This window comes from Trematomus bernacchii, unplaced genomic scaffold (genome assembly GCF_902827165.1).
Source record: "Trematomus bernacchii unplaced genomic scaffold, fTreBer1.1, whole genome shotgun sequence".
NCBI classification, from domain to species: Eukaryota; Metazoa; Chordata; class Actinopteri; order Perciformes; family Nototheniidae; genus Trematomus; species Trematomus bernacchii.
This window is the reverse complement of record NW_022988043.1, coordinates 2,079,137-2,200,627: the sequence shown is the minus strand read 5'-3', so window position 1 is coordinate 2,200,627 and position 121,491 is coordinate 2,079,137. Positions and strand designations below refer to the sequence as shown.

Here is a 121,491-nt window from a genome sequence, read left to right as displayed (position 1 = left end):
GCCATATAACGGGGAGGTGTAGCTTTCCTAAAACTGATTAATGGTAAAATAAGCAAATGCAGTGTCATTCTGTAAATGTCCGTTTAATCACTTACAGGATGCACAATTGGGGCTCTAAATCAAATGTGTATACCTAAACGAAAGAAATGCAGAACCTGCTATTTCATTGGGATTTGGTTACCTAAATAAAGTTATAATTTGTGTAATCATCTATTCTATTCATATGTGCTTTGATAGATATTTGATAACTGAGGTCCAATGTTGATGATGTCATGAATGTTTACAGACGCAGCTAATGTCTTTGTCCTGACTCCTGCCGATGTGGTAGTTTATGGTTTATTGTGCTCCCCTTTGAAAAAATCAATCCTGCTTACAAAAGAGTCGGTTAGAAAAGCACATTTTTAGGTCAAATTGTGTGAGTCGGCCTGTGCTGGATAAGAAGCGTTTTTGGTAAATTTACTAAACTCTTGTAATTTGGTTGTATTTGATATCAGGTTTGTATTTCTGTAAATAGGGTTGAGGTAAAAAAAAAAAAACGAGCGGTCTGAGATGATTTGAGATGATTGTCTTCAATGCTATAACTATTGTGTTGTCTTGATTTACAGCTACAGCGAATGCATTTCATTCTCCGTTCTCAAAAAGCCAGCCATCAAGTCATTTTGATTACATTTGTAGATTCTGTAAAATGTTTATGAAGTACTATCTCTGTTGTACTGTGAAGTATTTTTTTTAAAACCACTTCTGCACATTTGCAGGAGTTTTGCGCCATAATTAAAGCCACAATCCTTAATTCTTCAACAGCACTTCATGAATATATGTGCACTAAAGGTAGAGAAAATTAATTTTCAGCTTTACAGGTCCATAGCAATTCAAGATACCCATCTATTAAAATGTAATGTTTACAAAAAGATTTACACGCTGTTTACACGACGCCGACACTCACATTGAGCTGTCCATAATTAGGTTTAAAATCAACAGTGCTGTTTATCCTAAGAGTATGAAAAAGGTCATTCCCAAAGCATTTGCTTTACATATATAGTGTATGATGGGGCAGCCATTTTGTTTACATTAGAATTAAGGATTTGTCCTCCAACACGTTCTTCTGTGGATTTTGAACAGTATTTCTGTACATTTAATAAATGGTTGAGTCTCTTATTTAACCAGCTGTTGTCACATGTGTCACTTTTACACAGACTTCTTTTGATCAGAGAAGTCACATGCCATGGCTTGTTCTCGAGACACACATTTGATGACTTTAGACCTGACTTGACTAAACCGAAAAAGACTTGAAACTCGACCAGTGCCATCAATGACTGGTAACTTCACTTGGAAGTGAGCCTTTTGACTTAAAGTACTTAAAACTTTCACCTCACTCAAACCCAAAAACTCAATTGTTTGTACGGTATGTATGCCACGAGTCGATTAACTTACTTTCATTTACTAAATCTCCCTTCTCCTTCCCAGCAAGTCGACACTTCATTCCTTAGATCCACATTGACATCATCCAATCAAGGTGCAGTAGAGAAAAACTAACGCTACGTTACTGAGCTCCAATTGGAAAAAGTGTATACCAAAATTATTTCTTTTGAGTACAAAAACTACATGCTGGTAACCAAAAAAAACATTACGAATTAATTTAAACTTCCTCAAGTGTAGGACTCAGGACTGGACTTGGCTCCTATTGGTGTTGACATAAGAGTTAAAAGTCTTGATTATAGACTTGACCTAAGAAGTAATTGCAAAAACTTGAGCCTTTCTTGGGACTTGCAGAACAATGACTCGGTCCCACCTCTGCATGTTCTGCTGAATCGACCATTTCATTAATTAAAATAACTGCTGCAACACTAAATAGGAAATACTGATTACAACACACCAGGACCAATGTTGGAGATTATTGCCTTCTGCAGAATTGGCACTCTGGTAGTGATAAGACACATAATGAAAAACAAGGGGACAAATAGATTGTTTTGTCTTATTTCACTCAGATGCAGTTTTAAATAGGTGGCACAGGGAAGCGTGCAATGATGTTGTCGCTGCTCTGATTCCACAGCAATTATTTCTTGTCACACTCCCTCTGGAGAATTTGAAGCCAGAAGCATTCAAATGCTGAGGCAATATTACATGATGTGAAGGAGAGACACCACAACATGGGAAAACATTTTAACGAATGGCTATCACCATAAAAAACTCTCCAGTGGACTACAACTTTTTCTGAAAAAATATTTTTAAATATACATATGACACATTATGTTATTGAGTAACTAAATACATTCACATGTAAGAGTCGAAGGTTTTTTTTACAGAGGGGAGTTGAGCTATGCTTTTACGAATAAATGTTATATAAACAAGGTTACCTATTGGGCAAATCACTCAGATAGTATGAAAATAACTTATTGTGAACATGCATACATTTTGCAAGACAGAACAGGGTAATGAAAAAATAACAAAAAGATGTATGGTTCAGTTTTTTGCAAGTTGACATATGCAAATTAGGCAATATCTAATGCTAACTGTCCTGTACAGACACAAATAGTCACAGTGCAACAAAACAAACTAATTCGATATTTTCTTTTCACTAGTCTGAAAGAACACAACTTAAGGCAGCAAAATAACCCAACCTCTCCAAATGATTTGTTTTTTCTAGTGTCTCTCTTTACATAAATATAGTGCCTTCATCACTCATACATTTTGGTTTCATGGGTTCATAAAGAATACATAGGGTTATTAGGCCTTACACCTGCTTGTACTGAAAAGGATGCTGAACACAAGTCTGCATCACTCACTGGGAAAATCTTTGCCTCTGCCTCTGATCTCATTTTAGTTTAAAGATGTTCAAGTGTTGCACCATCTGTAGGCCTGTAACGTCGGTGGATAGAGGCACATGCTGATGTGAGGTTGATGCCAATAATAGAAAGCCCTTACTGCTCGTATTTATAAAGTGCATGTTTTATGGGAACATAATTGTTTTTGTTTCAGTGTCACAGCTCTTTAATTATTAAAGAAGGTAATAGTAGTTATTGTTACAATACTGCTCAGGATATTAAACACAGCAGCAGTGTAAGTGAAGCTCGTTTGAGAGAGAGCAGGACTGTAGCATTGTGCGAGGGGATAACAATATGAAGTGCATACAAGTATAGTATGCTCAAGGGTTATCCTTTGAGCAGTATGCTCTGACATCACTACATTTTCTCATAAACTTCTGTGTAATCTGACTTCGTTTTGCAACCGGAGGCGTCGCCCCCTCCTGGCCATAAGAAAGCATAAAGATTTAAGGCACTAGGCCAGGTTGCTACTTGACTTTTTCACAATCTTGAGGCCCTGTCATACAGGGATGCCCTGTTTCAACAATAGTATGCCCAAATAATGCATAACTTTGAACGCGTTTGTGTTAAAGCAAAGGATCACAGACTAACTTACCTGCATGAGTCATTTCAGTGTATAACTAATGATATGGGGGGATGGGGAACCATGCCTCATTTTTGCACTGAGGCCCCAGAGCAGGTTAATCTGGCTCTCGATAGACACAATACGGTTTAAATTCAATGTTGTCCACTGGGAGAGCAAAGCCAACAAAACACACTTTATGTTTAAAAGCTTCACTCACATTTTGCTGCCATATCCTTAGCAATATAGGATCATTAATGGCTTTACATATGAATTCATTATAAGTGGGATTGTATATTGTATATTTTCTAAGGATGTTGTGTCCACACCCAGAATGATATGTATCTTACATTTTGCATAATTCGAATCACCCCTATAGCAACAATACGTATGCTTTGGAATGTATATCTGGTTGGTCTGCCTTTGTCATGGGAAAGTTAGCTCACCTCTGATAGGTGTATATCTCACTATACATCCACACCCACGTCATTGCCAGGATACCAGGGACCAGCATTCACATCAATGAAAGGGTGACGCGCTGCAGCGACGTGTGTGCCCCTCTGTGTGCGCGCGCTGCCGCACAGCAATCAGGTGGTGAGATGTATCCTAACTTCACGCGGGCAGGCTCTGGCTGCTGTGCTATTATGGGTCGCCAATGGAGAGGAATCGGTGCATGATATCGACGATCAACCCACAGCGACAGACTAGAGCAGATCTGCAGCAATGAGCGCCTCCTTTCCAAAATCGGAATCCACCACCTCCTTACTGAAGTCCTCCTCTGCGGCGAGGAAACCGACACACTTCCCTGAACGCGCGGCAGAGAGCCGGAGAGGTCAGCATCAGCACCAGCATCACCACCGTCCCGCCGCGCCCCACAGCAGCAGCAGCAAAGCCGAGGAGTCTTTCCTGTCGGCCGAGTGCGAAATCAGTGCCCGGAGACCCCTGTGCCACCCCTCCCTCATCGGCAGCCCGGACAGTGGTAACGATGCAGCCACTCGGGGAAAGTGTAAGTCCCACAGCCACCACAGCCAAGTTCCCGACTCTCCGGAGCAAAACGGTGTGAAGGAGCACTGCAGGTCATCCAAGCCCACACACCGGCACCACCACCGCAGGAAGCAGCACCGGGACGACCTTCCACCGGCTGCAGCCGCACCGCCTGAAGCTGAGCATCCCCGGCGCTCTCACACGCACATACGCACGGTCCCCAGGGTGCCCTCTCTGTCGGACAGCAACGATGACCGGGCTCCCCTCTGTGAGCCGAGGGACCATAAAGGGGTCAGCGTGGCTGGGGCTCAGGTCAGCAGTCGGTCCCCGTCTTCCTGCTCCCTGGTTCCGCTCTCCAGCAGGTCCTCCCGCCACTCCCGGAGGTCAAGTGCTGCTTCTTCTGCATCCGATATACATTTACGCACTATCCTCAATTCACTGTTTGGACAGGTAAGACCATCAAATGTATGCACATGACTGGATCAGTAAATAGCTTTTTTGTATGAATTCTATTAACTCTATTATTGTTCAAATGTCTTTTGTACGTTTAGTTTGTGAAGTGCAAGGATGCACCTGGACATTGAGGCCCAAAAAGACTCTATAGTCACATCCTAAACCAAAAACCCAATGTATGGTTAACTTCATAGTTAATTCACCACCATTTGAATGAATTAACATATATGTGTCAGGCATATCTAAAAATAAAACGCATTAAATTCCCTTAGTCTTGCCGTGCAGAAAATAGTGCTTTGTTACAAGCATTTCTAGAAAAGTGCACACAGAAATAAAGTGGTTAAGTGTGGCCTCAGGCTACAATGACGTCCTGTTTACAATCAATATACGTTTATGTGCTCTGTGATGCAGTCTGCAAACACTGTCATTACCGGACAGACTGGGCAGGGAAAAGCTTCTTCTACACATCCATTTCTTATGTAACTTGTAAATACAGCACCACCTCCTACAGACCCTCTCAATCAGGCAGGCCTTTCTTATTGAAGTGGATGTTCTGGAACAGAGGAAATCTACTAGAGAGGTGGAAATCTCTAAATATGCTAATGTTTGGTCAAAGGCAAAGATATATTCAAGTTCCTGCATCATTCAATCATAAAACACTGCAGAGATCGGCGCGGTGTTTGAAGATAAACACTGTAATGTCTGACGGTGATGGAGGCTCTATATTGAGCCTTAAATGTATTCTCCCAAAAGAAAAGAGCTCCGTTTAATATGCTTTGATTCTTAGTGTGATTTGCATCATTGTCGGCTTACCAAGCTAAAATCTGTCAAAGCAATCAGTTTTAGTTTTACATTGCAAATCCTCACAAAGCTCTGCATTGCTGATTAAACTCCTGATAATTTGTTGTTTATTTGGACTTCTTTCCAGTCACTTCCTTAGAAGTGACTTAGAAGTGACTGGGAAAGAAGTCAGAGCTTAGTTCTTGCCATGTAGGGTGTTTGTATTTTAATCTGATCTCAAATCAGGAAGTGATTTAAATTAGGAAGCACTCAACCATGAAATTGACTCAGCATGGCAACACAGAGATCATCCTTTGTGGCTTAGAGAGAAAAATATTCTAGTATAGTATAAAAACCGATTCTACAAATAACCTGTGAGTCAGTCCGCGGGCAGCTCTGTGAAAACATTAGCGTGACCTCAAAAAGGTTCTTTGATGAGACGATGAGCTAGATGGAGTTCAATAACAGGCATGGTGGTTGGAGAGATGCACGCACTATCTTTGGCATGTTGTATGAAACGATGCAATCAAAGTAAAGTGTTTTCTTTTTTTTTCGACAAGCCTTAATGGAAATGAACAGATTGTCAGCAGGGATGAGAATTGTCTGAAGCCATTCATGAAGAGAAACATCCTCACTAGTGTTCTGTGTAGAGAAAAGGATAACCTCATTCTCTGTGTTCTGATTTTCTGTAGATATATACATGTAGCTGTAAATTATAGATGGACTGTATTCTTCACACGTTCGCAGTCTTAATGTGTTTTTCTTTGGTTCCACGTTGCTGCTTTAGGTCAAGGTGACCTTGGCTATGCCTGCAGAGGGCAGAGGATGATGTGTGTGTGGGGGTGTAAGAGAAGAAAAACAAAAGCGCATTCAGAAATAGTGCAACATATGAATTGAAATGCAACCTCAAGGCTGCAAACTGGCGTATTATAGTCAATTACTTGAAAGTGCAGGTGAAGAGCCTGGAAACACGTCCTTACAGGGTCTTCTTGTAAACCTGCATGGTACTGATTTTTACAGAAAAAACCAACATCTCTCAATTTGTTTGTGTGACCATGAAACAAATGTCACTTGCTTGTAATCTCCTGCAGGAAAGCGGACACCCTTTACCCCATTTCTCTTGTTTATTCTCATGTCCAGTGCCTGTGAATCCGTGCTGAATTGTCTGTGTTTGGTCGGTGTGACAGTTGGGTGAAATATCTTAAAGACAGTGGATCACCTTCTTTTCCTTTAATAGGCATAATTCTGTTTCCCTTCTTGGCCCATGCACTTCCCTCTCATTTAGTTTCTCACCCACACTCTTACTTCTCTCTCGCTCTCTCACTGTATCATTGGCTGCTCTTATTGCTACAGTCACTCTCTCCACATAGTACAGTGCAGTTCACAGTTTTTTCAACGAGCTGTAGGTTAGCACCCAAGTCTTCATGGGTCTTGCGCTTGTTTGCACTTCTTCCAAAATCCAAACGGCAAACTTAACGGAGAAAAGGTCCTCATGGTCCTTTTTAGTGCCTCTTTTCTCCTCTGGAATGGGAAACTGCTTAGACTGGCCTCTGAGAACGGTAAGATGCCCTTTAGTAATTTGACTTTCTCAATTTGTTTGGTTGGTTTAGAAATTGAAACTTGTGAAGTAAACTGGACAGTAGTGCAGTGTTTTTACGTATTTTTTTCACAGCTGTTGCATTTGCTCTTTCTGCTCAAAAGTCAGATATCATTTTGCAAAAACCCTGGAAGATATTTGTATGTTTGTGTTTGTAAATGAAATCCTTACGGAGTGTTTTTCTGTGATATCTTGACAAAAACAAGCATGTGTCCTGATTATAGCAGACTTAATTTAAGAGTTAGACGTGTATAATATCCTCACTGTTTAATGTTGGTGTTTGAAATCAAATGTAATTATGAACCGAAAGTTAATCTGCACTGGTGGTATAGTAGTTGGCTCTAGTTGTAGTTGTTTGTGATAAAACAAGATAGATTAGTGGCTTTAGACTTTGGCAGAACTTTGATGTGCAACAAGAACTATTTTCCAAAAAACAAGTACTGTATATCCCACGGGACAAAATGTGTCCTGATGTCTTCAAAGCATAATAGGTTATGTGATTACAACATCTGCAGCCTGTTCCCTGGGGCTTTAGCTTGTCTTTCCTCTGCTTCTGAGTATGTTTACTGTTATTGTGACAGTGTATAACTGTGAAGTGCCAGTCCCTACAACATGGCGAGTAAACAGTTATGAATGATGAGTGGAAAGTTGGCAGCATGCTGTTTTATGGATGCGTTCAGCCTTTCTGCCATGTTTTTATATTACGACATAGTTTCTTTCATACACATGCACGTCCCACTTAGAAGTACTTCTGTTTTAGCAATTAATCCATTGCCGCTATTCAAGAATAGAGAGAGTCTAGATTGACTTTCACATGTCCTATATCTATCTTTATTGCATTGTGGTGTGAAGCTGCTCAGATCTCTAACACTGTCTCTGCACCCCTCTGGAAAAGATGCTCCAGGATGCTGAGAGGAGGTTCAGAGGGGTGCTGTCCTGTGAGGATATGGGCCAGGCAGTGTTTCTGGGGCCTTATCAGGAGTCCATTGTTTCCATGACACAAAACTGCGTTCTGGTGAGCAACATACGGTTGCAAACCTTTGTCTTCCTGAGTAAAGGAGTGGCCACGTGCAGGCAGCCTGTACGTAAGTCTCGACAAACCTTTTTTAATATGTCTGTTTGTACATCAGCATTATATCTAACTTGGATCCTATCACTCATGCCACAACAACTATTCATTCCAGGGTGTAAACCCTTTCAATTCCTTTCTATCGTAATTTCCTACTTTTTCCACTACTGCTGCTGCTGATTGGTATCTTGTCATATTTCAGTAGGGAAAACAAGGGTTTGGAAAATGACTGAGCCTGAAAGCTGACGACTGTCTAAAGGAGTGTTAAGGGGCTTGTGCATAAATGTAAGGCCTTGTTTACTTTCTTGCCAAGAGTTAGATAAGAAGATTGATTTCACTCTCATGTCTGACAGTTGAATTAAATTGAAGCCAGCTGCAGGTTAGCTTAGCGCCAAAGCTTGAACAACAAGGCATATCATGTGTTGTTTTACAGGGGAGTTACATCATCATTTCTGACGTGCAAATCCAAAATGAAATGGCGTGTTTACTATTTGATTTTTTAAAAGGCTGATCTGCACATTTTGTTACCGTCCGACAAAGTTATGCTGTTTTCCTTGTTTCTACAGTATTTGTATGCTAAGCTAAGTTAACCAGCTGCTGGCCAGAGCTTCTTGTTCACCTTGGAGATATGAACGTGGTATCAATACCCTTTCAACTCTCAGCATAAGCAAATAGTTACAACCCAATCTGCATTGCTTATTTATCTTTTTGTCCACACTTTAATAAGATTTCTGATCACTCAGTCTAGTGATAGGTAAACTGCACGAAAAGACCAAGCAGGCTTAATGTTTCATATTTCATGTTTCATGAAAACTGTAATACAATGGAAGCCCCATTAGTTAAGTGATGAGGCCTGGAGCATGTCGATGTAAGAGATGAGGGTTGATGAACTGACAGTGATGGAGTGACAGATTAAAGCGTTGATGGAGCACACATGTTGGATCGGCTGCCCAAGTATCCATTTGCTCACGTACCTTCGATGTTTTCTGTATCAGTGTTTGCGGTCAGACAATTATTTGAAACCTGACGTCAACATTCAGTGTTGTGTTTAGACTTATTTTGCTCCTACTGTTAACCCCTGAGGGCTCTGGGATATGTCTGCTTCTCTCTCTGCCCTTTAAAGGTTGCGTTCATCGTAAGCAAGCGCTTGAAGAAAAAAAAGAAACAGTCACATTCTTCTGTGAACTCAGAGGGTTATGGTTCCCAGTCTTGCTTTATAGGGATCAAACTATTCATGTTTATCATCAAGATGTGAGCTCAGACTACTGTTAACACCTTTTACCGTAAGGCGTCCGAAGAAGAGGGTTGTTATGGAGAAGCTCGCTGATTTAGTTTCGGGTGTTACTCAAGTAACAGCATTGCCGGCGGTATATTTAGATGCAGCTCATAGACAAGTTTGGTTTGTTATGATGTGTGATCATGATGAATGCTTTTGGTTTTGTACTGACCAATTATTAAATGTCATTTCTCAATAGGACAGAGAGCTGAGACCGGAGGAAATGGATGGCAAGTTTACCTTTTTTAATTTGTATTTCTTTAACAAAATGTATTTCAAGAGGATTAAATACCACATGTTTTTCAAAGTTCTTTTCAAAACCAACTCTGAAGTGAAATAAATAAAGGAGTACACAACGTATTTAAAATGACTGCACTACAACTCAAACGCTAATAATATTTCTGTTGTTGTTCTACAGAGTTGCGGGATGCTTTCAAGGAGTTTGACAAGGATAAGGATGGTTTTATCAGCTGTAAAGACCTTGGAAACTGTATGAGAACCATGGGATACATGCCGACTGAAATGGAGCTCATTGAGCTGAGTCAACAGATAAACATGAACTGTAAGTCTGAATTGTGTATTATTATGTAAAGCATATCATTGTATCCTGATTGTGTATTGTGGTTCTGAAACTATGCCAAATACTTTTCTCTTTTTAAGTGGGAGGTCATGTTGATTTTGAGGATTTTGTAGAGTTGATGGGCCCAAAACTCCTCGCCGAAACTGCAGACATGATTGGAATAAAAGAGTTAAAAGAAGCTTTTAGAGAGGTAAGAGTCTTAATTGATGTCATGTTGGGATGTTTTTTTACTATTTGCTTTTCCATTTCTAATGTTGTTTCTTTTTGTTCTCAGTTTGACACCAATGGAGATGGGGCCATAAGCACATCTGAGCTCCGAGATGCAATGAGGAAGTTGTTAGGCCAACAAGTAAGGTTTAGATGCGAGAGAACCTCTACAGTATATCATTACTGCATGAATACCCATTGTTTGAGGTGCTGTGCTAAATGTTGCCAACATTTTTTCCCAGGTGGGACTAAAAGAGGTGGAAGATATCCTGAGGGATGTTGACCTTAATGGTGATGGGCTGGTTGACTTTGAAGGTAAATCCGCTTTAACAAACAATTAATTTATATTTACATTTAACCCCAAAATACAAATACACATTTTCCCTCCTACCTGCAGTGCTTTTAATTACTCTGTATTTTTTTTGGTGAGCTGTTGAGTGTTGAAGATATTGATTTGTTTGTGGTGCTCAACGCGCCAAAATATACTTTAAAAAAAACTCAAAAGCAATGTATTTTTATAGAAATCATGATGCTGTTATTCAGGATAATCTGCAGACCTTTTGGGACCATGTAGGAACTTAATAGACAATCCAGGAAGTCTTGCTAAATATTAAGTGGTGCAGACAACCTCCAAACTGTCTTCGGGGCAAGTGATCAGTGTTTCACTGAGTCTATACATGTTGGTAGTTAGATAATAGAATAATACATTTATTTTACCTTAGAATAGTGTGCCTTTTTTCCCACTGTTGTATACACCACTTAAAATTAGGCAACCTTTCCTGGATCATGTTTTTGGACCTGCACTTGCCTTTATAAAGAGCACATGGAAGAAAGCAGAGTGTGCATCTACTCATGCAGAGGCACATGCTTATTGGCTCATATAGTTAGGTTACTCTGCAACTTACAAAACAAAACAATCTATATTCAAAAGTGACACAACAGTTAATAAGGAAATTTAAGGAAGAATCGTCCCTTCAGGGTATGCTGCAGAGTTCACTGCAACTGTTCATTTTTATAATTGTACTCTTCTCTCCTCACAGAGTTTGTACGAATGATGTCTCGCTAAGATCAGAATATGATCGTTGCTGAATGTGAAGCTCCGTCCTTGTCTATAATTGACCAAGTACACCAGAGGACATGCTATGATCTCTGAGCCATCCTAATCTGAATGACACTGGAATTAAAACTCCTTGAATGTTAAGGAGTGAGGAGTCGCCTCACACTTTCAATCAATAAGTGTTCTTCCTGAAAAGTCTCAAGTTCAACTGATGCCGAATTTGCTGTAGCCTAGATGATGAATGTCCGACTTGTGTTTTTGCACTTTAATTCTCACTAAATAACTTCCTGTGGATATATTGCTGGTGTCTTGTCTCATCTTCTATGTGGTCAAAAAAAGTATTGCAAAATGTTGCCTTCAATGTACAATAGTCTGAATGTAAGAGGGGATTCCTGTAGAGAGGATGTCAAAAATATGTGCATTGTTCAACAGTACGTTTTCACACAGTATTTGTTTTATTATAAATTGTAAGTGGAATGTCCTTTGTGACATTGGTGCTCCAACAGGAACCCATGTGGCAATATAACACCTGTGTTGTAACTGTGTGATCATCTGTGATTTTTCACTGTGCCTGTATAGTCCTATAAAGTCATCACTGTCTGAAAACTACAGAAGCAGATCTCTAATACAAAACCATAAATTACATTTCATATTTTATTTGCTTCAACCTTAGATCAATGGCAGTTAAAACGATGTTCTAAGTTGCAGAGCTCTGGTTTGCAGCATCCTTTGTCTTTCAATGCTCAGAGGTTTAACATTACTTTGAACCTGGCTTTGGGGGGCAAGTAAAAATCCATATTACCCCGGTCTGCGAGCATACAGTTGGAATGACATATGTGAACAGTGGATGTGATTATGTTGTTCCTGCTGTAATGTACGTCGATGTATTTGTGGGAACGTTCCACACCTTTGTGTTGTTAAAGCCATTTTTATGCATGCCAAAGAGATACATTTATTAAATTCAGTATGCACATTTGCATTTTTGTCTAACAAAGTAAGCAAAATATTTTGCCAAGTTAACTGTAAAAATAAATAAAAAGTGTTTACATTTAAGAGGCTTTTTTCTGTGGTGATGTAATCTTTACTATTTTATTAAAGCTATGTCAAATGTCAGTATATTAGTAATGCACTGCGCACTGTCACTGCATTTCTTGGGGACAAACCTCCTTACAACATCTATTATTCATATAGGTCTCTAAGACTGCTGGTTGGAAAAGCTTTACCTGCAGAACCACTGTGCAAGCCATTAGATCAGAATAACTGTGCTGTGTCTCTGTGTGACCTTTGACTCGTTTATTTTATACCATAAACATATAAGTAACATAAGTAACTCATATTGCTAAAAGCATATTCATTAGGTTATATTTGTATGCATTCATTTGGCAGTATTGATGAAAAAACCTTAATACAACACCCACATGTACAGAGGAATAATTAGTAGGCCTAGTAGCCTATGTAGGAAAAAAGAGGAGATTGTTGCAGGCACAGCAACACCCACGATACAACTGCACTAGGCTTCCCCTGGGCCACTTGTTTTAAGCAGAACAAGTGTTGCAAGCAGCAGCAAAACGCTGCCAGGAACTAATATTTGCACATTATGCTAAAGTAGGCCAATGTTACTTTGTAGAAAATGTCCTGACTTTGAAGTTTCTGTAATGCAAATGTATTGCAACATTTTAATCAAATGTATATATCCCACTAAAGGAACTAATTTAACTGTAGCCTACCAGATTGTACATATTTGTACAAATGTTTACCAAGATAAAACCAAAAGCTCACGGAAACACCTGTCATGCATCGAGGTGTTGCTGTTGCCATAGCAACTTTCTTCATTCATTACTGTCTGGTCATATCTGGAGTGGACCGTGTGCGCGCTGCGTTGGACTCTTGTGATTGGACAAGGGCCGGACCATACCATACCGGAAAAAGGGGGGCGTGAATATTTCTTAAAGAACCCGTGTTCTTATTATACATCCATGGTATTATTGTGGTACTATATTTACAACAAATACCTATTTATGCTTTTCAGTCCCTCAAATAATATTGTAGGAAATAGATCCTTGAATATATTTGACCTTTGGTTGCCAGTGAGAGAAGAACTGGTAACCGACTAGGAATAGTCAAATGTAGGTTTGGAGTGATTGATTATTTAATTTCGGTGCAAAGGAAAGGGCTTTGCTACAACGTAAGACGACTATGAATAATTGAATTACAAATGTAAAAGACACTGTAAAATACCTTGATGACGATGCTGCCTGAGAGGCTAAACTCAGGGCTTTAAACTCATCAAATCATGGCTTGACGTGGAAAAAAGACACAGGGGGTTTCAGTCTTTACGCTTCTGTCGATCAATGTTACTATATATAAATATATTTGTATACCACCGTGCAAGTTACATCAAATGCATTTCTCTATTAAAGCCTTTAAGTCGTCATTTGTACAATTCACTAAGACGTAATTGGGCTGTGATATGATATGTTTTAATGGTTCAGGAAATCTTAGCAGGAGGATGTGATTGGACAGAGTCCGTGTCACTCATCGGTCATGGGGAAGCTCAGGTTAGGTAGCACTGCTCAGCCTCCTGCACACTTGCAGCATAAAGAGAAGTGGATACAGCGTTGGAGGCGGGACTCCGTTCAATCCTAAGAGAGTTTCTCAGTGGCGCCTGAAGCCCATATGGCCTGCATCTCGAGAGCAAAAGTACCCGTATGTCGGCCCATAGAGCATGCGCAGTTTAGCTTTCCCTTAAGCCCCGCCTCCGATCTCCAGCTCTGCTCAGTCAAATGAATGGGCAGGAGAAATAACAATGTGTTTGGCTTTAAGCGCATTTAAAAAATGTAAGACTCTAATGATTCAAATTAGGTCAATACAATTGTTCCTACTGGGTCATTTATTAAGCTAAGGAAAAAATCATACACTGATTTAAAGACGTCTATTTCCCAATGTAAGTCAATGGGATAAAGTTATTTGGACGTCACTGACTGACACGGAAGTTGTAGTTCCACCATTTGGCCACTACGAAAACCTGCTTTAACGTCCGGCGCACTTCCTGGGGGCTTGACTTGCAGTTGATGCTAACAGAGCAAATGCTGGTCGGATGCACACATTGAATGAAAGTCAGTGTAGCAGGCTGTTGCCACCAGCAACTGAGAATATCTGCCCACCGTAAAGTTACCTTACAGTGTCCAGGCTCCTGGTGAGACTGTAACAGAAGAGATTATTTCACACATTGGCACAGGAGAGGATCAAGGCATTTGTGGAAGGGGAAGGTGAGAGATATTTGATGAGCTGGGGTTTCACATAAGTATTTCTGGTTAGACAGGTAGGGTAGCTAGCTAGCCTAACCGACTCACGGTTATCGCTGCGAATTAATAATTTTCTTGTAGTTTATCCAATTAAAATCAGAGCTGGTAAATCATGATTTTGTTAACAATAAGATCAGATACTTGTTTGTATATTCAGCGTTGTTTTATATGTTTCTTTGTGCGTGTGTGCTACAGCCGGTATTGGTACTGTTAACGTTAGCATGCTGGCTAACACAGATATCATGTTGCATGTCATCAAGACAAGCTTGCTAGCTCTTTACGCTAGCTAACCTTATGTGGTTAATGTTAAATGTGGAAGGATTACTTCCTTGATGAGTCTATGCTGCAGGCAAGCGGATACCGACACTGTCTTTCTCCGTGTCCAGGACCGGGCTGTGAGGGGCAATGCAGCGGGTCACGGCGCAGCTCGTCGCCGGGCTGGTTGCATCGGTGCTGTCGCTACTGGCGGAGCCGTGCGGGGCGGACGGCGGGGGCCTTAGCCTGGCCGACCGGGTGATCTGGGCTGTGAATTCCGGAGGTGAATCGCATGTAGACGTGCACGGTATTCACTTCAAGAAGGACCCATTGGAAGGGAAACTTGGCAAAGGTGAGTTGGTGTTAACTGCTAATATAGGTATGCTTGTCTTGCTGTGCTTCACCTGTAAAGGTGTTGCTTAGAATGACATTGTGAAGGTAAAATATGTTCCTCCGAAACAGAAATGTCTAATAGAAACCTCTGCATGGTCTGGCTTCCGCAAGTAACCACAAACTAACGAGGAGTCAGCATAAAGGAGTACGCTCCGCCCCTCTCAGCATGGAGAGGAAGCAGGTGATGATATGATATTGACTGCAGAGAGTCATTCCTAGCTCCAGTTATTAAGCTGAAATCCTATAAATGCAAGTTTAAGGGAACACAGTGTGGTAACTTGCCATTTGAGACAGAAGGGCACTGTGTTTCATTGAGTGCATGAAAAGGTCAGGGCTTGCACAATGTGGTGCTATGCTTGACTTAAAACATGATCCGTTTTCCAGTTATACAGATATTAATGTGGCTTCGTGATCAAAGTGCACTATAACACTGATGCAATTCTTCTTTTTGTAGCGTCTGATTATGGGTTGCGCCTGCCAATACTGCGCTCCAGTCCAGAGGACCAGATTCTGTATCAGACAGAGCGCTACAATGAGGACACTTTTGGATATGAGATCCCCATTCGTGACGAAGGAGACTATATACTAGTAATGAAGTATGCTGAAGTTTACTTTGCCCAGTCACAGCAAAAGGTATTGGAATAAATTAATCAGTGTGTTTTGTGTTTAATACATTTGTCATTTTCATCTGCACAGTTTGAATGGAAAAGGTATGCATTGAACAAGGCCTGTTATTATTTTCAGTTTTATACATTTCAATATAAGATGCAACGATAAATTAACAGATTAGCAAGTGCCAAAGATTTAGACGATCAATTAGTCCTTGAAGTATTTTTTCTGTAGATGGATAATAATGCAGTTTATGTAAGTATTTATAAACATTTAAGACTCAATTGTGAAATATCAGGCGAATTTCAAGGCTGAGAGTTTTGTCACACCCCTGTACTCAAAGGATTAGGTGTAATTTGTCCAACCTTCACAGGAGTGAGGGAGATGTCAATCATGTATTGAAAAGAAGCCACATTAGGCATAAGTGAAATTACATTGGTGGTCGGATCAAATGGGTCCACAGGGCCATTGAATTGATAATAAAAACAATAAAACTTGAGATAGGAAAAGTGCAGGTGTTCCTATCCACATTAATAATGGCTCTATTGTTTAGTAGTCTCTGTAAGGCATGGCAGCGAGCCTGCATGCAATACTAGGACCCTGAAACTGAAGTAGCTGAATGAGATGAATCCGTTATTTATTTATTATTCACACCTGTCAAAATGTTTGCCGAGATAAATCCCTATTTGTTTTAACATTACTTTGAAGGTGAAAAACCTGGAATACTAGTCGAGCTACAGTTTCAGTTGACTAACTTTACTCTATTGATGGCCAAATGATTAAGCTGTGTGTTTCCTTCCTGACTTGGGAAAATGTTTTTCCTAGGTGTTTGACGTCCGTCTAAACGGCCATGTGGTGGTGAAGGACCTGGACATCTTCGAGCGCGTGGGCCACAGTACAGCTCACGATGAGATAGTACCCTTCTCTATTAGACGTGGTAAACTGAGCGTACAAGGAGAGGTCTCCACTTTCAACGGCAAGCTCACTGCAGAGTTCGTAAAGGTGAGCTGTTTTTATTTGGATTGGATGAGACATTTCTTAACTCCAGTGAAAGTCAAAAGGGAGTGTCAGTTTGTTTATTTTACAACGACTCTTGTGAATAGCAGTATGATAACCCCAGTTGTGAGTCGCTTTACTAGTTCAAACAGGCCTGGCAGGTTGAACAGAAACTGGTTATTTAGAAGTGTATTAAATTTCCACTAATCTATAATAAACCTAAATGGTTGATTTCCTGGTTTTGTCAGCCTTTCACAAAGTAAGATAGTAATTTAAAATGCAGTATGTCAAGTCAAAATGAAGACATTTGTTTGGTGTGGCATAAATATAATGTCATCTAGTCAATTTCTTTCAGTTGATGAACAGAACTAAATATATAAGTCACATTATATTTAAAAAAAGATGGCATTCTCAAGAGTTTTGATAACGAATATAATATTATAAATAAGACTTTATTCAAGCCAACACCCAACATGTTTAAAGGGGGGTGGGGGTCAATTTGTTCAATTATTAATTTATATTCTCAACATGATCGGCAGCTTTGCTTGATGAAAGGTCAGAAAGAACAAATAATGTGATTTTATATTGAAATGACTTCAATCAAAGACTATCTAGTAATAAAAAGAACTCCAGTTATAATAAGAACATATCTAGGGACAAGATTTAAAGCAATAGTTGGACAATTTAGGGAATACAATTATTTCTAAAAGATAGATGACATGATTTGAAACGTCTTTCCTGTCTGTTAAATATGAAGCTACCTCCAGCAGCAGGTTAGCTCATTGTGACATTAGTGCAAACAGTTAACTGAGCTCTTTCCATAGATAACAATATCCGCTACCAGCAACTCTCAAACACACAAATTACAAACATCGTATCTTGTTTGTTCAATCTGTATAAAAACCAGCGTGTGTGCAACAACAGCTTGTAGTTTTTCAGTATGTTGGACAAACGAGATAGTGAAGTTAATAAGTTACAATTTGGAGAATTTCCCCCAACTGCTCCTTTTTAATGTGATGGCATTCATTTCAGATGTGTTAGATAAAACCATCCTCGTAACCTGTATGGCTAAGGGACTGCAGCCCGACATGTAAAATCAACGGAACATTTACATAATAAGCTCCATGTCTGAAAGGGCTGCTGACAGCCGGCTTGAGTGCGTGTGGGCCATGCAAATGACTTAAAACAGCCTCACATCTGGCTGCCCTCAGATCATATCTGTTAACCTGTCAGGTAGTGCAACTATAACTATTCTCTCTAGCACTCATCAATCTTTGTGCCACTATTTATACCAGTTTTATTATTCAGCTATTTACCCATTCAGTGGTTGCTTGCCTTTGTTTCCATTCTTCATAGACAAGATTGCCGTTTACTGTGATTTAGGAAAGGCTTTAGTACATCGAACAATAAACAAACACCTGACGTTTTCAGAAACATTTCATATTTAAGCAGGTTAAAGCAGAAGAGAAACATATGCACACATAGATATTAAGAAGCATGAGCTGTTGGTAAGTGGTGCCATTTTTGAGAAATAAAAAAGAAGTCTTAATTATCCAATGATAACAATTAAATGAATAAGGAACTAGTCCTCATGGCAGCGTTTAAGTATATTTAGTTTTTATTAACAAATCCAGATAGAGCTGAATTGAGGATTTTGGTCTGATCTATAAATAAGTGAAATGCCCTCTTATCTATTGCTATCTTTGTAAAGAGGTTAGTATATGTTTTCTTGTCACATTTTACTCAGTGGTAATATATCCAGCAGCTCCTGCCCTGGGACTTCAGGAGTGATTGATTTTATGATTTGGTTCCTCCCATCACGTGATTCATATTACACTTCCCTTTTTGTCCTCCTAGCCATCCATTCATCTCCATGTCATACTGTACGCCTGTGCTGTTTGCATAACTTTGTATTGACCAGAAATCTATGTCAAGGGGAGGGAAGTATTTTTGAATGGATGATTTTTCTGTCTGCATAAGTTTGATTTGTCCTACTGTAAAAATGGACAAAAACACCCAAGATTAGATTCAATATACTTTATCAATTGCCCACAGAAGAAAACATGTTATATATATTTATTGCCACAGAAAGACTTTAATTTGGAATGATCTTGTCAGCCTTTATTTGACACGTAGTTGCACCTGTAATTCGAATATAGGAGTACATTACCTTTGTTCTTTTATTTTTTTTTATTCTGTTTCTTGGCAACCTGCTGCAGGCCGCAGAAATGCGTATATTATTAGATTTCCCTTCAAGCTTTGGGTTCTGTCTCTGGGTTTGTAGAACATCTGCCTGTAGGCTAAATGTGCATGGTGGCATACTTCAAAAAATGCTTTTTCTGCAGTGACCTCATTTTCCCTATTTTATTTTATTTTTTGCCATTGCTCTCTGTGCATTTTGTCCAAGACACGCTTTCCGCTCTTCCTGCAAAATGACATTATTCCAACAATAAATAGACAACATCGCTCAAGCACAGGCGTTTTTGTTTTGCATTGTTCACTGCATTGTCTGCACCAAATGTTGATTCTTATTTCACAGTGTGAGATAAATTCAGAAGAAAAGGCAAGAAAGGAAGCCTTTTTATAGATTGTGTCAAAGTGAAGACATTACTTAGATAAGGGTGCTCAGGCCTTTACTTTGTTGTTTCTTGAAAGCGAAAAACCTTATGGATCATTGTTAGAAACAAGCTGTGTGGTATTCAATTACTTTTCATTTAATCTGTTATTCTGTGTTTCAGGGTTATTATGACAACCCCAAGGTCTGCGCTCTCTATGTAATGAAGGGGACATCAGACGGTGAGTAATGAGACAAACATATTCTTCTGAAATTTGCATTTAAGTACATTACAATGTCTTGTCCAACCAGATGTATTCATTTTAGTACAGACGTTGAGGACTTAATGCTGCATTTCCACTGCATGGTAAGATGCAGCTCTACTCATAGGTTGTCCATCAGCAAGAGATGTGGATCAGACTGGTACTTTTTTGGTACTGTTTGATGAAGGTTAAAAGCAAGCTGAGGATGAGTTAAAACACTGCAGACCACTGATTGGTCAGAGAGAATTACTACCAGTTCGGGATATCCTACACATTTCCCACTATTCTAAAATGGCCTCAACCCATCGCAAATTAATCTCGCAAAACAATGTACAATTGACAAGCGCTTCTGTCCATCTGTTTGGTTGCCGGGACCCGAAGTAATCTGCGGCCGCGAGCATGGTGTTATCTTTTTATATATTATAATGGGCGCGAGCTGTGTGCTCGAGTCTTCCTGCCTGTCGGCTGAACTCTGCTGCTCCGCGATGAGGGTCTCACTTCAGCAGCTTGAGTAAAAGTAGAAGTACCAGAGTGTTGGAATATGCTGTTACAGTAAAAGTACTGCATTCAAAATGTTCCTCAAGTAAAAGTAGAAAAGTATTATCATCAAAATATAGTTAAAGTAGCGACAGTAAAAGTAGTCATTGTGCAGATTGGTCCATTTCAGAATAATATATATGATATGTTTTATAATGATTGATCATTAAAGTGTTCTCAAAGCTGGTAAAGGTGCAGCTAGTTTGAATGACTTTGTATACTGCAGGGTAGCTTGTGAATTTACTCCAAGTGTAACTACAGTCTGATTTAACACTTGGTTATATTTCATATCATTCATCCACATCTGTAAAGTAACTAAAGGTATTAAATACATGTAGTGGAGTACAAGTACACCACGTACCTCTGAATTGTAGGAGGAGTAGAAGAACAAAGTAGCAAAACCTTTACATACTTAAGTAAAGTACAAGTATCTCAAAATTGTAAGTATAGTACTTGTTGAGTTTATGAACTTAGTTAACTGACTGCTACACAATTAAAATAAATGCTTTTATATATTTCTATTAGATATGACTCTTTGGCGTTTCTGTTATTATTAACACTGCTGCTTTAGTTGTTCCGACTGCTAAAATCATCTGTTATTCCTAATTTTAAAGCCGATATTCGGGGGGCTCGGATCCTTGTCACCTTTTTCATACCTGATGAGTTTGCATCCCTGAAGGATGTAAGACAAAAAAGAAATGGACCTGATACCAAAAGTGGTGCTGAAAAATATCTGTTATTTTGGACTTCCCTCACCCTTTTTATTTTCTGGACAGATGTGCCCAAACTTCAGCCGCACCCTGGCTTGGAGAAGCCTGAGGAGGAGGAGGAAGAAGAGGAGGAAAGTGAGCCAGGCGAGGAAGGTGGGAAGAAAAAGATTCCTGGAGGTTCCAAGCCCAGGGTCCAGTCCGGCCCCCGAACACCAAACCCATACGCCGCAGACAACAGCAGCCTCATGTTCCCCATCCTGGTGGCGTTCGGGGTCTTCATCCCCACACTGTTCTGCCTCTGTCGGCTGTGAGCTACAACTGTCGGTGGAGGGGGCGTCAAACAGACAAGACGGCAAGAGACTATGGAGGGGGAGAAGGAGGGTGGGGGTTTGGGGGGGGTCATCTGCAGAACAGGTAAAGGCATACACACAGGGAGAGAGCTTGGAGAAAATCTGGACGACAGAGGACAATAAGAGACAATAACTTTTCGGGACGCCACTTCGCCGTGGAGCAATGGCTGCTGTCCAATTCTACCGGAAGAAAAGGAGTTGTTGGAAGTGTGTGCTGTGCGCTTCTTCGTGAATGTGTTTCGCATCCACTTCTGCTGACACTTTTGAACAATGTTAATCATTTCCACTCAGAGATCGTGCAGGATTTACAGATGCCAGTCTACACGGTTTGAAACCACATTTCAGCAGCTAAGAGATGCTCAGGAGGGATTTGTCTGGGCCCGTTTTATAAGCTAAAAAGCATCGTTTTTGTACTGGGTGTAGCAAGGAAGCACACTCTGTTTAACACGCATCTGGTCACACATCAAATTGGAAATGGTGCTGCTTAGAAATTGGTTAAATAGAATAGGTAAGAGGTAACACAGTTGGCATTTGAGAGGCTCCCATTTTTCTCTAAATGTTTACGTCTTTCCACTCAGATCTAGTTGGTCCTTTTGTTGACGTGCCATCATCTACTTGCCATAAGTTGTTTAAGTAAGAATTAGGCGTTGAGCCAGCTCTGCAGTGGGTGGAATTATTTGCTGTCTAAATCAGCCTGCCTTTTTGCATACATTTAGGTTGGGTTACACAAATCTGTTGGTGACGTGTGGTGAAGCATGACTTACTTTGCATCGTTCCACCAAATACATTTTTAGGGCCATTATAGGTGTTATCATAATTAAGTCCTGTTTTCTGACAAGAATTCATTTTTAACGTTAAAACATTAGAAAGTCGGAACGTGGAATAAAAAAAATTCAGTAAGAGACACCAGAGTCAAAGTTTATGCTGTGAAACGCTGTAGCTCAAGTGAGTGGGGGTCTTCAGATCTCTCTATTTACTGTGAGCTTCGCCTTTTCTCTGAAGTCATTAGTTTGCATGCCTGCCTTTTTTTGTTTCACCAAAGAATGTATTTTTTAATTTCTCAGAAAAAACAAAAACTGTGGCCTGTTTAATTTGTTAAATAGCTTTCATAATACCATTTTGTGAAGCCTCTTTGGTAAATGAGTTAACAGGTAACTGCAAATGTCCCCTCTGTGGGACTAATAAAGGTATTCTGAGGTATATAAGGACAAACATTACCCCTTAATAACAACATTGAACTGATTTGGAGTAATTGTGTTTTGCCACATTTTACATCAGTGGCTAACTGGAGGGCTGGTTGTAATCTCTCTTTGTCATACATTTGGGTTTTAGATTTCAAACCGAATGCTGTGTTGACTTTGGCCATGGACTTCAGTCCTCCGTGTTTTTTTAAACGTAGAGAACAGGCAGCTCCATGTTAATGTAATAAACTCTGTGCTAGTCAATACACTTGTTTCATATAGCCCCAAAGTTGCTCTGTGTGGAACCACCAGTCCATCCACCTGCAGTCAGTGAAAAGTCAAACACATTTTTTTATTTCTCGTTTAAAGTGTCTCCAAAATTCTTACTATTTTGTTAATTCAGTGTCAACTTTTGAGTGCAATTAAGCTTCTGGTCCTTTAATTGATTGAACTAGGGACAAATCTTTATCTTCAACCCTTTTTCTTTTTTAAATGGCCACATTATCAGTCCACTTCGTCTGTGTTTTCTCAGCTTTTGAAAAATGATATCCTTTCTTTGCTTTCCATGCAGACTGAAAAGCAGCTTTGTTCTCCATTTTTAGTGGAGTAGTGTTGTGAACCCTCCTATTTATGTATCTAGTTAGCTCCCTTAAGTGCTTAGCTCTACTTCAAGGACAATTTTACCTGTTTCACTAATGCGTCTTAAATGTCCCCCAACACCCCCTTGCTAGTATTGCTGTTGCCATATGCAGTACTTGAAAACGGTTAATAATTCAGGTGTTGTGGATCCCTCCTCACTCCTCGACTCTCCTTCTCATTTTGATTGATGGTGAGCCAGAAGTTGGCGTCAGAACATTTTTGGTCAGTTGTTGGCAGTTTTGGATTTTTGTTGTTTTTCTTTCCTTTTTAAGTTGTAAACTTAACTCATATTTAAGACATACAAGCACCAAATTTCATTTAGTTCAGCACCAAAGTCACCGTGTGCTGTTCCTCTACACAGTTGCGTGTGTATATAAAGTACAAAAATCACACATTTTATCGTGTGACAACCATTTTGTTCTCATCACTTTTGTGTTGTTGCTGAGGTGTTAGGTTTTGTTTTTTTCTAGGAAGACTTTGTGGCCTTTCTTCTGGGGAGAACGGTTGTTGGTACAGTTTAAAAAAGATATAACGGGCAGCCAGATGAACTGACTGTCAGAGAGTCAAATAAATGAGATTGTGTCTGAAAATATGGGATCTTCCATTCTATTATATATAATTTAAATCAGTAGGGCTGATCTGGAGATATTTTATAATACGCTTGGATCTGTATGTTTGAATTTTTTCCTCAGGATCTGTTTTGTTTTGAGTTTTTAAAACGTGATATTTTATTGGTGTGACATTTTGCACTGCCTCATGTATTTTAAAGTCATGTCATTTTTTTGTGTGTATGTCTTTGTTGCCTTGAATTATTGAATACATTGTGCTTTACCATCATTTGCCTTGCGGTTGCTCTTTTGTTGGCTTGCATCAAGTTAGCCTCTTTTTGTTTCCCTCTTCTGTTAAAACACTTTACTGGGCTAGATTTTCATTCCACACAAACGACAGAAGTCTCAGAATAATAATTATAGCTGTAGTTAACTTTTATAGGAGCAAAGCCAGGCAGAAAAAAAGTTTAGTTAAAACTGTGAAAAGTATCTCCAACACATTCTTTTTAGTTCCTCATCAACCATTTTGGAACCTGTTCTTGTTAAAACACCTCCATATTGAATGAACTAGAGTGGAATGAAGATCTGCTCTGTTTTATTCACATGAGAACCAAAGAATAGCCGCCATTACATCAAAGCTCTCTGTGTCCTTATCTGACGCTAAAGGTTCTTCATTTCCTTTCAACCTATTGTTTCTCTCTCATTGGTAAAGCAGTGAATTATTCCCTGGCCATGATTCCCAACTCCTTGAAATTTCCCTTAAAAAAAGAAAGAAATAGTCAATTGAATTGTAATTAATGTTAATTTGTTTGAGATGAACATATCAAGCCTGTTGCTATTTCTCCTTTTTTTTCCTTCCTCATTTTAAAAAGCAACTGAACATGTGAAATGATTTTAAACTGAGACAAATTTGAACAGCAAAACATCTGCCAACGTGTCCATCGTCCAGGCAGCAGACCACACACACAATGAGGTCTGACAGCCACGTTCACACAGTGTGAGTGTGTGAGTGTGCGCTTAACAATGAGACCTACTGTATAGATATACATGTGTTGGATGCATAAACACCCCTCTGGGGGGGCTGTAGGCAGCAGCAGGTGGACTGAGAAATGTATCCGAGACCCCTGATCTTACTCTGATGTGGCATATCTGCAAAATGGGAAATGCTGTCTCTTTTTAATAAATGTGCTATTTTATCAGAACGTGGTGCTGCTGTTTTTCTACTCAACATACCTGACTTATGGTACTTTGGGTATTTAACTAACTTTTTGAGCTTAGATCTAAAAGTAACAATATTTCCTGACACATGTAGTGGTCACAGCACATGCACAGGCCCTCTGTTTGTCCAGGTGTTGTTTTTCCACCACCTGTGAAAACCTCTTGAAATAGACCTTCATATCTAACATGTGTTGGGACCAGAATATCCACAAGGGGAACACAGCTGAACAAAGTAGACTGTTTCATGCCCACAAACAGACACTTTTGTAACAACAAGCCATTGTTAGATTGAGCTTTAATAACCAAAGTATGACTCTGTTACAGTGTATCATATCCACTATTTACATATATATTTAGCAAGAAATAACATTAATAAATTAACATATTTGACATTGAAGTGCATAATGTCCTTGTGAGCTTTGACTCTGCATGTCTCTTAGTCCGAAATTGGGTTTTTTAAACTTCAGTTTGACTTCATCTGTAGTACAGAGCCATGAAAGGTGTGTGTGAGGGGTGAACACCGCCCGTTGCACAGGACACCCCCGATCCAGCCTGACTGCAGCCCAGGACGAGGCTCCGCTCCAGGGCAGGCCGTGTGCTGCCGGCCCCCTCCCCCCACACATCACCAGCAGTGTCCTGCTGTGCACCAGAAGTGGGCTTTTCTCCTGGTGCATACCCCCTGGAAGAGAACACCACCCGCCGCATGTTCACCAGGCTTGGACCCCCTCCAGCACCACCTGCCGCCTCCTGAAGACTCTGGAAGAGGAAGAGCAGATCCACCCTCAGGTCCACCGTGTTGCCCCGAGACCACAAACTGTACCTGAAGGAGGCGAGAGACAACAAAGTTACAACCAGGCCTGACTTCCAGAGACAAACAGTCAGTGTGACTTTTAAAAAGAGAAGAGGAATATGTGCAAAGCAATATATAGGTAAAAGATAAAGATTGTGGTGAGATGGTGAAAGAGGGCTGTGTATGAACAAAGAAATGACTATACAATACAATCAAGTTTCCATTCAACATGTATATTATTTTAGGAAAACTATCATAGTATAAATAGCAGACCACTATGCGTAAATCTCAGTACGGTTTAATTGATATGCAATCAAAAGGATTTTCATAGATGAATTACAGATCCTCCAACCTCTTAGGAATATCTTAAGAGGGCATGACAATGATCCACTCTTCTTTGCATGTAGGTTTGTTTTGAGTCTACGCAGTGTTTGGAAATCGTCATAGTATCACAAAACATAATATCACTCCACACTTTCTATATTTTCTTACACCTCTAGATCATGTTTACCTTGTAGGAAGGCCTCGCTTTACCAATGATGGAAGCACAGGATGGATGTCCAGGTGTTGTGGGTTGGATAGTTGGAGGTGAAGCTCGGCTCTGATGACCGACAACGATAAAATCTCCCTGGTGAAGAAAAACTCCACATCTGTGCCTGAGGAGGAGGAGGAGGAGAGGGAGTCAGTCACAGAGATGTTTATGAGCATTTCATGTCACAGAGCAGCACATACACTCATGTCAGGCTCCATTTTAATAAATCTCAGGGATCAGAGTGAGATTTACACCACAGAGGTGATGTTTTCACTCCTAATACCATGTTAATCTGTCAGCAGGATGTCTAAACTAAGACTCATTTGTATGCAGATAACATCGTCTTCTATACAGATGCATTCATGGAGCCATTAATGTCCTTCGAGCTGTTTTTCAAGCACATCCGCTTTCACTTCTGCAATGGTGACATTCCCACACAGTGTCACTCTTTGAACACAACATATGAATTATATGCCAGTTTGATGTTGCAACTTGTCCCTCTCAATGCTGCATGTTAACACAAGGTGTAGAGAGAATTTAGTGAATTTGAAGACAAATGTCAATAGTGAGTGAAGATATTGAGAATATCTTCAGCCCAAATCTGATGAGCATGTGTCAATACTCAACAAATAGAATCAACAAGTAAAGTTATTGCAGTTGAAGAACGTTTCACCACTGGTTGCCTTTATGGCCCTCTTGGTGGTGAGTGTCTAGGCCTATAGTTTAATCCTGAATGCACCATTTCCCACCACATTTGTAATCATTAATTGACTAACAATTTGTGGAAGTAAAACACATGAAAACCAACCTGATCTCTACTTTTTCTTATCGAGCTCTGCAGCAAAGCAGGACCAACACATTTCAGTTCTAAAGTAGGCTTTGACAAGACATGCGTTTGAGCTGGATCTACTTTGTCTTACCTCCTCTCAGGCGACCTTGAATTCCTTTTACGCTCCTGCAGTCCCGTCCTTCTTGACAGCAGTGGTAAACCGATCGCACAAAGCTGAAAAGGAAATGGCCTGGGAAAACCAGGCCATGGGAGGCTCCAGGGGTTAAGGGCAGCGCACGGAGCTGCAACAGTGTAGCATTATCCTCGGGAGCTGGCTGTGTGTTTTCCAGCCAAGGGGCCGCCCGCTCCGCGCACCGCTCCCGGTACGTCTCCGCCACCCCGCGCCTCCACGCGTCCGCGCGTAATGTTGTTCCGGATTCATCTGCAGTTTTATGAAATCCCAGCGTGTCTACTGGGCGGCTAAATACTCCAACGAAACGTGTCACCCCCGATAGAAGAAATAGAGAAATCCAAATGCATCGCAAGGAGGCCATGGCGATTTCTAAATCCGGCCCTTTGGATCTTCACTGATGGATAGCAGGCAGCTTTTCTGTTGTGCCAACTCTCCCTCTCTCTGCTTGCTATATACCCCACTGACAATGGGGACATCTTTCCACTTAGAATTTGAATCCTTGCCCTCCTCACAGACCCTGCCCCTCTTTTTGTTCGAGCCCTTAACCACCCATTTGCCCCCCACTGCTTTCTTTCAATGCGCCTGCATAATGAGGCGCCCCTGAGCGCGCCGACCCCAACCATTCAAATTCAGCTACTTAGCTAATGACTCTAATGACTCCATATCTGGAACATCAACAACGATCTTATTTACAACACATACAGCGCAGAATGATTTGGAAAAACCGTGAATAATAACATTTTATGAGCATGTGTTTGGCTTTTTTAAATAGCCGTGCGCACGTCCTTCTGCGGGCGAGTTGTTACCATTTTGAAAAAAAGGCATTAAGCCTGAAGTGGGAAACAATGGGGGCCGGACTGCAGGGTCACATGCAAGCCGCTGATGGCCCTAATCGCACCGTGTAGCCCCTGTGGTTTCAAACAAGCATTTACAAAAGTAGCTCACAAGACTCAACACTGAGAGGATCATGTATTCATTTAATTTCCACTAATAATGCACTACAGTATATCACAGGGGATGTCTTCTAGGCAAACTTAAGAAAACAGACATATCTTTCAACAAATGACACAGTAAATATAATAGCTCAATAGTTAAATAACACGTTTTTATGGTATCAAGATTTTATTTTGAAATAAATAGATATTTTATACAAACTTTCTTTACATCATTTAATAAATTGTGCACTAAAACAACACAGTTTTGCAGTGTGTGCAGCAAGGAATGATGCATGATTAAATTGAATTAAGATGTCTACATTTCATACTGATTAAATAAATAAAGTTTAGAGAAACTATTACATACGGTGCATTGATGATTTGACTGAACGGAAACTGGTTGTAGAGTAAAAATGTTGCATAATAATGTGTGCAGGGTGTAAACAGGTGCTTAATAAAGCAATTCTGCACTTCTAGAAAGGTAACATTTAAGACATAACAGAAATCATATTTGGCACAGAAACAACTGAAACTATGAATAAAACCTCATTGTAAACACGTCTTTCTCTACATCCTCTCTGTGATTAATAGCTACACAAATAAAAAAAGTTCTGCTATGAATGTAAAAGTTTCATACATCTATCATTATGCAATCTTCTGTGGGAACAATTGAACCACAGCAGCAAGAAAGCAGAGTAAACTTTAACTGAAATATTCTCCCTGCTTCTTCAGGTTACTCACAGGGCAGCTCTCCACATGTTGACAGACCACAGCTCCTCAGAGCAGGTTAACCCCGTGTTTCAGCAGTCTGTGGCGGGCCTTGCCGGGCAGAGAGAAAGCACTGTCCTGGTGGTTAGGGATGCCGGAGTTCCTCAGCGATCCCCCATGCTGCTGGAAGTAAGTTTCCTGAGCCACGCTGCGGGTCCCATACACAGCAGCTCCTGCACTCCTGCGGTGAGAATGTCACATTTACATTTCAAGCATGTAGGATGAGGACATGCAACACAAAAGAGCAAAGTGACATAATAAAGACGTTAAACAAAGAACTTTTGGAGTGTGATGTAAAATACTTTTACAGGGGAAAACTTTTCATTCATCATTGTAACACTGCTGAGTACCCTATCTACCATTTGTTCCGTTCTGTTTCGTACTCAAACAGAAACACATTTCAATTTGGATCGTGTTAATGTACTTTAAAATAGAGGGTCAAAATATTTAAATTGTATTTGAACTAGAGCTGCAATGATGATGATCCAAAAATTGCAGAAATATTGTTTTAAGCCCCTCAAATATGGAGATGTTCTTGTCTCTGTTATATATAATTAGAAAAGATGGAATGGATATCTTTCCATATTTTTCTGTTCTTTTATAGACTTATCCATTAAATTAGAGAATAATCGGGAGCTGTAATTTGGACTTGATTTGACAGCAAATATATTAAGTGTCTGATTCATTAAATATATATGTATCAGAATCATATTGCAGTTTCTATTGGCCCAAACATGATTGGTAGTAACGGACACTCTATTCATTTTGCATATTTGTAGACTTTTTTTTAAAGATACAGCATAATTGCTTTGAGATAAACTGACCTAGTGGAAGATCATGTAGGGATTGTTGTAATGTGATGAAAGACACGATGAACTGACAGATCCAACCCCCCACCCCCGACTTCTACTTGAGGTCTCATGAAAAGTACAAGAACTCCCCCCCCCCCCCCCCCCCCACCATCACATCAGTGCCGTACTGACCTGATAATAGCCTCCTGCAGAGTTTCAGTGTTACAGAAATGCGAGTGAAGGAGTGATGTGGCCCTCACAAAGGGCCGCTCCGGGGCTCCCCCCGGTCGACCAGACAGGTTGGCTGCAGACACACACACAACAACACACTCAGTACCACGTGGCACATTAACCTGGACAGGCTGCACAAAGGAATCGCAGTCTGACTAATTAGCCGTTAGATCATGCAAAGACAAATATAAACTACCAAGACCCCCTTTAGTCCCCAGGTAGAGATGGGGCAGAAGATACTTACTTACTGTAGAAGAAAAGACAACATACTCTGATTGCAAATAATCAGCAGAGTGAATACAAAACTATACAAAGAAGAGTAAAGAGAGGAAATAGGTCAAAGTATTATAAGAGCCTTACATGTCAGTGTGCTCTGAATGCAGTCAAAATGGGCAAAGATGTAGGGTCCTGGAGTGCCCGGGACCCCAGGGGAGACACTCCTCAAATGAGCCTCCAGTCCATTGAGTGACGCCAGGCTGCTGTGATACTGGATACAAGCCAGAAAGGAGGAGTCGGTTGTTAGCATCACTAAGCTCACAAACTTAAAGGTCACCTATTATGCAAAATCCTCTTTTTCATGACTTTTATACATAAACATGTGTCCCCTCTGTGTAAAGAGATTCTGAACGTTTCAGGAACAAAGAACCCCTCTATTTTTGTCCTGATCCATTTATATAAAAACCTGTCTGAAAATGAGCTGATCGGACTTTGGCCACTTTGTGATGTCAAAATGTTTTTTTGGGTTGTGTAACCATTAGCCAATAACCAACCAAGGTAACCCCTGCCCACCTTATCACCTGAATCACCTCCTAGAGCACCATTATGCTTTTTTAAAACCAAATATCTCTCAGAGGGGCGTGGGGAGGGCTCCTTATTTTCATCTAAAGTAACAGACACTTTTGAAACAGGGCTGAAACAGAGGGGATTATGGGATGCTACAATGGGTGATCTGTTTGGTATTTCGAGCCAAACACTTCAGAGACATGTTTTGTATATATCTGAGACCTATAATATATTGATGAAAAAGAGTATAATAGGGGACCTTTAAAGTAATTAATATGAGGGCTGCTTTTTTTTTTCTTACCACTTCCTCCATAGAAGCTTTGTCGCTTAAGAAGTGCGGCTCCACCAGCAGAGCCAGCACCAGGCCTTTGACCCTGTGCAGGTACAGCGTCATGGGGATCAGTGGACTCTCCCCTGGGTGCTCGAAAGCATCGGAGCGAGGAGGATCTGGCCTCTCTACCTCGTGGCCCTGAACTCTTCCACAGCCACGTCCGCTGACCTCTTCAGAAACCTTGTTGTCATGTGACTCCTCAGCTACTCTGAAGTTAAACTCTTCCCCACAAGCTCCATCGACTCCACCTCCATTTAGATGGGAGTTTTCTCCAAACGCTGAGCTGTCTCCACCGTTATCTATCTGACTGCCTCCCTCTCCGTTGCTGTGAAAGCTGTGATAGTACGACTCCTCCAGCGACTCCTCCTCAGGGGATTGTTTCCCGTTTGAGAGAGGAGGCTCGAGAGGCTGCGGAGGGGGTGGATTGGGGGTGCTTTGTGATGGATCTGAGCTATACACAGAGCTTTCTGACAGGTGAGGGCTGAGGAGCTTCTGGGGAGACTGGGAGGATCCTGGATCAGACGGCTCTGACTCTGTGGAGGATGGAGTGTCGGATAACGTTCTTGACAGGCGGGTCTTCTTTAAGGGGGTGTTTTTGTGTGGAGTAGAGTGGGAACTGGTGGGTAGAAAACAGTTTGAGACACTCAGAATTTGCTGGAAATATAACACATTTTAGAGAGCTTGTGTAAGGGTGTTTTCACAGTACATTTGGATAGTCCAAATGAGTTGATTTTGGTTTGTCTGGGTAACAAATTAAAGTAGACAGAATTACACACGTACAAAGGATCAGAGACAAAAAGCAACACACAGAAGCCTTTACCATCGGTCAGAAGTTAAGCGTTGGAAAACTAATTTGGGTGCAAGTTTTCAAATTCAAAGAAATCCCAGACAGCCCAGAGTTCGATTAAAAGAGGATTTAATGTTTAAATTAAGACACATACTTTATGTTATTCAAACTGAAACTCAGAGCAGACACTACCTGAAATCTTTGTCGACGGGGGTGGACTGCAGGTACTGAAGTTCAGACGGGGTCAGGAACACAGTGGTGGAGCTGACAGCGCTGCCAAATGAGCTGCTCTGTCCATTGGGTCTCTGGGGCTGAAACCAAATCAAAACACAGACTTGAGACTTTTTCTAAAATAAATAGTTTGTAACATTTAGGTAAATACAATATTTGGCCTTCCTGTCAAGAGTTATATGACAAGATCAATACCACTATAATGACTCACAGAATGTTTGTGTAGCTGGAGCCATCAGCATGTTAGCTTAGCTATTGCAGTCCCAAATTGCAAAACATACCATTAAATGTCTCGGAAAATGTGATTTACTAAAGCGGGTCTGAAGTTGTCCCTATAAAAGGTCCTTTGTTGTTTTAAGCAAATCACATATTGAATTAAATAAATGGCCACTTGTTAGGGGATTATTTTTCTATTTCAACTGTTTTAAAGCCTTGATGAGAAAAGCTTAAGACTGTCCTACCTTTGTGTATGTCTCACTCTCATGAACCATTGCCTTCATTGTGAGTTGGGGAGACATCTGTGTGCTTACAACTCTGTGGAGAAAAGTCAGATTTCAGGAACAAAAAATTACATATAAACAATTCGACTGACAGCTGGCAACAGTGGAAATGTCAGCTCACCTTCCTCTGAAAAGAATACAGCCTGCTAACACCAGAGGGCAGCGCTGACAGGCCTGAAGAATGAGGGCAGCTTTGAGCAGCAGAAGGGGGTCAACCTGGGGATAAGAATTAAAAATGTAAGCATGCATGTCTTGTAAAAGCACAACAACTGAAAGGTGACAAATATATTGTTTATAAGATAATAACTTTAACACTTATTGAAAGTGTTACTTACAAAATGTGCACATTTTTACATTGTTTCAACCTTTCAATTTCGCCAAGAGCTCAGAATATCCCGGATTTACTGGCATTTGGTTGTTAGCTTGTGCACATCTGTAAATGTGTTCTCTATCTGCAATGAATGTGCAAAAACGTTGCTAAGACACACTGAAGACTTATACTACACCACAGGACATTGTGACATTCACATCCTGTTTGAGGTTAGCTGTATGCAGGAGGAACTTATGATACTATTGCAGGTTACATTTAGAATGGTGTGCGTACATTAGTTGAGTCGATGGTCTTCAAGCAGCTGAAGATGTGCTGAAGCTCTGAGGATCCTGACTCCAGGTGGGACAGATACTGAGCCCAGCGGGACGCCAGGGTCTCCTGACTGTTCAGCTGCAGCGCAAAACAGAGTTTCAATTACAAAAAGCATCTTTGAAAATACACAAATTTAAAATAATTCAAACTAAAATGAAAAAGCAAATAAATAAATGAAAAGTACCTGCTAGTTGAGACTGAGAGTGAATAATAACCTTGTTTCCTGAGTTATGTAACTTTTCGACAATTTTAACTGATGCTGTGCAAAGAATTCTGTCTTTTCATGTATGTATATTTAGCTTCTTATATTTTATATTATTTTACTTAATATCTCCACTTGTATTTCTTATCTATTGTAAGCATATAGCACAAATGTATTTCTATAAGAATAAAATCCTTATTTTTGTTGGTCTACAACTAGATGCAAGTCTTTCTTAAAAAAACAAACAAAACATCTCTGTGCCACAAACCTGGCTAAACAACTAAACAAGACTTCTATAATATAAGACTACTAGACAACTGAAAAGTGCACCTGGTAGCTGTGTCTGACGGAGCCGTTGTAGAAACAGAAAAGGTTTATGAGCTGATCCAGGAGCTCACAGACACTGACGGTGGGGACTTCCACTGAGCAGCCCAGAGCCTGCAACACACAAAAAATGTGCTTAAAATTAAAATCAAAGACTTAAAAGTGAGAAACATCTTGAAAATATCCAGGATTGTGCTCACTCACCCAAAAGAAATCATCTTCCATGCGGATGGCAAACTTGTTGCGGTGCAGGTTCAGGATCCGCACAGGAGAGGACGAGAGTTCAGAGACACAGCGACCCGCGCCCGCCAGCTGACCACAGAGCAGCTCCTGCCGATCTAAAGGGGTCTGACAGAAACATACACAGGAATCAACCCCAAAAACAGGGACTTCAAAAACAAACATTATCATACTCAACAGTACAACCACAAATTAAAAAAGGACAAACCTCTTCAGGGTAGAAGTAACAGATTCCCTCTCTTGTTTGGTCGCTCTCTCCTCTGACTTTGGATCCATCATAGAGGAAGAAATAATTACACCTGCAAAAAAAATACAGAAATAAATTAGATCTTCAGTGAATGACCAGAGAGCAAACAGTGTGTCCAAGGTTTCCCTGGACACACTTTATACTAGAGAATAAATACATGAAATCCCTTTAATTGATAAGGTTATTAACAGGCAGCTTTAGTGATGCTCATCCTTCAAATATTATGGCTAATGATTTTTATATTATTATTGCTCAGTTTGTTTTATTGCGAGTTGCATGGTATGATGAGAATGTGCTAGAACTGATAGTCTATTTTATTAAAAAAATAAATGGAAGGAATTGTTGTTTTTAACTGAACAAATAAACCATTAAGTTGAACACAAATGCACTTAAAAGATCAGGATATGGGTTAGATGTAACTATCTACAGACACAGAGGGGACTGTTAATGGACCATTCTGCAGAGTATGGTAAATAGAGCATAAAAAGTCTCATCAGAATCAAAGTTATAAATGCATTTCTTCTCATCCCCCAGATGGGGTAATTTCATGTTGTAATAGTATCTCCAATTTAGAATAAAATAAAACAAAATATTGTACATAAACAAGGAGAGGTTAAAGCAAAATGTGAACACTGTAAAACTGTTTAATACCAAATGTGAAAAACAGGATTTTAACAGTGGTGGAAAAAGTACTACTACTTTACTTGGGTAAAAGTAGAATTACTATGGTCTTGAAATACTCCACTAAAGTCTTATTTAAGTGTTGATTAGGCCTACATTTCTCATCAAGAATCCAAATCTGAAAAGTAGAATACATGTTAAGGAGTAAATGTACATAACCTCTGAATTCTAGTGGGGTATAAGTACAAAGTAGCAACACATTTAAATACTCAAGTAAAGTACAAGTCCTTTACAATTGTAAAGTACTTGAGTAAATGTACTTCGTTACTTTCCACCACTGCGTATTGCACAGTTACCTTCTTGAGTCTGGCAGCACTAGCTCCGCCATCACCGACACGAAGCCCAGAGAAAGATAAATGTTCCTCAGTCATCAGTCATCTTGTATCCATGTATTTCCAACCCGACAGCCTGAAGATGAAAACGGAAAAAAGAAGTGAAGACTTCAGCTGCGAGTCCGAGAGAGATGTTTACTAATCCTCCAAAGTTACTAAAAACATCTGTTACAAGTCATACAGGTGCCGGAGGAAAATGTGCACAATAGGATGGTGGATAAATGTTTTTCTTCCACTGTTTATGTTGTATTCGCCACGAAAATTAGCCACTTTGACAGAGTAGTGCTGCCAATTGAGGAATGCGGGTCAGTCACGTAGTGAAAGTCATGTGAAAGTATGGCGAGCTTTAAGGGACAAACAAGTGCGCCATTTAGAATCGACAGAACATTCAACGAGCCGTACATTGTGGTACAAGAAATACAACTTACTTTTTAACTTGATTTTAATATTCTGTATAGGCAGCATTTACACAAGTTACAATATTTGTTATTTTAAGTATATCATTATTTATGAATTAGCTGTTACATTATGTCGTAGCTAATATTTATTTACTTTTAGGCATATTAATTGTTAAACGTGTTTTAGCCCTTTTTATGATGACATTATGCTTTCTATGTAAAATCTTGATCTTCTAGCCAGGCGATCCTTGGCCCTCATTACCAAACAATATGTTTCAGTCAAATGTAGGCTAACTGAAGTAGGTAGCCTATATGCAATTGTATTAATAAAATGTTTTAACTTTTCTTAAATATGCTTAGGCTACTATATGTAAACAATTCGAGTCTCATAAAAGGGGCTATGCCTTGTGCGAGTGTAAAATCTGGCCCATTTTATTGCATTTATGTACGGTAGGCTATATATAATATTCTTCTTATGCAATGTCTTCATTATGACACCAACCATAACAAAAATGAACTATTTGAAACAAGTAAAGCTCTATGTTCCACCCTACAGCATGTGCTCAAATTGAAGGTTGTATTTACTTTGGACCTTGAACACATTTTTAAAGGAAACTGGATATGATTTTATAAACTACAGGGGGCTCTGTCAGAACAATGACACTTTTATTCACAGTAAGATTAAGGTTTGTTCAAAGAATAATAAGAAAACAAATGACTTAAAATGGGATAAACGGTATGTGTAATTGCTCTGAACAACTATGTAATGCTACCTGCATATTTTAAATATACATGAAACAGTAATCCTGCTTCATATGATCAGAATACATTGATCTTTACCATGGGCCGAGCTCTAGAAATATGAATCCTGTTTTCAGAGCTCGATAGAGGATGTCTTCAGATGTTGAGCGTGCACGCGCAGCTCAGTCAGCCAATTACTGAATTTAAGTCAAAGTTGAGTGAGCTGCTCTCGAGATAAATCTGCAGATATGTAGCAACCAAGTCGGGTCAGGTTTGTACCCTAAATCGACTTTTAAATTGTTGCAGGGTAAATGCGGAAATGCTGTTCTTAAAGTGTCGCTAAGCACTCCGCCATCTTGAAAATTGCGCAAACATCCGTGAAGTCATGCGTGCACCTCGGAGAGAACGTGCACAGGATTTCAAGAGGATGTAAAAATAAAACAGTACGACCGGGCAACCTTTCAGGCTCTTGTTTTTGTAGCTGGGCCCACTCTTTAACTACAGATTTACAACAAAACGGCAACAAAAGTTAACTTAACAAATGTAACATTAAAGACACGCAACAGACTTATCCGACCAAAATAACATTAATAAGGGCAAGGCTGCCCAACATTCAACATTGTCTCCCTAACCATTTCCTGGATATCGAAAATAAATTGTTACTTATAGATTAGAGTTACAGAGTCCCACGATTTAATGAGGTTACACTGAAGCTCTCTAATGTTGACCAGTCAAATACATAATTAAATCCCACAACAAATGTGTATGCAAAGGTGTTGAACATTTTGTCTTGAGTGAATGTAATGTTTTGTTATGTTAAATGTGTGTTCCCTTGTTTCTTGTCCCCAATATTTCTCTTTGTTGATGCAAATGGAGTTGCTGCGATGCAAAAAAAAATTCAGAAGACTTGATTAGACAATAAATTATAAAGAAAACATCAAATAATAAAATTGGCAGTGTTCAGTAACAGTGCATTCAGACAAAGGCAATTTATTACAATTCTCCGACCTGAAATATTGTTTTTACACATAATAATAATAATAAGAAAATAAACCATGGTCACATAAGCTGCTTATCAAGTAATAACATTTCTTTCTCTATTTTCCTCATCTTCAGTGCTCTGTATGCCATCTGATGGTCCCGGTTCTCCATCTCCGTCTTTAGGTAGTTGCAGTAAAGCGCCCGTATGTCTTCTGTATGCCTCTGAAAGCAAAATGAAACAACACATTAGCTCATATTGGTTTTGGTGTTCTCTAACTGTTATCGTACCAAAGCCCAGTATTGACACTTAACTCACCGCTTCTCTTCTGCCACCGGTTGTAGCACACGCTGAATTAGCCTTCTCCTGGAAGCTGCTATTATGCAAAACCTATAAGAAAAACAAACATTAAATCAATTACTCAAGTCTTGTAGTTGTACTAAACTTGAGCCTAATCTTGTCGTGCCACTTTCTTCTTTTCCTCCGCTATATTTAAGAGGTACATTTTGTACTTTTTGCTCCACTACCTTTGTCTGAAAGCCTTAACAAAATATAACAAAATTAAGATATTTGCAATTGAAGAGTATGTTAAAGAAAGCACATTGTTGCACAAAAACATTTCATGGTTGCAAGATCTCAAATGTGGGCTGTGGGAAGTTATCCATAGTAAGATTAATCCTTATTAACAGTTCTGTAAAACATGGTTAAACATGCTTCACCTCAGCAAACAGTAAAATCCTGCTTTTATACTAACTTATAAGTAATGATAATCTTAAGGGGACAGTTTTTTATGCTTTAATTTTCTTTAAGCACATTAAATAGATTTTACTTACAAGCTTTATCTTCAGTAACATCTTCAGTGTGTAAATCTTTAACTTGTGGTGTAAGTGGTTTTACTCAAAGTTGGTATCTGAACAGTTCTTTCACTAATGTGATGTCAACATGTTTAGAAGTACTTACCCCTTCAAACTGAGAGTCACTGACGTCGGTCTCGTCACTGCTCACACTCTCTGGTTCTGTCTTAGTTATCGGCAGGAGGAGGACGGGATGGCCTGAGACTGCAGGGGTGGGGCACAATATTGAGTTAGATAATAGAAAATACTTCACCAAGTTTTAATCTGACATTAAATACACCTACCACTGATAAAAGAGCTTTCAGACCCCGTCAGTGGCTCAATAAAGGCACCCCCAGGAAGGACCTCCACTCTCAGCCGGCCGTCTTTGTGCTGCAGCACGTCCTCCTCTGCAGAGGTCAGCGACGGGGTCCCTGGTTCCCCCTGGTTCCTCAGCACCTCCACCTGTCTTCTTTTTGCTTCACAAGAACATTTTGAGAGGCAAAACTGTTGGTGGAAGAAGCACTAAGACCTTTACCTCCGATAAATGACTAGCGCTGTAGATATTCCTACTACAAGTAAAAAATACTGCATTTAAAGCCATACTCATGTCAATATTATCAGCAAAATGTCCTTTTCCTCTGAGTGTTTTACTATAATATAAGATACTTCTGGGTTATTTGAGCTTTCTTGGACTTGCAATTGCATATAAATAAACAATGTTTTTATTTATACTGTTACATACATGTATTTATTTATTCTTATTATCCTGTGTTTCTCTGTAATTGTTATTCACACTTATATTAATACTGCATTAATGTGTATTATGGATTTTACTGTAGATATAGCAAATTTGAACTTCTTTAGATACTATTGGTTAGTTAAATCTGCAACAGCAATAAATCATATTCCATAAGGGAACCATTGTAAAGGAAGACTTGCAATAAAGTTACCTGTTTGCACGATATTCTTATGTTTGACTTTCACTTGCTGCCACGTTCTTTTGAAGCCACTGTCCGAAACCCTAAGAAGTCATGAAAATAATAAAAAGATTATATATTAATGGGAAGGTGAAGTATAGAGACTAATATTTCAAATTAAACTAATGGAAAGGTGAAGTATAGAGACTAATATTTCAAATTAAACTAATTAATTCAATTAATTTCAAATGATTTTAACTCATGTTAAGTAGGCTAAAATTACAAAAAAAGAGAAGAGAATGAAAATATATAAAGTGTATCAATCATTAAAATTAAAAACGACATTCTACATTTAATTATTAACCCATTTAGATAATTATGTCTTACGTGTTTATTTTATCAGCAATTCTCTGCCAGGATTCCTCTCTCTGTTTGGAGGCGGTGGTGGTGTTAGATTTGGCTGTCAGTATTTCTCTCTCTTCTTCATACAACTTCAAGATTAGTTCCTGCTCTTTGGAGCTGAAGAAATGTGCCCTCTCGTTTCTTCTCATCTGTAAATCTGAAAATAAAAACACGTACACAAAGGAAGTGTGAAGATGCATTTATGAGAGTAAAAAGAGTATTATTTATATATAGTTTGTGATGCTATGAGATGATCCTCACCTCTTTCTGTATTCATGGAGCTTGATTCGGTTTTCGATTGCTCTCCCCTATGAGGCTGAGCGGGTACGCGCAGTTATCCGAGATGTTTCAATGCTAGATTTAGTAATCAAAACGTAACCGTGTCTTAACCCCTACGGTGATTAAAAGGAACAAATCCGATTTTATTAGAGGCGTTGGTTCGTCACGGCACTCTTCACATTATTAAATAAGTGTCTAAGTGAAGGAAATAGATAAACATTACCCGAGTTATGAAGCTGGATATCTGCTAGCTTTGTTAACCCAGGATTTTCTAATTCGGCTTAACGCGCGTTCACGTGAAAGAGGTGGAGTCTGTAAGAAAGAGCCAGGAACGTGAAACAGGGACATTTCGTTTAAATGCAATAAATGTATTATATAAAAAACACAAGGGGAATTCAAGGACTGCAGATGGAAAGTAGCGTTTAGCTATAATCTGGCATATAGCATCTCTTCTCTTTATGAGATTAATATATTTATATGCATGGTCCTTGTTCAATAAAGATATAAGGTCATTAAAATGTCAAATTGTCGGTTGTGAAAATAATATATGGTTTAAATGTATTGATTTTCCTTTATGATGTAGTACTTTATGTACAACGTAGTTTATGTATAAGTGAAATCATTATAAATAATGCCCAGAGTGGCACAATCCACAAATGTTATTTGACTGCTTTTGGGTTACCTGAATTGCACATTTGTACAAGAGCTGATATATAATTCATTGTGTAATTATGTAAAGTAATTAAAACAAATCTAAAAGGGTGAGAATTATGGCACATCACTGTACTGCATTTACTTTTGAATAATGACGTGAAATCAGGTTTGGATCAATCTAGGATCTGCAGGGTCATTAAACAGTACAGAAATAAAAAAGGTGTTTGGAAAGGGGAATGTGATACGATAAAAAACAATGGCTTCATTAAAACTGAAGTAGCTGATCAGATTCCACACATTATGTATACCTTTTAAATTATTTTCAAAAATCCTGGGTTATTTTCACTTTGAGCACAAAATGAATTATACAGCTCTCAACACTCATATGAAAGGGAGCTGTATACTTTTCAATAATCCAAACATCTTTATAATATGATCACAACAAATAACAAATCATTTAAACTTGTTTATTCTTATCTTACCTAGTTAGCATTCTTTCTTTTTATTTATGCATATTTTACTAATCACTCCCCTTTTAAACTTTTTTTTTTTACTGTCCTATAGTAGCCTACACATTGGAATGATTTCTTACTTTATTTTGTACAACTAGGCTATATTAAATAGATAAAGGTGTGCTCTCTAGCTCTCTCTCTGTGTCTCGCTCGCTCACAGAGGCTGTGTGCTCCTCCGTGGCGATGACGGCGTTAAAAAATTATAATAAACATAGGCCTATTTGTAAAGTGGGGGGACACAAACGGGATTTCGAAAAGTATCACGGTTAAACTCCTTATGAAGTGATGAGGTGCCGCTCCACATTGCTTTTCTTCCCGACTGCAACGCTGTTGTGTGTGTGTGTGAGAGCATTTCACATGTGTGTATGAAAGATTTTTACATATGTCTGTAAATGATTTTGGTTTCAGTTGTGTGTGTGAGCAGGCTCGGATTGGCCATCGGGAGAGTCGGGACTTTTCCTGGTGGGCCGCTGCCGTTGGTGGGCCGCTGGCTCTGGCATAGGTGGGCCGTGGACTTTCACAGCGCCGCTGCGCCGGTACCGCATCCGCAAACACGCAGCGGCGCTGTGAAAGTCCACCGCCGTTGCGAGTCTCCGGCTCTAACAGTCCACTACCGCCCGCGAGGACCCAGGTTCGATTCCGGCCTGAGGTCCAAAAAATGTATTAAAAAAAAATAATAGTCTCCCGTTCATCGCGTCCCACCTATCACATCTCTGCGCCCCACCAGTGGGGCGCGCCCCACACTTTGAGAAATGCTGCCTTAACACAACATCAACAAAAACACGACATAAGACAGGAATTGAGGTAATAGTTACTTTAATAATGTTAATTCAGTATCAGGCTGACATTTTTGCTTAATGGTCCAGAGTAAAATTAAATGTTGGTTCAGGTGCCCCATGTTGAGAGCACAGCGGTAAACACAACAGAAGAAGAAGAAGAGTAAACTGAGAGTGGAAGTGTGGTCCAGTAACGCTGAGGGAGGTCTGGTCCCCGGAGAGTCAGGAGGTCTGGAGGAGGGTTTATTCATCGCCCTCATCGCCCTCATAGCCGCCAGGAAGGGCGTTCAACTTAGGGTTGTGGAAAAGGGATTTGGAGCCATCTCCCCAGGGGAAACGCTGCAGGAAAACAAATTGAGATAATAAATAAAATAAGTAAAAAATATTGATGAACGTGGTATCATATCCATACTATATACATCTGATGTATAGTGTATATAGCATATTTCTAATGTATTATCTACACTACTTCATTATCTCTTACCCCATGCTATATATCCAACCATTTATTTACAGAGGCAGAAGAAGTAATCCGATTTTATACCAAAGTAAACGTAGCACTATGTAAAAATAATCTGTTACAAGTCAAATTCCTGCTTTTAAAATCTTACTTAACTAAAGCTACAAAAGTATTGGCATCAAAATAGACTTTAAGAACCAAAAGTAAAAGAACTTCAAGCACAATGGGTCATTCCAATTTAGTACATTTCTTATTATAATTATTGATGCGTTAATGAGTTCATCGCAGCTGGTAAAAGGTTGAGGTTTTTAGCTTTAATTTGAATTACTTTAATTCATATTTTACATTAGCTAATAATCTGACTATCAAATAAATAATGGAGAGAAAGAACAATATCGGCGTCTAAAACTACTAGTGGAGTAGAAGTATAAAGCAACATAATATGAAAGACTAGAGTTAATGTACTTCATTAAATTCCACCACTGTTTTATTTCTATACGTGAAAAATACACTTCACTGCTTTTATCTGGTTAGATTCTAAACTGCATATTGTTGTCTCTGTAATTTTACCCTGTGCAATGACAAATAAACTACACTCCAAAATCATTTTTTTTAAAGTAACATAGAGTCAGACCTTGGTGCGAATCCGAAGGTGGGAATAAGGGATGAACTCTGGCTGTACATAATGCGCCGCATGGTGCTGCATTTTCAGGTACATGTTCAACATGCACACAGCAACAGCCGGGAGTGCGACAAGATAAGTGAGGCGCTTCCATAACTTGGCTGGAAGACAAAAAGACAATAATAATTAGTTTGATAAAATATAGCAATTAGAAGTGCAACCATACTGAGATTGTTAAGAAATTAATGTGCTTTGGAAACAAGAAAAATGGAGGTTCAGTCAATTGTTTCTACACCCAACAAGTGTGACATTATGAAATGTTAAGACAACTTATTGTTGGCCAGGAAACCCCTAATGTGTGCTGTTTACCATAACTAAAATGTTGAAAGGTTAAATGTATGGACATTTCTAATAAAATAAATGATCATTATTAAAATATGTACAATTTATCCGTTTTGAAAATGTAAGCAGTTTTTTCGAGAGTATTGTTGTGCAACAAATATACACTGTATAAGCTTAAAATTCATTTTTGATAAGTTGATATACAAAGTTATATTAATTTAAAGTGTTATTTCTTAAGTGTTGTTTGATGATCATGTATGTCAGGGGCAACATCTCAGCATGTTATGTTAAAGACACCTGTTAACTTAGGTGACTAGTCTCTAACTAGCTGGGTATTATAAACATGATACTTTTATCAGTACCATTTATTTAAACGTTTTTTAGTCTTCACACTATTAACAAAAATAATATAAAAACATAATTTTAACACACACACACACACACACACACACTTCCATCAGGTCATTTCTTTTTTACTTTTCCCACTCTAGCTCAAATCCTCTGCACAAACTATTTTACCTTGACAATTCTTCAATCCCTTTCAATGGTTGTTAACTGTTTTGTATAACTTAATACAAGTTGGGGGAATAACGATAACCTTAGATAGTTATTATCTCCAATGACCTGACGTTTCACTGTTGTTGCTCTTTAGCTTCAGGCCGTAGCTTTACATAATCACTTCTCCACTTTTTAGCCTCGTAATTAGAGCAAAGTAAATAAACAAACATTACATGTAGGAGTTTAGAGGATTTAAAGGAGGTGACAGGCTGAAATGACCACGTCTTCAGGTTGAAAATCTCATGTTTTGGGCATTTCCGCTCAAGGATGTTGTGCTAATGCTAATGCTAAAAGGGCAACGTTAGCTCAACAAGGTCACTGTTAGTTGGCGTTAAAATACATGACATTATATAAAACCAGATAACTAAAATGAGGAGCTTCACTCACTTGCATCAGCATGGCCTTGATCAGCGGTAGCAGAAAGCTGACGCCGGCTCTGGGTCAGAGAAGACTTGAGCAAAGCCTGAGACAAGCGTCCGAGAGCCATTTTTCTTTCAATGAGAAGCAGAGATACCGGAAGGACTTTGTAATGAGGGGTCACGTGGAGGCCCGAAAGCGCTGCTGGGTGACCACGTGGTGAGACTGGGAACTACAGAGACTCCGGATAAAAACTCCAAACTCCAGGTAACTGTTATTGTTCCTGTAGCAGTGAAGTTCTCAGATCATTTACTTATTTATTTATTTTAGTAAAAGTACCAAAAGATTGTTGGAAAAATACTTCATTATTAGTAAAAAAAAACTGAATTCAAAATGTTACTTTAGTAAGAAATTAAGTATTATCAGCTAAATGTACTGAAAGAATAAAAAGTGAAAGTAATCATTGTGCAGACATATGTGTGACATTTCTAGATAGTATTGTTGCATCGCATAGCATTTTACTGTTGAACACATTTCTGATTAACTTAATTTATTGATTCATTTTTTATTATTCATTTAGTTAAAAGTATCTAAAGCTGTTAAATAAATGTAATGGATTAAAAAATATATATATTTTCCTCTGGAATTTAGTGGAGTAGAAGTATAAAGTAGCATTAAACGGAAAGAATCAAGTACAGTTCAATTATGTCCAAATAGTATTTAATACAATACTTGCTTTGAACTGTCTGAAATGAATTGTTGCAGGAGCCTGGGATTTAGGATTTTCATTGCCAAAACAACGCTGTATTTATTGTGCATATGAAAATAAAGACTTTGTATCTTTGTATCAAGTGTAGCCTAAATCCGGAAGATTATTTGGGGTCAGGAACAAGGCAACAAAATGAGAAGAGGAAGATGGGTTTTATTTTGCAATTAGAGATTAAAGTGGAATAATGGTGAATTACTAGAATATTCAGTAGCCTAATGCCTATTTCACAAATGGTTATTCTTGATAATTTGCCTTTATTCATGATGTTTCAACCTCATTCTCTTTACGTTATTCCAAACATTTTATTGTTTACTGTATTGTTAACATTTCGACTTAATCCTGGTAATGATATTTCACTTTATTTGACACATTTTGACTTTATTTCATAGTTTACTTTATGGTTGATTTTCCCATATGCTTGGCCTACAAGGTGGGGTAGGTACATTTGAGAAAACGGCTCGAGATCGCCAGAATTTGAAAATACACAACCGGAGAAAATCTGCCACTTCCTTATAGAGCCCCTCCTCCAACACACACGAACGCGCACATGACCAATGAGGGCACGAGATAAGTTTGTGCACAGATGGAAGGCTGACAGGCAGGTAGGCCATCCAGTTATTTTAGCCGGGCCGGCTAAAATGATTGGTCGTGCTTGTATTACGGCTTCCACAGATTACATTTTTTTATGGATTTTTTGTCAAAGCATTTAAGATATTCATTGCTATCGGGATGTTAAGAGCATTCCATGGAATATAACAAAAAGTGTATCTCGAGCCGGTTTCTCAAACGTACCTACCCCACCTTTAATACGCATATTTATGAATGTAAATATAAGTAGAAATGTAATGGTAGTTACTGTTGAGTTTTATCAAATAAAAATAAATGTGTCACTTCACCAGAGGTACAAGGACAGTTGAACTGAATAGAGAGGGAACCTTACAAAGAATTCTTACACAATCTTTAACGAAACCTTGCATTATGTTTCTCGTACTTTAAACAAATGAAGCATGAAAAAATACATTGTCAATGATTCAAACATACAATGATACCAAGAGAGAAATGAATGTGTGCAGTGTAACAAAGTTGTTCACCTAATTTCTCTTTCCCCCCTCCAAAAAAAACTGTGTGCATTTTGGGTAAAAGATATACAGTATTATATGGAACAGAGCAAACTCTTACTTCCTGTGTTTGATTTCATGGTCAGAGTCCAACAGTGAGATCCAGAGAGATTCTGTCTGATGGAGGTAAGCCATGAATCTTTACTTTGTTGTGTGTTTGTTTGTTTGTTTGTTCTTGAAATTACTTTGCAATCATTCATTTCAAAATTCATACAAATCCATGACTGTATTATGTGCATTAATGTACCAATAACACAAAGAATGAAATACTTAATAGTACAGATATCAATAAAGACAATACTTTTATATAATACATTACAATAACATACAAATACATTTATCTGTATGTATTGGAGCACTTTTGTTTATTATACAGTATAAAGTCGAGAATTGTCTTTTATTTATTGAGCCGTTAATAGTTAACATGCGGCTTGAAAACAAACATGACGTTTTAGGTGACCTCTTATTTTCGGAAAGTTTCAAACGACAACAGACTGAATATTTGTAATACACTGACACATCAATACACTTTGATTTGAACTTTGAAATGACAGCAACATACTGTAGGTATAAATATTAGTTTTGTATTCACTTCATAAGAAGTATTTTTAATAAAGTATTTTCTGAATTATTTCAGTAATGGAGTCTCAGTATCAGCAGTTTGGATCGTCTGGTAACAGCCCTGTCCACGGAGAGACACAAATGACTGCACAAACAGGTAAAACGTGTAAATGTTTTATTTTATTTGTATGAAATAAAGTCACATTCAACTATTAAAACAAATGTGTTGGTAGGTATGAAGAGGATCCTGGTGTGGGTCCTCTATGGAGTCCTGGTGCTGCTGCTGCTGATCCTGCTGATGGTCACTGGGATCAAATGTAACACCTCCAGCTGATTCATTATTCATGAAGCTAATTCACTCTCGTCTTATCATGTAACTATTTCTGTTTGTGTCTCAAAGTCTCCCAGCTAAACAAGGAAATCACTGATGTCAAACTCAACCTCAAGAGGATCATCAACGGAGGAGCAGCATTATCGCCCAGTTCTGGTTAGGGAACGTTTTTCATTTCTGGATCAAATAAATTACAATAATAATGTAAAGGTGATGAGTGGCATTACTGAGAAAAATATAAATAAATTACAGTTACAAATCAAAATGTTTTTCATTACAAATGGGTTTGGTAAGCAGCTTAAATGCAGAATATAATGTCATGTTTTTCTGTTACTATGGTCCAACTTTAGTTCAAGTTCTATCAAGCACATTTTAATAAAGTTTATCAGTCATCAGTGTTAAGTGATGTTGTGAGGTTTGTACTGCTTTGTTTGAGTTTGTTTTTAGGATCTTTAATCTTAATTGCCCAGTTTAATTGATCATATTAAATAAATTACATTACTTTCATGAAGTAATTTAAATCACTTATTACTTTACTTAATAACACAATTTTATATCAATCTGTAACCTATTACATTTAGAAAGTGACATATAATGATGTAAAATTGCTGCCCTTGATTTAACTTAGTATTTTTCGGTTTCCAAACAAAGGTGAAGCAACTGAGCAGGAGGTCTCTTTACCGACACTTGTCCCGGTTCGAGGTAAACACTGCCTAAAATTAGATTTCAGTGTTGTTGTGGTTTTGGAATAAGACTTGTACTAATCTTCATGAAACCAGGAGCCTGCAGGGAGGGATGGGTTTCTTATGAGAGGAGCTGCTACAAGATATCCACCAACTCACTGACCTGGAGCAAAGCGGAGGACCAGTGTCGAGCACAGGAGGGACACCTGGTGGTTCTGAATACTGCGGAGGAACTGGTGAGGTTTATTTATTTCAAGTGGAGCTGTCTTTTGTTTTGCTGATGTATTCCTTCACTGAATGGTGGAAGAAGTACTCAGATTATTTTAATAAATGAAAGTATAAATACAATGGTTTAAAAATACTCCATTACAAGTAAAACGCGTGGATGCAAAATGTTTCTTAAAGGGGCCCTGTTATGCTCATTTTCAGGTTCATATTTGTACATTACATTACATGTTACTTGTTAGACGCTTTTATCCAAAGCGACACATACTCAATACTGTGGGCAATCCCCACAGGAGCAATTTGGGGTGAAGTGTCTTGCCCAGGGACACAACGACATGCTGACTGCAGTGGGGTTTGAACCTGTGCTCCCTGATCCGAACACCAACGCACTAATCCACTGCGCCACATACCTCCATATTTGTATTTGGTGCCTCTACTGTGACATGTTTACTTTAATGATCAAAATGTCTTTATTTTGTTCTCATACTGCCTGTGCTGCAGCACCTATTTTCACCCTCTGTCTGAAATCAGAGCCAAGTCTGCTCTGATTGGTTAGCTGGCCGGCTCTGTTGTGATTGGTCAACCGCTTAGAGATGTCCCGCCCCTAAGCCTGTTGGAGTGTGTGTCAGACAAACTCCCTCTGGAGGGAACTTTGGGATTGTAGTCTTTGCAGACCATTTACATGCACCAAAACCAAAACCTATATAACACACTACAGAGAAGGGAAAACCCTAAAAAGCATAAAAGTACTGCATCAGATCAGATAAGCATCTGTTTTAATATGTTGAAAGTGCAAGTGTTAAATATTTTTAGTGAAGTACAATACCTACCTCAAAAATGTAGTGGCGTAAAAGTATGTTTTGAATAAATTGGAAAGTATTTTAGAAAAGAAAGTATTACTTGAGTGATTGTACTTTGTTAGGTTCAACCAGGGACTGTTTGAATGTGCAAATACAGGCTCTGATAAGGAGCACACAAAAACAGCAAAGGCCTCAATTAACCTTTTGGTGTTCTCTTTTTTTTGTTTTTATAGGACTACATTTCAAAAGTTGTTGAAATCAGATACAATTATTGGATTGGACTTGTGGAGCGAGAGAGCGAGGGACACTGGAGCTGGGTGGATGGAACGGACATCAACTCAACCCCAACGTAAGAGAAACGTGGAGCAACAATAAAACCCAAAGTAAAAATGACCAAATCATGCACAACTTGATTTGACCGGGTCCACTTTTGCAAAATGACAGGAAGCCAGGGGCAGTGCATACACAAACAAAGATATTTATCAGAAATAATGAGTACTTTTGTCAGGAACACAACAAATGTTGCTTTGAATATCTTTATTTTCAAATAATAAATAACTGAATTACTAGCTTAACTTGTAAACTAAATTACTTATATGGGTTTTAATGTAATGTCCTTTAATGTTAATCACTAGGCCTATATGACATAATTTTAGATTTGACATTATATATGACATTTTAGATTTACTTAAGGCAATCACATCAATGTATTTTCAATGTGAATTAGAAAGTGTTCTGCATGCCCCTTGGCACCACTGAACTACACTTAATGCAGAACATTGTATTTTCTCCTCCTTCCTCTGTTTGTGCTCAGTTTCTGGGATAAAGGTCAGCCTGATGACTGGGACTTCAGAGAGAACGGAGTGGACTGTGGGCAGATTCACGCTTCTGTGAGACGCAAACGCAAGATGTGGAACGACGCAGACTGCAGCCTGACATATCAATATATCTGTGAGAGCAGAGTGTGAGAGGTTCCTCCTTTCAAAGGAGAACGTTTGAAACATGGGGGGGGAGTTGCAAGGGGGGAGGTTGTGGTTGTAATTTGTTTGATCCCGTCAATTTGTGTCTTCCCATGTATTTTATTTTTTTGCAATTGATGACCACGATGGAAATTAATGTTTTTAGTAATGATGTAAAGAGACATCCTCTATAGAATTTATATCTCAATGCCTAATAAAAATCAAATCGAAAATGACTGATGGAAAGTATGTGTTTCCTTGGGCACTGAAACAACACAATATTTATAACCCAGATAATCAACAAAACAAAATGAAATTCAAAAAAAAGGTTTTCTCGTTCATAATGTCACTTCGACAGTACGTGGTTAAATCATATAATACATACATTATAATAGGTATATCAAAGTATCTATATCTGCACAGTACTAATTGTTACAGACATGTGGAGAGGTATGACCTGACCTGCCACACAGAGCCGTTAAAAGGCACTGTGGACACATTGGAGAAATCCCACCATGAAATCTAAATGGCTCCTGAGGATGAAAACATGTATTTTTGTTCTATTTCTAAATACTCACAGTCTGGGAGGCTGCGGATTAGGATGAATGGGTCCTCTTGCAGCTAAAGATGTGCAGTGCAGAGCGCCTTACATTAACCCTGACCTATAGAGATGGTCCCTTTTTGGCCAATTCCCAAGAGTCACCTATCTCTTATTCTACATTATGCAACATGTATGCACACAGGAGTGTAGTCATTGGTGGACACAGATTGTTGACACTGTAACAAATATATTTTCCTTTATTCAAAGTTTAAGTTCAAGTTTGATGTTTCAATAGCCAAAGTGATTTTATTAATTAATAATGAATTACATTTTACAAAGAGCACTACAATATATTGTTTCTTTCTGTGACACTTCCAGCGTCAGTAATGTGCAGTGGAAAGTCGTGGGAACTCTGTTAAAAGTGAGAGCTATTTACACAGCTGTGTGTTGCAAGGTTATCTTAAATGAACTTCTATTTAAAGAAGGAAAACTTGAGTAAGGACAGAGCAAACAGAGAGAACAGAAATAGATCCTTTGATCAGGAAATGTGTAGAATATGGGGATGGATCGAAGATAAATTGTAAATATAATCTACAGGTTAACCTGGGACGGGAGAATAGGTCCTTTAATAATAATAATAATAATAATAATAATAAACACCTTTTTTTCTCCTCAATCTTTTCCTTAGAAATAGCTGGGTTTGAACTTCCCCATAACTTGCATTAAAACGTTACATAATTACATGAAGCATTGTTCTTTTATATGCTAATATGCATTAGCAATTTTTGGTATCTCTTTTCATCACTTCATAAATCAGAAAAATACTGAAATTAGTCATTTAAAAAAATCAAATTTTGCCATGTTATTTGGAATCAATGTTTTCTGAAATGTTATGAAGCATTATCTGCACAAATTATTTTGAGTTCACAGAGACAAAAATGTAGAAGATACACCCCTAATTGTGTATTGTTGATGTTTTCTTTACACTGGTCTCAAGGAAGACATTTCATGGAGGTCTGAGAGACTGATTATATGTACTATTTGCAAACTGTTACACTTGTTATTGAATGTGTTAAATACATGTTCAGGTACACAGAGCACTCATGTTCAAACCTTAGAAAGTAAGTCCTATTTAAAGCTGCCACCTTCTTATCTCCTTCTCTAGTTTTTCTCACCTCCTGTCATTTCAATCAGGAGAGACTTCATTTAGTTTCAAGAACATTTATTGACACATGTCATATGATAAATGTTAAGTCTTTGGCGATTAGACCCCGATCCTGAAATCGTATATCTAAAGGGGAAAATGCAGCCGTGAGCACCTGGTGGTTCTGAATACTACAGAGGAACTGGTGAGGTTTATTTATTTCAAATGGTGCTGTCTTTGGTTTTGCTGATGTATTCCTTCACTGAATGGTGGAAGAAGTACTCAGATTATTTTAATAAATGAAAGTATAAATACAATGGTTCAAAAATACTCCATTACAAGTAAAACGCGTGGATGCAAAATGTTTCTTAAAGGGGCCCTGTTATGCTCATTTTCAGGTTCATATTTTTACATTACATTACATGTTACTTGTTAGATGCTTTTATCCAAAGCGACACATACTCAATACTGTGGGCAATCCCCACAGGAGCAATTTGGGGTGAAGTGTCTTGCCCAGGGACACAACGACATGCTGACTGCAGTGGGGTTTGAACCTGTGCTCCCCTGATCCGAGCACCAACGCACTAATCCACTGTGCCACACACCTCCATATTTTTTGTGGGAATGCTGATACAGCATTCCAACTATCTGTTATGCTACGCACGAAATTCTTTATTATTCCGCCGGGTTATTTTGCGTCACTTCTCCTCCCACATTGAACATCGCAGAAACTCTGTTCAAACATCCAAACGTTCAGCTCGGTCGGGAATCGATGGCTATTACTTTTATCATTCATAACTTTCATAATTCCAGAGATACATCCCATAATGCATCCCATTTTTAACATGGAAGTCAATGGAGAACTCTTCAGACTTCAACAATCTTCATGCAACTTCAACTGCTAACTGCTCCTTCTTCAACTGCTATCTGTTCCTTCATACTTTCACTCAGAAACCTCATTCCAACTTTAAAATGTTACACATCTTTCTGACATTATTCATGTAACACAACTTTTAAATCTGATTCTTACTTTTAGAGATATTAAACATTGTTCAGACCTTGGTAAAGAGGCCTTCTTCAGATTTTAGAGTGCGTGATGTCACAGCTAGAGTGGAGGACAGATTTAATTTTGCCTTCATATTTTCGTTTAAACCTGCCATAATTCCCAAACCCTACATTCCTGAGACATAATTTTTCATGACAAACGTAGGAAAACATCTCGTAGCTTGAAAGATAAAAAAAATTAAGCAAAATAATAAAACAAAATGCCTCTTGAGGGCATGAAGTGACAAAAACTTTCAACATGTCTCCATTAAAACCCATTGTAAATTCAGCGTCACCACAGCAGCCGCACACCTTTAGTTAATCTGCCAAAAAAGGCCACATTATTAACCCGAAAGTATACAAAAAGTACACTTCAGATGCTCAAGTTCCTTGACATGCTTCACGATTTGAAATTTCACCGATATCTGTTTCGGTTCTTCAACAAAACGTTCACATGTAACAGGTTTATCTCTCATTCAGAACAATGAAAATGCTCTCCTCTCACTGATCACCATGGAAACCTTTGATCTCTGGACACGTCGTTAGCTCAAATATAAACACCTGTGTCATGGAACACGATGATGTCATAACTCCAATTGACATAATTATGGCACGTTTCCACTACAGCGCGGAGCACGGTTTAAGAGGGCTGTGACGTCAGCGGCCCGTCTTTGGTTGCGTTTCCACTTGGCCTAGTACCGGCCGGCGGGTCCTAATTCACAGTTTTTCTGGCCTCATAAAATCGCGGGTCTAGGGCCAGAGACAACGAGGCTGAGTCGGGCTGAGTATGCTAAACTAGAGAGAGCATCGCTGGCAAGGGGGCTACAACTACAACAAGATGGACATATTTGACCGTGATTTAATTGTAATACACGTTTCAAAATGATGCCGAAGTAACAACATACTGATACCGGTTAGTAAAAACCATGAATTAATGCTTTGTCAAGTCTGCAGACAGACGGCAGGCGAAAAACCTTTTAAAATGCGTGTTTTCTAAATGGAGATTGGCTAAGCTAACGCAGTATATGCTCCGACCGTCCACACTCACAACAACGGCCTATACAGACATAAATAAAGCAGCGACTGTATTCACCATGACACAGGCAGTCTGTGGTTTGTACTTGTTTAACTTTTGTCTAGTTTCTGAACATATATGAGGAGCTGTGAGCTCTGAGTGCTAACAGCTAACGGCTGTGTTGTTTTTCTGGGGTTCTCATTGAAGAACACGTCACGGCTCCGCCTACACTGCGTTACTATAGATACTACCCCAGTTCCTAAACTGTAATGGAAATGCGCCATAAAGTGAGCCAGTCCTAACGAGGCCCAGCCATACCGAGCGGGGCCGAGCGAGGCCGTGTAGTGGAAACGCGCCATTAGAGCAGCAGACGAATGACGTGGTCACTGGAGTTTAACAGACTGTCCCAGCCTATTCTTTTCCGTCTGATGGAGACTTCATACTGACTTCAACATGTTCCACATATTTTAGACATTATTGGTGACGTATGCTTTTAGTTCTAAAGTTTTCAGTTCAAATATTCTGCTGCTTTTTCATGCATTTGGACTTTTATTTTCTTGTTCTTATTTCACATTCAAGTCCCCTCTATTCATGAACCCTTTAAAGTACTCAGCCACACCACTTATATACCAGGTGCGACTGTTGCTATGTGAGTTAATCTTTCAAATACAAGGTTGCTTGTTTGATTCAAGCTCTTGTAGTCAATATGTCAAGGTATTTATCCCTAACATTTTATCAGCTAACTAATGATACACACTCAGAGGATCTTTATAAACATTTTAAGTATTGCACATCTTTAAACATGACTCTTATAAATCACTTTTAAAACCAGCGATGCACTACAGTGTCAGCTTTTCTAAAATAGAAACTTCAATGTTCACATCTTTCTAAATGATTCTACTTTTCAATGACCTACAAATAATCCTAATAATAATCCCATTTTCAATCTTCCAACTGTTCATATTTTTTGGTCAATTAACAAACCTGTTACAAATGTGTTGTTCAACAAATTTGAGCCTTTGCCACATTTATTTGATCACTATGGAAACCTTTGATCTCTGGACACGTCGTTAGCTCAAATATAAACACCTGTGTCATGGAACACGATGATGTCATAACTCCAACTGACATGCTCAGAGCAGCAGACTTCAGATAATGGTTAATGGTCCTGCCCTCAACAGCTCTACGTCAATTATGGGGTGTCATCATATGCCGTTTCCATGGAAACGCATCCCTCGTCATAAAACACGATGTCGCTGTAACTCCAATGGACACGGTCCGATTGTCCCCCAAACTTCGCTTGTATATCACCGGTCCATGCCTCAACAGCTTTATGCCAAATCTGAGATCTCACCATAGGCTGTTGCCATGGAAGCGCATCCCTCGCCATAAAACACTATGTCGCTGTAGCTCCAATGGACACGGTCCGGTCGTCCCACAATCTTCACCTGTGTATCACCTCTCCATGCTTCAACAGCTCTACGTCAAATCTGACATCTCACCATATGCTATTTCCATGGAAACGCATCCCTCGCCATAAAACACGATGTTGTCGTAACGCCTATGAAAAGGGTAAAAACAGCACCACACTTCAGATAATGGTTAACGGTCCAGCCCTCAACAGCTCTACGTCTATTATGGGGTTTCATCATATGCCGTTTCCATGGAAACGCATCCCTCGCCATAAAAGACGATGTCGCTATAACTCCTATGAAAATGTTCAAAAACTGCTCAAACTTCACATGTGCGCTAACAGTCCAGCCGTGAAGACATCTACGGGACAGTTTTGAGATTTCTTCAAATGCCGTTGCCATGGCAACACAATGCTCGCCATGAAACACGGTTTTCTCATAACTTCAGTGAAAATGCTCCAAATGGCCCAAAACTTCACAGGTTTGGTAACGATGCAGCCATCAACGCATCTAAGCGTATTATGGGATGTCATCAAATGCCGTTGGCATGGCGACAGATCATTCACCATCAAGTTAGTTCAAAAGTTTGCAGTTAAAATATTCTGCTGCTTTTCCAAGCCTTTTTACTTTCTTTTCTTCTCTCATCACACATTCAAGCCCCCAGTGTTCATGTATCATTTCAATCTAAATTCTTCACTTTCTTCTTACACATTACATTTCAGCATAGCAGTTTAGCGTCAGCTTTTCAGCATAAAGCATTCCCACTAGCAATTTCTTCAGGAATTGCATTCTCTAGTTGTATTTGGTGCCTCTACTGTGACATGTTTACTTTAATTATCAAAATGTCTTTATTTTGTTCTCATACTGCCTGTGCTGCAGCACCTATTTTCACCCTCTGTCTAAAATCAGAGCCAAGTCTGCTCTGATTGGTTAGCTGGCCGGCTCTGTTGTGATTGGTCAACCGCTTAGAGATGTCCCGCCCCTAAGCCTGTTTGAGTGTGTGTGAGACAAACTCCCTCTGGAGGGAACTTTGGGATTTCAGTCTTTGCAGACCATTTACATGCACCAAAACCAAAACCTATATAACACACTACAGAGAAGGGAAAACCCTAAAAAGCATAAAAGTACTGCATCAGATCAGATAAGCATCTGTTTTAATATGTTGAAGGTGCAAGTGTTAAATATTTGTAGTGAAGTACGATACCTACCTCAAAAATGTAGTGGCGTAAAAGTATATTTAGAATAAATTGGAAAGTATTTTAGAAAAGAAAGTATTACTTGAGTGATTGTACTTTGTTAGGTTCAACCAGGGACTGTTTGAATGTGCAAATACAGGCTCTGATAAGGAGCACACAAAAACAGCAAAGGCCTCAATTAACCTTTTGGTGTTCTCTTTTTTTTGTTTTCATAGGACTACATTTCAAAAGTTGTTGAAATCAGATACAATTATTGGATTGGACTTGTGGAGCGAGAGAGCGAGGGACACTGGAGCTGGGTGGATGGAACGGACATCAACTCAACCCCAACGTAAGAGAAACGTGGAGCAACAATAAAACCCAAAGTAAAAATGACCAAATCATGCACAACTTGATTTGACCGGGTCCACTTTTGCAAAATGACAGGAAGCCAGGGGCAGTGCATACACAAACAAAGATATTTATCAGAAATAATGAGTACTTTTGTCAGGAACACAACAAATGTTGCTTTGAATATCTTTATTTTCAAATAATAAATAACTGAATTACTAGCTTAACTTGTAAACTAAATTACTTATATGGGTTTTAATGTAATGTCTTTTAATGTTAATCACTAGGCCTATATGACATAATTTTAGATTTGACATTATATATGACATTTTAGATTTACTTAAGGCAATCACATCAATGTATTTTCAATGTGAATTAGAAAATGTTCTGCATGCCCCTTGGCACCACTGAACTACACTTAATGCAGAACATTGTATTTGTTTCTCATCCTTCCTCTGTTTGTGCTCAGTTTCTGGGATAAAGGTCAGCCTGATGACTGGGACTTCAGAGAGAACGGAGTGGACTGTGGGCAGATTCACGCTTCTGTGAGACGCAAACGCAAGATGTGGAACGACGCAGACTGCAGCCTGACATATCAATATATCTGTGAGAGCAGAGTGTGAGAGGTTCCTCCTTTCAAAGGAGAACGTTTGAAACATGGGGGGGAGTTGCAAGAGGGAGTAGGTTGTGGTTGTAATTTGTTTGATCCCGTCAATTTGTGTCTTTCCATGTATTTTATTTGTTTGCAATTGATGACCACGATGGAAATTAATGTTTTTAGTAATGATGTAAAGAGACATCCTCTATAGAATTTATATCTCAATGCCTAATAAAAATCAAATCAAAAACGACTGATGGAAAGTATGTGTTTCCTTGGGCACTGAAACAACACAATCTTTATAACCCAGATAATCAACAAAACAAAATTAAATTAAAAAAAAAGATTTTCTCATTCATAATGTCACTTCGACAGTACGTGGTTAAATCATATAATACATACATTATAATAGGTATATCAAAGTATCTATATCTGCACAGTACTAATTGTTACAGACATGTGGAGAGGTATGACCTGACCTGCCACACAGAGCCGTTAAAAGGCACTGTGGACACATTGGAGAAATCCCACCATGAAATCTAAATGGCTCCTGAGGATGAAAACATGTATTTTTTTTCTATTTCTAAATACTCACAGTCTGGGAGGCTGCGGATTAGGATGAATGGGTCTGATTCCTCTTGCAGCGAAAGATGTGGAGTGCAGAGCGCCTTACATTAACCCTGACCTATAGAGATGGTCCCTTTTTGGCCAATTCCCAAGAGTCACCTATCTCTTATTCTACATTATGCAACATGTATGCACACAGGAGTGTAGTCATTGGTGGACACAGATTGTTGACACTGTAACAAATATATTTCCTTTATTCAAAGTTTAAGTTCAAGTTTGATGTTTCAATAGCCAAAGTGATTTTATTAATTAATAATGAATTACATTTTACAAAGAGCACTACACTATATTGTTTCTTTCTGTGACACTTCCAGCGTCAGTAATGTGCAGTGGAAAGTCGTGGGAACTCTGTTAAAAGTGAGAGCTATTTAAACAGCTGTGTGTTGCAAGGTTATCTTAAATCAACTTCTATTTAAAGAAGGAAAACTTGAGTAAGGACAGAGTAAACAGAGAGAACAGAAATAGATCCTTTGATCAGGAAATGTGTAGAATATGGGGATGGATCGAAGATAAATTGTAAATATAATCTACAGGTTAACCTGGGACAGGAGAATAGGTCCTTTAATAATAATAATAATAATAATAATAAACACCTTTTTTTCTCCTCAATCTTTTCCTTAGAAAAAGCTGGGTTTGAACTTCCCCATAACTTGCATTAAAACGTTACATAATTACATGAAGCATTGTTATTTTATATGCTAATATGCATTAGCAATTTTTGGTATCTCTTTTCATCACTCCATAAATCTGAAAAATACTGAAATTAGTCATTTAAAAAATCAAATGTTGCCATGTTATTTGGAATAAATGTTTTCTGAAATGTTATGAGGCATTATTTGCACAAATTATTTTGAGTTGACAGAAACAAAAACGTAGAAGATACACCCCTAATTGTGTATTGTTGATGTTTTCTTTACACTGGTCTGAAGGAAGACATTTCATGGAGGTCTGAGAGACTGATTATATGTACTATTTGCAAACTGTTACACTTGTTATTGCATGTGTTAAATACATGTTTAGGTACACAGAGTACTCATGTTCAAACCTTAGAAAGTAAGTCCTATTTAAAGCTGCCGCCTTCTTATTTCCTTCTCTAGTTTTTCTCACCTCCTGTCATTTCAATCAGGAGAGACTTCATTTTGTTTAAAGAACATTTACTGACACATGTCATATGATAAATGTTAAGTCTTTGGCGATTAGACCCCGATCCTGAAATCGTATATCTAAAGGGGGAAATGCAGCCGTGAGCATTATAGGGAACCCCCCCGGGGTCTATAGACACTGGTGATGATGCTGAAGATCTGGATTTGATGAGGAGATGGGATGAAGAGGAGGTGTGATGAGGTCTTTGGATTAGCTCTCCTGGCACTGGATATGATGAAAGGAGGTGGATGAGGAGGAGGTGGATGGGGAGGAGGCGGGCGGCAGCATGAAAACCTGAAATCACAGCTGACTGCAGGAGAGAGGAGAACCATTTTAAAGTTTTAAAGCACAGTGATTGGCTGCTGGAGAATGAGGTGAATGTAATAGGTTATAGACAACACCCGTGATGAGCAGCTGCGGAGTGAATGTATATATACCCAGTCTTCCTGAAAGAACTTGCGCTGAGCTTCATATAAATAACCGGCTGCACCAAAGTTGACGTTCTTCTCACTGCAGCCATGAAGCTGACGGCTCTTCTGCTGCTTCTCACCGGTAAGACACTTTGTACCACTCTTTAAAATAACACTTATTGTAAATAGGCTTGTGTAAATATCTATAGTACTCTTTTATGTATTTTTTTTTATTCTACTGAGGAATCTTGGAGCCTCTTTCCAAATATATCCAAAACAAGATTGTAACAAGAGCATGGTAGATGCCGGCAACTGTAAAACCCCACATTGTAGAGACACATTTGTACATGTATTACCTTATTTTAGTGTCTGTACAATGTATTTCTACATAGTGTATTGTAATTTTATAAAATAGAAAGCTGTATATTTTAATTGCACTGCACATGTAGCCCAACCATGGACAAGAGTTGAACATTAGCTAGGTAATAACTAATCGTGCAGCACCTAATTTATTTTATTAAATAATAATTTAACATGTATTTATGGAGTGCTTTTCATGGGCCTCAAACTTAACATTGGTTAGAATTAAGAGAAACACATTTACAACACACATGTTAAAAGCAGATTTGAAATGGTGAGTTTTTATGTCTTTTTGAACATGGACACATTTTTGTTTTATTTTCATTCATTTAAAAATAATCTTTGGGTATTTTGGGAAAAACACTGTTACGCCCTGGTCTAGGGGAACCTAGGCGCAGCACACAATTGCACTCTCCCCACTCCCAAGAAATGGACAATGAGACAGAAAAATGCCTTACCTGTTTGTTTTTAAAGGAGGCGAGACAACCCACATAAACAAATAACCCTGGGCATACATACATCTTGCCTAACAAAATAAGTAAAATAAAATACAGGCTTCTTACCTAACCTAACGAAAAAACAGGAGAAAACAGGAATTGAACAAAAGAAAAGGGTTTCGCACTCCTGGGCAAAGCAAAGCGTGTCTTTCAAGACAGATTAAATTAGTTTATCTTTACAAAGATACCAAAAAGTACAAAAGGACCGGTAATCGTTAGATTTAACCACACAGAACAATAGATCAGGTTTTCTACAACAGACACTGAGTTGGGAGTAGGAGAGGTCGATGAGAGAGAGGGCAGAGGAACTGCATGGCTGCAGCTTAAATGCTCCTGTCTCTACAGGTGGACCAATCAGCTAACGGGCACGACCTGCTCACTCTCACACATACACAGAGGGGGTGTTTCAATACTAAATTAATTCTGTATCACTGTTGTAAATCTCTTCTAAGGATAGTAATTTGTTCATCTGTGAGGGAAACTTCTGAAGCAATTGGAAACAGGACTCAGAGAGACACGAGGAGAGCTGGAGCTCTGATGGCAAACACTGACGGTTTATTTGGAGCTTCAGCCGGAGAATTCACAAGACATATCACGGGCCACGAGTTGACACAGGTTGAGATGCCAGATCAATTCTGAAGAACCCTCCTGTAGTTCGAGGTTTGAACTAGTTTGGAGTGTAATAATCAACATTCTTCAATAGATAGACTAAACAGCTGAGGACACTGAATTAACTTTAGTTGTCGGTTATGGCTCGGGGTCATCTACACCCCGAGAAGGATGTGTTCCAGGTGTCCCACGACAATAACTGTCTCTGACCGAGAGTTGCCCGGTCATAAACTGGTAACCACAACAAAATGCTAGGGCAGCCCCTCCGTAAGGGAGATAGCGGCTGTCCAAGGCTGGGCATCTGCATCAGAGGGCGAAGGAGGACATGCAGGGCAAATTATTCCCTGACAATCATGTGTATTTGTTTTTCTGTCTCTCGTCTCTCGTAGCTTGTGTGGCCAGTGGCGCGCTGCTGCCCAGAGCCTTATGGCAGTTTGGGAATATGATCAGCTGCTCTCAGCCCGGCACGAGCCCCTTCAAGTACAGTAATTACGGCTGCTGGTGCGGCTTCGGGGGGACGGGAGCCCCTATAGATGAAGTGGATGCGTAAGCAAGCAGCCGCCGTTTTTCCAATTGTTGTCTTCCACTCATAATTTTAATTTAAAAAAGTCATTTTGGTTAGGGTTAATGTTGTTTTCTCCTTTCCTTCTGTGTTCTCAGCTGCTGTAACGTTCATGACAACTGCTATAAATCCAGCAGAAAGGCTCCTGGATGCACGGCGTTAGCTGACCTTCCCTATGTTCTTGCTTATGATTTCACCTGCTCAAATGAGGCGGTGACCTGCTCAGGTGAGATCAGACTAAACGAACACAGCGATTAGACCAAGGACGTTCAAATAATTGCCTACTGTTTTGATAAGCGAATAATTGTTACGGGCAAAGATGTCAAAAGTAGATGTTTTCTAATTAACACTGGTTATTTGGTTTTCTTTAAAGATATCACTTGGGACTTTCAGAATCTGAGTTGAACATTTATCGCCATCTTCTGACAAAGACCAAACAATTAACCCAACAAATAATTGGCCAATTAAACTATAATTACAGTATTGCAGCCCTAACTCAACTTCAGTAAGGCTCAACACTTGTTTAGATAGGACATTTGACAGTATGCAATCAGAAAATGATGTGTGTTTGTGTGCGTGTGTGTGAAAACATTGTATTTAAACAGCTATATTTAGGTATTACACAGCCATGGAATCCCTACACTGCAAACAAATGCTCTCCCATTTTACAGCACTTTCAGAGTCAGTGATAAAGTTTGAGTGATTGAGCTTTATGTTTTGTTATGTTTGAGCAGCTATTTGTCAGTTTCATGACTTTTTCTTTCTCTGCAGCGTCCAACAACAAGTGCCAGGCTGCGGTGTGCGAGTGCGACCGGGTGGCGGCTCACTGCTTTGCTCAGAGCACGTACAACCCTGAGAACAAGAACCTGGACTCCAAAGTCCTCTGTGTCAACTGAGTTACACAACCCACAAACACACACACCAACGCGAGAACATGTATGATTTTTAATTATTTTATAAGGCTTTACACACAAATTGGAGTAAAAGGAGCTTGATTTTGTACAAAAGCATCAGTATGAAATAAAAAATTCAAGTGAGATTCTCAGTGTGGGAACGTCAACCCCTTTATTTCCTCGTGTCTGTTTGTACTCGTATGTTGTAACAGATGTTGCAGCTGTGCTTATCGCATCGTTAGCGTTTCCATTTCTACAGTCACAGTTTTATTTAACAATTCCAGGTGAGTTTAATTTGTAAAGCACACTAACACTTCAGTTTTCCACTTATGCATTAAGTGTTTGGTCTCTTTATCAACTACAAATCTATTGACATATCTAGGTCAATTGAGGTAAGAATGAAAATATATATAATATCTATAAGAGAACATCCACCTGCTGCTCTATTGTCTTTTGGAGATGTTGGTTTATAGCGATACTTTGGTCTTCATAAGAAAGGAAGCTGTAGGTTGTTACTGCTAGATCATACATTGACAAACATTCAGCAGCAAGTTCAACTTTAAAGTATTTTCCAAATTTGAGAGTACAGGATGGTAAAAGTAGATTAAGCAAATGTTTTAAATCGATATCAGGAAGGTATTTAAAAAATACAATAATCAAAGCAGCAGCTGTGAACAACAACAGATGAATTATGAGCATTTCAAAATAAGAGTCTGGATCACGGCTCTGTGGGTTATATGGGCTTGTAAAGAAGAGTGGTCACATACTTCTTCTTGTATCGGTGCGTTGCACTGAGGACCATCACCCCGTCCTAAGAGACAAGGACAACAAGAGTTTTTGAATGAGGCTTAAACAAAAAAAAACACAAATTAATTGACTTTACATATAGATTTAATTGGAAATTGTATAATTGTATGATTATTGGCAATGAAAATGCAACCCACAGCAAAAACAGTTTGTATGATGGTGAAGAAATACGTTATAGTTTGCTTAACAACAGAAAATAAGGGAAATCCAATAGATATAAAGTTTTAGATTCAAATTAAGATATTATAGTATACAATCACTGATTTTGGTCCTTTCAAAATAAAGCCATACACTTATTTGTTGTCCGACATTTGATGCATGTTGTATGACAAATGCTTGAAATGCAGGATCAAATATTAGGGTCTCTTTATGGTGATCAATAACATGTATGTGACAGTTTGATTAAAACCCATTCTGTGTTTAATGCATCGGGAGTTCATGCATCATTTCCCCTTGGTCTTGCTGTGAGGGAGGAGGGACTCTTTAATTATATTATGCACAGACTACTTTAAAGCAGCTTTGCATTCAGAGGTTGGGGTCACATTATGGAATTCTCTACAATATAATTTAAAGGGTTGTTTGAATAATTTTTCCAGGTAAAAAATATGGATAAAAGGAAGAATAAACAGATGTGAGGAAGGTAATGCGGGTCTTTGACGGTGAATTATTATGTAGTTGTATTCCTTTCCTTCTCTTGTTACTGTAGGTATTTGTTGTAAGTAACTGTGATTTACGGACCATCTATTTCAATTGTTTATTTATGTTTTGAGTCAAATGGCAGTACATTTGATTGTACTCCCTTCTAATTTTTGCTCATTGAACATTAATAAAGTTACATTTTAATTGAGGATAACTTATAAGTAATAATAATAAACACGCCACAGCAGGATGTGTTACCTTGATGGAGAGGGCATACAGGTGATTGAGCATCACGTGGTTTGGCTCTGGAAGCAGCGTCGGGTCACACTGAGGGAGATTCAGAAAGAGGAACAATTTGACTTAAAGGTCCCATGTCATGCTTTTCTGGTTATTACCCGTCCCCTTGTGTGTTATGTAGCTTTTTCTGCATGTAAACGGTCTGCAGAGTCACAAACCCTCAAAGTACACCCTGTAGCGAGTAAAACTCTAACACAGAAAAGACCTGTCTATGCTGCCCCAGAACGCCTCGTTGGAGATTTTTCTTTTTCCATTTTTTTCTTCCCGAGTATAGTGACGTGACCATACCCAGGTCCAAATGGACCAATCCGTGGAGCTCCTCACACACACACACTCACTCAGCCTTATCTTTTCTCAGCAGCAGCTCCGCGGATTTCTCAGCCTGAACTCAGCTTGAGACAGCGTGACACCGCGAAAGAGTTTGTGTGTGTGCTCAGGCTGAGATTCGCGGTGTCTCGCTGTTTCTCGCTGTCTCGCAGACCCCACGCAGCGACCAGGAAACGATGCCAGTAAGCCAGCTCACACTGTCCGCACCTCGAGCAGCAGCGAGCCCCGCAACGTCCCGCCAACACGGCACCCAGACCCCACGCAGCATTCTCATCTGTTTGTCCTTACTGGTGTCATTTTCTGGTTGCTAACAAACGCCATTGTAACACATAATCACACATCAGAGCACAGTGGGCTCATAGGGAGGAGGGGGGGGCAGGAGCTCCAACAAGGCGTGTAGGACAGAGAGTGAATACACATACTATACAGAATTGCTGTATGAGAAAACCAATGTGATTTTGGAACATTGAACAATGTAAATCTATTCTAGTAGACCTCAACAATGGAATTATGATCAGTAGAAATGGCCATGTCATGGGACCTTTAATCTCAAAGTATCGTTACAAGAGAGAAACGTGTCCTTCTTCATGGAGCGTGTACTCACAGAGATGCTTGTGTCCTTGTTGAGCAGCACCTGCAGCAGGTGGGGGGGTAAGATGGGAGGATGTTTGATCTTGTCTTCGGGCTTTATCACATACGCTTCCTGTAGGTACGGGCCAGGAGGAGAACTGGACAAGTCTGGGGAAGGAGTCACACACAAAGCTGATTAAACCCAGCCATAGATAAAAAATAATAATGTGAAATCAATTTCAATTCAACTTTATTTCCTACACATTGGTCCATTTCAGTACAAAATGATTAAAGGGGCCATCTTATGCTTTTTTATAATGCTTCTCTGGAGTGTGTTTTATAGGTTTTTGTGCATGTAAACGGTCTGCAAAGGCTAAAATCCCAAAGTATCCCAACAAAAAGGAGTTTCTCTCCCACACAAAAACATACAAAGATGATTAAGGTAACAATAGCAATACCTTGTGTCACTTTGTGTTGGCTCACTTATGAGAGCATTATTTAAATACAATGATTGACACATACATTTGTACATAGCATTTCTCATGACAGCATACAAAAAATAGAAACAATAAAAGTCATAAACATTTGACTTGCACTTACACAATATGGGAGCTAGAACTTGATTCTGAAATATAAAAAATGGTTATCTAAAGCTTAATTTAAGTATTTAATATACCTGCACTAGATCTGTGCTATATAGAGTACATTAGCTTTAAAGAGGGCTGTTTTTAACACCATCTGACCCACTTGAAATTAACGTGCCAGCATACTAGCTTCTGCATACATTTTGCAACAAATCATCATGATCCCATAGATCAATATTGATGTTGTGACCTTGATATCTTACTTTGTTCACCACATTTCGGTCTGCCATTTAAAATAAAGGAAAGGTTTGCTTAGCCAGTACAAATTCATTGTTCAAGGTTTACTGCAGCAGATTAAGAGTAACACAATGTATTTGTTCTCTAATGGCATACGTTCTATATTTAAAGCAAATGAAATAACTTTTGAATAGTATCTGAACAGTCTAAAAGTAATTATAAATGAATTTATACCTGAGATATCTTCAGTGTCCTCTGAGTCGATCCTGAGGGCGTCAAAGACTTCAAAGTCAGTCGTCTTCACCTGGATGACATTATTCACTGTGCCAGTTTTAGACGTCGTCACGGCCTATAAAAAAAAGAGTGTGATGTGATACAGACCCTTTAGATAGTGGAATGGGCATTTCTACAAACATGGAAAAGTACAAGTAAAACGGTTATTTATAATGTAGGGCTGGGCAATTTATTGATATTGTGATATGGGAAAAAGCTATCATCTTAGATTTTTGATATTGTAAGTTGTGTTTTTTCTGGTTTTGAAGGTGAAGTGATGTAATTTTCATGATTTATCTGCATTTTCTAGTAGTTCTATTATTTACCTTTACCCGCTTAGTCAATAAATCCCCATTACTCATGATTATTTATACAAAATATCATTGTGATCTATGATTTCTTCATGTTGTATTATTATATATTAAACAAAAAGGTGGGCTACTTTAAAACCTCCACTCACCCCAGTAGGGTCCAGGGTCCACTGCCCGTCTACAGAGAACTTGTACTGGTGCTCTCCCTCCGGTAGATCCACAATAGCCACAAAGTTTTTTTGACTGCGTTTAAAAAGGAAACCACGTGTTATATTTCCATCATAACAAACAAATCCAGGATTTACAAACCCTGAGTCACACTACCTCTTGTTGAGAGGGATCTTGGTGGCCCAGTTGTTGAAGGATCCCGACACAAAGACCTCCTTGGCGGTCCCCGTCCACCTGAACACAGTCGGTCTGGCCTGCTTTGGACTCTTGCTGTCGCTCTCCAGGTCGTGCTGCCAGGCCAGAAACTCCTGGATTTCCTCTGGAGCCTGGACGGCATGATATCAATGTATTTTTGCCATGTTAATAATGAGATCACATGGACCATAACAACATTTCCTCTCTGAACAGAGGCAGCTGAAGAAGCAGTTTAGTGGTGTGTGTGTTTTCATGCTATAAAAATGTTTATTTCTTGCAAACTCTTTGATTTTCAGCTAGTTGTGTGCACAATCCTCACAAGAGATAATTGGAACCATTATGGGAACATAATTGTAAGTGGAAAAGCTGTGCAGATATAAAATAGGTAGCATGGAACTATGACCGTAGATAGATTACTTCAGTTGCAATTTGGTGCTATATATATATATATATATATAAAAAACACCTTGAATTTCAGGGGGGGCTCCGTTGGCGGGGCGCAGCGCCCCTCCAAGACGGATGGGCCGATCTGCATAATGAGTACTTAGACTTTTGCTACTTTAAGTATATTTTGATGCTAATACTTTTGTACTTTTACCTGAGTAACATACATGTAGGAATTGTACTTGTAACAGAGTATTCCTACACTCTGGTACTTATAATTTTACTGATCTGAGTAATTCTTCCACCCGTGTACCTTTGTATCTTCTCTCTGGAACAGGTCTGCGTCCTCTGAGCTGTCCATCAGGATGTTGGGACGGGCCTCCTTGCCTCCCTGCTCCCTGTCTGACCTCTCACCCTGACTCCCGGACCTGTCGCTGCTGCTGTTCCCCATCCTGCTGGCATCAGACAAAAACACACACACACACACACACACACACACACACACACACACACACACACACACACACACACACACACACACACACACACACACACACACACACACACACACACACACACACACACACACACACACACACACACACACACACACACACACACACACACACACACACACACACACACACACACACACACACACACACGGTGTCAAATGACCACTTGAAACAAATGTTAGCAGCATATTTTGCTGTATTTATTTATAATAATCAGACAATGCAAATACTTACCTAAATCTTAACAGATGAGGTTTGATTGCATGTAGTTTTATCAAACAGAGGTCATTTGTGTCATTTGTTTCTGGTTGTAAACGCGTTTTTTGTCGCTGTTCCCGTCTTTTAACTGCAGAAGTTTCCTCAACAGCATTCAGGCGGAGGTGCGTTCACGGTCCCGCAGACACAAAAAGTCACTCGAGTTTTATTTGTGCTCTTCCCCTTTCATTATTCCCTACCTTTACTTTTCCTGCTAATCTCCTGAGGTCTGCTGCTCTTTGTGGGTTTTCGCCATTTAAGGCAACCTCGCTTTGTTGTGTGTGTCGTGTTTTTAGTGGAGAAAACACACCTCTTCCGCCTCCTGTCCTCGAGCTCAGGGAGAGTTAAAGTTTAACCCGAGTGTCGCCAAATACTTAAACTAGGCCTACTTGAAACATGATTTCGCAAAACAGATTGTTGATCATAAAATAACAGCAAAATGGTCAGAAAGTTGGTTATTTTTTTGTTGGTTACTCTGAAAAAAAATAGATAAGAACTGTAGCTTTGAAAGCAATCATTCCAGGGGCGGACCTACAGGGGGGCAGTAGAGTATTGACAATAACAATACCAAAGCCGAAGCCCCTCCCTTTCCGGTGGACCTCATGGGACCTTATTTCGGAAAAGTTATGCATTGAAGTCAATGGAGAGAGAAAGATTATCTTTCGATCCCGTTTGAATTGTGCCACGAATTACACATATGATATTTGTTAATTTAAAAGATAATTTTATAAGTCAAAAAAATAAAAATGTGTCGTAAAACTGTGAAGTAACACTTTTTTTGTGTGAAACCGCTCAATGAACTACATCTCCCGTCTCGCACCAGTATTAAAAGAGGTGAAAATCACTGGGCATGTTGAGAGCTGTATTTACACAAAAGGGGAGTTAGTCGGTTCCGTAAGAGCCAGCATGCAGGACTGGGATTCTGGGATTTTTAGTCTTTCTAGTTGCGTATTTGTCATAGTCTTATATTTCAACAGTTTTACAACAAACTGTGACTTTTTTGACATGGAAATAATTTTTTTAAGATTGACAAACATCATATGTGTAATTCATGGCACAATTCAACCAGGATCGAAAGATAAGTTTTCTCTCGCCATTGACTTCAATACATAATTTTCCCGAAATAAGGTCCCATGTGTTCCACCGGAAAGGGAGGGACTTCGCCTCTCTACAATCCCACATAGGCTACTGTCCGCCCTCCCATGCCACTCTGACATGCCCCCCCTTTTCCACCCCATTAAAATGTTCTGGAACCCCCACTGGATCCCTCTGGTTTATTTCAGAATCAAGAGAAACAAAAGACATCTGTAAATAAGGGGCCGCAGCTCCACAATGGGTCACACTGTAAATAAATATGATCAGGATAGAACAAAACAAAAAACCTTTCCTTTACAAAATAAAATGTATGTTTTTTTAATTCTCCTCTAATCTTTGCTTCTGTGTCTTTTTGGATCATTTGACATCTATAGGACTCCAAAAAATTAAATCAAATACTTAACTTAACTTTTTTAAGCCAGTAAAAAGGGGAATTACCCAAAACACTTGGGCCACACCAAGATGTGTTTTGGGTAGTTTAAAAGTGTTTTGGCTTTTGGTTTTTTGATTCATAAAATGTAATGTTGTATGTAAGAGGCAGGTAAAACTGAAGTCAGCATAGAAACTTTCTCAGTAGGAGAGCGTCCTCCTGCCATATCACACTGATTTCTCAGAGGTGTTCTCACGGCTCTCCTGTTTCATGTGATTATAGAGCTTGTAACTGTAAACACTCATAATAAAGAGTCAGCAGTATTTCAGTGTAAGGAAAGGTCACTCTTTCCCTTTTGGATTGATGATTACCAGTAATAATAATACATGTAATGACATCTACTGACTTTTGATGACCTTTATCCCTTATAGTTATTGTTTTGAAATACAACTCAATGTTACTGATGTCTTCCCAATGCATGAAATGAAAATTGTGCATCATTTAAATAGATCCCCAAATTAACTATTTGGTATCTTTCGAAACCCTGTCATTTAGAATAGAATAGAATAAGTCTGTGTATCTTTGTTTACATTTTTCTTCGTTCTTGAACAAGTGAACAGATAAGCAACACATATATTTTATTCTTTTTTAAACCAGTAAACGGAAAAGACTACGATGTGCAGGGACATTGGGATGTTAACAGCACAGTTACAAAAAACTGTTTCCAGAAACAGGTGAACATGGTGAGGCAGAGGCAGTTCCTCAGAGGGGGGATCATCGGATCCTCCCCGTATTTCACATGGTTGGCGCTCCCGTACAGCGAGGACCTCATGACCGGCCGCCGGGACAGTGAGAGCAGGGAGGCGAGGCACGGGGTGAGGCACCAGGGGTGAGACACTGGGGGAGAGGAGGTGGAGGCAGTGGAGCAGTGATGATGGAAGAGAGAAATCAGCCTGCAGAGAGACTGAGGGAGTCCTGCTGGTGCTTAGAAACAGTGTCCGGAAAAAGGGGAACAAATTACAAATGGAAAATATATCTAATGAGTTTTATATCGTATATGATTATAATTTAGTACAAATGTATATTGGTTTCTTTGAAGTATAATAATTCCTTTATTTAGTTCTCTTTTATAATGTGGAAAATGAGTATTTTAATAGAAAATGTAATTTAGGAAACGTTTTCAATAATTTAGTAACATTTTATTTAAGTTTTAAAATTTACTTTTTTCTTTACAAATAAGTATTTTTTCATTGAAAAACGTGTAGTGATCAAGAAAAAATATTTATAAATATATAAATAATTCATAGACATTATTTATAATTTTGCACCAATATGTGAGATATGTTTTATTTAGTATAGTTTGAATATATATCGAGTACACATTAAGAGCAAAAAGGTTCAAAAAGTTCAAACAGTACGCATGAATGGAATGTTTTAAAATAATTTATTAGGAATTTTAAAAAGGTTTTTTTTTCAAAGGAATAAACATGACAGGAAAAAGAAAATCAAAAAATGTTACAGTGTTGACAAGATTGTTATTTTTCAGTGAAAACAGCATCAAAGTATGAACTACCGTGGTAGCCCGCAGCAGTGTGAGCGAGTGTATCAAAATGAGAAACCTGGTACTTCGTAGATCGAGAGTGCTTTGTTCTTACGCTTCTAACGTTCGAAGGAAAACACATGTATCGTGATCGGCCAGTGCAAAGTCCTAGTAGCTCTGAACATAATCGTTTTGGTCTAAAAAAAGCTGTCACATTGCTACAGTCTGTGACATCCAGTGGATATGCAGTGATTGACTTGAGGGTAGATGAGTTAATTAGACCCCCCTCCTTTCCTGTAGGAAAGCCACCTTCTAAAAAGGTGCAACCATCCACACTTGATGTTAATGTAATAATACAAAAAAGTCAGATTAAAATTTCACATTTGAAACTGAGGTACCATCCGCCCCAATAAAACAGCACATGGCACATTGGAAACCAATGTGTATAAGACCATATGTCACGCAAACATCAACACAACCTGCAGAGCAGAGCAGTCATTACAGATTTCGCTCTGCTCGACCGCTCCTGCACACTACTCCTTCATTTTCCTTCACAAACAATCATCACATATTGAAAATCACAGTTAAAACAGCAATATGACAAAGTAAGAAATCAGCACGTTTTAATTTCCCCTTCTGAAAGAAGAGCATTTTCACACGCATTTATCCCCAAAAAGTAAAAGTGTTGTTGCAGCCTCTCTCCTGCTGAACACAAGGTGTTTTAACACAGATTGAAATGACACATCCTTTATAAAATGCCTGGAGAGAAATACAGTATGTGGCTGGTTTAATATTGACAAACATACTGACAAGTTTTTGACCTTCATGTGAAACTATGATACGTAACAGTCAAGCTTTCCAACACATACGCTTTGATGAAAAAAGCAATCATATTATTATTCCTCAAAAAGCCTCCCACCTCCCACAAAACAAACATTAGCGGAGCCCCCCCCCCCCCCAAAACCAGAGTCGTATTTACAATATTTTACAATTGTACAGCTCATGTAGGCCTAATATGTAACTGCAACTAATGACATTTGACCTTTATTAGTGTAACAAGTCTTTGTTAAAAACCTACCAAGATATACACTTTGTGACACATTTTCAAGAAATAGTATTAATCACAAATGTTTTGTTAAAATTCAGTATGAACTACTGACAAATATACAGTTTTTCCAGTACAAATTACAGATCCTGGAGATTTCTTTTTTCTCCTCTTATCTCAGATAGATCAGGTTCAAATACAACCCAATAAAACAAAACAGATAAAGAAACAACCATCACAACAACAACAACAAAAACAGTAAGGTGAAACATAACAACAGAAAAAACAAAAAGACTAAAAAATACAGCATCTGTATGTGTTGCTATTACATGAAGTGACTTTTCGCTCCTTTTATGAACTTCTTTTCTTTTTTTCCCTCAGGAGGTGGAGTTTAGTGAGGCGTCAGCAGGGTGGCAGGCTGACACCGGGTGGAAGTTCAGCTGCTCCGCCCGACAGGGGGGCAGAGACAGATCAGACCTGGGCAGATCAGACCTGGGCAGATCAGACCTGGGCAGATCAGCTCCAGAGCAGCTTCAACTCCCACCAGCTCTTTGTCTGCAGCTCTGCACAACAACAAAAAACCTCCAATTACTCCCAGGTAGCGCTGCGCATTACATCATTATTATACAAATATCTTGATATGAGACAGACTAGATTTCTGATCATGAAAATAAATTCACAACATTTTTGACAAAATACCTCTATAACGAGGTATAGGGTAGACTATTGATGCTTTCTTCAAATAATATTTAGTTTTTAATAAAAAATGATCAGCGATGTGAATGTAAATGCTTAGTGTGGAAGGATCACTTCACTGAAATGTCCCCTTTTAATTGAGAAAAAGAAAACAGTAATGCTGTATTGAGACATTCTGACAACCAAAATATAAGATGGTATCTCGTCTCATATCAGAATATCGACGTTATCATATTTTATAGCCCTAAGCACTATGACTCAATCCTACAATATCGTTGCAATACACATATCGAGATATTTGATCAGGAATATTGTGGCAATTGATTTTCTCCATATTGCCCCGCCCTAATCCCAGGTGAGTCCCGATAGGGCAGTCTTATATGTTTTAAATAAGTCTTATTTGATGTAATTAGCTACACATTGATATCAGAACGGCAAAAAGAGTTGACACATCCTCTGTCCCAGACTGCAAACCAAGTTTCGACCACAACTTGGAAATAAAATCTAAAGAACCTTCTGATATCTGTCAGTAGCACTAAAAAAGATTTGGGTTACTTGAATGGAACTACACTTTAATCATTGGGCTAATTTGAATCTTATGTACATGCTGAATTTTTGCTTTCCTGAATATGTGTCCTAATGGTTGATTGCACCTACCCTAAGCCGCTTTGGGTAAATGAAATGTAATGTAAGAACAAGATGCTGACTCACGTCTCAGTGATAGCCGTTAGTGAAGGCCGTAGCGATCAAAGGGCCCTGTGGGAGCAAGAATACAAGTTTTAAAATGTTGTTCTCAAGACTACAGTTTCAACTTTCTTTTTTTTTGGAAAATCTGAATTTACTGAAGTGAGCTGCTACAGTGTTTTGTTGAAAGAATAACTGCACACACCCGGAGTCATGACGGCACACAGCTGAGAAACACAGGTACATCAATATATGAGTTTTCATCCACTATTTCTCATGCAACTTTAGAACAAGGTCACACATTTGACAAATACAAATAAGGCACACAAATGCAAACATAGTTATTTGGTAAAATATGCAGGTAATGTTATTTTTTTTTACATGGTGGTAGATACAAGAACAAAAACACAGTATTAATGCTGACGACAACTTTAGAGCAAATATTTTGGGAAATAAAGGGATTACAAGTGTATTCATCATGTTTAAACTCAGTATTGCTGCACAGCTACAGATAAATGTTAGGCTACACTAATGTCATAGTATTCTACTATTTGTATTATATATATTTCAGTGGTGTTGGGATGACCTGTTTATATACAACAAAATACTCTGCTTTAATTCAGATTTGTTGGCGTTGAGCCTTTGAAAAACACCTATTTCACTTTTTTGTCTCCTGATTGCTGCACACAAAGGGAGACAAACACCTGTATTAACAGGGTGGTCTAAAGCAATCTAGAAGCACCTAAAATTGCATTTATATAAGCCCAACAACAAATAATAACAACTATAGAGAAATGCCAAGAAAAGGCCAGTTTGGAAGCATTCAATTTCAACTTAAAAAAGAGAGTAAAAATGTTATTTGATTAAACCACTTTTTGTTTGAAGATGTATTTTTTTGTTTCAAAGCTTCATTAAAAATCTTTAAAAGAAGCTTTGAATGTAAAACTAAAAAAGCAATTTTAGTATAGCTTACTTCTTACTTTTACATTTAGCAAGAAAGCAAACGAGTCTATTTCCCATCATGTTAAACAATTGCCTTAGATACTTAAATATAATATTAAAGGTGAGCAGCAACATGGCATGATGTACCAGAACTACATAATAACCTATAATATGTAATCTTATGCCCTAAACAATTTGAAAAAGGGACAGAAACGTGTCTAACACAAAGCTTGAAGTTCCTAGACTAAACATCAGAGAGGTTTTCTTGTCTTACCCCCAAACCGTGGCCGAATCCAGCGTTGGGGGCGGGGCTTGCGGCGCTGAGGTAATTGCTGACTGCCGACTCCTGACCGCTCCCATAAAGGTCGGCCATCGGCCCCGGGCTGCTCGTACCTAAAAATCCAGCTGTACGAGACGGGGTAGAGCCTAAAAGTCAAATAAAACAACTTTCAGATTTTCTTGACAGGTGTGTGTATGTAACCATCTTTTTAAATGGGAGTACATATGAACATGTAGAAAAATAGTTAATATTTTCTACTGTGCATTTTTCTATTTGATATTAGAGGAGGCTGTGGTTCAGGGGTCAAATGCGCTCATCTCCAAATCAGAGGGTCAGTGGTTTGATCCCACAGGGCAAGATACTGAACCCCAGATTGCTCCTGTAGGCATGTATTATACGCTGTTAAAGTGTATGTAAGTTGCTTTGGATGAAACACCAGCTAAATAACAGGTAATGTTTTATAATAACCTTATGTGTCACGACTTATTCGCTGTGTTATGTTATGTGTTATTAAAACCCAATTAGGGTTGACACAACATCAGATTTTCACCAGACCACGGCCAAAATAATTCCCCATAACAATCTTATTGCGATTTTCAGTAGTGTTTCAGTAGTGTTTCATGCAAGAAAAATAAATTATTCAAGAGGCCCCTAATTATTTGTATGTGTCCATTATTATTGCATACCTCTAACTACTGCTGCTGCCGCTGCCGCTGCTGCCATTGGTCCATATGCTGTCAGAGGAATGGCTAAAGAAACAGAGGGGCAAAGATCTGAGTTAGATGTCTTGCGGTACAAACACATAAAAACTAACTAATAACACAACTTAGTTCAGTGACCTCATTCAGATGTTGATCATAAGATAAGGTAAGATAAGATGTATTTATCCCCAAGGAAAGTCTTGTGCCAGAGTTACAAAAGATACAATAAACATAGTTATACTAACAGTGCAGTAGAAAGAGCAGGTTAAACAATAAACTACAAGAAACAAAGATGGACATAATGAATGTAAAAACTGTACAGTTAGGAGCGGTATTGTAATGTAGTGGCAGATACGTCACTGCATATGTTATTATTGCACATGATATAAAGCAGAGAGTGTTTGTTATGATGACAAAGAAAGTTGAGGTCACTGCCGCGAGGCGTTAAAATGAAACCTTCCTCATTACTGTCAGCCCTGCTGCCTTCAGAGAGCGAGGAGGACTGTCAAACACAAACATGCAGACCGGAGAGTGAAGTGTAGCAGACTGACAACATGCTGCTTGTAAAGTCCAGAGGAGGGACGGACTGACCTGTGAGCTCAGGGGGATGGGGTGAAGTCAGAAGGGGAGTCCTCTCTAAGTGGAACTCTAAAACAGAAACATCAGAGCGCTGTTGAGACACACACCAACCAAACACACACATAGAGGGAGAAAATCACCTCGACACGCCGTATGGAGAGAGCACATATTGGAATACACAAGCTTTAAGGGATGCAAACAGGAATTAAAGGATGGAAAAATGCTTTATATTCAATAAAGTGGTGTTAAAAATCCGTATTAAATGGCAAGAAATACAATTGTGTCTTACAATCAAAATCAATATGCAAAACATCTACTTTTGGATTAACTGAAAGATGAATATCATACACTGCCATGCTAACATGCACACACACACACACACACACACACACACACACACACACACACACACACACACACACACACACACACACACACACACACACACACACACACACACACACACACACACACACACACACACACACACACACACACACACACACACACACACACACACACACACACACACACACACACACACACACACACACACACACACCACACACACACACACACACACACACACACACACACACACACCACACACACACACACACACACACACACACACACACACACACACACACACACACACACACACACACACACACACACACACACACACACACACACACACACACACACACACACACACACACACATTAAGCTAAGCTACTCCAGTCCTTGATATTTACAAGCAGCGACTTAAAAGAGTTTTTTGGGTTTCTATGGAGACATGTCTGTATTTCCGACGTCTACTGTCAGGTCAACACAGCGGATTTTTACTTCAAAGTGCTTAATTAATCATGTTTAGGTGCTCTTGTTTTTCAGTGCTTGACAGAAAATGGGACACAATCGTGCCATGGGAATTTTAAAATAGTTTTGAAGTAACAATGTTTTCTCTTTTCTTTGATTATATTGGATCCTCCATCACTAATTTGAACCAGATCGATAGCAAATATAAGCATGCTAACATGCTAAACTGTGATGGAGATCTTTTTAAATATGACCTGCTAGCGTGTAGCTGTTAGAATTTAACTCAAAACATTGCAGTGCCTAAAAGTGCTGGTGATGCAAGGCTGATTACTTTTTTTTTAATGTGTGCATGGGTTTAAAAGACATGGGATGTCACTTCCAGCTTACAAGAATACGTGTTTTTTTAACATCAGTATTTGTTAGATTCAGCAGCAAAGAAAAAAAGACATTGATGCATGTCATTTAGGATTATTTACCTACAACAAGCAGAACTTTAATTCCTTTCTATACCCTTAAGTGTACGTATGGGTATGTATACTGTACGTTTCAAGGGACACAAGGAGGATTTCAGGCAAACTGAATCCAAACCTAGCACCTTTATGTACCTTTAAGTCTTAATAATCAACATGCACCTGCTAACTAAATATGGCTGTGTTTCTGTTTCTTAAATCATCTGATAAAAACATGTGAATGAGGAGCAGAAAGTGTGTGTGTTTACCCGGATACTGGAAGGTATATCCAGGAGTGATGCCAGCGTAGCTCCGGCTGGTGTAGGTGGCCGTCTGGAAACCTGGATAACCTGAGAAAGAGAAAAAAAGAAAACACTGTTAGACATCACAACATCAAGAACTGAAAGAGAAAGAAAGAGCAACATTCAAAAAAAGTTCAGTCTGTGAACTTGTAACATTAAAACAAGACCAAAACCTGTGATCCAAGATCATAACTACAGAAAGATTGCGTAGCAACTAATTAAGTATTTAAAAACGGTTAACATATCTATTAAAAGCAAGGTGCAGTTCTCAGATTGAACAGTAGGTGGTGCCATGATCCTGGTTTGGGCAAGAGACCAAGATATTTTTGAACAGAAAAGCTACAAACAGGAATAAGGGGGTTTGAAGGGTTGCATTATGGGAAATGTAACTACTTGTTGTCACTTGTGGGTGCCAAAATGTTATGGAAGTAGAATACTTAATTACTGATCAAAAGGAGAAATTTAAACTTTCATAACAAAAAGATAATTTGATGTGGAAAGTATTTTAAATTCTGTCCGCAATATTTGTTTTTGTTAACATTTTAGTTTATTTTTAAGGTTTAGTTGACTAAAGTATGGGACATTTTAGTTTTATCGTCGTCAAATGAACCCTTGACTATTTAAGTTATAAGAAAACTGTTGATATTTTAGGATTTATTTGAGTGGTTAGATTATATGGAACTTTTCAGTTTATCTTAGTTATTGAAACAAATATTTTGAAGAACATATTTTGTTTTATTGATATTAACCCTGCTCTAATGTATCCAACTACTGACTAGTTTCAATATAGTATGTTTAGCAGCAAGTCATTACAACTATAAATCACTACGTATATCAGTTTTTAGGAAGCAGTAGGCTTTTTATTTCCACGTCACTGAGGTCTTAATAATCGGGGCTGCATGGCGGAGGGTGGGAGCGGTCAGCTTCCCCCCCATGAGGCCCCGTGTGACCTTTGAGACAGCTGCGGCCTTAGTGCAGGAATACTTATTGTCATGTTCATGCATGCAGCCACTCATCCTTCCTGTGACGATCAATACTAGCTTACCTAGCATACCGATGCCCAGCATGAAGGCGTCCATCCCATAGGGCATTACACGAGAGCGCCCCCTGGCTGATCCCGTGGGGGACATCACCTCCTTGGGCTGCGCTTTCTTACACTCCACCTGTTTCCAAACAAAAACAGAAATCAGTGCCTCTAGCATCTACACAATATGGTGCTATTAGAGTGCCTGTTCTTGTAATATGCTAACCATTTTGTTGTTGATCTCATGGAAGTGGATCTCGCAGACTTTCTCCACCACATCCTCGTTTTCAAACGTCACAAATCCGAACCCTGGCGAGGAAAAGGAGAATTTTTAATAAGGCGAAGCAATAAAGAGAAAATCAAACATTACGATACATTTGATGAAATACCTCTACCTACATATTGTTCAGTTGACTATTGGGGCCTTCACAAAATATTTACACAATGAAATTCTTGATACATAATCTTATGTGAATATATTGTCCAAATAACTAATAATAGAACAGCTAGCACAGTATGGGCAGCTAAATCAGTTTACTGAAATGCATGTCATTTCAAATCAGGGAAAGATACTAATGCGACCTAACGATGTTAAAGATAGGGTAGGTAAGTTTGAGAAACCGGCTCGAGATACACTTTTTGTTATATTCCATGGAATGCTCTTAACATCCCGATAGCAATGAATATCTTAAGTGCTTTGACAAAAAATCCATTAAAAAATTTCATCTGTGGAAGCCGTAATACTGTAAAAAGCACGACCAATCATTTTAGCCGGCCCGGCTAAAATAACTGGATGGCCTACCTGCCTGTCAGCCTTCCATCTGTGCACAAACTTATCTCGTGCCCTCATTGGTCATGTGCGCGTTCGTGTGTGTTGGAGGAGGGGCTCTATAAGGAAGTGGCAGATTTTCTCCGGTTGTGTATTTTCAAATTCTAGCGATCTCGAGCCGGTTTCTCAAACTTACCTACCCTACCTTTAAGTTTATTTATAAAGCTCATCTCAAACACAAGGGCAATTAAGAGTTCATTTTAAAAGCACTAACACACAAAACAAATGAAATGGTTATAAAAAGAGAGTTTTAAAACAACATTGGAAATACGGCAGATTTTGCAAGAAGTGCAGAAGTATAGCAGTGAAATGTCTTTAAAGGACTTCGGAAAGGCAGTAGGGGAAGTTGGGGCAGATTTCAGATGCTTTATAAGTGTATTCTAGATTTGTGGAGCATAGAAGCTGAAAGCTGCTTCCACATGTTTGTTTATAAACCCTCGGGACAATGACAATATCTAATCTCAAATACATTGCCCTTCCAGAGTTTATTAGTAAGAGAACTTGACTCAGTCCAGTGGATTTAGACAGTAGGGCCTTTCTGTGCAGCAGTACAGCTAATAGTCTCTAGTAATCAGCGCTTTAATAGCCGCTTAACACGTTTGCCCCCCTTTACCCTCTTTCAATTCTGCTACTCTGCACTCATCCTTGCTTCCTCCCCTTCCTGGCCAGAAGGCCGGGGCAAAGCTGGTAGGCTGTCATAATCGATCAGTCCCAGGGTGGGGAGGAGGTGCTTAAGGAGGCTTTATCCTGATCCAGATTAACCGACTGGCTAATTAGACTAGCCCCGTTCCTCTCCTCCATCTCAGCCCACAGGAAGGAGGCCTGCAGGGGGTGGAGGGGGATCAATAGATACCCTGGAAGGACTGGAAGAAGAGGAGCAAATCGACGAAGAGCGAAGGACAGACGCAGGTAACAGGAAGTCGGGTCCCCCTGACTCACCTCTGTGTCTGTTGGTGGTCTTGTCGAACATGAGCATGGCATCGTCGACCTGAGGGGAGACAAACAACAGTTTTTTTTTTTAAAAGCGGCACTCTGTCTCTTGCCACGCGGCATATTGCCTGACCTCAGCCCTTCTCAAGTTCTGCAGGGAGGCTCAGCAACAGATGGACAGAAAGGAGGGGGAGGAGGAAGGGAGGGGGCTGAGCGACAGGTTACAAGGAGGAGGAAAATATGAAGAAATACTGTACAACAAGCCCTGCAGCTGTATAAGACTAACAGACATAACGGGTGGTATGAAAAGTTGGAAATTGTGTTTGCTGCCCTGGTCAAAATCCCTCTCACAGTGAGCCTTTCTCCACTCCAAAGTTTGACATTCCCATGGCAACTGTACAAAAAGTCCATATAAAAGAGCCAACATCAAATATGCTTTATGAATAGTGGGAGAGTGCCAGTGAGACAAAGAGTGCCGCAAAGAGAGAAAAGGCACAGAAAAAGAAAAAAAGTAGCCAGTCACGAGCGGGAAGGTGAATCCTGTGTGGGCAGGTGGAGACTCGATGAGAGGGGAGAGCTGATAGCGAGAGGAATAGCGACAGGTGGAGATATGGTGAAAGAGAGAGCACAGAGAGTCCTGTAAGAGAGGAGAGGAGGAAAAAAAAAAAAGATTGGGTCAAAGTGGAAAGGGAGGAGAAAGAAGAGAGACAAAAGAAGAGGGAGAACAAAGAGGCCTGCAGGCTTTGTTTGTTGGCACAGTCAGCCATAATTCCTCCTCCTCTTCTCCCTTTGACCTCTCCCTCCGGCCCAGCCTCCCTTTATAGAGCGAAGACACAGGTGTCTATTCCTCACACACACACAGTTTCTTATGTCAAAGTTAACCTACTATCGGCAGTTATTTTTTTCTCTTCTCCCCCCCTCTCTCTTGTAAAAAGCTGACATGTTTATGCTCCAGTCCGCACACAGAGGTCCCGAAAAAACATTTGGTAAATTAATCTGTGCTCTCGGTCTATAATAAGTTTACTGGATATAGTCCACTGAATTATTTGTCATAGTAGCAGAGCGTGAGTGTGCGAGTGTGGACCCCCTAGGGCAGTTTTCCTACAGAAAGGTCAAAGGTGAGTGAGGAGTGTCAGTGTGAAAGGGGACCTGTTACTCTGATGCCTCTCAAGTCACTGCTTCCTCCGAGCCTGACATTTGCACAAGACCTGCAAAATGGTCGGCTCTATCTCTGCAGAAACGCGAATTAAAACGTTCTAAGGTTGCCACATTTTTAAACAATGAATTGTAAGGAGCAAAGGTGAAGAATGCACTTTGTGATTCATGCTAGAGATTTCAATTTGAGCTGACAGAGGAAACTCAATCCCATCGTGAACAACCTATCCCCCTGGAGGATGCAATCAAAACATCACAACAACGCCCGTGGTTTGCATTAAACACTGCGCATTGAGTTAATTGCACATCATTGGTTGATATTTCAAACACTGGGACAATACCGCCGGACAATATTCCCTCTTATCCTTTTTTTTCCCACCTCTCATCTTCCCTGTTATCCCCTGCCCATCCCTCTCCGCGCTCCTTTGTCCTCCCCAGGACGGGACACAAAAGGTCCAGTGAGGCAGTCTAATCAGGAACTTCCATGGATGGCTGGAGCCCACATTTCACCGTCCATCCCTCGATATCTCTCTCGGCAAAATTCATCTAGACGTTATGATTGAGGAGGGAGCACGGGGAAACTCGAGGCCAAACCTTTGGCACTGAAAATAAAGTGCCACAGCAGTCGGAAACGCGGCGGCTAAAACTGAGCCTTATCGTTTGACTTTGAAACGTTTCAAAGGTTCGAGGTGAAGATTGTGCACCTGCGTTATACTGTAAAACGTTTTAGGATGTATTTATATGTATCATTTGTTTCCTACAAGATCAACCAAACCTCACTTGTAGAGTGCAAAGAATAATCAATATGGTTGTGAATTATTAAAATATTCTGCAACTTTTTTTGAGAATCTAGTAGTTTACATAACTTTTGGAAAAAAAGGCTAAATGTGGATATTTCTGGTTGTTTTTCTGTTTTATGACAGAATATTCCCGGATTACTAAATTGTGAACAAAACAACACATTATATTATGTCATTGTGGGGTTTGGAGAATCAATTATCAGTTAAAATGTTTTTTTAAGAACCAAAGAAGTCAAAATTCTCTGATTTCAGCTTCTTAAATGTGTTTGTTCCTGTCTATTTACTCCTATATGACAGTAATGTGAATATACTTAAGATGTGGGCATAAAAACCGCATTTGATAATGCTACTAGGGCTTGGAAAAACACCTGTTTCTGACATTTTATAAACCAAGAAACTAACCAGTTAATCGACAATATAAATAGTATTTAGGCCTTGCACACATATTATCATTTATGTTTATTTTTACGTTTAAAGACACATTTAGGAGCGTGTGAACAATCCAGAAACTTCCAGTATGCAGATAACTTCTGAACAAACTAACTAAATATTTGCCCAGCTTTGTACAGAGGCATAATGGCCCCCGTAACCCCCCTCCCTCAAAACCCCATCTTTGCCCCAGTTCCCTCTCGTACGCCTCCGCAAGCCTCTCTCAATCAGGCCTCCCTCGCATGTCGGAGCCTTTGTCAGCCCATCATCTATTCTCTGCCTCAAAAACTTGGAAAAAAAACTTTATTTAGACATTTAAAAAAAAAACACATAAAATGCATGAAGATGAGATGAAGGAGTTTGCAGGTTTTGGAGCTTAAGTCGCAGTTATTGGTGGTGAGTTTGACCCCCACCCGACACACACACTCACACACACACACTCGTGCTAACACCCCCAAACACCACCTCATCCCTCCTCCTTCAGAACAAAAACCCCTTACCCGCAGAATTACTCAGGGACAATGGGCAAGCCGGGTCACCACGGTAACGGGCCAGGAGGGGGTTGTGGGTAGGAGCAGCTGTTACATCAGATTAATTCAGATTCTGATAATCCCTCCTCCTTCCTCACCATCACCACACACTCACTACAAAACTTTTCTCCCCCCCTCCCCTCTCGTCCCCCTAACTTCGCCTGCTGCTCCCGGAGCCTCTCAGCCTCGTTATTTTTCCCTTCCCTCTCCAAGCCTTTTTCTCCCCCCCCCTTCCTCCTCCTCCTCCTCCTCCTCCTCCTCCTCCTCCTCCTCCTCCTCCTCCTCCTCCTCCTCGCAGTAACCCCTTCACTTCAAGGCGGTCGCCCGACTACAAAGTTTTTCTCAGAGAATTTCTGTTGAATAACTCGCTTGAGCCGGTGGGATGTGGAACCATTTTGTGTGTTTCTAAGCTGTTTGTTTGTAATTGTCTGTTATAACCCGACAAACATTATCCTCATCCACTCGGATCAATATTGCTCTCCTTTCCCACCGCAGTGTGACAGTTTTACCTCAGTTTTACCTCTTCCAAACATCACTCACCTTCCCAAACTGGTCGAAGTACTGTTTCACGTCCTCGATGGTCGTGTTCACGGACAGACCGCCCACAAAGATCTTCTTGGTTCGAGTCACTAACTGTAAGAGGAAAGGCACACATTTTACATTTGTTTTCCTACTGTATGCTATTGTTTTTCTACTAAGATAGAAGCTCAAAATGGTCTAAAATGTGATTTCTGTCCTTAAAGACACTGTAAAGGATACAATAATTATACAAAGTTGTAAGTCACTCTCATGGGGGTGAAACAATCGATCAAATAATCAACAACTATTTTTAATATGGATTAATGATAAAAGCATTTGATATTGGCATTTGTCTCTTTTTGTTTTACACTGAACTGAGTATATCTGTGGGTGTTGCACTGACAAAAAAACTGGAATTGACTTGTTTGACTTTTTGACATTTTATCGATCAAATAATTTATTGGTAGATGAATGGATAATGAACATAACATTGTTGGTTGCAACCCTACAGAAAACGACTTGGAATAAATATGTTGTATTATAAGTGTCACATTTCTATGCTGTAATTTTTACTACACTTCAACAACACTGCCCCCAGAAGTACAAAAGTCATTATCTTCTCGTTAGAACCTCGCTTAGATGAGAAAAACGTCACCTTATTAGGTATAATTCAATAAAAGGTGTTATAAAAGCTTTATCACTTTTTATTAATTTTGTTTTATTATTAATTAAGTTTGTTTTCAAAGGAGATGCTTGAAAAAAAAATCCTAAAAGTTTTCAATGATTGTAATTATGTTTAATATAAAACACATTTAATGATTACATGTGTCACTTCATTTTTTTAAATCAGGAATCAATAAGGATATCGGTTAGAATTTCGGACCAATAAGAAGTATCAATAATTGGCATTGATGACAATGAATCACTTCCCATCCTTATGCACTAGCTGTATTGCTTCAAGCTGTAAGATATCCTTTTTTATTTCACACTGTTATTGATGTTATTGGAGACAAAACAGACGGAGATCAGCACACAGTGTAATTGAAACATAATACAGTTGTTTGAGAAGTTTAAAAATAATCAGTGTCTCTTTAAAGTTGTGAATGTTTTACACAACGGTTTAGTGATTCGTGTTCAGATTACGAGGCATATTAGCCTACAAGACGTTGAAATGAAACTAGCTAAAACAAGAAGAATCTTTCTTAGACTCACCTTGGGCTGAGCTCTGCGAGGGAAAGCCACCTTTGGGTCGATCTGCGGGGAGAATACAGAGAAAGAGAGGACGGGTTAGTGTTGTTTCATGAAAGAGAAGCCTTCCTTCGGTGTGATCAGACATCACACACTCATCTTTCATTCTTTAACATCTCAATAATGAAGGTGTCCTATATCCATGCTATCCTCCTCCTGGCCTCGCACCAATCCTAAATCAAAGCAACAGGATTTCTGCAGGTTTAGAAAACGTCAATTTAAGCGAACAAATAGTAAATATTTCACAGTAATACTGGCATAAATTAAAATTAGTTTACAATCAGTTCAATAAGTACTTTCAGTAGGGACAGATTAACATGTCACTATCACATTGAACAATACAGTATAATGTTCCAGTAAATGCACCTGCTAAACCAGTGGCTGGCTGCTTTGGTACCAAAACAAAAACACTTTTGATCATAGCATCTGATGCGAAGTTAGTTTGAGATTACATTTCAGAAATGAACATTTGAAACTTTTTAAGGACCCACAGAAACCCTGCAGCACCGATGTTACGATGTTCAGCCCTTGTTGCGCTGGAAAACAGAATGACACCACTTTTTATTGTGAACGAAAATCTGAAGGACATCAAATCCACAGTCTATTCTCCATCGGATAAAGAATTAGAAAACCTTTTGTGTGTGTGCATCAATCTGAATGTATGCACTACCCCCCCCCGAGATTATTTATAAGTATGCTTGCTTTGTGTTTGTAGTTCAATATATGAATGAAGTAAGAAATGTACATGTAAACCTGTGTGTGTGTGTGTGTGTGTGTGTGTGTGTGTGTGTGTGTGTGTGTGTGTGTGTGTGTGTGTGTGTGTGTGTGTGTGTGTGTGTTGCAGTTGTGCTCAGGTGGAAGGCCTGGGAATGTCCAGTGGACCTCTGCCTCTCTCGTCACCACCGTGTGACATGTGATCTCCTGGAATCTCACACGGGCTCTACAATCACAAACACGCCTCACCTCGGGGGGGAGAGCCCCGCGAGAGAGAGGACAAGCGTGTCCGAAAGAGAGGGAGAGGACCGAGGAGGGAGACAGAGGAGAGAGGGAGCTGTCAATCAAACCACACTGACAGCCAGATTCACCCACATTTTGTTTGTTTGTGTTTGTTTGTTTTTGCCTCCCTCTGAAGTTTTGAACAACAGGGATCATTCATCCTCCTGCACGCTTTTAGGTGATCCGGATCGTCCTCTGCCCTGCTGCTGCTCCTTACGTTTACACCCAGGAAAAAACACTTTTTGATATTAATCCTAACACCAGAGGTGGGAGTATGTCATGCACGTGCAAGTCACAGGCGGGTCATGAATCCTAACCTCACAGTCTCAAGCCCCAAGTCCCAAGTTAGTGGTGAGAAGTCAAATCTCTGCTGTAACTCAAGCAAGACAAGTCAAATTCAATTCTGATGATCTACCACAATTTATAACCGTCCAAAAGTCAATAAAACTAACTTTTTCTACATAGAAATGATTTAATTAAAAGGGAAGCTTGGCATACATAAAACACCATGCATCAATTGTAAATTAGCTCACATTTGATATAGAATTCTGGACTATGCTTGTCAACCTTGTCCTAGATATAAAGGGTTGTGAATCTTTTGGTGTCTCACAAATAGATGTTTATTTTTTCAATTGATTCACATTACAAAAAAAAAAATTGGTAGGCTCAGACAGGCTGCCTTTTCTTTTTGAAGAAACAACTCTCAAAATAATGCTTTGACTTGATGTGCAGGGTCTATCATTAGCAATATCAATATCTAGGCTATTTTGGAGAAAAATAAATGGGTGTTTGGAAGTTTAGAAATGATTTAAAATCGTAGAAGATAAGAATCTTGATTATTTCATGAATCTATTTTATCCCTAACCTCTACCTATAAGGTGGACAGTGCAGTACACTGGATATCACCCAATCTGTCTCAAGTCCTGAATACAAAATCAAAGTCAAGTCGGGTCTTTTTGTCAGGGTCAAGTAAGCCTCAAGTCCTCAAATGTGATGCTTAAGTCTGACTTGGGTTTGGATTGTTAGGCTCTAGTCCCCCACCTCTACCTAACACTACAACCACATGATCAAAAAAACAATTTAAACACAACGTGGTGGAGCCCACTGAATGTCACCACGGTTAAGATTGGAGAGAGACCCACACAATGCCATGAGGATGCAATCATAGACAGGCTGTAAAACTGGAATTTGAGACCTCTATATTAGTCTATGCTGGTCTAATAGAGCTAGAAAACAACTAGACTACACCACACTGTACTGCTGTTACACTAACAGATGGTGAGACAGTACAGCGCTAAGATTAGTCCGTAACCATGAGAGGGTAGAGTTGAACTACAGTAGAGAGCTAGAGAGCCTCTATGGTAAACCGCATGCGTTTACCAGACACAAAAGTTGACATCACCGCAAGCTTTGTCTTTTTTTCTTCCTTCTTTTGTTCTAGAGAGCAGAGTGAGAAGACTATAGGCTAAGACTGGAGGATCAGATGCAGAGTCTACTGTTTAGTGTCTATGGTGGCTAGACTACTCTGATAGTCACCTCCGGTCACCAACCCTCCTGATGTCCAACACTCCTGTGCACATTCAAAAACAGACACACACACACACAAACAAACAAAATCAAACACATGGCAGCACATCCGTGGGGAGGAAATTGTGGACGTTATACAGGTAAAGTGTTTCGTGGAGGAAAGAAAAGGTTGATCATAGCAAAGTAAAGTATTTAAAGTCCCGCTCCACTGCAAAACATTTTCTTTACCCGGATGTTTGAGCTTCACTGTGCAGGGTTTGACACTAGAAGGCTGTTTGAGGGGGAAGTCTTTGTACTTACCTAAAACCTGAGTTTAAAGGAGTACTTCGCCCCCCAAATGACTATTTGCATTTAAAAAACTCACCCTATGTTATTCATGAAGCAAGCTATCATTCTCTTGCGTGCATTCATGGCAGATGAAGAATATAAAAATATATATATAGAGATTTGAAAGAGTTGAAGAATTTAAGTAAAACTACAAATGTAATACTATTCAAAACTGTCGTGCAACTCTTGCAGTACAATCCAAGTCTCATTTATGAAGTTGTATGCTCACTACTTCCCAAACACATGAAGTTTAGTACTGTTTATAGGATTATACTGCACCAGTTGTGTGAAAGTTGAAACAGTTTTTTTAAATATAATTCACTGCCACTATTTACTTAAATGTTTTTGTTGAGCATTTAGGCATGGGAAAAGGCACATTTTTGGGAATAATTCAAGGTAACACGGGTCAAGTAGTTGATATAAAAATCGTAATTTTGTAGATGAAGTATTCCTTTAAAAACGTTATTGACATGCATGATTTGTGACTAGTCTGGCAGCCAATCGCTGCGCAGTCTGCAAGTTGTGACGTGGAAGATCAAAACAAAAATATGTTATTTTGCATTTTCTATGTCATAAAAGATGTCTGGAGGGGTTTTTTTAACATTAAAAAAAACAACCTTTCTCCTATATAAAGACATGTGAAGTCGCTTCAAGGTGTCAGTGGCCTGACCCCGCTGTACTCACAGCAAGGTAACAGGGAAGAGGCTGAACGTAATTCCAAGAGAGGTTTAGGAAATCAGGGCAATCCCCTTTTGAGCAACTACATCCCAGCTATGCAACAGTTGGTCGAGCGCGCTGCCTGTCACAGCCTGAGCTGGCAACGCACTTAACGAAACACGCCGATTGGGTCGCACTCAACATCTCTGAGGAACAACTCAAGCTTGTTGACTCCAATCCTATTAGTTAGGAGAGCCATACTAATCACCAATGGGGTTATTCTGCCTTCCCCCTTCTCCCCTCTTTCCAGGTCAGCATGGAAATGGTTAACGGGAGCCTGATGCAACTCTGCAAAGAGCTGAGTGACTTTGTTGTTAACCTCTCCGCCGTGCACCTTGGAGCTGCGATTGAATGGAAACTTTGTCCCACAAAAGGTGCAGTTTGCATCGGCCGTCACTAACTTTACAGACAGCAGGAAGCCGGGTGGGCTCCCAAAAGGGCAGTTACGTAAATCGCAGTAAAATCCACTTGTCAAAACCAGGGGAATCTGTCCTGCAACACAATAAGAACTAATAAATTCCTCTGCAGCACTGTATTTGCTCTTTAGCCTCTGGGCCGTGCAAAGCTCTGTTAATTCCAGTGCCGGAGAGGTTCAGTCGGTCACAGCATGGCACATTCTTTCTGTTGCCACTGGAGAACTTTTCTCTCCCTCTCTAACAGGATAACCTGTTAGCATGAGAGAGAAGGGAGAGGGAGAGGGAGAGAGGGAGAGGGGGCAGGGTGAGCCGTCTAAAAAGGCCTACTCTACTCACCATCCAACCCCTGTGGCTGATCACTGAGCCCTCTCCACGCCAAACACACACTCTCTGAGGCTGCCCCCACCAAAAAATACCACCGACACACACAACCAGCCACAAGGGGCCCTGCCACGGCCCACGAGGCTGCGCACATTTAACACAACTTAAGAGGAGGAAACTCAAATTAAAAAAGAGGGGAATCGGCATCTCTTGAGTCTTAGTATAAACGTTAGAAGTTTCCCATCAATAGAGGTAGCGTGAGGATAAACTGTCAGTATCATGGCCTCCACTTATTGTGCCATGATTTCTTTAGTGCCCCAGAAATTATTGTAAATGATGTGCATTGTTATCTTCCTTTTTTCTTTTGTGACAGAGCCATTCTTCAACTGTGAAGGGTATGTTGGAGGGGGGGGGGGGTCACTATGGAAACAAACCCCATGGCGAGTTAGTGGCGTCCAACCATGATGCCGCTACTTGTCATAGCTGTTGTGCCTGCAAGTGACACTATAGCAGTATGGCTCTGGGGAAACCAACAAAAAACAAACACACAGATTCAGTTCGTCTTCTCTTTTCTAACCTCTCCTAATTTTCTATCTATAATAATTTCCTTTCATTTCTACAGCAAACATACTGCTTTTTTTTTACCTCCCTCTCCATTTCCTTTTCCAGCACTTATCCTCCAAAGATTTGGAGGAAGGTGCATCGTGCAGAGCACAAAAGGGGAAAGAAGAAATAGCTTCCCCTCATTTCAATACAGTGACTAACCAGCGGCCATCACCACTCCCACAGAGGAGAGAGAGAGGCGGGGGCAGTTGGTCCCTATGGCGACCAACGGGCCACATTGTTCCCGACCGGCCCACATTCATTACTGACAAAAAGACACACACACACACACCAACACACACTGCAACACAGGCAATTAATGCATTTTAAAGTTACATTCACATAGGTGAAAAGGCCTGGCTTCATCATCGCTACAGTTGTATTCTTCCTGAGGATCAACAGGAAACTGCTTTCACAATTCACACCTTGATGGTTTCAGGTTGCTTTTGCTCCATTTAGAAACTTTTCTTTTTCCTGGGGGTCAATTCTATCCCTTGGGACCGTTAAAAAAAAAAAAGCAGAAAGGAAGTTTTAGTTCCTAGAGAACAAATCAAAGAGTGGCACTGAGAGCAATCCTGTCCCGCTCCCCTCTTGTTTCTATGGAAATTGACACTGGGTGACATTTTCTTCCCCTGCAGAGCAAACTCTCCCATGTGTCTCGTCTGTCGACCGCTGACTGAATCACGTAAAGTGCTCACATCTGAGGTGCAGCAGCGGACATGGTTTGAGAAAAACATTGGTGTCGTGGAACCTTAGTAAACATACAAGCAATGGGAAATCCACTAATTAAACACTGAGCAATGGGATTAGCTGGTGGTGGGAAGTAAATACAGAGAACTCACTGTTTTTGAGTCCAACTCGTGCCTGGTTTGGGCCAAAACTTTATCCACGCCGGCCTGATCAACAAAGGTGACGAATCCAAACCCTCTGCAGACACCAGGGGAGGAGGGGGGGTATTAATGACACAGGAACCGATGTTGACATGTAATGATACGTTATGATGAGCAGAGAGGAATCACGGAGGTCAGATAACTTTCAGCCGCACAGCTCTCTCACCTCGAGCGCTTAGTAACTGGATCTCGCATCACCATACACTCCTTCACCTCGCCGTACTTGCAGAAGTACTCCTTCAGACCCTCTGAGAAACCACCAAACACGGTGGGGAGAAGGCATGTGAATTTATAGAACAAGAAGTTAAAAGGAAATGCAAACTTTTTGATGAAGATTTACACCATACAACGTTTTCACTCTGCTGAGATTTCCCACACGAAAGTTCATACATTTTTCAATCAGACTTAAAATGATAAAGACTGAAAAAAAAGTAAAGTTAATAATAATTATAATTTAAACTTCTTATTACAAGCCAATTAATCAAATTCAGCCTTTTTAATGATCTTTTTAAGAATCACTCATTCATTCTATGGTAGTTCTCAATGGGTGCATTCATTCTGGTGCAGGATCCAAATTAAAAACTTTTTTAAAAATAAAAATAAACTAGAAAACAAATAAACAAATTCAATGTACGCAAGCAGGACTATTAAGAAATACAGCTTCTCAAATAACTTTCTTTTAGTTCCATCCGACCTATGCCAGGATTTTTGAAGACATAGTGGCATTTTGTTAGAGCTAGCAACTGGTGGAAAAAAAGATTTACCTTGTGTTGTTTGCCAGCTGAGTCCACCTATGAACATTTTGCTGTGGAAAAAAGAAAATAAATCGTATTTGCATATTCGTTAGTGGGGTCTAAAAGAGAAGAGTATACACACTAAGACAAACTTGTTAAAGAGGTTTTGAAAGTAATCCTGGAGGTAATTTGAGAGTGTATCATCTCTGATTTTGCATGAAGGCGCTCTGTGTGGAGGTGTGTGTGCGTGTATACGTGTGTGTATACGTGTATGTGGGTGCGTGTATTTGTGGTGTGTGTGTGTGTGTGTGTGTGTGTGTGTGTGTGTGGGTGTGTGTATACGTGTGTTTGTGGGTGCGTGTATTTGTGTGGGTGGGTGGGTGGGTGTGTGTGTGTGTGTGTGTGTGTGTGTGTGGGTGCAGACCAAAGTCCCTCTACAGAATACCCAATTTAAGTTTTGTTTTTTTAAAGTTAGTTTTCTAGTTACCAGGGGTCGTGGGGGGAGTCCGTGCTGGACAGGCTGCTCTGGCTCCCTTCCGTCTCCATTGCGTGTCCGTGTGTTATGCGTAAGTGCTGCCTGCGTGTGTCCGAGCCGAGCCGTGCGGGAGAACAGGCGGAGAGTGAGTGAGGGACGATGGGGCGGGTTTGGCCCGGGGTGACAGAGAGGGGAGCGGGCCAGATGCAGGCTGGGACAGACTCCTCCTCCTCCAGTCAATCGGTGCCGCTGCTGTCGCTCCCTCATCCCGACACTGCGCGAGCAAGATGCAGCTAGATGCAGCTAGAAAGCACCGCTTCCGGTGCAGCCTTTCAAAAATAAAACCTGGTGGCAGGGGCAAAAGCAGTCTTACCAGCTGTTTACTATACAGAGAAAATAAATGGTATCAGTACATAATGATGATACAGAGGGACAATTATCTAACCTGTTCAAAAAGTGTGAAAGAATATTATATTTTGTTGTGTTTATTTGCACACATGCATGTAGATTGTATATAGCCTACAACAAGTAAAATGACACTAAGAGTTTAGGAAAGTAAAACGTTGTGCAGGAGGTAAGAAGCCTTATAAACATATAGTCCCTACTACGGTAAATAACAAATACATTATTAATTGATAAATGAAAGAAAAAGGATCAAAATATTTATTAAAGTGTGGATCATTTATCAAGTTTTAAGGCAAAACCAAAATACAATATTGAAATACATTGGAATGTTCTATTTACAAGTTGCAATTCATTAATAAAATATTGGTATTTAATCAATGTTTATGTTTAGATGTTTATAAAAAGTGACAGGCAATCCTGCATACACTGACTTGCATGGGCATGAATGCATGCAGAATTAAAACTTTTTTATTCTTTGTTGCTAAAATATTTAAGTTTTGACCAAATGAGGTCCAATAAAATCGGCTATTGATAACTGATTAGCTGAAATTTGGGAACCAATTGTCACAATGGCACAATATATGAGCATACAATGAAATGAACAGTTGTTGCTGTTTTATATGTTCTGGTCCTATACTCTTTACTTTAAGCCATGCAACCTTGCTGCATACTTAACAAATAAGAATGTTTTACATTGACAGTGTTTTTGAGTGACTTTTTAGAACAGGGAATGCACTAAGTGCCTTTTCAAACTACATTCGAGTTGAAAATGACCAGCTTTAATCAAGGCACGATCTGGGTAAGTCATTTCAGAAATATATACATTCAATCAGATCCAAAGCATACCCTTTTTAAGTAATTTAACCTAATAATATTTATTAAAAAAAATAAAAAGCGTAATAAAACAAAACACTTTTTCTTTTACAAACAGCTGATGAATTCAGAGTAAACACACTAACAAACATCTATGTAATGTCATATAGGATCATGACAACAAAAACATCATAAAAAGTAAACAATACGTCATTTAAAATTGGTTCCTGTATCCTAAAGTTTCCATCTTAACCCCTTGTAGAATCTTTAAAGGGCCCATGTCATGCTTTTCCGGTTATTACCCGTCCCCTTGTGTGTAGTGTAAACGGTCTGCAGAGTCAAAAACCCTCAAAGTACACCCTGTAGCGAGTACAACTCTAACACAGAAATGACCTGTCTATGCTGCCCCAAAACGCCTCGTTGGAGATTTCTCATTTTCCATTGTTTGCTTCCTGGGTTCTGTGACGTGTGAACCCCCAAATCAACAACAAATGACCGGATTGGCCCAAATGGACCAATCCGCGGAGCACCTCACACACCAGGATCCCTTGGCTGGTAAACGCTGGTAATAGACGAGTTGGGATCGCAGAGAAATGCTCTCCGCAGACCCATTCTCACAGCGTTATAAACCTTTTTCTTACTCAATATCAAGCCACACTTATTGTTTTTACTTCGGCTGTGAGTGGTTGTGTGTGCTCAGGGTGAGTTTTGCTTGTTCTCGCTGTATCGCCGACCCGGAAACCTATCCGCTCCTCGAAGCGGCGAGCGGCAACGAGCCTCGCAACGTCCCGACCAATCAGAGCACACTGGGCTCACAGGGAGGGGGGGGCAGGAGCTCCAACAAGCCGTTTAGGACAGAGAGTGAATACCTGGTGAATACACATACTATACAGAGATGCTGTATGAGAAACCAATGTGATTTTGGAAAATTGCACAGTATAAATCTATTCTAGTATACCTCAACAATGGAAATATGATCAGTAGAAATGGCCATGACATGGGATCTTTAAGCGACAAACATTAAGCCTTTATTATGAAGGCAGAACTTCCTGTCCCATATCGCCAATGTTGACTAACTTGACACAATGTCCGTCCTAGTTTGGATAAAGTGTTAACAAGCACACTTTACAATTCCAAAAATACAATAACTAATTTGCATTCTGAATATAATCTGTTTTGGGAGGACTTAAATAAAAGATAAAAGTTTACAATGAAGTGCCAGAAATCTATGACAAATTGTGTACAAATACTCTTCAGTTACCTCATTTTAGTTCATGTCCTACTCTATACACCTACCCCAATACTTTAGAGGCAAATATTGTATACTTTGCAGATTTTAAATGGCATTACAAAACATACATCAACTAATAAACTATGATGTATTATCGCAGGTAAGGCTACACAGCAATATAATAGGTAATACAAACAAGCCCCACATTACATGCTGCAACATTGAGGTATTAATGTGCATAATTTTTTATAGCAATTTGTAAGATATTTTTTCTTTTCTATATTTATGCTTAGTGTACATAATGTTCTTTAGTACTTTTTCTTATTTTATTGGATTTTTCTCCATTTGTTGAATACTTTTTTATGTATAACTTTAATTTCTCTTACTATGTTTATGTTATGCACCAATTCCCCAAAGCAAATTCCTGGTAAGAGAAAATGTACTTGGCAATAAACCCGATTCTGATTTACTCATAACAGAGTATTTTAACATTCTGGTAATGCTACTGTATCTCTCGTGAAATATCTATTGAATACTATTCTGAATACAACTTCCATATTGCAAACCGGCTTATGCAGTGTGGTGACACAGGAGGTTTTGTGTGCTGTGTGCTCATTCATTGCTGGGGTTTAAGTATTTAATTAGTAGCAAAGCCAGCTCTGGCTAATCTTCTCAACACTGACTCAACATGTGACCTGGTGACCAAAGTTAGGGGCAATCAATAGGCTGAGCAACTCAGAGACAACAACAGATTTGACTCACTGTGAATGTAAAATGGATGCTGTTCTACCCATGGTTTTAAAGTTATGTTGCAGAGGTTTGAAAGTCTGGAGACTTTTTAGTGCTAGATATGTCTCCAAAATACACACACAGTCATAATCCCAGCCACCCTACAATCTCTGAGCGTGAAATGCTTGGGTGCACAGATATAAAAGGACAATCAAACACTCCAGTGGTGCAGTATATATTTTACCTAAGTATTATACTACATAGTACAAGTAAAAGGTGTGCATTCAAAACCTTACTTAAGCAGAAGTGCAAGCATAAGAATAAAAAAGTACTATATAGTAGATATTTTAAAGTAATATACTCATTCTTCACAGTGGGCTTATTATTGGATTATAATTATGCATGCATTAACATGTTCTTCACTTTAATATTACAGGTGGTGTTCTTATTACTATGTCATCAAGGGAATAAAATATAATTTAGCAAGGGATTACCACGTATTATCATAGGTCGATTATATATTCTATTATTAATCTGAATCTTCAGAGTAACTAAAGTTAACAAATACATGTAGGAATAAAAAGCAAAAATATTTGCCTATAAATTAAGTATCGTAGAAGTTTAAAGTTTGCATAAAATGGAAAAACTTAAGTAGATCGTGTCCAGCACAGATTTGATCCTCAGCCAGTGTCCTGCCTGCACACACAGGCCAACTCTACCTCTGCAGATGAGCAGCTGAAGCTCTGGAAGTGGGACAGGGGCTATTTGGACAGGAATTAAGGGGTGTGTTAAATTTCTGCATGCATGATCAATGGGGTTGAATGGTGGGGAAGGGGGGAGAGATGGGGGGGGGCAGTCGGCCGAGGCAGAGAAGGAGAGAGAACACAGCCAGCAAAGGCTCACTAATGAGAGATGGACAGTGTGGATTGTATCTCATTATCAATCAACATAGCTTTGAGTTCTCTGGAGAGGGGAAATGCAGGAGCCCTAATGTGTGCTGCATGTGGTCCATTTTGATAAACCCAGCTTGTGTGGTGGAGCATTAGTCACAGCGGTATCTGAGCTGTTGGAAATCCACACACATTGCCCTCTGTCCGTTTTGGTGAGGAGTTTCCTCTGAATGGAACAATGGGACTTAATTACAGGTCAGTGGCATGTCTCAGGGAGATAGAGGGAGCTCTGTTACCCTTCCAAATACAGTATAATGCCATCTTCCCAAGGGTGGGGTGGGGTAACAGGAGCTCCACACAAAAAGGTGCTGATAGGCTGAACCTGAGAATGGTATAAGGTGATACAGGCAGAGAAAGTGAGCGTTTTACACTGAAAGAGAGAGAAAGATAAAGGACTACATTAACTCTCAAAGGTTTTCTCCCTTTCAGTTCGCCCTCGTTCCTTTCCCAGTCCACTTCCAACTTATCATTCCTGCCAACTTTCTTTAACAAAACACAACAGGGTGGATCAAAGATAAAGAATTTAATCTGGAAGGGAAAAAAATGGTTTTGAAATGAATCTACGTAAACAATTTTAAAAGTTTAAAACCACCTGTGGGTGCAGCAAACAAATCCCTCACATTTGCCTATACCACTTTTTTTAAATCACCGAAATAAACTGCACATTATTTCTATTATATTTACATTGTGACTGCTCCACGCTAATGCATTAAAGTAAAAACCAAAGACGTGTTCATAGTTAAACTATCCACAATCACCAATATCAAGGTGATTAAAGGTGAGCAAATAGACAAACAAAATATAATGTATAGGTAATATTGGTTGTTTACATAGACTGAGATTACAACGTGCTTAACAAGAAAGTATCCACTCCAGACAGGTAAGAAAAGTAAACCATTAAAAAGTACAAACATATTTGTAACCATAGGTGGAATATAACTGTGTATATGAGCTCAAGTCCTGTAGTTACGTTTAAAGGTCTATTATGTAAATTACTGATGTGGTCAAATCATTTAAACTAAAATAGAAAAAGTTTATAAAACCAACATAAACATAAAAACATAGTGAAAATAGTTACTGTGAAATAAGTAATATATGTATATATAATATATATAACAATACAAAAAGTAAAATATATAACAATAAAAGATACATTTAGAATACAAATGAAAAAAGTTGTAAAATATAATCAATAATAATATATCACTGTGTTGGTCTAAGTCTTTTTTTCCGGTAGAACAAGTACTTTTACTTTACTTTCAATACCATAAAAGCTGTCAAAATGCTGTTCTCCACTGAGTGACTGAACTCACTCTCCACTCAGCAACACTGTGAACACAAACGGCCCCCAACGTGAACTAACTTTGGTCTGGGGACACATCCTGAAACTGGGTCGCGCACATGTAAACATGACACAGCAGCGCTCTCTAGTGGCCTGCAGGAAAAGATCAGACCATGTTTATGCTCAGTTAATATAATGTTCATATGTGTGTTAATTATTACTTTTCCACTACATGCTTCATCATTAAAGTGTGCATCATATCCATGATGCAAACAGATGGTTAAGAGGAGCTTCTCTCTGTGTCCCAAAAGATGGTTTCACTGTGAAATCAGAAATATTTACATGTGTAAAAGCACCACACAACTTTTCTGTTATGTTTTCTTTACTTGTCGGCTGTGAGAGGAGCCTCTGCAGCCCTGCATGCAACTCTAACATCCCCTCACGTTTATTTATTGTTGTTAAATTGCACTTTGGTCACTGTTGGGGACTGAGGGAGTGGGGACAAAGTTCACAGGGCCCATGAAAGGAGGAGGGGGTGAATAGGGAGAAAAAGAAAAAGAAGAATATTGACCTTTGAAAAGCAAAACAGCAGGTGGAGAGCCAAAACCAGGCAGCTCAGGACACATCGGGAGGAAATTCAACACTGGGAAAATTAAAGTATCTGTATCTGAGGGACTGTTAATATAATGAGGCCCAACGCTGCCTGTGTTTGAGCGTGGCAGTGCACATGAGAGCAGTGTTTGTTTGCGTGGCGGCAGCGAGGTAAGGCATCAGAGCAATGGAAGAGAGGATAGAGGAGCGGGCCGAGGCCAAGCCGCGCAGTTTGACCGCCCTTCAGGAGCAGCTGATCTGGGCCCTGCTGGGATCTGGCCTGTCCCGGGACGTCCTGGTCCAAGCCGTAGGGGAACTGGAGCGAGACAGGGCAAGTACTGGCACCGAGAGGGGAGAGAGGGGGGATGGAGAGAGCTCAGAGGAAGGAGAAATGGATTTCCCACCGCCTATATTCCGAGAGCTGGAGAAGCTTTCCCCCGAGGAGGCGGCCAAACTGAGGGCTGAAGTGGACCGGCTACTGCAGTGAGTAGATCCCAGCACTGCTCTGGAAGATCCACTGATTACAAAAAACACCTTAAAATGCTATTTGTGCCTAGCAATTCGTCTGTGCGTGGTCAAATTAAAAAAATACCTTGCTTATTTTTGATTCCCCCCCTTTCTTCTCTTTTACATCCTGTTTATCAAAACTGCACTTTTAGTTTTTTATTCTTCTTTGCTCCTTTTCCCTCTTTATCCACTCTCCTTCTGCCTGCTTATCTGCCTCTCTCTCTGCATACTGGCTTGTGAAGCGAATTTAAAGAGGGTTCCTCCTTTGCTAGTTACTAATTACCCACCCCCATCATTATTCTCTAACCATTTCTTAATAAATAAGCTACATGCTTAGGTGAAGATTAATGGAGTAGGGCTGGTCATGTGAGGCCATGTTTACATAAAGGCATGATGGATATTTTTTACATATTTTTAGGGATGTTTTATGATATTTAGAATATAATGAGCATGTATTTTATTTTGTGAGTTTTTTTTATTAAAGTATTAAAACTCTCACTAGACTCTCTTTACAATCTTTTTTTAAAATGGTTCAACCCAATATCAAAATACTGTTTGTGTGCTGAATTCCAATCTGATAAAGTCTGAGAGTTTTTTTGTAGTATTGTGTATTTATGTGCTGCTTACCTGACGGTTAAAAGCGTTAAATTAGGCTTCATAAACCTTTTACACGTGTTTCCCCTCCAGTGATCTAAAAAGTGCTGGACTTTGCCCCCGTGTGCTTTCCCTTATCTCTCTCTGTCAATAAGCCTCTCTCTACTTCCCTCTAAATGACCACGCTTTATGTCCAATGTTGTGAAGAACCGTTTAGCACTCTACTAGAAAGGGTTAACCCAGAAATATAACGGAAAGGGTAACGGGATATAAACGAAAGTTAAACAAACTACAAAGTGGAAAGGATACACAATAATATAAAGGTGGGCAAGAACACACAAAAATAAGATGCATTTTTTCGAACAGGGAGGACCCCTGGCACGTTGCTAAAATTGTGAAAAGCTACATGCAGCAGCACAACCTCCCTCAGAGGGAGGTGGTGGAATCCACAGGGCTCAACCAGTCCCATCTCTCCCAGCACCTCAACAAAGGCACGCCCATGAAGAACCAGAAGAGAGCGTCTCTGTACACCTGGTACGTCAAGAAGCAGTGCGAGATCAGCCAGCGTGAGTACAAGGACGAGCTGCAGAGGCTCTTCTTTCTACTATAAACATGCATCATGTGAGATACTGAAAGAGAGGTGTGAAAAAGTGAAAAATAATTACCTTTCAGAATTTACCAATGCCAAACATGGCCTTGGATCTGCAGAGGAGCAAGGAGAGGAGACAAGGAAAGGACGGAGGAACAGGTTTAAATGGGGTCCAGCCTCCCTGCAGATCCTCTTCCACGCCTACGAGCGACAGAAGAACCCCAGCAAGGAGGAGAGAGAGGGGTTAGTGGAGGATTGTAACAGGTGAGCCTTAGTGATGGTACAAGGACAAATCAGGATTATTCAAATATATCTGATTTTTTTTAATAGTTTTGATGCTTCACCCAACAAGACCAAAAAAACGAGCGAGGCCAGCCTTGAAATATGATTATTAAACCCACTTAAAGCCTGACATCTGATCAATTCCTTTCAAACAATAGATATAAGGACTGAATTAGCCACAATCCAAGTTTATGCCATTTATATATACTTTTTTTTTTAAATCTTATGAGTATAATTCTTGTATTGTTTTTGCACATGTATGGTTACAGACCTTCTCTTTACCTTCTCAAGTATTTTGAGTGCAAATCATTTACCATTAACAAACAAAACAAAACCCACAATAACAAAGTTAAATAGATTTCATTAAATGCATTGTTATTTAATGTATTTGAAGTCGACATCATCATTAAATTGTTTTTGTGAATTCCCTAGGCCACAATAATTGGTAGCATAGTGTGCACTGGACCAAAGGAAAGGAGATAATGCCTTCCTATTTATTAAGGCAGCAACCCTTCACCATCCATTTGTTGATACATAGAAATAAACCCTCTTTCTTAAGAGGTGTGATTCTGTTCTGGAGAGGAATCCTTACTTTAATTGAAAAGCATTGAGTTTATTACTGTAATAATTTTCTATGTGTAGAAAATAAAGTCAATAAGACAAATATTTCTTTCTAGGGGAGAGTGGTCATTTTCTTGTACTTCTCTAACGTAGGCCTGCCTTCAAAATAAAAGCCATGTAACAGTGTGCTGTGCTTCCCTCAGGGCAGAGTGCCATCAGAGGGGGGTGTCGTCCTCGCAGCTCGCCGGCCTGGGCTCTAACCTGGTCACCGAGGTCCGAGTGTACAACTGGTTCGCAAACCGCCGCAAAGAGGAGGCCTTTCGCAACAAACTGGCTCTCGACACACCTTTCCCCAACCAATCTGCCTCCGCCTCTCACCACAACATCCCAAGTCCAGAGCATGGTAACACACTAACAGGGTTTGAAGAGTGTACACATTGAAATTCAAGAGTGAAATCTAAACTGAAAGAGGAAGCAGGATCGAGATTAGACTTGCCTATACAGGATGTATTTTCTTTTTGATCCCATGGTGTACAACCATCAGACCCTTGTAGACATGACTGTACAGGTTCTGGTTCAGATGCTCATATTTCTCAGTTCCCTTATGCTGCCATTTGCAAATCAATCAATGCAGTGGTGGAAGAAGTGCTCAGATATTATATTTTAGGAAAAGCCTTAAGAACACAGTCTGGAAATACTGTTACGTATTATGTAAAAACCTTAAATATGCTCAAGTACAACGTATCATCATCTACCATTTAACAACATTTTATTAATTAATAGCCCTTCATATATGAAGGGCTATTAATTCATTATTATTATTATTAAGCGTATGTTTTGATTCGTTTTTTATTCAAATCTAAATCTGCAAGGAACTAGGGACTAATGTTTCCATATTAACTTAGTAAAATATTTGCCACCTAATTGTAGCGCTCAAACAGGAAATACTCATTACTTGAGTAAATGCGCTTACTTACATTATAATATAACCCCTGTCAGTGTTGTGGGGCCTGACTTCTTGTTTTCCAGGTATGAAATACAGCCAGCAGATCCTGTGTGACGCGATGAGCTCTGCGCGGGGGAGCGTGGGGGAGATAGTGGGACGTCTGGTGGTCAGCCCTGTACAACTGGAGCCCAGCCACACACTCCTGGAGACGCACAACCCCAAACTGGTGAGGGCTGGTGTCCAGGTGCTAGTTTAGATAGTAAACTACCTGTATACACTGCTGCCATCCTGACAACGCTGTCCTCTGCCCTCAGGTGTCCAGCGGAGGCCCTCTGCCTCCTGTAAGCACTCTGACCTCACTGCACAGCCTGTCTGCCTCCACTGCTTCCTCTCAGGGCCTCATCATGGCCTCACTGCCCAGCGTCATGAGCCTGGGGGAGTCCTCGCTTCTCATTGGTAACATTGGAGCTCTAGTTTACAGCGATGCAAGATATTACATTTTTGCTAACACTTGGCTTCAATTGCCTTTGCATTTAATGATGCCTTCTCCAAATGAGTATTAATGCTTTACATTCAGATGCTTAAAGGTGGGGTAGGTAAGTTTGAGAAACCGGCTTGAAATACACTTTTTGTTATATTCCATGGAATGCTCTTAACATCCCGATAGCAATGAATATCTTAAGTGCTTTGACAAAAAATCCATAAAAAAATGTCATCTGTGGAAGCCGTAATACTGTAAAAAGCACGACCAATCATTTTAGCCGGCCCAGCTAAAATAACTGGATGGCCTACCTGCCTGTCAGCCTTCCATCTGTGCACAAACTTATCTCGTGCCCTCATTGGTCATGTGCGCGTTCGTGTGTGTTGGAGGAGGGGCTCTGTAAGGAAGTGGCAGATTTTTTCCAGCTGTGTATTTTCAAATTTTAGCGCACTCGAGCTGGTTTCTCCAAAATTACCTACCCCACCTTTAAACTAAATAATATATTAACTTTGATTAATGAATATAAAAAATAGGAACCCCTGGCGTAACAAAACAACGTAAAAGTAGGATTAATCTGAACTACACTCAGACCTCGATTTATACACAATGTTTTTCTATAAGGTCAAATTGGTTATCAAATAGTAGTTGACAGCTTATCGACAGCTATTGGCAAAATGTCAGATAATGGGATCGCAGAGCAAAAAAAAGCACAATGCAACAAAACAAAAATAAGATCTACAGAAGTAAACCCCTAAATTGACTGATATTTTAAGAATTATAGTAAAGGCTGCCCTGATGTGTGTATATGCCATTGTTCGCTGAATGTGTAGGGGTGGGGGTAACAGTAAGGGAGGCCCCACACAAATTGACTAGGTGCTGCTGACCACCTGAATCCACACCTGGCTGCACTTTTATGACTCCCAAACAAACTTGTAACATTCAGACGATGTGAAAACACCAAAGTCGCTTCAGTCCTAGAAAAAACCCTAATTTTAAGTCCAATGAAAGAGCCCGATGAACTGATAGGCCTGACTATAAATCAGACTTAAATATGAGGTATATTTTTCCACACTGCAGATGTATTTTCCATTGAATGCACATAATAAAAGTGTCATTTTCTTTTCTTTATCGTGTAACCTATATTTAATTGTAGGCCTTTAACAGCATATACCAATGACATGACAATATCATCATGCACCTCTAAAAAAAAAAACTGAAAACAGTGCATTTGGATTCACAGGTTTAGCCTCTGGGCAGCCCAAGAGCATGCCTGTTATCAACAACGTGGGGGGCGGGTTCACCACTCTCCAGCCAATCTCGTTCCAGCAGCAGCTTCACGGCTCTCCCCAGCAGCACATATCACACCAGCTCCAGAGCCACATGGGGGCCAGCCCCTTCATGGCAACCATGGCGCAACTGCCATGCCACAGTAAGATCACAGCAACAATCTGATACGAGTTTATTTGTTATGTTGAGATAAGTTTGACCATGTGATCCTCATTACAGTGTACAACAAGTCCGATTCGCCCCAGTACCACTCAGTACCATCCAGTCTGCTATCCCAAGCCATGGTGATCACTGAGGGCAGCAGCCTGGGGACGCTGACCAGCCTCACTGCTGTCAGACAGGTAACTGAGTCTAGGGGTTCAGGAAGTTTCAAGGGATATTTGTTTTTATTAAATTGGATGAGGTACTTATCTACAGTCAGTGAAGTACCTACAGTGAATGACAGTCAGGACATTCCAAGTTTGGAGAAACTGAAAGAAGATATTGCTTGGAAGTTAAAGCAATGTTCTTCTGTGGAGGGAGGAAGCAGCAAAATAAAGGCGCATCTAAACAAATAAATGTATCAGTTTACCTAAACGCTATATATAGAATATTTGTACCGCCTGAACCTATTGTTAGACAGCCATTTCCGTCAGGGAACTGAAGCTGACCATCTATGCTCTCCTCAAAGCCACCAGCCTCCATTGACAAAAACAGTCATTTTACCTGGAAAAACACAGGAGACCTCTAGCTGTGTGTTTGTTTGTGTTGTATTGTGTGACTTAAAAGATAGAGGCAGCAGCCAATGAGCAACCCCCATTTTCTGCACGGTAAAATTACTGTTCCCTTAATGGAGTGTTGGTTGTCAAAAAGGATTGATAAGGGCATCACCTAAACTAATATACTTGGTTTTTATAGGTGGCTAAAATGTGTATTGCCGCTACTTGCGTGACGATAGGCTACTGTTGATTTGACACTGATTATAGATAAATACTTCATACAACCTGACTGCAAAGAAGCACGGATAATAATATTTGGGTTAAAATGTGTCTGTTTTTCTTTTCTTTGATAGATTATAACAGCAGATCCTGAGGAACTTACAGACTCTCCTTTACAAGAAGACTCTCTACATATGCAGCCACAAACACCTGTGCCAGGTACACAACAAGGTTACTCCTTAACATTTGGACACATTTTGAGTCACTTTTAGCATGACACAATCAAGCTGGGCTTAATCTGATTAGATCAATTGGAGAACATTTAATAATGTCTGACTTTGAACTCAGTTACATTTGTTCACATATGGCCCTAATCCTCTTCCATGATTTTAAGCGGAGTTAAACAACATTTCTATCTATTTATTTTGTTAACAGCTTCATCCGAGAGCCTAGAGCTGTATCCTGCTTCTCAGACGACAGAAAGTCATCAGTCTCTCCTCCTCTCACCTTCACCAACAGACATCAGCTCCTACATCCCTACACAAATGGTCTCCACTGCGCAGTAGAAGTGCTGCAGCGAGACAGTGTTTTAGGTAGAGGGCTACCTCTGCTGTACATTTCCAGAAAAATACCTGGAGTCAGGGGCCACAGGGACGATTCAGTTTTGATGTTTTTAAAGACTCTCCGAAACCACTGTAATACGAACAAGGATTGACATTAGAGAAGATTAACCTTTGATACAACAATCAACAGAAAAATCAACACCGAAATGTATTTTCATTGAAGTGTATAGTGACTTTCATAATTTGTAAATTAAGTTGTAACTTGTAAATTGCGTGTTGCCTGCATTTTTTTTATGTCACTGCTTTGAAATGCTTTTTCAGACTTCTTTCAGTAAAATAAAGATTATTTCAAGAATAAGCATGGATTGGTATGAAAAGATTTTTTAATGAAAAATGTTTTTTTGTTCAGATACAGTTTTACTGTTGTGTAAATGATGAATGTTCTTAAACACACAGCTTCCAAAAACATATTCAAAATGTTTTGGGATATATATTTCAAGCTTGTGAGGGACTGGATAACGAACATCTCAAAACAGTGAAGGATAAGTCAAAAGAAATTCACATCATACTTCTTCCTCTGTGTGTCGCTTCTTTTTCTTTTTCCGCTTCACTTTGACCTGCGTGTGTTCCTGCTCAGAGTTCCCGTGCTCATCATTAACAGGAGAACCTGCAGTGTCTACCTGCTCACCCTTCGCTTGTTTCCGTTTCCTCTTTTTCTTCTTCTTCTTAACAACATGGTTCTCCTTTTCCTCTACCCCGTTTTTCTTTTCCTTTATATTTTCTGAGCAGGGAAGCTCAGATGAGGGGGTGGAGAGTGTAGAGGGCAGCGAAAAAGAGGGCAAGAGATCTTTGATAGACACTGCCGCCTCCCTCAGCCTCATTTCCATCTCACTGTCAGTGTCACTGTCACCAACAGAGAAATATATGAGTTACAGGGATAGTTAGGATGTTTTTAAGTGAGGTTGTATAAGGTGCTTGTTTATAGTCAGTGTATCTGCTACAGTAGACGGAGGTTGGCAAGTCCCCAGTTTGGGGAGCAGGGAGAAATTCCGGCATGTAAAATATATATTTGAGACAGGAACTGACCAGAGTCAACAAACTGTATTTTTAACAAGCGAAAAAAGGCGGTTATTGGTCTAATGCTACCTTGTTCTATTTGTTTGTTGGTGTTAAAAGCCTCACCTAAAAAACTGTTTATGTGTATGCTATATTGACAATAATGTTCCTTGCCGTCAGACAACCATTCCTGAAGATGCTACCTATGCTCTCTTCAAAGATATCAGACTCCAGACTTTTAAATCATCTAAGTGAGGCTTTTTTATTAGTAGGCTAAAATACGTGTTGTTTCAGCAGTACATTGCTATGGCTCTGTGCAGTCACTCACGCTCGTTTCTCCAAACCGTGGGCGTGCCAACATCAATGTACAGTAGGTAATACACCGACTTTAGATAAGTCCCTTATACAAAGTCACAAAACTAAACCTTTAAGGACTATACAAATAAATGACATTTTAAAATGTAATAAGAACCTTGAGCTGGAGATAGGCCGCCGCCTCACAGGGGCTGGGGCTTCTACAGCTGCCTGTCCCGGGACTGATGTAGAAAACAGAAGAAATCCTAAAAAAGGAAAGAAACAAAATAAAACATATGGATGGGCATGCATTTAAAAATAGCAGTATACCCTGAAAAGCAGTAGGTACCAAAATAAAGAGAAAATGTACCCTCATCATCATCATCATTATCACATTTTGCTGACTCCGCACAAGATTCAGTTTCAGTCTTCATCTCTGTAAAGCGACTGAAAGGAAAGGGGACAATATATGTTAAGTTTTCAAATATATGGATCTTTGCCTCACATTAATATGAAAATGACAAGAAGTCAAACTACATACCTGTCGAGAAGATTTCCTAACTTTTTGGCGACGTGTGTTCGAAACCCTTGGGTGACCTGGAGCTCGTTGCCATCGTGATCATGGTCAGCGACAACAATTCTGTTGCACAACAAGACAATATTCAAACTTACTTGATTTATGATTATTGATTGATTGAATATTTTGTATGAAATTCTGTCATTGGACCATTCACTAAAGAGAAACCGCATATGTCCAAAATTAAGTTTTGTAATTTAACCAGAAAATCATTGTTTATTAGGCTGGTAAGTTATGCAAATCCCCCAGTCCTTTTTATATATCAAGAGCATTTGGTTGGTAAATGGTGCTAATTGTTTGCCCTGGTTGTACGTTTATAATAATAGCTATAGCTGGGACATTTGGAGTATTTAACCTTAATAGCTGAAGTCGAGATAAACAATCCAATACACTAGCTCTTATAACTTAAATGTATGTATAAAAGGCTTACCGTTTTGACTGTTGCACATTGCCCCCATCTAAAACACAGATAGCAGCAGTCATCATCAGGTAACATGCATTTAATAAATACTGTGTCTACATTAGCGCTGAAGGTTAAAACAAGCATGCTGCAAGAAGTTAAAGCAAGTTAATGAGTAGTGAAGTGCAATAAAAATATATAAAATGACTACCACCTCTGTATTTAAATCAGAGGTGGATATCTCATCAGGCTAATGTCGTATTCCTACAGGAGTTTTCTCTCTGTCCACTTCGCCTCTCACTACTAACATAACAGGAACACCTTTACCTTTCTTCGTGTCACTTCGTGTTTCCCAAACGGCCTCCTGACATCTTCTCAACACTTCATCGTCACTGCTGCTGGAGTCTTCAGAAACACCAACTATCTTCTTAGCGGTGGCCGCCATGCTCAAACACGTGCCGCTGGTGTTTTGAGCTGAGCATTCTGGGTAATGTAGTCTGTTTGTCAAACGGGAACTGTGTTGACAGAAACTGGCTATTTGTGTCTTTAGACTCTTTATACATCACTTTCTTCATACAACTTCGAGAAAACCAACTTTAAAAAAAAAAAAAGTCAAGGCAATTTCTTTATTGTATTTACAGGGACAAAACCACAAGCTGTGCAATAATGTTCATTCCATAAAAAGAATGAAAACAATGTCATACATTTTCCATTTTAAATTTCTGACATTCATTTTAAGACTATTAATTAATATTCATGATTTTTCCAATATATGTAGTTTGTAACAACTTTTACAAATGATACAAGATTTAAGAATGTCAGCATGATTTGCTGTATTTTCCCAAGGTACCAATACAGCTGATTTAATCTAGATAAACAAAGACAAAAGTTTTCCCAAACTCCCTGATAATCTACTTAAAATAAACACCAGCTTTTCAATGTTTTTCAGTCTAATATTTTTATTTACAATAAATTTGAATGAACATGAGTTTATCACTTGTAAAATTAGACAATATAAAAGGAGGGGTCTATGCAACGGGTTACAAATATGATCCATACATTGATCCAGACAGTCTAGTAACACAAATTGGACCCTCTTCTCAAGGCATTTTCATTTTCCGATTTTACAACAAAATACCGCCGACCGATACTGTTTGGCATAGCAACACCAGTGCTGCTAACCAGCAGACCAACTGAGATACATCCATTGAGTCCAATTGTCAAATAAATTGAGGTGGTATTGGGTCATTGAGTAAAAGCTTCAGCTGTTTAAAGTGTGTGCCTGATATAACACTTGTTTGAGTTATTAATGGTCTACATCATGAGTTGTCACTGATGCTTCAAACATTAAAATCCCAAAGATAAAATAAGATTATACAAAATGACTCAACGCAGGCTGTAAGACACCTGTTTTACAAAAGGCAGTACTGCAAGACGTCGGTGATGAATTATCTTTCCTTCAGCTTAATGACGTTTTTGCCTTACAGGTGGATGATGTACAACGTTTCCTTACACAATAAACAACTTAACAATGAACACCTGGATATAAGGCACATGGAGTCATGTTACAAAGTACAGTGAGAGGATCTTTTGGGTTTTGGAAATTACTTCCAGACTGTTCCAGTGGTTTTGCATGATTTAAATACATTGCATAATGGAATTAAAGCAATGCTGACCATTTGCCAGATGTTATTTTCTGCATTTCAGACAGCCACTAATACGCTTGACTGTCTGTACCGAAAGAAAAGAAAAAAATTGAACCAGCTAATCAAAGCAATATTTTCTTACATTTAGAAAATAATTAACAAGTAATGGTAAATTGCAGCTCTAATTGCAAATTAAAACTGTCGTAACTAATAGACATTCAACATTTGTAGTGAATGGCCAACAATATGCAAAACCACCGGTATCGTCCTTAAAACAGGTCTACTACTGTGTCTGTCCTGCTGCCTTATTAAAAAAAAAAAAGATCAACTACCAAGGAACATCACTCTGTATTGTCCTGCTTTGTGCTTTATGTCATTAGTAGATTGAGAACCTGAGCTCAAAGCAGCAGAAGATACACACAGCGACCCGTTTAAAAGGTATAACACACTGCTAGACAAATTCTGCTCAAAAAGAGTTGGATTTGTAGTATACTATTGTGCCAAATAAACCAGGAAGACAGACATCAAAGTTATTAAAAACGTGTGCTTTGTGGAGTACAATAATGTGGGAAGACTAAACTCACAGATTAATTAATTAAATGTATTATGTCAACAGGTTCCACATAATTGTATTAGGTAAGTTTAAAGCAATAGTATTAAGTTGAAGCTATTATTTAGTATTAAACTTAATATTATATAACACAATTATGTGTAATTTGTTTACAATTTACCGTTTCAAACTGTTTTCAGTGCTGTTTTAGCAATGGATGGCATGTAAAGCAAGTCTAATAACTCTCAAATAGGTTGATATCTTTACCTTTTTGTGTTTTCAAGTGTGCAGAGTTTGATATAACAAATACTAGATTCCCAACTGACAGCGAATTATGTCACGAAAAGTTTAACAGATTTTAGCAGGGTAAATATTGCACCTAACATTATGAAAGAGCTCATGCTTATCTTCAACAAAAAGAAACCTCTACTTAAGACGAGATTGGTCAACCTAATGTACCTCGTAAAATTAACACCTACCTTAAATATCTGACCTAAACAGTCCAGATGGCTCACAACTGATAGGAGATATTTAAGCAAGAAAGAAACTCAAACAATGTCACCTAGTGCTACATAATCATCCTTGACTAACAATACTGTAAAACGTCTAGTTAATGCTCGTTCTTCCATATGGGAAACACAATTGTCACTAGCGAAAGGTAGTTCAAATAAACATCAACTGATAACATCTATATACTAAAGCAAATGGAGTTATAACTGACACAACCTATAGGCTTTTCCATGAGAGGTCTGTGATTCAAAGTGTCCCTTTCCAGCAGAGACGGCAAGAAACTTAAGGCAAAAATGTTACATGATATTTGAATGACAAACCAAAAGACAGAGCAAAGAGTCAGATTTGACAAACAAACATATTTGACAGAACATTCCTCGGAGTCCCAGAAGCTGAGGTCAATGAGGTACTGATGAATGGATCCATGATTTTGTACGGAGGCAGATGTGGTCCATTGTGAAGAATGTTGTCACGTTTGGAGGAATGTTCACAAAGAGAATATGACTTCTGCCCCCCCCCCCCAAAGAAAGCTTTTGGATGGTTGTAATGCGATGAAAGCAATCCCCCTCTGAATATCGCAAATATTTCTCCCCTTCAGGTATTACAGACCGCCGTTGTAGGCATAGTCCGCCTTGTTGTGCATGATGAGTTTGTTGTCCACAAAGTAGAAACTGTCCGATCTGGTCTCGTAAGGGTGTGCCACCATGAGGCGAACTGACAGGGAGAGAAGGAAGAAAAATATTTCAACAAAGATCAAGATATGAACTATAAGGTATAAATATGTATACAGTACACTGTTCCAGATGTATGATAATTGTCATAAGATCATTTTGCACCCTGCACAATGTGAGACCATCCGTCTGCCAACAAAGCCTTACAGATAATTTAATTATTCCACCATTTGTGACACTTACAATTAGTACCGTAGTTGGTTTGAGTCTGTAATGTCCTATTTTAATTCATTTCCTGGGAGCAAAGTATGGATCCTACGGCTGTGTTTACGCATCTCTTCTCCTGTCGCTCATTTTAAGAAAATGTGCATTGGAGATAACTTAGAATCTACCCGGGAACCCAGTTATTTATTTTTTATGAATTTAGCTTATGGCCTTAAATGAAGGCAGTAACAGAAAACTGGCTTCCAGTCGTGCAGCATGCCGAAAAGTCTTTTAACTATGTATTTTTATAAATTTCACTCTCAAGGTTATGACTCAGGTTTGATAATTATGATAATTTTAGGATTGATAGCTAAGCATTTCCAATATGGCAACGCTTCCATGCCTGCAACAGCATTAACATTATTGGCTGAGGAAAAATAAACTCACTGAGGTCGTCTGGAAGCTGTGGAAACTCATAAATGTGTTCACATGTGTTGCGGCTGTTGGGAATGCAGAAGCCAAAGTCAAAGTCAAAGTTCTTTAGGAGGCGTCCCTGGAAGTAATGCCTCTCAATCATACGGAAGCTGTTAATTGGCCGGTCTCCCACGGTGAACTCCACACTGAGGTTTAGAAACAGAAACAAGAAAGACAACATTCACAATTAAGTTTTGCACTTTAAAGTCTGATTATTATGCATGCAGCTATTACAATTCAGAGCGTTATGGTTAATTGACTTACGTTGCACCAACAGTGCACAGTTTCAGGAAGGCCGGTGTAAACTGATATCGCACAAAACGCCCCGCGCTGGTGTCTACATCCCCACTCTCCTCTTCACCGTCCAGAGGACCTAAAACAGAAAACATGTTAAGCTGTCCTACATGAAATAATCACAGGATAGGCAACAAAACTAGGAGAAAATATGTGGTCATGCAGATTATACACTATTATTATCTGTGATGTGCAAGAGCAATGTCAAAAGATTTCAATCAAGAAGACACACTGATGATTCCCAAATATTTTCTAAAATCTACATTTTTTTTAAATGAATGCGTTAACTTAATAGTAAAAATAATGCAATTGAAATATGTTGAAATATTTAGGAGGTAAAACCGACCCAGGAGGAGCATATGACAATGGGGTAAGATCTATATACAAAGCAGATTGTATGGAAAGACTGCAGTACTCATGCTTGGTTATACTGTGCTTTACTGACAGGACAACACCTCTGGGCTATAACTGAGCACAATCACTGTGTCTGTATCTACAGTACAGTCAATGGTCATACACATGTTTCTCCCTAATGGTCCTTTTAGCAAGGGCTAGCTTTCCAGTGACAATCAATAACTATACAAAAGTTTGGCTGCATAAGAATCATGTTGAGTGAAACACATCTCCATGAACAAGACTGTGTGAGTTTTGTGAATGGTTGCATCTTCAAGAGGCAGATGTAAATGTGTCACTTACCACTGTTAGGAGGTTTGGCAATCTCAAACAGCACCGTTCCCGTTTCCAGGTCTCGGATTTTGAAACGTGTGAAGTCAATGCTGTAGATATTGTCTTCAGGTTTGCACAGATAGTCTGGAATATGAAATAAAAGAGTGACTTCAGAGAAAGACATTCAGTAGAGGAGTTCAATAGGCTTATAGGGAGCAAGCAACCATTAGTAAGGCTTTTTGTTAGATTCATCGTTTAAGTCTCTTAAAATATAAAAAGAAAGTAAAAAAAGTCCATCTTAGTTTCTTGAGTTCAGAGGTTATGTCTTGAAATGTCTTATTTTGCCAGTCCAAAAACAAAAATATCCACTTTAATATGATATCATGACATCTCGATTTTTAAAAGGCTAAAAACAGGTGTATTTGCTTTTTTTTCTTTAAAAGTTAACCTATTATTAAAGAACTTGGTGATTATTTTCTAACAAAGGACCAGCAGACCTATAGTTTCAGAACTACACCCTAGCAAACAGAGGCAATTATTTGATATTTAATTAGCTTTACTAATACCTACATCAGGAATTTTGAGGCAAGTCACAAAGCTTTGATCCACAAAGGTTCGCCCTTACTTTGACAATAGAGCCAGCACTCAAGGAAAAACTAGGGTCTGAGTATCTTTTTTTTGGTTCCTACACCTTGCAGTGGTGGTGAATAATTCCACTGCGCAGGCTCACGGCTATTCAGTCAAGTCTTGTGAGAAAGAAGGGAAGTAATGCCATTGTTGTCTGGTCCGGGGAAAAGGCTAAAAACAATGGAAGGCGTTAAGCATTAGCTGCAACTTTGGTAGTCTGGGTTTCCAATACCAAACACTGGTGTTTGACTCGTAGTGCATTTACTCGTGTGTGGAAGAAAGTGACTGTTCAAGGAGATTAAAAGGCAAAAACATCAGAATCCATAACTTAAATCTGCACTAGTGACCAAAAAACATAGCTTTTAGTGAATACACCTGCATTTGTTGTTTAGAAAGAAGAATGCGTGCGAATTAATTTGATTTGTTGTTGTATTTTTAAACATGAGCCATGACTACTTCACATGACAGTAGTTTGCATCAGTTTATCTTTTCCAGTTAGCTAAAGAAATCCTTAAATACAGCTTTAAGGACAGGGGGCTCTGAACAAATCCCTTCTGGGGGGCTCCAAATTCCTTGCTACGCCCTTGGAAACCTCCTACTTTGTTGGTTATCAACAAATAGGAAAGATGCACAGCACAACACAAAACATAGTTAACTTAGACATAAAGTAACCTGTGTGACAAATTAACTAACTAACAATGTGATTCAGGAAATGAGTGGACTAAGAAGTCAACAGGTCTGACTCTTCACTTAGCCACCGTTAGCATAGGGTAAAATAGTACCAGTACAGCAGTGTTATTTTACAGGCTTTAACTAAGACAATGCTTTCATAACTCACCCTCCGTGACTGCCCGGAGACCCAGGACATTGTCTGGGGTAATATCTTTCCCCATAGCCCGCAGTTCATCCTCGGTGACCACAGGCCACTTGTCCGGCTGATTGCGCCTTGACTTCAGCTTCTTCAGCATTCCTCCACCGCTCTTTCTCTCCCTCGCCTCCGAGCCGGGTTCTGTCTCCGTCTGACTCTTACTGACTGTCGGTGCCGGTTTGTTTCGTGAACCGTTCATAACGGACACTAACGCTGCGAAAAAAATAGTTGTTGTGGTTTCTCCTTTTTTTTGTTTGAGAGCGACTTAACAAACTGCTGGTGTGTTTTCAAGATGGCGTATAACGTGTTTGAGAGACAAAAACGTAAGGTTTTGATTGGCTGAGAAGGACGGAGATTGTCATAGTTACCGAAAGGGTGCGAACTGTTTAAAGACCGGGACGTCCCGTTTCTTGGTTTAATGGATTGTATTCATAGGCGTCATTTTTTTTGTGTCCCTCGGAGGTGGTGTCCCCTTTAGGCTGGCAAGGACACAAAATCTCTCAAAACATGAAAACTCACAAAGATCATTAAATATTATGTATTTTATTATTATTATTATTTCATTTTTTTTATTGCAATTTTATTATTTAAATTGTTATTTAAATGTTTTTTTTTTTTAATGTTTTTTAAACCATTATCTAAATGTTTTAAATATGTTTTTATTTTCATATTATTATTTGTATTTGATTATTTTAAATTATTATTGTATTAGTATTATTATAATTTTAATTGTATGGGCCATTTAGTTTTAGTAAATAACATTTCCTTAAGGTTGTTATGATTGTATTATGTATTTAATCATTCTTTTTATTTGATTCTTTTTTTTATATTCATTATTTTCGTATTATTATTTTATTTGTTTATTTTATTATTATTTTATTATTATTATTAATTTTTTTGGGCAATTTCTTTTCAGGTCCCTCGGAGGTGTGGGGGGAGGGGCGTCTCCCACTTCACTTTGCCATGCTGGGAGGCAAACCACCAACCCTCTGGTTGCTAGGCATCCATTTACCCCTTCAGCCAAAGAAAAGGCACCAGTACATATTCCAGTCAAATTTGACAGGATTGGCTTCTACGTTTATTAGGGTTACAAGGCGACACAAAGATATTGTTAAAGAACATTGTTTGAACTCATCGCCAGTAGTAACCATCAATTTTTCACATCTGTTCCAGAAAAACCCAAGGCTACCAGGACGTGTGGGGAAAAAAACTGGACTTAAGCCTCTGTTTCTTTCTAACTTTACCAAAACTTCAGGGTTTATTTCCCATTTAAAAAAAACTCCATTCTAACAACAATTCGTAATTTCTGAACAACAGCCCATAATTAGGCTGTGGCTGAGAGGAAGAGCTGTTGTCTTTGAGTCAGAAGGTGGTGGGTTCAATCCCAGAAATGCAATTCTCATGTTGATTTATAGTGTGTATTGTGCTGCTTGTTAGATGTGTGCGTGTTCTCACTGCTAGTGGAGATGACCTGTTAGAAATCCCATCCCTTACACTCCTGTTAATGAGTTTTAGGTAGTAGAAAAACCTTTAATAGCAACACAATTTTTGACGCTAATAAACATTTATATCTGGCTCTTGATGGCTCTGGAGTGAAGTGTATTTCTTACGCCAAATACATCAATCAAAGTCAATCAAAGTTTATTTATTCAGCCCAATATCACAAATTATACTTTTGTCTCAGGGGGCTTTACAGTTTATACAGAACATGAATACGCCAGAAATTCCCGGTGCTGTAAGCTTTGAAAATATTTATTGAAGAGAGAAAAGTCATGGTGTGGTGTCTCTCCTTGCACTGTGTACAACTTGACACAACGCTTCCAAATAAAAGTGGGACTGGTCAGAGGAAGTGAAATAAAATATGATAGAAACTCAAAGACTTAAAGACACCTGCACTTGTTGACATTTTCAGAGCAATTGAAAGTACATTTGTTACAAATGTTGTCGTATCCACAGAATACAAGGCTGCAAAGCAAAACAACATTTTGTGAAACACACAAATTCCCTCCAAATCACATCACAGCAAGACTTATAGTTGGGAGTTCATTATTTTAAAAACACATTGGTGGTCCAGAGGTCTATGCATTGGTTCTTCATGCAGGTGCTTGAGGTTCAACACGGGAGGGACATACTTTGTCTTCTGCTATGCTGATGTTAAATCTGGAGAAATTGTCCCCACCACTTTTTCTAACAAAATGACCCCGTTGGTTGCATTGTGAGCAGAGGTGGAAGAAGTATTTAGATATTTTACTTTGGAAAAAGTATTAATACTTACTTGTAAAAATACTCTGTTACAAGTGAAGGTCCTACATTTAAAGTCTTACTCATGTAAAAGTACAAAAGTATTGGCATCAAAATATACTTAAAGTAAGTAGAAGTATTGGTTGTGAATAAAGGCTATTTTCACAATCATATATGTGAAATGACTGGCGTAAAAGTAACAATACATTCATGTCAAAATACTCCATAACAAGTAAAAGTTCTACATTCTTAAATAAAAGTACTAAATCTGCAGAGAAAGGTCCTCCATATGTGATGACTAAATATATACCGTATATATATAGACATATAAACAGTATGTCTAATAATATACAGTATATTATCAGTTATTCCACTAGTTTAATTTTAGAGATGCAGTATATAAAAAGTGTATAATAATAATACATTTTATTTATAAAGGCGCCTTTCAAGGCTCTCAAGGTCGTATCTTTATACATGCAACATCTGAAAAGTCACTAAAGCTGCTTAATAAAAGTAGTGGAGTAAAAGTATAAACTTGCGTTAAACTAAAATAAATAAAGTACACGAAATATTCCCATTAGAAAGTGTGTTGATGAATAGACACATCTGAAATCGTGCGGCCCAGTGTCTATTATCAAGTACACCCAGCATCGCCTCTAACCTCCAGCACGTGGCGCTCTAGTGCAAGCTGGTGGTAGATCGTTTTGTTGACGGAAGTTCGCCACGGAAGAAGAGAGGAACCGTCATGGTTCGTGTCAAGTCCAGGTAGAACGTGCTGTTCATTTACCATTGTAACACTTTTGATGTGCTCTCAATCCCCTTTCTGACGGGTTGTCTTCTGCCTGCAGGTATTTACTGTGCGAAATCAACGTGACAGACAGGACCCGCCTGTTGCTGCTGGATGACCGAGCTGTGGCAGCGGCAGTGAGGGCAGCAGTGGCCCGCATGCACGGAGACTATGGGACGGCTCTCTGCAGCATCAGATTCTCTGGTAAGGGTTTTAAAATCTTTACTTTTTAAAAAACATTACCCGAGGTGGGACAAGTACTCAGATCTTGTACTTCAGTAAAAGTACCAAAGAGCAGGAATACTCTGTTACAAGTAAAAGTCATGCATTCAAAATGTTACTCAAATGAAAGCACAAAAGTATCAGCATCAACATATGCTTAAAGTACCAGAAATAAGATTACTCATTATGCAGATCGGCTAATTTCAGAATAATAAGTTTTGATTATAAATATTGATGCATTAATGTGTTATCAATGTTGGTAAAGGTCCAGCTAGTTTGAATTACTTTGTAGCCTATACTGCAGGATAGCTTGTGAGTTTTAATCCAGGTGTGACTAAAGTATTTTTGAGTGTTGTTTATATATAACATTATTAATCCAAATCTGCAAAGTTACTAAAGGTAAACTTTAGTGGAAGAAAAAGTGTACCTCTGAATTATAGTGGGGTAAAAATACAAAGTAGGCTATTTCAATACTCAACAACTCATGTAAAGAAAGAGTATTTAAAAATTGTACTTAAGTACTGTGCTTAAGTTAATTTACTTAGTTACTTTATACCACACATTATAACACATTAGATGTCCTGCGACATTAAACCAACTTTATACAATGTGTGTGTATTACAGAAAATAGGGTTTGGTGACCAACTCAGTGCTGTATAATTCAAGCAATGATTCCTGTTCAAAACAAAATTGCACAAACTAAGAAATCATTTTACAATTATTCCATCATGCACAATGAACATATTGTACGTTTTTGCATTACAAGTTCTCAGCTTCGTCACTTTTTCTTTGATGTAGAGGAAAACATTGTAGGATATTGTAGCTTTGTGTTGACTGAGCTCTGAGTCTTCTCTGTATTGTATGTCTTTTTAGTGAAATATCTGAATGCTCATACTGGAATAGTATTCCTGCGTTTCCCCAAGAGATGTTACAGACTCCTCTGGTCTGCATTGCCTTTCATCACCTGTATCGAAACTCGTGGGCAGAAAATCCCATGTTTTCTGAACTGTTTGCATGTGGGAGGTAAGTTAAAACATGGACACTCATTTTTATAATGATTAGATATACCTTTATTATATACACTTGTTAATTGTGTTTTGTTTTCCAGGAACAATAAGAACATGTCAGAAGTTTCTGATCCGATACAACACCCAGCAGCTCCATCGAATGATCCCTAAATGTAAAAACGAAGGTACGGGATTTCTTACAATTCTATCTAATGTCATTCATACTGAACTCTGCAATGAGAGTCAGTAGAGGTCCATTTATTTATTTATCTGTTCATGTGATTTTTAACTAATCATCTACTAAAATCGTGATTAACAACGGTGTTGAAAATGAATCTGTTTTACCAGATGTATTGAAGCATTTCACTTCGCTTCATCTGTTGAATTTTTAATTGCACTTTATCAGAGTCTACTGCAATTAACTTCAAGCCATTCAAAATACAAAACTAAAACCTTTATTTGACCGGTTTCCTTTTTTTTCATTTGTAGAAGAAAAACAAGAGATCCAGAAAGCAATTCTGGACTGCACTCTAACAAGAGGAAACAAGGTGGCATTTGAAGATGAATTAGAGAGTGAAAAAGATGACGATGATGAAGAAGAAGAAGAGGAAGAGGAAGAAGAAGAAGAAGAAGAAGAAGAAGAAGAAGAGTGACTTCACTCACTTGCATTTAGAAGGCAGACTATTTTTGTTACGGGACATTTAAGCATTTAAGGAAATGCATACCCACCTCTGTGGAAAAACAGTTCACTGCTGCAGCTGCTCAGCACATTTGATACCCAAGAAAACGGACTGACTGTATGCCTGTCTTCAATAGAGGCACAGAGGTAACCCCTGCAGAGTTTTTGTGTTTTAATTAACTCTTATTACATTTTTGTTATTTATACTATGTTTTGTGCTCAAGTGTTTTTTTTGTATAAATAAAAGCACTGTTTTTGATGATGTTGTATGCTGTCGAAAAAATTATGACATAAAACGAATGGTACAAATATTTTCTGAAGGCTGCACAGACATTTAGATTATTTCGATATTGCATAACCTTTAACAATATTGGCAATACTGCTTCAAACCATGTAAGGAGAATGTTTTTTTTTTTACTCCAACCAGGTAAAAAGTACATTTTGAATGCAGGACCTGTACCCAAGTCCAAATACTTAAACGCTGTGGTATTATTACTCTTACAAGACAAAGGTGGAAGAAGTACTCGGATCTTATACTTTAAGTAAAAGTAGAAAAAACAAAGTGTAAGAATACTCTGTTACAAGTAAAAGTCCTGCTTTAAAAATGTTACTCAAGTAAAAGTACGAAAGTATTCGCATCTTAATATACTTAAAGTACCCGCTATGCAGATTAGCCAATTTCCGAATCATATGTATTTTATGTTTTCATTATAATCTGATGTATGTGTTTATCAAGTTTGTAAAGGTGGACAACATTTAAATTATGTTATTTACTGCTGAGTAGCAGTGTTGATAATATTGTTTATCATTAATCCATATCAGCAAAGAAACTAAAGGAACTAGGTAATGTAGTGGAGTAAAAGTACACAATTAACTTCTGAATTGTAGTGGAGTAGAATTACAACAGCATAATAAGAAATGGAAATACTAAATTAAATTACAAGTACCTCAGAATTGTATTAAAGTACAGTATTTGAGTAAATATACTAAGTTATGTGGCACCAGTGGTTAAATACCTCGTTCATTTCTGCTTTATCTATTTACCCATGTTTGTTTTTTGTACCTACATAGCCGAAACTTTTATAACTACATTCCCCACAATGCTTAGCGGGGCCTGTACTAGACAGCTTTGCAAACTGTATAAGAAACATCCGGGTCTCTCAGGTTTCTATCTGGCGACCCGTCGCCATTAGTAGAAGCTCCCTAACGGATATATTTTTTGGGTGAAAATCTCCCAATTGTTGTGTTTTCCAGCCTTTGGAAAACATCTGCCGCCTTGTTAAGGGCATTTTGTTTCCCTTACCGAGTAAACAACCTAAACTCGGGGGGTGTTGGCCCCGCGTGTTGAGCTTTCGTCCTCTCCACCAGCAACCTCCATAACTTGAGACGCCGAAATCGTGTCTCTTCTTTTTTCTCGGATTGTTTATTGTCAAGATGTCGCCGTAATGGGTTCTCCGCGTTTGACAGAAATGCACCAGGGCCTTCGTCGCCTGACCCGCACTCACTGCAGCCCGCTTTCCCCCTTTGTTTTCCCGTGTGGCGTTAGAGAGCTCGCAGCTCGGCCCCTGTACCGCGGACTTCACGGAGATAAACATGGAGAAAAACCCCAACAGCAGCACCAACAGCAAGGTTCCGCCCCGGTCCAGCTCCACAGGCCCGACACCGGGCGATTCTAAACCCAAAACAGGTGAAAACCCTCCACAATGTTGATGTCACTGGAAGTCTGACATAATATGGACACACTGTGGCCTGCTGGGGCCTAGCAGTAGCGCAGAGATTGTTTATCTGGTGTGGCTGACGTCGCTGTCAAAACATTTGACCCTGTAACAGGCAGAAGAACAGCTAACAGTGTATTTACCTGTTTGTATTCTCCACAGTTGTCGTAAGCATTGATACAGAGACGCTGTCCTTTATCAACTTCTGCATAAATATGTTTACATCCTTACTAACATAGATGTTTAATGAACACATCAACCCGACTATGTGACCGTGCCTGCAGTTTTCTACACGATTAAATAAGTTCATGCAGACTTTTTAAAATCACTTCCATTTCTCATTTAGGTCCTTTTAGTGAAAGTTGTTCCTTGCCTTAAATCAAAATCGTGAACACTCCATCATGAAGCTAGAACATTCATAACAAGAAGGTTTATCTTTGTTACTTTTAATTAAATGGTGTTATATTCTGCAATATACTGTGTGTGGGTTGCCCATAAGCACACTTATTTGTGTGAAAGGGTAAAAAAAGCCTAACTTTTACCCATTACACTAATGATAGTAGTAGATCATTAGGTAAATTGACGCACCTGCATGACGTCAGGTTACAAAGTACCTCAGATTCAATTTTTCTTCCAGCACTTTCTGGTTTCCATCAGCCAAATGAAGATGTTATATTATATCATAATATTAGTGTATTCCTGCCTCTAATGCAATTTAATGTTATTTTTCAGAAAGTAAAAATAATGGAGGCTCCAAGCGCTACAGCCGCAAGCATGAGCCTGCTATTCCAAAAACCGAAAGTTTTCAAGGCCCTCGTCACACCAATTCACAGAAAAGCAAAAGCTTTGACAAGAGACCCGCCCAGAGAGGTGGAGGAAAACAATATGGCGTTGCAGGTGGAGGACGACGTGAGGAGGTTGGTATTCTTAATGACTAAAAAACAACATTTAAGGAGCAAGTCATAAAATAAAACACAGCTCGAACTTGGTTGACAGAATTATATCCACCTCTGCCTCCACAGGTAGCAGAGACCTGCCGGGCAGACTTTAGCCCGGCTCAGTTTGCTGGACCTAAAAAAGTTAGCCTCAACCATCTGCTGAACTTTACCTTTGAACCTCGTGGAGGTTTCGGTGGCATCGGCGAGGGAGGCAACTCTGGTTGGGGCCGCCGAAACAAATGGGGCCAAAAGCACAAGCCCTTCAACAAGGAGCTTTTTCTGCAGGCCAAGTATGTAAAACAAATACACACCTTATTTGCCGATTGGCCAATCCACCTTTGCATTCCTACCTTAAACACTTAGCCTTTGGCATCACCAAATGTTGTGTGTTTCAGTTGCCAGTTCGTGGTGTCTGATGACCAGGACTACAAGGGTCACTTCACTGATCCAGACACTCTGGTCAACTGGGACTGTGTGCAGCAAGTGGTGAGAATATGTCCTCTTTTAAGATGCGTGTATTGGAAATAAAGCCTACATTCATTTATATACTAATGCACGTGATGCCAATCCATTTGTGTTCGTCTACAGCGTATCTACAGTCATGAGGTGCCGTCTTGCCCGATCTGCCTCTACCCCCCTCTGACCGCCCGCATCACCAAGTGCGGACACATCTTCTGCTGGCCGTGCATGCTGCACTACCTCTCTATTGGTGAAAAGAGCTGGTCCAAGTGCCCCATCTGCTATGAGGCAGTAAGCACCGCTGACCTGAAGAGGTAAGTCAATAAAAGCCTTTTAGGCTAACTAAAGCCACCCTCCCACTGGACGAACAAACACTAACAACTGTATTGATTCTTTAATGCAAAAGTTACAATCTGCAATCTGTTGTAG

At 39.3% G+C, this 121,491-nt stretch overlaps 16 protein-coding genes across 26 annotated transcripts in view; 8 read left to right on the top strand and 8 right to left on the bottom strand.

Moving 5' to 3' along the window:
* Positions 1 to 4,016: 4,016 nt before the first annotated feature.
* On the top strand, positions 4,017 to 12,409 carry cabp1a (calcium binding protein 1a). 3 transcript variants are annotated; one of them, XM_034118317.1, is made up of 8 exons: positions 6,978 to 7,160; positions 8,094 to 8,279; positions 9,743 to 9,773; positions 9,962 to 10,105; positions 10,204 to 10,313; positions 10,398 to 10,472; positions 10,573 to 10,645; positions 11,371 to 12,409. In XM_034118317.1, exons 1-8 carry the CDS (start codon positions 7,026 to 7,028, stop codon positions 11,394 to 11,396), a joined length of 780 nt encoding a protein of 259 aa, XP_033974208.1. In that variant the 5' UTR covers positions 6,978 to 7,025; the 3' UTR covers positions 11,397 to 12,409. The 3 variants fall into 3 exon arrangements, with proteins under 3 accessions (XP_033974207.1, XP_033974208.1, XP_033974206.1); XM_034118316.1 differs by lacking the exons at positions 6,978 to 7,160; positions 8,094 to 8,279 and adding an exon at positions 4,017 to 4,818; XM_034118315.1 differs by lacking the exon at positions 8,094 to 8,279 and having other exon boundaries at positions 6,987 to 7,160.
* Positions 12,410 to 14,452: 2,043 nt separating this feature from the next.
* On the top strand, positions 14,453 to 24,926 carry mlec (malectin). Its single transcript, XM_034118018.1, has 6 exons — positions 14,453 to 14,656; positions 15,079 to 15,299; positions 15,795 to 15,973; positions 16,775 to 16,951; positions 19,684 to 19,741; positions 21,076 to 24,926. The coding sequence occupies exons 2-6, from the start codon at positions 15,098 to 15,100 to the stop codon at positions 21,318 to 21,320; spliced, it is 861 nt and encodes a 286-aa protein (XP_033973909.1). The 5' UTR covers positions 14,453 to 14,656; positions 15,079 to 15,097; the 3' UTR covers positions 21,321 to 24,926.
* Positions 24,927 to 25,223: 297 nt separating this feature from the next.
* Positions 25,224 to 27,801, bottom strand: si:ch211-170d8.2 (uncharacterized protein LOC571755 homolog). Its single transcript, XM_034118016.1, has 3 exons — positions 27,188 to 27,801; positions 26,247 to 26,391; positions 25,224 to 25,765 (listed from the first exon to the last, which is right to left on the bottom strand). The coding sequence occupies exons 1-3, from the start codon at positions 27,588 to 27,590 to the stop codon at positions 25,420 to 25,422; spliced, it is 894 nt and encodes a 297-aa protein (XP_033973907.1). The 5' UTR covers positions 27,591 to 27,801; the 3' UTR covers positions 25,224 to 25,419.
* A 385-nt stretch (positions 27,802 to 28,186) lies between these two features.
* On the bottom strand, positions 28,187 to 35,591 carry hps4 (HPS4 biogenesis of lysosomal organelles complex 3 subunit 2). Its single transcript, XM_034118015.1, has 13 exons — positions 35,437 to 35,591; positions 35,220 to 35,331; positions 34,204 to 34,294; positions 33,960 to 34,103; positions 33,762 to 33,869; positions 33,191 to 33,307; positions 32,708 to 32,802; positions 32,548 to 32,620; positions 32,048 to 32,166; positions 31,039 to 31,684; positions 30,315 to 30,441; positions 29,916 to 30,027; positions 28,187 to 29,113 (listed from the first exon to the last, which is right to left on the bottom strand). Exons 2-13 carry the CDS (start codon positions 35,249 to 35,251, stop codon positions 28,942 to 28,944), a joined length of 1,836 nt encoding a protein of 611 aa, XP_033973906.1. The 5' UTR covers positions 35,252 to 35,331; positions 35,437 to 35,591; the 3' UTR covers positions 28,187 to 28,941.
* Positions 35,592 to 36,849: 1,258 nt separating this feature from the next.
* On the bottom strand, positions 36,850 to 40,119 carry LOC117472687. The gene is made up of 7 exons (XM_034118017.1): positions 39,790 to 40,119; positions 39,514 to 39,685; positions 39,160 to 39,230; positions 38,512 to 38,685; positions 38,334 to 38,431; positions 37,692 to 37,763; positions 36,850 to 37,597 (listed from the first exon to the last, which is right to left on the bottom strand). The coding sequence occupies exons 1-7, from the start codon at positions 39,803 to 39,805 to the stop codon at positions 37,454 to 37,456; spliced, it is 747 nt and encodes a 248-aa protein (XP_033973908.1). The 5' UTR covers positions 39,806 to 40,119; the 3' UTR covers positions 36,850 to 37,453.
* A 1,653-nt stretch (positions 40,120 to 41,772) lies between these two features.
* On the bottom strand, positions 41,773 to 44,258 carry LOC117472683 (cytochrome c oxidase subunit 6A, mitochondrial). Its single transcript, XM_034118014.1, has 3 exons — positions 44,119 to 44,258; positions 42,844 to 42,992; positions 41,773 to 42,088 (listed from the first exon to the last, which is right to left on the bottom strand). The coding sequence occupies exons 1-3, from the start codon at positions 44,216 to 44,218 to the stop codon at positions 41,993 to 41,995; spliced, it is 345 nt and encodes a 114-aa protein (XP_033973905.1). The 5' UTR covers positions 44,219 to 44,258; the 3' UTR covers positions 41,773 to 41,992.
* Positions 44,259 to 46,061: 1,803 nt separating this feature from the next.
* Positions 46,062 to 49,770, top strand: LOC117472682 (C-type lectin domain family 4 member E-like). Of its 2 annotated transcripts, none has more exons than XM_034118013.1 (8): positions 46,062 to 46,101; positions 46,613 to 46,693; positions 46,770 to 46,853; positions 46,937 to 47,023; positions 47,519 to 47,569; positions 47,647 to 47,786; positions 48,809 to 48,924; positions 49,390 to 49,770. In XM_034118013.1, the coding sequence occupies exons 2-8, from the start codon at positions 46,615 to 46,617 to the stop codon at positions 49,541 to 49,543; spliced, it is 711 nt and encodes a 236-aa protein (XP_033973904.1). In that variant the 5' UTR covers positions 46,062 to 46,101; positions 46,613 to 46,614; the 3' UTR covers positions 49,544 to 49,770. The 2 variants fall into 2 exon arrangements, with proteins under 2 accessions (XP_033973904.1, XP_033973903.1); XM_034118012.1 differs by lacking the exon at positions 46,062 to 46,101 and adding an exon at positions 46,452 to 46,538.
* A 6,079-nt stretch (positions 49,771 to 55,849) lies between these two features.
* Positions 55,850 to 57,067, top strand: LOC117472548 (hepatic lectin-like). The gene is made up of 3 exons (XM_034117809.1): positions 55,850 to 55,858; positions 56,102 to 56,217; positions 56,686 to 57,067. Exons 1-3 carry the CDS (start codon positions 55,850 to 55,852, stop codon positions 56,837 to 56,839), a joined length of 279 nt encoding a protein of 92 aa, XP_033973700.1. The 3' UTR covers positions 56,840 to 57,067.
* Positions 57,068 to 58,928: 1,861 nt separating this feature from the next.
* pla2g1b (phospholipase A2, group IB (pancreas)) lies at positions 58,929 to 62,064 on the top strand. The gene is made up of 4 exons (XM_034118011.1): positions 58,929 to 59,136; positions 60,850 to 61,006; positions 61,121 to 61,248; positions 61,794 to 62,064. The coding sequence occupies exons 1-4, from the start codon at positions 59,103 to 59,105 to the stop codon at positions 61,916 to 61,918; spliced, it is 444 nt and encodes a 147-aa protein (XP_033973902.1). The 5' UTR covers positions 58,929 to 59,102; the 3' UTR covers positions 61,919 to 62,064.
* prkab1b (protein kinase, AMP-activated, beta 1 non-catalytic subunit, b) lies at positions 62,057 to 68,023 on the bottom strand. 2 transcript variants are annotated; one of them, XM_034118009.1, is made up of 8 exons: positions 67,457 to 68,023; positions 67,021 to 67,162; positions 66,285 to 66,454; positions 66,110 to 66,203; positions 65,611 to 65,725; positions 64,590 to 64,723; positions 63,620 to 63,688; positions 62,057 to 62,726 (listed from the first exon to the last, which is right to left on the bottom strand). In XM_034118009.1, exons 2-8 carry the CDS (start codon positions 67,156 to 67,158, stop codon positions 62,649 to 62,651), a joined length of 798 nt encoding a protein of 265 aa, XP_033973900.1. In that variant the 5' UTR covers positions 67,159 to 67,162; positions 67,457 to 68,023; the 3' UTR covers positions 62,057 to 62,648. The 2 variants fall into 2 exon arrangements, with proteins under 2 accessions (XP_033973900.1, XP_033973901.1); XM_034118010.1 differs by having other exon boundaries at positions 67,021 to 67,159.
* Positions 68,024 to 70,367: 2,344 nt separating this feature from the next.
* Positions 70,368 to 91,716, bottom strand: msi1b (musashi RNA binding protein 1b). Of its 4 annotated transcripts, none has more exons than XM_034118004.1 (16): positions 91,462 to 91,716; positions 91,005 to 91,045; positions 90,407 to 90,488; positions 90,193 to 90,277; positions 84,408 to 84,449; positions 83,217 to 83,309; positions 79,772 to 79,820; positions 78,230 to 78,312; positions 78,025 to 78,142; positions 76,947 to 77,027; positions 75,422 to 75,478; positions 74,816 to 74,878; positions 74,124 to 74,275; positions 73,113 to 73,134; positions 72,935 to 72,979; positions 70,368 to 72,090 (listed from the first exon to the last, which is right to left on the bottom strand). In XM_034118004.1, exons 1-15 carry the CDS (start codon positions 91,518 to 91,520, stop codon positions 72,951 to 72,953), a joined length of 1,056 nt encoding a protein of 351 aa, XP_033973895.1. In that variant the 5' UTR covers positions 91,521 to 91,716; the 3' UTR covers positions 70,368 to 72,090; positions 72,935 to 72,950. The 4 variants fall into 4 exon arrangements, with proteins under 4 accessions (XP_033973895.1, XP_033973897.1, XP_033973896.1 ...); XM_034118006.1 differs by having other exon boundaries at positions 74,124 to 74,254; XM_034118005.1 differs by lacking the exon at positions 73,113 to 73,134.
* Positions 91,717 to 97,430: 5,714 nt separating this feature from the next.
* On the top strand, positions 97,431 to 104,535 carry hnf1a (HNF1 homeobox a). 4 transcript variants are annotated; one of them, XM_034118002.1, is made up of 10 exons: positions 97,431 to 97,933; positions 98,918 to 99,117; positions 99,224 to 99,404; positions 100,187 to 100,386; positions 101,013 to 101,155; positions 101,244 to 101,385; positions 102,651 to 102,839; positions 102,917 to 103,038; positions 103,749 to 103,845; positions 104,050 to 104,535. In XM_034118002.1, exons 1-10 carry the CDS (start codon positions 97,638 to 97,640, stop codon positions 104,178 to 104,180), a joined length of 1,701 nt encoding a protein of 566 aa, XP_033973893.1. In that variant the 5' UTR covers positions 97,431 to 97,637; the 3' UTR covers positions 104,181 to 104,535. The 4 variants fall into 4 exon arrangements, with proteins under 4 accessions (XP_033973893.1, XP_033973892.1, XP_033973891.1 ...); XM_034118001.1 differs by having other exon boundaries at positions 100,983 to 101,155; positions 103,749 to 103,833; XM_034118000.1 differs by having other exon boundaries at positions 100,983 to 101,155.
* cunh12orf43 (chromosome unknown C12orf43 homolog) lies at positions 104,290 to 107,178 on the bottom strand. The gene is made up of 7 exons (XM_034117807.1): positions 107,144 to 107,178; positions 106,832 to 107,001; positions 106,535 to 106,562; positions 106,069 to 106,167; positions 105,898 to 105,974; positions 105,706 to 105,793; positions 104,290 to 105,080 (listed from the first exon to the last, which is right to left on the bottom strand). The coding sequence occupies exons 1-7, from the start codon at positions 107,176 to 107,178 to the stop codon at positions 104,741 to 104,743; spliced, it is 837 nt and encodes a 278-aa protein (XP_033973698.1). The 3' UTR covers positions 104,290 to 104,740.
* Positions 107,179 to 109,163: 1,985 nt separating this feature from the next.
* Positions 109,164 to 113,305, bottom strand: unc119.1 (unc-119 homolog 1). Its single transcript, XM_034118585.1, has 5 exons — positions 112,985 to 113,305; positions 111,550 to 111,663; positions 110,824 to 110,932; positions 110,533 to 110,705; positions 109,164 to 109,924 (listed from the first exon to the last, which is right to left on the bottom strand). Exons 1-5 carry the CDS (start codon positions 113,211 to 113,213, stop codon positions 109,812 to 109,814), a joined length of 738 nt encoding a protein of 245 aa, XP_033974476.1. The 5' UTR covers positions 113,214 to 113,305; the 3' UTR covers positions 109,164 to 109,811.
* Positions 113,306 to 115,926: 2,621 nt separating this feature from the next.
* On the top strand, positions 115,927 to 118,212 carry pop5 (POP5 homolog, ribonuclease P/MRP subunit). Its single transcript, XM_034118323.1, has 5 exons — positions 115,927 to 116,020; positions 116,104 to 116,246; positions 117,138 to 117,287; positions 117,373 to 117,456; positions 117,761 to 118,212. The coding sequence occupies exons 1-5, from the start codon at positions 116,001 to 116,003 to the stop codon at positions 117,922 to 117,924; spliced, it is 561 nt and encodes a 186-aa protein (XP_033974214.1). The 5' UTR covers positions 115,927 to 116,000; the 3' UTR covers positions 117,925 to 118,212.
* Positions 118,213 to 119,102: 890 nt separating this feature from the next.
* The window catches only part of rnf10 (ring finger protein 10), a 9,172-nt gene continuing 6,783 nt past the window's right edge, over positions 119,103 to 121,491 (top strand). Inside the window, exons 1-5 of the mRNA XM_034118511.1 lie at positions 119,103 to 119,637; positions 120,398 to 120,582; positions 120,688 to 120,893; positions 120,999 to 121,089; positions 121,192 to 121,376. Of these exons, the coding sequence (XP_033974402.1) occupies positions 119,544 to 119,637; positions 120,398 to 120,582; positions 120,688 to 120,893; positions 120,999 to 121,089; positions 121,192 to 121,376 (761 nt within the window). The 5' untranslated portion in view covers positions 119,103 to 119,543. The remainder of the gene's footprint in view (positions 119,638 to 120,397; positions 120,583 to 120,687; positions 120,894 to 120,998; positions 121,090 to 121,191; positions 121,377 to 121,491) is intronic.

What these genes read in the sequence shown, in the direction of transcription:
- cabp1a (XM_034118316.1), top strand. Translation starts at nt 4,108, where the DNA reads ATGAGCGCCTCCTTTCCAAAATCGGAATCCACCACCTCCTTACTGAAG. An exon ending in GAGACCGGAGGAAATGGATG is followed by an intron (nt 9,774 to 9,961) that starts GCAAGTTTACCT and finishes GTTGTTCTACAG; the next exon opens with AGTTGCGGGATGCTTTCAAG. An exon ending in TGGGCTGGTTGACTTTGAAG is followed by an intron (nt 10,646 to 11,370) that starts GTAAATCCGCTT and finishes CTCTCCTCACAG; the next exon opens with AGTTTGTACGAATGATGTCT.
- mlec (XM_034118018.1), top strand. Translation starts at nt 15,098, where the DNA reads ATGCAGCGGGTCACGGCGCAGCTCGTCGCCGGGCTGGTTGCATCGGTG. An exon ending in TTGCCCAGTCACAGCAAAAG is followed by an intron (nt 15,974 to 16,774) that starts GTATTGGAATAA and finishes TGTTTTTCCTAG; the next exon opens with GTGTTTGACGTCCGTCTAAA. An exon ending in AATGAAGGGGACATCAGACG is followed by an intron (nt 19,742 to 21,075) that starts GTGAGTAATGAG and finishes TTTTCTGGACAG; the next exon opens with ATGTGCCCAAACTTCAGCCG.
- si:ch211-170d8.2 (XM_034118016.1), bottom strand. Translation starts at nt 27,590, where the DNA reads ATGGCCTCCTTGCGATGCATTTGGATTTCTCTATTTCTTCTATCGGGG. An exon ending in TCAAGGTCGCCTGAGAGGAG is followed by an intron (nt 26,392 to 27,187) that starts GTAAGACAAAGT and finishes CCTCCTCCTCAG; the next exon opens with GCACAGATGTGGAGTTTTTC. An exon ending in AAGCGAGGCCTTCCTACAAG is followed by an intron (nt 25,766 to 26,246) that starts GTAAACATGATC and finishes CGCCTCCTTCAG; the next exon opens with GTACAGTTTGTGGTCTCGGG.
- hps4 (XM_034118015.1), bottom strand. Translation starts at nt 35,251, where the DNA reads ATGGCGGAGCTAGTGCTGCCAGACTCAAGAAG. An exon ending in TGGAAGATGATTTCTTTTGG is followed by an intron (nt 33,870 to 33,959) that starts GTGAGTGAGCAC and finishes TGTGTGTTGCAG; the next exon opens with GCTCTGGGCTGCTCAGTGGA. An exon ending in AGACCATCGACTCAACTAAT is followed by an intron (nt 32,803 to 33,190) that starts GTACGCACACCA and finishes TCTTATCCCCAG; the next exon opens with GTTGACCCCCTTCTGCTGCT.
- LOC117472687 (XM_034118017.1), bottom strand. An exon ending in ATTGCTGATAAAATAAACAC is followed by an intron (nt 39,231 to 39,513) that starts GTAAGACATAAT and finishes ATGACTTCTTAG; the next exon opens with GGTTTCGGACAGTGGCTTCA. An exon ending in GTGACTCTCAGTTTGAAGGG is followed by an intron (nt 37,764 to 38,333) that starts GTAAGTACTTCT and finishes TTTTTCTTATAG; the next exon opens with GTTTTGCATAATAGCAGCTT.
- LOC117472683 (XM_034118014.1), bottom strand. Translation starts at nt 44,218, where the DNA reads ATGGCTCTCGGACGCTTGTCTCAGGCTTTGCTCAAGTCTTCTCTGACC. An exon ending in TCAAGGCCATGCTGATGCAA is followed by an intron (nt 42,993 to 44,118) that starts GTGAGTGAAGCT and finishes TTTGTCTTCCAG; the next exon opens with CCAAGTTATGGAAGCGCCTC. An exon ending in ACCTTCGGATTCGCACCAAG is followed by an intron (nt 42,089 to 42,843) that starts GTCTGACTCTAT and finishes GTTTTCCTGCAG; the next exon opens with CGTTTCCCCTGGGGAGATGG.
- LOC117472682 (XM_034118012.1), top strand. An exon ending in ACAAATGACTGCACAAACAG is followed by an intron (nt 46,694 to 46,769) that starts GTAAAACGTGTA and finishes ATGTGTTGGTAG; the next exon opens with GTATGAAGAGGATCCTGGTG. An exon ending in AGCATTATCGCCCAGTTCTG is followed by an intron (nt 47,024 to 47,518) that starts GTTAGGGAACGT and finishes TTCCAAACAAAG; the next exon opens with GTGAAGCAACTGAGCAGGAG.
- LOC117472548 (XM_034117809.1), top strand. An exon ending in GACATCAACTCAACCCCAAC is followed by an intron (nt 56,218 to 56,685) that starts GTAAGAGAAACG and finishes GTTTGTGCTCAG; the next exon opens with TTTCTGGGATAAAGGTCAGC.
- pla2g1b (XM_034118011.1), top strand. Translation starts at nt 59,103, where the DNA reads ATGAAGCTGACGGCTCTTCTGCTGCTTCTCACCG. An exon ending in TCTTCTGCTGCTTCTCACCG is followed by an intron (nt 59,137 to 60,849) that starts GTAAGACACTTT and finishes CGTCTCTCGTAG; the next exon opens with CTTGTGTGGCCAGTGGCGCG. An exon ending in CCTATAGATGAAGTGGATGC is followed by an intron (nt 61,007 to 61,120) that starts GTAAGCAAGCAG and finishes CTGTGTTCTCAG; the next exon opens with CTGCTGTAACGTTCATGACA.
- prkab1b (XM_034118009.1), bottom strand. Translation starts at nt 67,158, where the DNA reads ATGGGGAACAGCAGCAGCGACAGGTCCGGGAGTCAGGGTGAGAGGTCA. An exon ending in GGACACTGAAGATATCTCAG is followed by an intron (nt 64,724 to 65,610) that starts GTATAAATTCAT and finishes CTCCTTCCCCAG; the next exon opens with ACTTGTCCAGTTCTCCTCCT. An exon ending in ACAAGGACACAAGCATCTCT is followed by an intron (nt 63,689 to 64,589) that starts GTGAGTACACGC and finishes AATCTCCCTCAG; the next exon opens with TGTGACCCGACGCTGCTTCC.
- msi1b (XM_034118004.1), bottom strand. Translation starts at nt 91,520, where the DNA reads ATGGAGACGGAAGGGAGCCAGAGCAGCCTGTCCAGCACGGACTCCCCC. An exon ending in GACTCCCCCCACGACCCCTG is followed by an intron (nt 91,046 to 91,461) that starts GTAACTAGAAAA and finishes TTTTTTCCACAG; the next exon opens with CAAAATGTTCATAGGTGGAC. An exon ending in CAGCTGGCAAACAACACAAG is followed by an intron (nt 90,489 to 91,004) that starts GTAAATCTTTTT and finishes GTGGTTTCTCAG; the next exon opens with AGGGTCTGAAGGAGTACTTC.
- hnf1a (XM_034118000.1), top strand. Translation starts at nt 97,638, where the DNA reads ATGGAAGAGAGGATAGAGGAGCGGGCCGAGGCCAAGCCGCGCAGTTTG. An exon ending in TTAGTGGAGGATTGTAACAG is followed by an intron (nt 99,405 to 100,186) that starts GTGAGCCTTAGT and finishes TGCTTCCCTCAG; the next exon opens with GGCAGAGTGCCATCAGAGGG. An exon ending in GGAGTCCTCGCTTCTCATTG is followed by an intron (nt 101,386 to 102,650) that starts GTAACATTGGAG and finishes TTGGATTCACAG; the next exon opens with GTTTAGCCTCTGGGCAGCCC.
- cunh12orf43 (XM_034117807.1), bottom strand. Translation starts at nt 107,178, where the DNA reads ATGAACATTATTGCACAGCTTGTGGTTTTGTCCCT. An exon ending in ACGAAGTGACACGAAGAAAG is followed by an intron (nt 106,563 to 106,831) that starts GTAAAGGTGTTC and finishes TCTGTGTTTTAG; the next exon opens with ATGGGGGCAATGTGCAACAG. An exon ending in TAATGATGATGATGATGAGG is followed by an intron (nt 105,794 to 105,897) that starts GTACATTTTCTC and finishes TTCCTTTTTTAG; the next exon opens with GATTTCTTCTGTTTTCTACA.
- unc119.1 (XM_034118585.1), bottom strand. Translation starts at nt 113,213, where the DNA reads ATGAACGGTTCACGAAACAAACCGGCACCGACAGTCAGTAAGAGTCAG. An exon ending in TCTCCGGGCAGTCACGGAGG is followed by an intron (nt 111,664 to 112,984) that starts GTGAGTTATGAA and finishes TTCATATTCCAG; the next exon opens with ACTATCTGTGCAAACCTGAA. An exon ending in ACAGCTTCCAGACGACCTCA is followed by an intron (nt 109,925 to 110,532) that starts GTGAGTTTATTT and finishes TCTCCCTGTCAG; the next exon opens with TTCGCCTCATGGTGGCACAC.
- pop5 (XM_034118323.1), top strand. Translation starts at nt 116,001, where the DNA reads ATGGTTCGTGTCAAGTCCAG. An exon ending in GAACTGTTTGCATGTGGGAG is followed by an intron (nt 117,288 to 117,372) that starts GTAAGTTAAAAC and finishes TTTGTTTTCCAG; the next exon opens with GAACAATAAGAACATGTCAG. An exon ending in CCCTAAATGTAAAAACGAAG is followed by an intron (nt 117,457 to 117,760) that starts GTACGGGATTTC and finishes TTTCATTTGTAG; the next exon opens with AAGAAAAACAAGAGATCCAG.